At 37.6% G+C, this 117,453-nt stretch overlaps 3 protein-coding genes and 1 pseudogene across 8 annotated transcripts; 2 read left to right on the top strand and 2 right to left on the bottom strand.

Annotated features, from left to right (window-relative positions):
* Positions 1–6,690: 6,690 nt before the first annotated feature.
* Positions 6,691–32,280, bottom strand: LOC112979736 (uncharacterized). Its single transcript, XM_026094144.2, has 13 exons — positions 31,928–32,280; positions 31,241–31,439; positions 30,958–31,034; positions 19,450–19,525; positions 16,284–16,415; positions 15,478–15,601; positions 12,978–13,038; positions 12,829–12,875; positions 12,305–12,380; positions 11,246–11,347; positions 9,664–10,587; positions 8,656–8,766; positions 6,691–7,373 (listed from the first exon to the last, which is right to left on the bottom strand). The coding sequence occupies exons 1-13, from the start codon at positions 32,278–32,280 to the stop codon at positions 7,061–7,063; spliced, it is 2,595 nt and encodes an 864-aa protein (XP_025949929.1). The 3' UTR covers positions 6,691–7,060.
* An 18,514-nt stretch (positions 32,281–50,794) lies between these two features.
* LOC112979734 (protein CC2D2B-like) lies at positions 50,795–58,360 on the top strand (annotated as a pseudogene).
* An 829-nt stretch (positions 58,361–59,189) lies between these two features.
* On the bottom strand, positions 59,190–69,497 carry CCNJ (cyclin J). Its single transcript, XM_026094135.2, has 5 exons — positions 68,766–69,497; positions 66,842–67,052; positions 64,163–64,462; positions 63,910–64,069; positions 59,190–62,316 (listed from the first exon to the last, which is right to left on the bottom strand). Exons 1-5 carry the CDS (start codon positions 68,832–68,834, stop codon positions 61,905–61,907), a joined length of 1,152 nt encoding a protein of 383 aa, XP_025949920.2. The 5' UTR covers positions 68,835–69,497; the 3' UTR covers positions 59,190–61,904.
* Positions 69,498–80,300: 10,803 nt separating this feature from the next.
* On the top strand, positions 80,301–117,209 carry ZNF518A (zinc finger protein 518A). 6 transcript variants are annotated; one of them, XM_064514064.1, is made up of 4 exons: positions 80,301–80,351; positions 85,665–85,772; positions 109,039–109,162; positions 111,521–117,209. In XM_064514064.1, the coding sequence occupies exon 4, from the start codon at positions 111,637–111,639 to the stop codon at positions 116,284–116,286; it is 4,650 nt and encodes a 1,549-aa protein (XP_064370134.1). In that variant the 5' UTR covers positions 80,301–80,351; positions 85,665–85,772; positions 109,039–109,162; positions 111,521–111,636; the 3' UTR covers positions 116,287–117,209. The 6 variants fall into 6 exon arrangements, with proteins under 6 accessions (XP_064370134.1, XP_064370132.1, XP_025949950.2 ...); XM_064514062.1 differs by lacking the exon at positions 80,301–80,351 and adding an exon at positions 85,450–85,583; XM_026094165.2 differs by lacking the exons at positions 80,301–80,351; positions 109,039–109,162 and adding an exon at positions 85,450–85,583.
* Positions 117,210–117,453: the final 244 nt, after the last annotated feature.

A 117,453-nucleotide genomic window follows, 5' to 3' on the forward strand; every position in this document is an offset into this window, starting at 1 on the left:
CTTCTAATTTTATTTTTACAGTTAGTTTTTCTTGCCCTGAAAGTTTGTAGGTTGGTATTGCTCAGGATCATGCCAACCTCTCTTTAACAGTAGGTGTAACATTTTATATTGCCAGTCTGGTATAACAGATGGTTTTTGTAACAGCTTGCATATATTTTAGTGGCTCTTTTATTTCATTTTTAAACCCTTTGGAAATCTCATCTGAATAGAAGCTAGTCTTAGAAGCATGTCCCTGCTTAGCAGATTGTTCAAACATCTCCTCTGCTGGCATCTTAATCACTGGCATTATTTTATCTTTATTATCTGGAAAAAATTGTTCTAAGATAAATTTCTTCATTATAGGCTGATGCAGGTAAATTGTTCAGTTTCTCTGCAACATGCTGTTTCTTAATTATGCCTTCTGTTCCGAGGTCTGCAAAATAACCAATTATCTCGTAAACTATTCTGACATACTTTAAAATTCTTGTTTATTTTCATAAATTTAACTGTTTGCTCTTCAAGTATTTCTTAATCTTCCCATTTTTTATTTTACATTTTACCTGTCGTTTAGACCTTTTTACTGGTGTCACAAAAATTGGATTTCTGATTGCTGAAGGATATTTGTTTTTCTTGAGTAATCTTGTCTCTTGCTACCTAATTAATACTTTTCTTGCTATTCTGCTTATTTTTTATTTAACAGATTACTTATCTTTGATCACCTAGGCTTCATGAGTTTCCATACCAACTGTCATGGTCTAAATTGTCTCATTTTTACCCCAAGGACATTTTTGATGAGCTTCCTAACTTTCTCAAAAACCTCCTTTAATAGTGGCAACTTTTATATGTTCTGCCTTTTAAGTTCTTCACCATAAGCAATGGTATAATGGGGACTGAATGCTGACTGATAACTCTGGTAGTCCAAAAAGCAACTCGAGATATCAGTGAAAAACAGTATTCTGAGACACAAATCAAATTGTGAAATAAGTTTCATGGGCTCCAATTTCTCAATATCCTGGAGCGTTCTACCAAGAATCAATGAGTTTAAAATCACCAACAACTAGAAGGTTTAGAAGGTTCCAAATGTCACCAGAGTTGTTATAATTGTTTATTTAAATCTCCTTACCTCTGATCTTACTTGACATTGTACATTCAGTATAATTGTTGTGAATAAGAGGCTCATGATGACAGAGAACAAGCAGAGACAGCAAACTTGTGCTTCTCTTCTGTGATCTTCTGTTCCCAGGGATTTTATCTCATTAGATTGCATGGACTCTTTCAGAAGTGGTGCTCGTCGCCCGTCTCCATTATCTAGACAGTCTCATCGCGTATTCCTGAAATATTCAGCTGAGTTTCAATAGCATAGTCTTAAAAAAAGATATTTCTTCTTACAATCTATTATATTGAGGTCCTTTCTCATTGTCAGATTTTCTTACCCATTCTACCTTTTAGGACTCCTGTTTTAGATATGTATACATATATATATAAAAATATACCCATTTGCATTTCTATATAAAAGCATATTATGTACTATTGATCATAACCATGTTTTTGTTCATCACAGTCTGTTATTTCTCCAGTGTTTAGTTCCATGATATCAAACTTTTTATTTTCCAGCTCACCTCTACTTTCCTTCCTATTTTATATTAGATACAGGCATGTCTTTTGCATCACTGATACGCTTAGCGCATAGGTCTTAGGTTTGGGTAGTTTACTGTTCCTGCAGTTCTTAGGAAATGGTGTAAATTATCCATTTCATATAGTTCCTCTCTTTTCCAAAAAAACCTTTTACTGTTTTACATTTTCATTTAAAAACTCCTTCTTTTTACTTCCTGCTGAATAATGTTATTAGTAACTACACACTGTGTGTGTGTTAAAAAGGTGACTAAAGTACATGTACATTCACTAAATGTGGCTTAAAACTCTGAAGTATGATGAGGATGATAATAGTAACTCATGTGGATAACTGTACTTTTATACCACATCTCTCACTGACATGTAGGAGAGAACTCAATTTACATATAGAAATTTATATATACACTTACATACATGTATACACATACACATATACATTTATATGTACTTACACATACACATATAAAAATGAATTTAGTATTTCATTTACAGAAAAGAAGAACTGAAGGGGAGAAAAGCTCTTCTCATCATAGTGTTTTTTTGGCAAAAGCGAAGAAGCAAAGTGAAGCAAAGAGAATGGAAATAATGAGGTCAAAGTCTTTCTATAGATCTACAGGTGTGGATTTACAGGCCCTACATAGGCCTGTGGAAAAATATAATATGAAAATAACTTGAGTAGGAACAAATGATACTAGAAAGATATTTTTGTTCTATTTATTTCTATTTACAGCAGAAAGACTTTTGATTAACTTCTTATATTATTTAAGCTTGTGTGGCTATAAAGTTTTTTCTTTATTGAATTCCAATAGTCAAATTGTTCTTTTTTCATGAGCTAAGGCAAGAGAGGGACATTACCCTGTGCAGTAAAAAGACTAGTGTATGTAATTCCAGTGTGCACAAACTGAATACAAACAGCATAAATAGAAAAGCACCTCTGTCATCAGGGACATAAGGATGTGGAAACACACTATAATGCTGAATAAACAGGGCCAGAAGTTTCACATCTAGTCCAGCTCTTTCCAAAAGCTGTTGCTTTATAAAGACAGAAAAGAAGGCTTATCTGTGGCTTTCATCACAAGTTCTACTATAATTACTGAGCTTAAATTAGATTTAAAAACAAGTTATGAGAACATATCCTTTGCACTCTCTGTATTTTATTAAAGCTATTATAGTAAATGATGGAAATCAATTTATGTTTTTAATTTGTAAGCACTACACATTATAAGCACTACTGTTTCTCAGAATATGGTTTAGGCCTTTTAAAAACTTCTGGCATGTAACTTTTGAAAATCAGAATTTACCTTTGTTGTTAAATAACTCCTCCGCGATGCAGCTACTAGAATATGGTGCTGTTCCTATTTTGCCTCTGGGATCTACAGACAAGGATGAATCAGCTGTAGCATTCACTTTGCTACACCAGTTTGTATTTTTTCTTCTATTTCCTGTGTGCATCTGCAAACCCTCCAAAAATGCAGAGATTTGGTTCACAGATATCAATAACAGCTTATACTCTCATCTCTTTAAGAGAAGGGTTAATTTTGCTTTATAGACTTTTGTTTGGTAGTATTACTTTCAAAATAAAAGCTCCTCTGTGTTTATGTTAAAAGGGGTAATCTGAAGAACTGCATGAGAATCATCTTCATCTGTGTCAACTTTTAAGTATATTTATCTTGGGGGATCTTTCATCTTCCTTTGTGGAACATTTAATTGTGAACATTCCTTGTAAAAGAAGAAAAAGATTCCTGCTTACAGTATGAGTCTGTATTGGCTTGCTTGCTGTGCTTATTGTGAAAGTACTTACTTCAAATTTGTATATTATACTCTGTTATACTAAGTCATAACTGCAATTTTATGTTATGGGTCTAATAATACCAATATTATAGTGTATTTTGATTACTCCCCTGAAAGTGTGCAATATCACGTATGTAATAAACAAGTTGGATTTAATCCACAAATTCCTCAAATGATGGGATTCCTGAAAGCCAGTCATAAAATAGATTGATATCAATGTGTGAAACAGATTTGGTGGAGCGGTTTCTTATTTGTTTGAAATACTGGTCAGATTCTGGAGGGAGTATCTTCAAGACATTATGCTACACATAGACTAGATTTAAAGCTCAAGGGGAAGCCTTAATTAGTTTTAAGTTCCCACATGACTTTATTGCAGGATAGAGGTCAGAGTGCTCCTGTAGTCTTTTGATAACTGTTATTTACATCAGCATGGTACTTGCACAGAGCCACAGACACAGGTTATGAGACCCAGATAAGACTTTACTAGAACTCTTCCTCCAGCATGTGCTCTCTTTTCTCCCTTCACACCCAGCAGTCTTTCAGTAGCTTTTTTCGCATACACCATTTGAACATTTCTACCCTCACACTGAGAACTCTTTCTCCTGACATGTTAATTTTCCTTCTCATTTTTTCTCTTTTCACGTATTTTTTGGTTTTTTATATATATTTTTTCTTTCACCTTAGGAGAAAGAGGGATACCGTGGCCTGCAGCAAGGTTGCTTCCTCACATGGTTCAATTTCTGTCACCTGTTTTTTCTCATTGATCCCATAAGAAAGGGATCTGCAGGTTTGTTTTTTGCTGCCCACTGGAAACAGTAAAATGTTGTCCACTGACAACTGAACTGAATAAAAGCCTGTCTGGAGAGGAAGGACATATTAGTGGTTGATAACAACATGGAATTATTCCTCAACAAATGTGCCAGGGAACATCCTCAAATGGCAGCTGCTTTCCTCTGGCTATGACCTAACTAGTGCAGAGGTAGGTCAACTGGCTTAAGTGCCTGGGAGCAGTTCCAGATGCATTTAATTTAGTAACATAAATGGAGCTTGATAAAGCTTATTTGGCTCTGGGCTTGAGATGGCTCTTTGCAATTATTCCTCACTGCAATACTGCAAAAAAAAAACCCCTAGAGCAGTATGGAAACCCTCAAACTGCCCTGCAATAACAGAGCCAGAACTGTGGTAATGATACCACTGATCTAGAAATAATGAGTCTAGCTAGACCCATCCTAATTCCACGTGGAGATGCTACGTTCTGATTGCACTGAGCTTTCCAGTGCATCAGTTTTTCAGTTACCCAGAGCATCCTAGCACCCCTGATTGAGATAACAGAGGCTTGATCGTAGGGTCATTTCAATTCTAAAAACATAATTCAGACCTAAAATCAAAAATATAAAAGCCCAGAACCATTATTCAGATCTAAAATTTCACAAATTTTTGCTCTTTGTTTTATGAGTACTGTTTACGTAGTATAAAAACAAAACAAAGATATTTGTAATGTCGGTCCTTAATTCTTAGCTCTCTGTGGGAGAATACCAGCAAGTTTTTATTTTTTTTAAGAACATAACAATATAGTAGCCTGAGTTGCAGATCTTCCTTGCCCCCAAATAAAGAAGCGTACATAAATGATTCTTAGTGTGCCCCTCATTATTTAAAAAAGAGCAAGCAAGGGAAGAAATGCTACTCTTTCTTAATACTTAGTGCTCAGTTCCAAAACTGGTTTATAATTAGAGAGTTTTATTCCTGAGACCACGTGAATGAGGCTGCAGCATTCTCACAATCACAGATTTAATGGGAAATAAAATTGACGAGCTACTATGAAGGAGGGAACTATTTACTTTGTACAATGAACAAAGCCAAAGTTGTTCTCTGAGTTACAAAGGCAACGAGACATTTGCACTTTCAATCTATATTCACAGAATCCTTTGATTCCTGGAACTTTTTCCATGTGATACAAATTAACAGGAGTTGCTAGATGTTCCACGCTTTCGAAACTCAGGTGCTTATTTATTAGCCACAGAACCAGGAATTCAGAAATCTAGCTTTCATGCTGCTAATTAAAAGCCAAAAAAGGTCTGTGTGTTCTGGCTATGAACTCTTATTATTGCAATTGCTAGTGCATACTTATACTCTCTTGCTTTTTGCTTTCCAGCTATGCTGCTTTTCAAGCAGCTTCTTAACTGTGTCATGCCTTGTGTATCTAGTCTTGAAACATTCATTTTAATTGTTAATTTTAACGCTAAAGTCTAGTTTTATCCTTATTCACTATGATGCCCCTTTTAAAACATATTAATTTATTTTAAAAGTAAAAATTAATTATTAAAATTGTAGAATTTAATTTTTCATTTACCTGGGTATTGTATTAATACTGTTTTCTGTCCTATGAACTAAGACTTCTTTCCACAAAGTGGGAGGCAGCTGCTGGCAAGAGTTTTGTCATTGTTTCTTGCACTTCTTTCTGGAATTCCAGTGAAGTGGCAGTCCAGAGGAGACTGTTCCAAAGCATGAATCTAAAAGGAACTTACCTGAAGATGTTATTTTTCTACTGTGATTAAATTACTCTGCTGTGAGGTAACCAGAAGCTAGCAGAAAACATAACAGGAGACAGATCTGACTGACGAATAGGGAGGTGTATGCACTTACCCTGCAGGCAATCTTGGCTAGCTGAGATGGATAAGCTGATAATATGAGCTACCTCATTCCGATGGGTTGCTGAGAAAATTGTGAAATTCATCTGTACAGGGCTATTCTGAAACATATATAATCTATGAGATCAGGAAGAAACAGAATCAGGATGGGATCTTCAAGTTACAGAAAAGCAGGTTTGACATTTAAAGTATTTGAAAACCAGTTATTTCCAAGTTTTTAGCAATCCAGGGGAAAAAAATCTGCTATGAAAAACAGTGAACCTAGGCCTCTTCAGTAGGTGGTACAGAAAAACTGGAATTAAACTGCAGTGTTGCAGAGGTCCCACAGACTTTGAGAAAAATTAAAAGAGAAAACAAGATATATACAAGCCATTTAACTATGGTGGAACAAGTTCATCTTACCCATCAGTTGTGCGTCCAATCCACTGAACAACCGAAACTTCACCTCACGTTAAGTTCTATTATTAAAAGTAAGCGTCTGTTTTAAGGATATCTCTCAAGTAGTAAAGGTTTCACAACAAAGACACTCATTTCTGCTGGCATTAATTCAAACTGCTATTATCAAGTTAAAGGATGAAGCTGACATAACTGTTTCATTCATTTCACAGTAGTTTTTCTATAATCTCAATGCTAGTCCACCTGATGGTACAGTATTTTATTATGAGTTTTGCATCTTGAAATTACATACATTTTAAAGAAATTTAAAACAAAAGACACAATTACTATCTGTCAGAAGGTTGTTTGCTTTAAGGTATAGGTTTCCAATTTCACTAAAAGGAAGGACTATTTTCATTCCATGGTACTGAGACCTTGTCTCCAACTACACTTAACAAATATATCCTAATAAATTTAAGAACCAAACATCAGGAGAAACTAATCTTATAATAGAGACAAGTTCTCTGCTATTGAAATTTGCACTTTTCTAGTTTGTTTAAAAAAAAAAATTGGTCCACATACAAAGTAAAATGGGTAAATGTAAGTCTAAGCTGAGCAAACACTGTCCTTTTTATTCAGTTCCAGTTGTAGCGGTCTCTTGGAGGTAAATCATAATGTGTCCCCTCTTCCTCTTCAGGTCCATAATCTAATGGCAAACCATAATTGTAATCAACTGTTACAACTGGTAACCTTTTGCCCTGTTCCATCTCTCTTGTACTTTCACCTTGAAAAGGTTTTCTTTCATAGTCTATTGAACTATCTTCCTGGTGTACAGATGAAGATGGATGCATTGTACGTGAAGAATATGGTGCAAATCTGTTTTTTCCTCTATTAAATTCATCTGAAGGATGCATTCTCCTATTGTCTTCAGGACAACTTGGTCGATTACTGTAATGAGAACAAATAGTAGTAGTAAAATCCTTAGGAAAAAAATAGTTGATTTATTATTGGTGGCCACCACTAGAAATTAAAATTGTATAACTTTAAAAGAGCAAAAATTCAGTTCCTCATTCTTGCTTTTACACTCTATAAATACTCTCTTCTAGATGTTGCAAACTTATTTATATTTACTCTTAATTTCTAGTGATTAAAGCTACAACTCTTTATGTTAGGTAATTCTACTAGAAAGTGTTTTCTTTCAACTGTTGTTTCTAATCAAAATTCCCTATTTACTGAGAGTTTCTTTACCTAGGGACCATTTCTGCTCCTGAGCCCGTTTTCATTCCTCTGAAGAACACTTAATAGTAGCTCTCTGCTACACAGTCTCAGTAGGCAACAATATACTTTGGAAGTGTATCTCAAAATATTTTAATTGATTCTTCTGCAGTATGCCTACAAAATATACACAGCAGGATCTTAAAATGCCAGGTGCATATATACTTTTTGTTTTGGATTCTCTTTACTCACAAGTACCTTACTTAGTTTTATACACAACTTATTTTACAAAATAATTCAGAACAATCTTTATAATTTGAAAATCTTTTCCTTCACAGAACCATAGATTAATTTAGGTTGGAAAGCATCTCTAGAAGTATCTATCTAACCACCTGCTCAAAGTAGGTCCAATTAGATAAGGTTGCTCAGGGTCATGCTCAGGTGAGTTCTGAATACCTGAAAAGACAGAGAATCCACAAACACTCTGGGCAACCTGTTCCAGTGTCTGACCATCGTCACATTAAAATTTTTTTCCATGTATCTAACCACGATTTCTCATGTTCTGACTTGTGCGTGTTGCCCCTTATCCTATCACTGTGCATGTTTAAGAGGTGTCTGGCACTCTCTTCTCTTTACCCTCCAATTAGATAGTTGTAGGCATTGGTAAGAGTTAAATACAGCACCTGCACTTTGCTTTTTTCTTTGCTGACAAGAATTTTTCACATTTTGTAGTAACTTTGCTTGAACCGTGTTTGCCATGCCAATGACCTAAGTTAAGGACTCTCAAGCCAAAATGACATAAACATCATAAAGACACTCAAACCTAATATAGATGGACTACAGTTAATAATAACTATTTGGTCAGTTTTCAGATACAAAGGTTTAAGCTGTGTTTAAGCAAAAATATAACACCAATTTTTACACTGTACAGTTCATTTATATATTTTATAGCTGCAATACTGGGGGAACAACAGTGTAAAGGTGAGTAAACCAACATATGAAACCTCATATTTACCTGTAACTTCTGTTAAAGTCATCATTATCAGACGCATAATCTCTGTGAAGTGAAGGAGAGGAGGAGAAATGAGATTCTGGTACATTTTCATGGGATGAAAAAGATTGACTTCTGAAAATAATGAAAGAAATCACATGTTAAGAAGACTATAAATAGTTGTAAGCTTTTGACAAATATAAATATATTTATTATGAGATGAAAATATTTTTATTTTAATTAAAAATTACTTAAAATAAAATTTTAATACTAAAATCTTAATCGTATTAGTGTAACACCTCAAAATAGTAAGCCTTAGTATAATGATATAATAATCTCTTTCAGCTGTATGATTAAAAATAAATCAGACTTTACTAGCCCAGTAAGTATCTGAGATACATTGTTGTTTTCTTAATTACAGAAAATATTTTGAAAATCTATGTCAGAAACTGTACTACTAAGTCCAATAGGTTTACTAGTAAGTGATATATGTATTTTGGAGAATATGAAAAGGCAGTTCAAACACGAAAGGATTTTTAACAAATGATTAATTTATGAAATAAATAAGGGAATATCAAACTTCCTCATAGCATTACTGTTTATCTCAGTTTGGCTGAGGGCATAAATAAAATTTTATATCGCCTTCTGTCTTGAGGATTGCTTTTTAAATACAGGTTTCTCTATAAACAAAGTGGGACAAACAGTTTTGTTTCAAGGTGACTCTAAAGAGGTAAAGGAAATGCATATGCTTAAATTAAAGAAACTCAACCTTCTAATTTCTAAATAGGAAATGCTGGCTTTCAGAGCTGCAGCACTCCAACACAGGTCAAACCCTTTCATAAATCAAAATAAAAAAGTTAACTAATTGATCAAACATGATTTGAAAAGGATAATTATTTCAGATTAATATATTCAAAAAGTGTAATCCTCAGCACCTCTAAATCAAATTTTCAATTTGAAATTCAACTTAGAGGTGCTGAGGATTACACTTTTATTCTCTAACTCTGGTCTTACAGCAAAAGGATACTTTACCTGTCTGAACACCATTCATGTGGCAAGTCATCATGAGCTGGATGATTTTGAAAAGATCTCAGCCTTTGTCCATGCCCTTTATTAGCATAATCGAAATCTTTTAACTGAGTCTGTTCCTGTAAGTCATCATAAGACTGTTGGTCATGAAAAGGTCTGCGTCTTGGTCCAGGACCTTTATCATCATAATCCTTTAGTTGCATCTCTGTTTGTAAGTCATTGCGAGGCTGGTGATCATGGAAAGGTCTCAACCTCTGCCCACAGCCCCTGTTAACAAATTCAAAATCGCCCAACTGCATCTGTGGCTGTAAGTCATCATGTGACTGATAGTCATGGAAGGGCCTCAGTCGTTGGCCAGGACCTTTGTTGACAAAATCTAACTCTTTTAACTGCATCTGGTTCTGAAATCCATCATGAGACTGGTGGTCATGGAAGGGTCTTCGCCTTTGGCCACGGCCCCTGCTAACAAAATCAAAATCCTTTGATTGCACATCTTCCTGCAAATCACTGTGAGATGGATGGTCAGGAAAAGATCTCTGCCTTTGTCCCCGGCCCCTATTAAATTCAAAGTCCCTTGACTGTCTCTCTGCCTGTAAATCATCATGAAACTGATGCCCATGAAAAGGTCTCAATCGTTGTCCAGGTCCCTTGTTACTGAAATCTAGGTCCTTCAGCTGCATGTCTTCTTGGTAATCATCATAAAACTGGTGATCAGGAAAGGGTCTTCGCCTCTGTCCCGGTCCCCTATTGTAGTCCCAATTTCTCATCTGCATTGGTGCTCGTAAATCATCCTGAGACTGGTGGTCATGAAATGGTCTTCGTCTTTGTCCAGGTCCTTTATTAATGAAATCAAAATCTCTCAACTGTATTTGTCCTTGCAAATCACTCTGTGAGTGGCCATCATAAATTCTTAATCTTTTCCCAGGCCTGTAAAGAAGTTTTTATCTTAAATAGAACATCTATACTTGTAAGTGCCACAAGTTAGTTAAAAAAGCTTGTTTTCATTAATAAGAATTGAAAGACATAGTAAGTAAAATATATTGGTATCAAAACTATCAAAGAATCTAAACTGTCCAGTAAGATTACAAAACTTTCAAAAAGTGTCACAGTAGAAGCTGTGACAAACATTTAATTGTAATTCCACAGTACCTGTTAAAAAACAGGCAAAATCAAAGTGATTCTGAAGTAATTTGAAAAAATTGCAAACTGCTCTAGAATAATATAGGATGGGTGAAGTATAGCAAATTAAAGCCAAAGAACCTTTGGACTGTAAAATTTTCCATAGCAAATCTAATCACTTATGGACTTCTAATAGCAGGCATTCCTTTATCTTTTCATTGCTGTGTCAAATTTTGTAAAGATATTTTGCATGGGCAATGTATAGTCATAAAAACTCTTTTAAGCTAGAATATTTATAGTACTTTCAGTGTTTCAAAACATCATCCCCAATGCAGTCAAAATCATCTGAGCCTTCTGTAACAGTATAGTGAATTGCTAGTATAAAAAAATAGCACACAGTAAGAAACTTTTATCTTTCCCACTATGTGTTTTTGTTGGCTTCTAATTACATGTTTCAGCCTATTACCCTTGAAAGTCTTCATTTGGGAACCGTTCTACAGGTCCTTCCATTGCATGTGGTGGGGGAATAATTTCTTCTTCTGAATCCCACACATCCATTCCAAGGTTACTAGGGAGAATAAAAACATTTCACGTAAGCTTCCATTTTAAACATATTAATGAGGGAAAAGAACATTCCTCAGCTGAGAATGACAGAATTTTTTGCATGTAAGTTGAATTTACAGATGCTCCTAATTATCCTAGCAAATTTTAATTTTGTAAATTTATTTGGGATGGGGTCGGGGGAAGAAAAGAGTATACCTAAACTTCATAAACTTAGAACAACACCCTAAAGTATGTGAGACAAGCACCATACCTATTCAGAAATCTGAAACTGGAGTAACTTAACCATGTCGAGACTATAAAAATGATAGCAGTAAAACAAGACCAAAGGGCATTCAATTAAATTAAAAATACCCAAATCAGTCAGGTATTATTTTTAAATCAATTTACTGCTATGAGTTATCACTGGTGCAAATAACTTAGGAGGAGGTAAAGGCTAGCTATTCCTTGGTACACTAGGGTATGAATATGAGAAACAAAATCCTTATGCATCAGGGATACAACTGGTACCAACAGAGGAGTTGAGAAGAATCTTCAACTCTAGGTAGTTTATCTCATACTTTTTTATTTCTATAACTCTTGTACTTTCTTTTAAAATATATGGTTCTACCATGCTAACAACAGCAAGTGGACTACAGAGCTTATTATGAGATTCTTTGCAGTGGTTGCTTTCAACTTATAGTAAGGGAATACTGACTGACTGAATGCACTTGGGAGAGTATGATATAGTAGCGTCAATGCTCAGTAGTAAAATCAGTTAGATCAACCATATCAATGCAAAAGATGAACAGAAGGAAGTATATTAACTTGGTGTTACTCATATCAGAAATCTTACAAAATATACACATTTGCATATTAAAAGTTTAAGAGAGGGGTTCAGTTTGGCTTACAACTGGAAGTGAACTTTTCAAAATACCAGCGGGCATTCTGGAAAATTTTAGGCATACAGCTAAAAGCCTTTTACCTTCTCATTGGTTGTGTTCTGAGATCTGTGAGATACACAAGACCATCCATGCGATGACCTCTAGCATCACCAAAAGCTAAAGAAAAAAAGATACGAGTCTAATGAAATGTGCTTAAACTGAGCCACAAAAAGTGCGAAGACAGATTTCTGTTCATCATGAGATCCTGAATTTGAAACAATTCTATTTCAATATTAAATACTGCAGCAATCTGATATCATTGCAGCAAGTCTCTTTTCTTTCCTTAAAAAAAAAAAAGAAAAGAAAAAAAAGAAAGGAGTAGGGGAAGCTACTTATGACTGAAAACCATTCAAAGTAAAAGCAAAAAAATGGATTTTAAGAAGCTGAAACATCCTTCTACTATGGTGCCAGCTTGCTAATGCTCAAACTTTGCCTGGAATAGAATCAACAGTCAGAGGAAATCTTCTATGGTAGCCAGCACCTGAGAGCTCTAAGGATACTGTAACAGAATTCTTTTGTTAATTACAACACAGACATTTGCCTTAGTTCAAACTGTGTAAGATACCTTGGATTGCTGCCTCTGGATCCCAGCCTTCAACATCAATAAGATACCTGAAGAAAAATATGATCAAATTACTGCCTCAAGTGGTTTACAAATTAATATAAGCACACTATCTTTGTGAACAATGATTTCAGTTTTCATATAACTCTTACCTACATATAAGGTAGCCAGTTCTATTAATTCCATTAGTACAGTGAACGCCAATGAGTTTCTCTATCAAAAAGGAGAACACAGACTTCAATAGTTCAGAAAGTGAAATTACTATAGAATTAGTGCAAAACAGAAAAAGTGTTTTACTTTCCTAGTAAAGCAGTGATAAATAATGCTTGCTATTTACAAAACTATACTGTCACTCCTGTAAAAGAACAGACACATCCAGACTTTGTCCACTTCATGCTGGACCTCTAGCAGCAGTTAACTCATTACTTCCAAACCCGTGAAGACTGAGATTAACTCTGCAGAATTCAGGAAAAAGAAAGAGTGATGACACAAGAAGTTACCTGCCTTCAGCCACAACTGCAGTAATAGGAAAAAAAATACAATAAAGTATGTATTTGAAAGTAAATTTTAATAACTAGCAAACGTAAAACTGAAGAGATTACCTTGCAGATTCCTGCAAACCTCACAAAAAAAAGAGAAAATACACATAATGTCCTTAATGTCTAGGAGTTTGAAATATATTACTAGAGGAATTCATTAGCTAGACTAAAAATCTGGTTAATTACTAGGGTGAACTACAGAGATGAGGAATTCAGGTTCATGCATACAGTATTCTGAATATAGTATCATGGATGGAGAAGAAAAACACTTAAGGGCAAAGTTGGCATAAGAATAAATATTATTAACTGATAGAGAGTTTTAGGCTAGATGTCAGAAGGTGAATTTTAACCAACAGTGAAACAAAGTTCTGGTAGACACAAAGTACTGACAGAAGGTCTTTGAAATGGGACTTTGGTAAATTTTTGAATGAGATGCAATATAACTATCTGCCACAGAATGGGATTATAATGGGACCATATTAGTTTATTCCAGGTCAGTGTCCTAAGAATTCAACCACAAAATAAATTATTCAAAATTTCTCAAGAGAATCTTGAGAGAATCTTGAGAAATTTTAGGGGTAGTCTAAAACAGAGGACAACTTACAATGAGAAAATTAAAAAATGAAAACTCTCCCACCTCTGAAGTTATATAAACCCTGCCAGAACAGTGTTACTCCCTAGAACTCCTAGTCTTCATTCAACAGCAAATTAGGAATTTATTCTCTTGATTCTGAGAATCAGAAATAATTAGATTCAAATAAAGACAATTCTTTGTCACACTAAAAATTACTAGATCAAAACAAGCAGTAATTTGTAATTCCTCCTAAACAAAACAAAACAACAACAAAAGAAAGAGCAAAGGAAGAACTTGCAAACTAACTTCCTGAATAAGGAAAAAAGCTTTTTCTTGTACCTTGTCATTTTCTCAGCACTTCCCACTTAGGCTCTCACACCTGAGATTTAGTCAGAGCTCTTCCATTCAGAGCTGACCATCCACAACAAAAACACTGTTCTGTTCTGGAACAAAAACTGTATGCATTCAGGCAGTTAAAATCTCTACTTTCTGACAGATTATGCTAGAGGGGCCAGAGCAAGTAGCATAAGAAAGCCTGAAAGAACAGTCCTCCAACATCAGAAAGACAAATGGTTAACATCTACCCACACAGAATCACTACCAAAAAAGTGAGAAAGCAAAAGCAGCAAACAGGCCATACCAAAATTCATGCAAAATTATTTCACAGAAAAATGCCTTATAACAGCTCAGGGAGAACTGCCCTAATGCATAAACACTAAAACAGCAACAGATCCACTCTGCTGAAACACTGATGCCGTATTTGTAAAATTATTTTTAAGAATTGCTATGATATGAGCACAGTAATTGACCCATAATTCAAAAAACTGCTATGTCTGACTAAACAGGCTTCATTAGGTTGCCCACACATCTGTGCCCAGTACCATGTGAGAAATCCTATGCTATCTAAAACATCCATAAAGGGAAGACAGCTATGACATGGAAGTGATGGGACACCTGAGCTGCTCGGTTCAGACAGGTGAAAGCTTTATTTCTTATCAAGTATTCCAAGTCCGACAGATGTGGACAACTGATTTAAACTTTGTGTAATAGGTACTTAGAGGGTGGAGTTCAGATGGGGGCATTCAACAAGTATTCAACAGGGGAGCCTTCTCCAGCACAATTAAGCAATTATCATTTAAAAAAAGCCTAACTACAACAACGTAAAGTAGTACGAAAAGCCTTGAAATTACATATCAAGCAATATATGTCTGTGGCTCAGGAGTGCATTTAAAAATTACTAGCTAATCAAAGGATAGTTTTCTCATTTGCAGGTGCTCTGACACATAGCACAGATATAGGTATAATACTGTTAGGAAGGGCATTCAAGTAACTCATCATATTTGAAAAAGACATGCTTAAAATGCAAAGAGAACTGGTAGTTCACATAATATATCTTCTTATGATAATAAATTGGATCCTGTTACGGAAAGTTTGAGATCTCTGATGTCTTAAAGTTAGTATCGGTTACAATTAATAAATCATACAGTTACCGCTGAAATAAAATGTTGGTCTCTTACAGCATAAGATGCTGATAATTACCATTTCCTGCATTTTCCCATAGGAATTTTCTGACCCATTTTTTGAACTGTAGGATAGTAGCATTATCAGGGACTTCAAGTCCAACAGTATAAAGTTTCTTATACTGCACACTTTTAGGTAAATCCTAGCAACAAGAAGAAAAAAAATTTTTAAATTATTGAAGTCTTGCATCAATGAAAAACCTTAAACAGTATTTAAAATAATACTGAAATAAAACAGTAGTTCAAATCCTGAGCAGAAACTGAAAATTTCAGTTATTAGCAATATTCACCCCTCCCACCCACAATCCTACACTCACACGTCCCCCCCTTAGTTCTTATAGTCCAAGTACATCCAAAGATTAACATTCAGCTACAACATTCCTATATATTCTCCTTCTCAATGCATTAAAAAGGAAATCAGAATTGTTTGGACCATATTGGTAACCAATTTTAAATGAAGAAAGTAATTAAAAAATGTACACTCTTGTGAATGGATTCCATTGGAGAGTAATAAAGAAACCATTTTAAAAAAGACCTTAGCATAAACAAGAATATCTTCAGGGCACAGGCTGCAGTCTTCTGCCTCTTTTCTGCAGTGCCTGGCACCCTAATCTTAATACATTATTCTGAGCTACTGTAATGCAAATAAGCCATAGATTCAACTAACTGTTCTTTCCTCTGTGATACAAATTTTGTTTCTGCTAGAGACACAAAATAATCCTAGATGGCTCACTTGTTTATTCCAGTTCAAGGTGAGCAAATGTGTAAATACTTTAAAACAAAAACGGCAGTAAGAGTTTTATTTTGCTATTATTCTTGTATTACCTTAACTTCATAGTATCGTGTGGTGTATGTTAAATCAATAACTAATCCAAGCTCCACATTTAGGGCTTTCATTGCAGCAATCAGGTCTTTTGGTGTGAATTTCTGAGTTGGAGTAAGCCTCTGGTTAATTGCCTACAATAAAAATGGAAAAGACTTTCTTTTAACGTTCTAATAACAACACATTTTAAGATTCGTCTGCTTTCATCATGATAAGGAAAAATGAGTATTCAAAAGGGAATGTTTACAGTATCAGAACCATATCCATGTATCATATGGATAAAAAATTAAATGGAACCAAATAAGAAACCATGAATTTGTTGTGTATTCCTATTCAGATGAAAAGGCAAGTTCCACTTGCACACTTTAATAAAATTTATTAAAATACACACTAATTTGATAGACAAAAGACCCTGCAAAATGAGGCACAGATACATTGATTTTTAAGTAACTAAGTAACAGCAAAAAGCAAAACAGCACAGTCCCCTTTCCCCCAAACTTACTTTGTCTTGCACAATAATGTAAAATCACCACTTCATATAAACATTTGAAGTTGTGATGCAAGAATTTGTTCCTTCTAAAAGGTTTAACTTTCTCCCCACAAAAGTGGAGACATTTTTATGCCTGCTTCATCTCTTGGCAGAATGTGTTTGTATATCATTTAGTACTCAGAACTATTAAATAAGACTAAAACACAGTTGCTAAGAAAGCTGTGTGTTGGTATGTAATAATTAATTAATTTTGTTTGAAAGAAATAGTGGGAGAAATGTTTACTTATCCTATTGTAGCTGTGGTTTTTCTGAAATGTGTTCTCCATACAGATTTCACTCCAGGTATGAAAATGCCTCATATATGCAAGACTGGATTTTCTCTGAACAGTGCACTGTCCCCTGTGAGAGCCTTTTGACACAGGCTCAGCCACAACCAACTGAGACAGATGCCAAAACAGATGCAGCAGCATCTCTCAGCTCCTTTCACCTCTCAGGTCTCTTGTCAATAAGAAATTCAAGTAGATTGGACTCATAACTAATGAAAAGGAAGGCAGTCACAGACCATATATCTTTTAGAACTACAGATGCTATAGGGTAACTAATGATTTCTTCTTCTGAATGTCTGTATGGATTCTAATCTAAGATGCTAACAAGCACTTATCTCGTGCCTGTAAACAGACAGGAATCCAAATTAAAGAATAAATAGCAGGACAGTCCTACCAAAGCTAGTATGTGATTGGGAAGCTTGAGATAAAAAGAATAATGGGGTAGAAAGCCTACGTAAGTATTTAGTCCTATCTATTTCAGATATTGGTGCACTGCTGAAAAACCAGTGGAAGTTGTCTAAGTCCAAACAAAATGAACACGAGTCAGGTATCTCTCAACTATCCAGGAGTAATTTTTAATGAAATTTGAAACTGAACTTAGCAACTTTGAGGTGACAACTGTGAGTCTACAAAGTCTGGGATAAAACTTAAAATAATTTTTTCTTTGACGATAAAAGCTATGTACTATGTAAAGTCACAATTAACACTGAGGTATAATATTGTGTATAAAAGTAAGACATCTCTAAACATATTGTCTAACTCAGTAAACAGAGTTTAATGTATTGTGAAATATTATGTTTTGAAAGACTGCTTGAGATCTTTCTGAGAAATTCCTGCTGAGATGTCTCACTAGAGTATTCAGTACGTTACATGTTTAATTTGGCTTTGGAAATATGGTAAGTCTGTCTCAATTCTAAACTCCTTTTAAGAGCATGGAAAAGAACTTGCTCAGTCTTGGCCGTACCACAATGTTATTGTCAACATTACAATGAGAATTTGAATGGAATGACAGAAATCCTTGCAAGTAAACCCATGATTTTAAAATATTTACTTGCAGCACAACTCCTGTACAGATGATAATCCTTGAGTCTTGAAATACTGAAGGAATTACAAGAGCTGATGATGTGAAGAATCATCTCTCAAAAACTCCAACAGCAAAGAATCTAATTCTAAATCTACTGAATCTTATATTCACAGGTAGATCTATCCACTGGTACATACTCTTTAGCAGAAAGACACATGCTATTGCACTATCCATCAGTACAAGGGAGAACGTGACCACTATCGAGTATGAGATACTTGGTGTCAAAGAAAGTCAACCATACTAGAGCTGTAAAAGGAGCTGAAGGAAGTGAACCCTGCAAGCATTCCAGTTCAACCACTGCTGCTAAGAGTGAACTGAATGGTGACTGAAAACGTAGTACACATAATAGGGGCATTAATATATCAGAAGAATCAAGATTTTGTATATGCATACTAGAGTGCAATCTGTAGACAACAGTTTAGAGAGAATATTTACTCTTAACTGTTAAGGCTATATATAGCTATTGCACTTTAAAAGAGTTTAGAGACTTTTCTTTCCTATGCATCTGAAGCAAGGAGCTGTAAGAATTAATTTATTGAGAAGGGCAAATTTGCAATGCTATACCTCAATCTACCAAGAAACTGAAGAGCCTAAAAAAGACAGCCTCAACTTTTTGAACTGCCACAATGAATTCAGAGATCTGGCTCACTGTATTTAATAGATTAACATGTTGGTAAGAAATTAATTAAGGTATCAACATATTATTAAAAGAAATCTATGAGGAGTTGTTTTAAATATACCGCATTTGTTCAGATCATCAAAGCTTTTTGCTTATGAAGTTGGTAATCTGAATTTATAATTTTAAAAGTATGTGGTGGCTGGTATCCTTTAATGAGTGTTTGATTTCTGTAAAATTATGTTTTGGTTTATACTGCATAGATTGCTATTCATATCATAATCCCGTCCATAGTAATAATTAGGCTTTTCTTATATCAGGTATTAAAAGATGTTAAATAAGATGTTGAATCTAGGTCATTTAAAAGTGATTAAATGCATGGTACTGGTAGAGATGGAAATTTTATGATTTGTAAATGATAAATAAAAATACTAATACCACTTATAAACTTTACAAGAAAGGGAGACAGATTTATAGAACAGTATACATAGAAGTCATTGTAGGTGACTAGAAGGGCTAATCTGATTTTTTAAAGAAAATACATTATTTTTTCATAAAACTTTCCTGAAGCTTGCATGAGTATTAGTGTTACTCTTCATTATTTTTGCACTGTATTTAGTAGAGCCTATCCACAGGTATTTTTTATACATACCCCTTTTAAAGGTACTTTGAATGCAATAAATCTAGTTCCTGGTATAGGCTGTCCAACTGGTGTCAAGCTTCGCCATCTGTAATGAAACAAATATTTATTTTCAAATGTTTTCAAACTGTGTAATTCAAAAGAAGACACCCATAGCTCCATGTAAAACTTCTAAAATAAAGATCCTTCCTATTAGGAATAAAACCTTGCTAAAAAACAAAGCACACAGATACACTGTTCCTTTAAAATTATAATAATTATTACTTCAAACTATGTAAAATATCTTACAAACATCAGGCAAAAGCCTGCTGTCGTATTTCACATAGCTTGAATACATGGTTATTTGAAGTATTTCCAAGCACAAAAATAAAAGTTTTTTTTTTCTACGATGGACCATGCAGTTAATGGTATAACATATTACAATTCAGATTTCCAAACAGCAGGATCCAGTAGTTCCTAAACCCCTTCGGCACCTAAAGCAAGCAATCATAACTGATCTACACCACAGTCTGAAAAACTGACCAATTAGATAGGTGTACATGAATAAAATCTTTTGAAAAATCTAACCCCATTAGTAGCCTGCCTGCTTGTTTCACCAAGCAACTATGTAAGATCTTTTAAAAACCACTATAAAAAAATTTGTTATGATATATATTTGAATAAAAGTAATAGAATAGCACTCTTTTGGGATAAAAGAAACAGGGAGAGAGTTCTCTGAAAGATTCTGGAAGAACATCAGTGGAGTACTGCTACAGGGAAATAAAAAACTGATCAGGGAAGAAGCTTACTTAGCACATTCCATAACTTACATAAAGACATTCTTGTTTGTAAGTCTAAAAGAAGGAGCCATAATAAAATGAATCTTTATTCTCCATAGCACACTATCATAAAGAAAGTATTTCCTTCAGATAATCTGTATGATTACTGTTATCATACTCTAGAATTATATCCCCCAAATCTGCAAGTCTTTCATGAACTGGTTTTCAAGGTATCTTTAGGACATTTGAAAACAGTTTTTTCCTTCCTTCTGCATCAACTTCCAAAAAATTCCTCCACTCAAAACTGTAAAGCAGCATTTACAAAAATGCAGCACCAATATAAAGCAAACAGAAAGATAAGGCTCAATGGGTAAAAAAATTTTTTTTACAGTTGATTGAAAATTTTCAATTTGGCTGAGTTAAAAACCCTTAAAAAGCTTGTCATAGCCTCACATTAATCATTTCAACTGACAATAAAATGCTAAGTTTACTTTCATTAAAAAATACGCAGCTTCTAGATTTTGCAAGTGTGTTTATTTTGCAATATGCCTCTCATTGTTGACTGCACTTACTCTTGGCACTTTGAAAAAAAAAGACTATTCCACTGAACCAAAATTAAGGAAAAATCACCTCAGTAAAACAGAGATTTGTGTTGCAACACTCAAAATACTAGTAATTCCAAAAAGACAAAGAACTGATATTCACTAATTCTACACTGTACTAAAGAAAATCTTGATATATCATATTTCAAAGATCCCAGAGAGTTTTAAACTAAAAAACATTGAAAGCCTTATCTGAAGAGGAAACCAAGTCAATGAATAGTTTATCAACTTTACCTTCTAATGCATCAAACAGGAAACTTATTAAATTTAGGACTTCTACTACTTCTCCTCATGTGAGGACAAATTATTTCTACGACCTCAGAAGATGCAACTGCGTGATCTAAAAGCTATATGGCCCTTCTGTGTTTTCAGGAGTACCTCAACTATTAGAATACAAAACATTTTCATAAGATTCTTTAATTCTGGTGCCTGTTCACTTACAATTGTCTGAACTAATGTTTAAATGAATACCCCCTTTGACAGGAATATCCAATAACTTCTATGGATTCCTTTCTGATTTCCATAGAACAGCCTCATTTATGAAATAAACTGAATTCTCTATTTTAATATAGAATATTAAATATTTTAATATAGAATACTAAAACAAAGAATTCACTGAATATTTTGCTTTGTTCACAATTCCCATCTGCGACCAGAATAAAAACTAGATGTTGGCTGGCAAAACTCTCAATGAAATATCGATAATTATACTTGTGATAATATAGAAATTTTAACATTAACATTCACAGATTCTTGGAAGTAACAAAGCAAATGCTTATAGCATGGTGAAAGGAAGCATAAGCGATACTAACAAACCACACCATTTGCTGCATCAACATCTTTAGCACCAACGTATGTTTTTCATTTTCATCATAAGCTAAAGAACAGATTCAGGCTAACAATGTAGATAAACAGATGCTCAGTTTAGTGAATAACAAATGAAAAAAATGAAGAAATAATAATGTCTCATAATTAGGAAGGCTGCTGCAAACTCAGCTGTCATGCAAAAGACAGAGGTAAGGTGAGAAGGTAAAAGGGCAACCTAGAGATGGCATCACAGAGAGGTGCTTGCAGGAAAAGCTTTTACTACATTATAAATACTGCATGAACTTTATGCCTTATAATTGCAGAGAGGGAACAAGAGAAGTCAGATAAAACCAGATAAAATTGAGCACATTCTCAATCACCACAGTTTGAAAAACGTTGCTCAAAAAATTGCGTATTATAGAAGAAAAGTGTTCTAATTTGAAAAGTTTTTCAAAGCGAATTTTCAAGCACGTAAACTTTGGAGGCTGGCAGTCGTCCACTAGTTTTAAGACAAGAAAGCAGGTACCATATGAGACTGTTCGATTTACCCGAGCTTAAGATAAAAAAATTCTATGTGAATCAGTTAATATCACAAACAGTGTAAATGTACAGAAAAGTATTACTGAAGCTAACAAAGCCTGCAACTTAATGAAATATCCCGGTCACAAGAACTGCTCAATGAAAAAAAAGAAACAAAAGCTATGAAAGTCTGAAACCAGCCCTGCGCATAGTTTAATTATTTCATTCACTTAATCTTAAAATGGTATTAAATGCTATGAAGCATATTTAACGTACACTCAATCCAAACTGTTAAAAGTAAAGACAAATTAAGGTTTAACACTGACTCCAGCCTCTTGCCAATTTTAGTAACTGTGAAAATTATATTCCCTTATTTAAAACAAGGAAATTTTCTTCCTGCCTTTGCTCTTAAAAATTCCAAATAAAATTGGAAAATGGGATCTGTGCAGGATATAGAAACTAGTGCAGCAAATGCTGCCATGTAAATAAAACAATCAAGAACACAGTATTCCTTCTTCAAGCTAGTTCAATTAGTTTTTGGTGTTAGCTGTACCAGTAACAGGTATAAAATGCTTTACACAAGTATAATTTGACAACGAGCCAGAGTCTATTGTTCACATGCACAGTTTTAGGTAGAAGTCAAAAGTCCCAACTACAAAAGACCAACTTAAGAACTTCCTTATATAGGAAGTCAATTTAAAAGATGCCATAAGTTAGAAATTCAGGTCTTCTTTAACCTTTCTCTCGGAAAATTATATGACTGTAAGTTTATTATGATTATCATAAACACCAAGCAATTAGGAGCAAATAATAAAAACTGCTTAAAAGCTTACTTGGAAAATTAGCAATGTAACAGACTGCAAAAATTCTGACCTTTCTTTCAGATTAAGGGATTTAACAAATCCTCGAAGGAAATTTGCATCTTGCAACAAGAAAACAGCAAAAACTTTAAATGCACCTGACAGTTCCATGGTAGAAAATGAGCAGAAGGCACTTTATCAGGAAATATAAAAGGTATGCCTTGCACGTTATCTTTAAAATCCTATCTTTAAAATGAAATTTCTGCATACTGATGCAGAACTAAAAAATAATTTCAAAGAAAAACAGCAGGTTCAAATTAAGCAAAGACTGGCTAAGGAAATAAATTCAAATTTGTTCTGAGGTCAACAAAGGAATATGGTTGAGGAAGTAAAGGTGACGGACTAAATCAAGCAAAATCCTTACAGAAATCTGGATAAAGGCAGAGAAGAGCAAAGAAAGATGAGCTGCAGGAGGCCAGAGAAACAGCAGTTACAGGTGCAAAGACATAAATAAGCATTTTAACAAGTATTAAGAAGGAACTGTGACACAGGATTTGTGTTCTGTCTGAACTTAAGTGGAAAGAAGAATGACAGAAGTCCAAGATGCTGTCACATGCATGAAGACTTGTCACCATCATCATGAATGATTAAAAAGATGACAGAGGGGGGTTGAAATGAAAAGGACTGGCTGAACATGAAGTAGCTGAAAAGAGCAGAAGTTTCCTGAAAGAGACAGTGATACTTTATTGAGAAATACACAGACACAAGATTTATTTCTCTGTCTAGCAATAAGTCTAGACATTTGCACCACAGAGGTGGTAGCTCTGGCCACAGACCTGGTAGTATTCACCCTAGAAGGATGTTGTGATAAGAGTCTAAGATGGAATCACACAGATTCAGAGAATCACTACAGCTTCCCAATCTAAACAGTGGTCAGAAAAAGACAGACAGATCTGTAGAAACTGAAATTTGAGAACTACTGTATAAAACGCAACACAGCAATCGCTGTTGAACTGCAGACGGTCTAGGGCAGAATACATTAAAGCCAACTATAGCCTAAAATCTGTAATACTGTTTGGTCTTGACACAGAACAGGCAAACAAGCCAAGTTTCTGTCAGATTCTCAAAGAGTGTGTAAAAAAATTTCAAGGCAAACTCTTCTTTTAGTTTGCATCAAAATAGCTATAACAGACTTTTATGGGGTACCAAGTTGGTAATTAGAATTTTTCTGGACTCTAGACTATTCAAAACCACAAACCCAGAATTATTATTCTAACAGAAAAGTACTAGAAAAGAAAGAATAGCGCTTAAATGACAGGTGACATACTGCGCGCACACATGATATATTTTCAATTATAGCTTTATTTCTCTAAGTTTTCAAATGGGTAAACAATTCATGGGACTACATTTAGACCAAGACCTGAAAGTTAACAAGTCATACAAATTAACCAACTATTTCTTTCTTTGATGTTCCCAATTCCCACTTTCCTATCATGTTTTGTCTTCATCACTCCCCAACTACCATGAAAACACAGGCAGAATTTTACCTGCTGTTCTAAACAAAAGGACCACTTCTGGAATGAGAAGTATTAAAATTACACCCCCCCCCCGCCGCCCAATTTCTGTGATTCTTAAATGGTTTTTTTTTTTTTAAGATAACATTATTGTTATTACAGACTCTAGTCAGCTACTCGGTAAGTGGTTTTAAGTCTGGTTTACAGGAAAATGTTACTCTTGTTTACCCATTGTAATTGAAATGAAAAGAAATCATATTTTATTCTTTGCCTTTTTTTCATCTAAAAATTTCAGAGATATGCAGTAACAGAACTGCTTTCTTAAAGAAATTGAACTAGTTTCATGTATCCTATTAAAAGTTTACAAGACATAGGTGATCTATGCTAACCCAAGAATCTAACAGCAATATGCTTTTTAACAGCAGTGACCAGTAAAACAACTTCTGTTTGAGGACAAAGGATAAAAAACAAACAACAACAAACTCAGAAAAACACTTTTAAAGTCAGGTGGGATAACAAAAGAAATTTCTTATAGAAAAGCCCATGATAAATACAAGCTTATGGCAAATTCCAATAGCATTAGTGAATAAAATTTATTATTAATCCTGCAGCTTCTGTAGTTAAGCTCAAAGGTATGTCAAACATCAAGACAGTTATTCAAACAAAAAAAAATTAGAATTACATATTTTGGATAAATCTGGCTTATTGTTAATAAAAAAATGTGATAATGACATGTAATGAACTAGAAAACACATCGTAGGTTGTAAATACTACTAATATCTGTAATTATTCAATGCAATTTATGAAATTCATTAAAGATAATTTTATTCAGTTGATATGAACTCAATTTGCAGTTGTTAAAGTAGATCTTACTATGAATCAGTTCTAAAATTTAGAAAATTATACTGGAAATTACAGCTATTGTATTCCCTTAACAGGAACGTTAAACTAAAATATGACAGAATTCAGGCCAAAACTGTATGTTCCTCACTTGGCTCCAGTAAAAGGTTTAACCGAAGCAGACAAAGCATTCAACTGTATATAATGTATACTCAATCATTTAAATAGATGCATACTTTATTTTCTTCTGTGATTTTTTTGCCAAAAATAGTATCTGTTTCAAGCAAAGACACTACCAACTCTTTTACACAGTAAACTGGCCAAGAAGGCTAACAAACAACCTATAGGTAAAATATGATGGAACCACTGAGTTTGAAACAACTTTAAAGCTTCATGTCTTTTGCTTGTTACGTAGGTCTCAGTGACAGAATTAGGTTAAAATACACAGCATAGCAAATGATTAACAGATACATTACAAGTTCTTTATGGCAAAACTGTCAAAATTCATTGTTGGTCTTTCTGAAACATAAACCTACTTTAGATACCCTAGGAAATTGATGTCTACATTAGTGTATTAGACAGAAGCACTTAAGACTGAATGATCACATAGACACCAGCTAGTTTCACATCCAACCAAAACAAAATTCAAGTACATTGGCCAAAATGGAAGACAGCAGCGCTGCCTCTACCCTAAATGCTAAAACACTTTCTGGGGGAAAAAAAAAGAATAAAAACTCTATATTGCAATACCTCTATAATGTAATTATGGTATTTTTAAGAGGCAAAAAATTACCTCAAGTATAAAAGCTCTCTCATCTTACATTTCCTAGTACATAACAATCAGTCTAGCAACCATATATTCCAGCATTACAGAAAAAGAGGAACTAGTACTGAACTAAAGGCATTAATTCAGAATGATTTTCACCTAATAGCTAAAAATCAATGTTAGTATTAAAGGTATACATTCCTGAAAAGCTACAATGGGTGGAAAAGTAAGTTCAGAGAGCAGTATTTGAAGCTATGATTAAGAATTCAGAGGTTTCTGAAATTTTGCAGTCTCTTATAAACATCTATGATTATGGAGTAGTATGGTATGGATTATCAGTTTAGAACTTACCTTGGGAAGTGAATTCCAAATCACTCAAAATGATAATATAACTATAGAGAAACTTAAGCCTGAAATGGATTCAGCTGTGGCAAGATCATTTATCAAATACAACTTTCAACCTCTTCTCCTTTTTTTGGCTACTTGTACTTGCACGATATACATACAGCCTTATTTTCCAAGTGGCTTCTGTACCTCTATAGACTCTAGAACCAATACTACTCTGCTGAAGAAAAAATACCCCTACACAGACCATGACGCACATCCAAGACAGAACACATACTGAACAGGCCATAACCAGAAGGGAGACAATATAGCTGTTAGTCATCTGTTACTACAGAGATTTCTCACTTTGTTTTTCTTCAACCCCTGTAAGGGGGATGCAGATAAGTCATAGCCTGTAAAAAAGACAGTCAGTGCAGATGTAAAGTGTGGGAGAAAAGCTTCCTTATTTTATCACCACAGAATATGTAATTGCAGAGCTTTGTATTTGCTGTGTGTATTGTAACACAGGATCTGGGCCTTAGAGTTGTATAGCAATGATGTCGTCATTACTCAGGTATACAAATTTCTCCCCTACCCCACATTTTTGAAGTGTAAGTATTCTATGCCTGATGGTATGAAGCACTTCTACTTTACAAATAAATTCTCACCTGTCACCCTCCCCTCTCATTCATCCTTGAACCTGCATTTTGTAGGCCAAATTACGCAGTCAGTTATGCCATAGTCTTTAATGTTACAATCTAAGTGGAACTGCTTGTGCTTTTAAGTCTGTACAGGAGCAATGCAGTTAAACATGCCTGTTTACAACGCAAAAGTAGAAATAATTCAATTTTCTCCTTATAATAAAGATGTCACACTTTTTTTTTTTTTTAACCATTTAAATAAAACATCCAAGGTGTTGTTTTGGCAGTCGCTTTTCAGAACAGAATCGGATTTTATGAAATTATATCCACAGTAGAATTTTGGATGCTGATGCACAAACATGTATAATTCTGTGAAAACACGACAGTATTTTGTGAAACTGTTAGTTTGTTAGATAACTTCATCTCCCTCTACTGGCTGGTCTACCTGTAAAACACCACAATATACATTGAGGGACAATACCATTTCAGACATTGTGGAGAACTAAAACTTCAGTCCACAGTGTGAACCTCAGTGGAAGATGTCACATCAATGACTCTCTTCTACCTATGTTTCCCCTTATGACTTACTTCTCCAGCACTACCTTCTAGGATTGAGACTCTAATGGACACTGTACAGTTTAGCTCTTCTCCAGGACTTTACTGGGAAAAGGAAGAAATGCTTTCTGCTATGATGGGATATGGAAAAGCCTTACTCCAACTCCACCTCCTGCTCCCATTGCTCGAGCAAAGACTGCAAATAGCTCCATACCCAGAATGGGATGAGGGCACAGCGATAGGGGCACAGAATCAAGACCGTGCCAGAAAGAACAAGGTGTGAGACTTGCACTGCAGATACAGGGGCAATACTGGCAATTAACATTACTTTAGATACTGAGTACAGTCAGAGCTCTAATACTGGCAAGGTTGCTCAGTACTGTAGCACAACCCTTTCCTAAAGTCAACTTTTAATTATGCTGCAGACACAGTATTGTAAAAGGAGACAGTAATTAGCTGTCCAACCTTTAAAAAAAAAATCAAATCCATATTTGATATACTTAAAAATACTATTTCAAACAGCAACCAGAAAAAAAAAATTATTCTATAGTAAGAGGTAGATCCTTAAGTACTGCATTGTAATGCATACTCTGTAATGCATTGGTTTATCACAAAGACTTCTCAATTGTTTTTTTCCACTTATGAAACCTCTAATTAACCAATATAGTTTTATTTGTTCAACTCAAATAATAATTAGCCATTTTTATATAATCTTTATATTACAACCAAGTATAATAGCAAATTATTTGGCCATTCAGCTTAAAAAAGACCTCAAAAATAAAAGATGTTTACGCTCTTCAACAGGATACTTTATTTGTTCACTTTGTATCAAAATAACACACATTTAAGGTGTAACAACGATGTTTTTGAATTTGATATTGATATTTTGAATTTGATATTGAAGAGAGAATGTCAATTCAGTAATATACTATGCTTTTGTTTGAAAACTGCTAATTATATTAGTAAAACAAAGACTATCATGAAGGAAGAGAGGAAAAAATATAAGAAGTTTGTGTACCTGACCACATTCTGTACAGCAGACACAGACTGAAGTACAGTTTGGTTTGTTTACAAAAAGTTTAGTAAAGGCTTTTGCTTGTTTTAAGAAACAATGCCTAGGACAAATATGGCCATACCAATGTAAGGCATGTGGATTTATAAATTATTCCCACATGGGAAGAGGAATAAGTAACATTAACGGTGTCTATTCTAATGCTTGGTTTTTAGTTTTTAGTTAGAATCTTATAATTAAAATAGTGCAGTCTCTACAGATGAACAAAACCTAAATTTCACCATTTCTTGTTTAGCTGCACTATCCTAAGCTACTTATAACATAACTGAAACATCAAATTTATTGTATTGCTTTAAATAACAGACTTTTCAAATCTCTTAGCTATTAAATTCTGATATGAAAACAGAATCCTTAAAGTTGTTTGTTTTTTATTTTATTTTGCTTGTTTTTTTTTTCTTTAAACACAAGCAATTGCATACCAGAATAATCACATGAATTTAAATTAAAATTGTTCAGGACTGCAAAGAGATTTCAGGCAATATCAGGAAGATATTCTTAAAAACGTCTTATGTAGACTTTCTTTCACTTATCTTCCAGAGTATTTCTCTTACACTATCATTAAAAACAAAGCAGTTAGTGCTATGTTTACTGTTACTGCAATACTAAGATATGATTGAGGCTAAATGTCTATAGTACAACATGCTTCAGACTTGCCCCTATGCCACAGTGTAACACAATCTCACTTCTGCCAACAACTATTTCTGGGGCCACTAAACTGAATGTGCAGCATCAACTAGGTTAAAATCAAACTACTTTCATTTTTCTTCCAAGGTTTACCGCTATTTTTTCCTGGTCTACTAGACTTACAGTAAAGTACTGCGCTGGCTCACGGATGACATCAATATACTGCTACCTGAAAATGACACTTAGGATTCCTTGAATTCCTTTAAGGCCAAAACTCTCATACTGTGGATGTCCACCCTGATTTGCTAATTGTGTCAAAAAGAGTATCTGGAAAAGCTGAAAACATTTCAGTATCATGGGCTTTGCCAGATGATTGCATTAGCTTTATAACCAACTACTCCCTAGTAGGTGTTTCTCTCCTTGAAAGATACTAAAGTATTAGTTTCTAATTACAGAGACCAATACTACAGTCCACTGCTTCTTTCATACTTAGGGAAAAATGCCAGTAGCCTAAATGTTGTCAGAGTTGCTTCAGGTAAATGCAAAAAGAAGAGAAAAATGAGTATCCGATGCATTCCCAATATATCAGTGACAATTTCAGAGTGTGGAGAAAGCAAGCAGGACAGTTATTCTTTCAGCCTTCCTGCTTTACTTTTTGCAAGTCAAAGCTATTTTAGTTCAAACTTTTTTCTTGTCCGATTTCAATGTCCAATTGTATATGAAGTTTCATATACACTATAAAAAGAGAAAGAAACTCTTAGCTTTTTTTCTTAAATAGTACTTTAATTTTAATCTCTGCGTTTGTCAGTTATGATATAAAATATAAAGTTTCTTGAAGTGATTTTTAGAAGTTTGTCCATCTTTTGTTTCTACTGACTGCTTTCAGACCAGCATATTTTACAGGGAATCATGTTTTTGTATTTTATTGCTCCTTTGAAGAATGTTCTTAATAAAGTAACACTTCACCTGAAACAAGGCTAATGCCCACCTAAAAAGCTACAGCCCCATAACAACGTGCCTTTACATCTCAGAACACCCTCCTAACCAAAAAGGATGTATTGATGTCAGCAGTACCACATGGGTTAAATTTTTAGTCTTTGAGTTTTTTTTTTTTAACAGAGGTGGAGAATAAAAACGCATCTATTCTATATGAGACCGTTCTCAGGTCCTCATATGCACACTCCTGCTCAAGTCATTAGAAGGCCAGTAGAATACTGCATTTGAGGTTTATGTGTTTTTACTGATAAAACATTTTTGTTGTTCTCTCGTTAAAAAAAAAAAAGGATGTTTCTGAACCTGATTCCATGAAAATGTTCTTTGACCACATGCATGCAACCACATGCTCCCATCTTATCTGCTCTTCCCCCACTCTTGGTAGCAAACATCTGAGTAGTCAGTAGGATGGACTACACTCCCATTTCCCCAGGTAAGTATGCACTTGGGGGTAAGAAGGTTAGGAAGAAGGGACTGCATTTGGCTGATGAAGGACAAGTGTTCACAGATAGGCTGGAGTATTATACTCACCTGGGGGGTGATGGGCAGGGTTGTTCCTGTCTTGGAGAAGATACCTACCTTACCTGGCTGTAGGTGGTGGAGAAGATGCTTGTGGCAAGAAAGCGCCTGGGGCGGTCTGCGCCCCTTCTCTGTAGGCAGGACTGTGCCCACTCCTGCCTCTCGCTTAGTGTGGGGGATACTTACCCATCGGGGATAGTATTCTTCTTTACCATGCTGAAAGCAGGAGCAGGCAGAGCAGGAGGCAGCGGTGAAAGTGGGCACTGCAGCAAAGGAGAGAGAACCGCGCAGTTAAGGTGCTAATCTCTTTCTCCATCAAATGGGCCTTCTCACAGGGCTGATTCTCAAGGTAAAACTAACCAAGCAGCCAGCGGGGGCCTGAAGCCATCCTGAACAAGTTCTGCAGCTTGCAAGCTAGCCTATTTTCTGCACTGCTACAGTAAGACAAGAGGGAAAGACAACAACTCACCTCTCCTCTCCAGGAGACCAAAAGAAACGGAGAGGAGAGGCAGCAGGTTTCTCTAACTCTAGCAGCAGTGCTGCACTGCGGGGATGGAGCTCCTCCTGGCAGACCCTTCCGTCCCTCTCCCGCGGCTCGGAGCAGTCTGTTGTGCCCTTGCGCTCCCACGGCTAGGGCTCGCGTCTCAACGTGAAGAAGCTCCGGGCAGCTGCAAGAGGCGAGGCCGGCACCTCAGCCAGAGAAGGCCGATTACCTGCCCCGCTCTAACCTAGCCGGCTCCGACCCCGCAAGATCCTGGGCACCGTGAGCACCTGCCACTCGCGGTGGGCCCAGGGCAGGGAGGGGAAGGGCGAGGGGGCCTCCCCCTCCCCGCGGGGGGGCCATGTCCGCCGCTCCAGAGAAGACGCTCGAGGTTGGCGCGAGACTCCCTCCTCAAAGCCGCATGTCCGCGCTAACGCGGGCGCCCCGCAGGGCCGCCTCCGAGGCCGGCTCGGGGCACTCTCGGAGCGGGCTGAGCTCGGGGGAGGGGGAGAAAGAGAAAGAGACGGGGGCGGGGGGGAGGCGGCGGCCCGACCGCAGGAGGCCGGGCAGTCGACTGTCGGAGGGGGCCCGGGCTGCGGCAGCGGTCGGCGGCAGGGAAGGGCCCGGGCGCCGGCGAGGCGGGGCAGGGAGGAGCGGGGCTGCGGCGGCCCGTACCCTGACAGGATTTCCCCTGCGGAGGAAGGTTGGTGCGAGACAGACGACACAGAACGTTCCCGAAAGGGTGCGCACTGCGCATGCCCGGCAACCGGCCCAGCCGCCGGGAGGGGGCAAGTGCGCCTGCTCCCCTGGAGCCGGGCCCGGGAGCTCGGAGAGCGCCTGCGCCGCTGCCGCCGTTCGGCACGGAGGGGGAGCCGCTCGTGAGCGTGCGGCGACCTGCTGGCCAATAAAACGCGGCGGTGCCTCTGCGCGTGCGCGGCGGGCCGCGGAGCGCGGGGAGGGGCAAGTCTCGGGGCGCATGCGTGCTGAGCAGATTGCGGGGGGGGGTGGGAGGAGTGGTTGGAGCGCATGCGCAGTGGTTATTGGCGCGAAGGGCAGCGGTGCGGCGCGGTGGTTGTACAGCTCGCTTTCGCCTCCGCACTGGGAGGGTGGAAAGTGGAGGCTTCGCTTTTTCGCGGTGGGAGGTTTTGTATCGGGTAGCCCCGGACTCTCAGGCTCCGCTGCGCAGTCGGGCCCCGGGGGCGCTGAGTGACGCCGTTGCCGGGGCCGGGCGAAGCTGTGGAGGCTGGAGGGAGGCCGTGAGGGAGCAGTGTGCGGGGCGGCGAAAGTGAATTGGCCCCTCTTACATCGAGAGATACGTGGCGTCCCTGTCCGCACCCCTCCTCGCAGAAGATACGCCCGGGGGCCCTCTTCGACCTGTTCTTCCCATGTTTTCTTTTTCTCCTCAGTCCATCTAGCAGGTTGCTCTCCTGTGCCGTGTCTGTCTCACAGCTGTGTCTCGTTTGCATATTTTCTATCAGGTGATGGATAGATGGCTCCCCCTACTTGTTAGAGTGGAAAACAGGTGTGTGGTGAAAGAGGTAATCAGTGCTGGATCACTTAAGTTAATAGTACAGTGTTAGTTCTAGTGTTGATTTTCAGGCTGGTGTTTTAACTCGTTTTTACTTCAAATGTTTGTCATCTAAACTTCTGCAGTTGGTAACTTTTGGTGTATTGGTGAATAAATGGTGTGAATTCATTACAGTTTTTTTGTAGTTACTGCTTACTTCTTTAAATGAAATGGAAGCTGCAAATGTTAGATTTCAGAGTAGAAGTTATTTACCACATTTTTGATAAGTCTGCTTGTAACTTACATAGCTGCAACTTAAATAGCTGCAAGTTAGCCTGAAATTCTTGCGGTGGTAGTAAAGAAACAACAACTTATATTCCTGTGTGTCAAGACAGTAAACTCTAAGATTTCTATTTCTTCATCTTTAAAAATGTTATAGACTGGAAAAAAATCATAACTTCTTTCTCTGAATACACATTTTAGTCTCTTTGTGCTTGTTTCCCTTTTGCTCCTTTATTCTTACGTACTTTAAAGGAATACTTAGATAACTTCTTGTTTACTCTGCTGAATTGAATGTGTTCTGAGACTGTGTTCCTTTTTTCGGTGTATGTGTTTTAAATCTTTGCTTTTAATGCAGACACTTTATGGATCCTGATTAGAGACAAGATGAGAAGCCGTCAGGTGAAATAATTAAGGGAAGTAATTTAAAAATAACTTAAACTGCTAAATTTCATTTTCTTTATTTGTACTAATGTTTGGTAAAAACAGGTGGTAATTGCAAACAGTAGGAAAGTACACCGGAAATCTGATAGGTCCCCAAGTGTTCTGTTTTGCTAGAAGTCTTGCCCCTTTCCACTGCTCCTCCTTTTTTTCCAAATCGATGTTGGAAATGTTTCACTAAACACCTCACTAAATCAGTGGTAGTGAGAATGAGAAGTCACTAGTTAATGCTTTAGAGCTGAAAGCTCAGGTTATAAACAGGGTATGGTATTATGGTATTTTGGCCCTTGGCTGATAAGAACACTAAAGCATTACACAGTGCAGTGGGCCATAGCACACATTACTGTTTTTAGAGAAAAGTAAGATGTAGGAAAATGGATGGAACTGCTTCTGTGAAGACGTTTGTATTGTAACTGCACTGTAAGAAAAGTGTACTGAAGAGGTTGTTGGATTTGTATCTGTTAAGTAAAATAGTGTTTTTAGAATATTAAATTAGCATTGTATCTTTCAATTAGTGGGATGGCTGTGGAATCATAGTTATGATTGTTTGCATGTTTTTCATAACTTTTCTGCAAAAGTTTACTGTTGTGGAATCTAATGAATGGGAGTAGAAAAGGGCTCTCTTTTTTTATTTTGACTATAAAAATTATGATCTGAGAATACTAGAATACAGCTCATACCTTGGGTTTTTCTCAAATTTTGTAAGTGATCATTGTAAAAGCTGACTACTCATATCTTAGCTGTCTTCTGTAATGCAGCTGTTGAGGTTTCACAGCAGTGTTTTCATGGATTTACCCATTATGCTTATTTATTCACAGTTACCCTGAGAAATGTTTTACTTCTAGTTTGTATTTCAGTACTTTGGCCCCTGTTTATCTTTCTCTACAAGAGCAGTCATTTTGGACCTGGTAGATTCTTATTTCAGTGTATTTAGGTAGCAATCAAATCCTATTTCAATCTTGTAACTATATTGCAGTTTTCAGATCCCTCTATAAAAAAAAAAAGACAAGACTTTCCAACCTTCTAATAATTTTTTTTGGTAGCTTTTTACTGTAGCTTTTCTTGTTTGTCTTATTTTTAAAATACGGACCCCCAAAATGTGTTTGTGTTTGCCAGGTCAGTACTGTGTAGATGTACAATGCCTCTGTGCTTACATTGTTACTGTTTAAACAATGAAAGATTATATTTCTTCTTTCTGTTTTACACTTACACGGAATCTTATTTGCAGTTTGATTGCACTAACTTCTAGATAAATTTCTCAGTGATTCTTTTTCAGGATATCTTGCATAGAATGTATAGAATACATTCCTTGCGTTGTGCAGCTTTGTGTTATTAAAACATATATTTTCTTAGAGTATACCTGGTTTGTAGAACCTGTATAACTTGCTTTCAATATGATTTACCATTCCTTGTTCTGTTACCTGTACAGTTTCTTTGTGGGATTTTGTTTTCTTTATTTGATTTAAAAAAAAGTAAAAGTTGTTGGTCTGCATAATAAACCTTTTCATCTCTAGATCACAAAGAACTTTTTAGGTTGAGGTTGGGTTCTCATTAGCACTTGATACTATTTAGACACAGTTTTGTGGTAGTAGCACTAAGTGTGCTTTCAAATTATGTTACGTTCCCAAAGCCTGTGCTCAAGTATGGTGCCACTTGAGTATAGTGTTGGATACTGTTTATTTAATCCATGCTGCTATCGTATCTCCCTCACAGTTAGAGCCAGTCCCAAATTCTTTTCTAGCTATATGCTTCAAAATACTCCACCTCCTTAATCAAGGATGTGTGAGGAACACAAATTCAAAACAGCTAATCATCTTCCTTGCTTAAACAGTAATAACCTGATTTATTTTTCTTTTTAGTGTCTTTGAAATTTCATTGGGTGGTAGCGTTTGGTTTGTTTGATTATTCCTCCTGCACTCCCCTACACTACTATGAATTTGCATCAGTGGATGACAGCCAGAATGGCTGGCAGTACTGAAAGCATGCTCTGAAAATTTAAACCATCTGACTTACAGTGAAACAGCTGTTGTCAACTTGGTCATCATAATTTGTGTATTAATAACATGTTTTGAAATTTCTTTGATACTGTATCAGATAACATGGATCATGGAGCATATATAGTAAATATTTTAAGCAAATATGAGTTCTGTTTCTTCTTTGCTCTGTTGTACTCATTTCCTCAAAGATTTACTTCACTCCTGTCCTGGAATAAGTGCTTTCCTGAGTTTTGAGTCTTATCATAGTTTTGAGATGCCTCACTTATTAGAAGTAGTTTATGAAAAGTATATTTGCAAGTTTCATGCTTTTTATGTTGGATTAATCCTCTTTCAGTGCAATGTGCTGTTAATTTTATTTTGCATATTGATTTTTAATCTAACTGTCTTATGTTTTTGATCTTGTGTATAGTTAAATGTCAGGTGTGCCCTTAAATTTTTAATTGAATTATTCTTTATATTTGTGGAATCTTCAAATTATTTCTAATCAAAGAAGAGCCTCTGAGATGTTAAGGAGGATGGGAAAGTGTAAAATGCAAAATTCTGTTAATAGCTATGCTGCTATAGATGTGTAGTAGTTCTTGCTTTGTTTTTGAATGTAAGGAGTTGTGGATTTTCATCAGTGCAGCTGAGAGCAGAATCTAGTTCTTGTGAAAAGAGAACTTGCATCTATTTGACTTGTTTTGCAAAGAAGAGATTTCAGTCTGAATGGTTTGAGATGTTTTTGTGTGGCTAGATACATTGTTAGCAGAAAGGAAGATCAACTAGTCACAGCAGAGGCACGCTATAAACCCGTTAACTTCCACAGGTAACTCTGCAATGTTTGAACAAGAACAATTTGAAAGCAGCCTTCTGAGCAACAGCTGTGTTCTCTTATTTTAATGGTACAGTGTGATACTGGCTAATATTCCTGCTTAATTTAATGTTAAAAAAATACTGGTTTGAATGTGATGTTAACGACCAGTAAACTGCTGTAAAGAACATCTCTCTTCCTTTCCTGTACTGTAATTTCAATAAACCTAGAAGCTCACACCTTTAGTCTTATGTTATTTGTTATTCTGATAACTGGTTGTATATTGTTATTGTAAATCTGAAACAGTGCAAATTGGCAAAAACATCATTTAATTATTTTCATTTTATAAAATGCTAATGTCAATTCAGGAAAAATTTAACTGAAAAGTAGGCTTTACATTATGCTCTGAAACAGAAATTTGAGCTGTAGCCACCAGAGGGAGCAAACTGCATGGTCAGGACTCTTCCTTAAGAATGTCTTCTGTTGTCAAGTCATGGACTACTAACAGATTAATTCATGCTCTTGATCTTGTTTTAGAAGAGAATCAGTCTGTGAAGTAGTGATATTAACCAGGAATATTGAGTATTTACTTCCTTACAAGTAATCTGATAATATTTATATTCCATAATACAAAAATTTGAGCAGTTGGTCAGCTAGTTAACATAGAAAAAAATGTATGTGGGATTTATTCTATATTAAAAGCTTGAAACCTTTCCCTGACTTGTTTTTCATAGTTCACTGAAAACAGTGAGTGTATTGGTAGACCACAAATAGAAAAACTTGTAAAACAGAATTTACAGGAAGGTAGATAAAAATAAAAATACTGATTTACACACTTCCTGTTATTGTGCAGCAAAACTTAACCAGTCAGCTAGAAGTATATTAATTTTTATTGTTCCATGCTTGCATTGTATAGTCCCATTGAACTCAGTGGCACTTCCCATGGTTTAAGGTAGAGGTTCCTGAATTTAACTTCCTCATACTCACTTATCAGTAGTGATACCAGCTCCAGGTGGTGTGTAGGGAGGCATGCCTTCAAACCTCTATTAATGCTTTCACTCTCTTAAATGAGAAACCTATGCTTCTCTCTTTCCCATCCCTACCACCACTGCTCTTACTTCTAAGTGAGATTCTCAACCTCAAGTTTGCTCCAACTTAAACCACATCAGCAGTGACCAGAAAATGCAGGGTGGTGCAAGGTCTCTTACTGTATACAGGAGAGCTACCCTGAAGCAAGATGAACAGAAAAAACCTGTGTGGAGTTACTTATTCTATGGGTTAGGTTAAGTTTTTAATCTTCATACAAGCAGGATTATGAGCTGCACATTTGAGTTGCACAGGTGTGTCACTTTGAAGTGGCAGCTGCAACTGCTGCTGACAGACTAAAAATTGATTTATTCCTGTTTCCAACAGCCCTGAATATGCACATACAGAGGCCAGTAGCATTTGCTTAGAGAGTATAAAACCAAGTACTACTTTTAGGATCTTGTGATTTAATATACATTAATCACTGTGGGGAAAAATGGATAATAATTTGGCATTTGCAAGTATACTCTTGCATTTTTAGAATTATTGAGGTATAATGTTGACCAGATGGTATTGGGGGAAAATTTTTTTTAAATACACTGTAGTTAACTTCAGTATCAGAGTGCAAAACAAAATACTATCTTAAGTTTATATGAAAGTTGAGCTACATCTGTGTTCTCCCCCCTCAATTAACCTAGCATCAGTTCAGTGAATGTAGTAGGCTTCAGGGTGTGTATTGTTTGGTCTCATTAACCTTGATTTTTTGCTATGAAATTATTTGAGAAGTATAATCTCAATATCTGCAATTGTTTGAGATTAGCTTGTATAAAAAGTATAAGTCATGGAAAACCTAAATTTCAAAACTATGCTTGAGATACTCAAGTTTTATATTGACCTTGCTAATTAAAAGAGAATATTTTGGTATAGTAAAGCTTTACCTATTTGGAAGTTGTTTGTTAATTTGTATTTCAAATCTGAGATTTGCACTATAGAAACTGCAGAAATATTTCAGTGATATGCGTGCTGCTTTATACCGTAAGTAAATAGTTATTTCAGATGCACGTAACTCATGTTCGATTTAGCCACTTCAAATAGATTATGCTTGTTTAAATAGGGAACTAGCAAATTATAATAAAAGTAGGGCATGGTTTATAGATTTCATGCCTTTTCAGTTAGTGCCTGATCAGCCTTTCAGTTGTCTTATTCTCCCCCACACAAAGTATTTTATAAGCAGTATTAAAACAATAGAGAATAGTTGATGTCATGTTGAGCAGAGTGGTTTTTAGGTTATGAAACAGAGGAAGGCCCCCTGTTTTGTAGAAGTAAAGGAAGTTTAAATAGTTTGAACTCATAAGTCAAACTTGGCTGAGGTAATTTTTCTAGAACTTGCTGATTTTGCATTTAATTTTGTGTTAATGTGAATGTAATATCAGAGATCACCCTTTTAAATAGGGCATGCTTCTGTCCATAAACTTCAGTTTTTTAAAACCCCTTTTATTCATTGTGAAGTTTGCATTTATGTTTGCATGCAGTTGATACCTAGAAACTACTAAGGCTCCTGTTTTGATTTAAAAAAGCATGTTCCTTTTAAGTATGTTTTGAATATGCATGAAGAAATAAATTCTCCAATATGCTAAGCTTAAGAGGCTGTAACCTATCTTCATGTTGTGTATTAGAACATCTCTAAAAGATCATTATCCTTCCTATGCATAGTAACGCTTTGACTGTGCCAGAAAATAGAAGAAGCAGCGCTATATCTGGCACAACGGAGGAGAATTTTGAAAATTGTATGTTTACTGTTTGCATACTAGGTGCAGCTGATTTATCTTTTTTTCTGTATTAGCTGTATTGCAAAATAAGTAAGAGTAATAATAAGTAATAAATAATAAGTAAGAGTAAGAGAGAAAATGAAAAATTTCCGGTTAATTTTTTGGATTAATTTGTTGTTTAAATGACATTTGCAACAATGAGATGTTTTTGAGTGTGTGAAAAAATGTAAACTCAGTAAGTTTGGAAGATTTCTGTGATTTGCTGTGTAACATTCTAGGCCTCTCAAAAAGTAGTGTAAACCAGATCTTTAAAAGACATTAGTAAATTTTGTTCTTGACTTTTTCTGTTTTTTTTTTAACGGATTTTTAGCCATTTCTATTGAAAATAGTGCAATTAATTGTTTTTCTTTAGATAGAAAAGAACTTCCATGAACAGAAACACTTCTGGAACTACAGTATACAAAAAGATCCACAAGGCAAGAACTGGGGTCATGCATACTAAAAAAATTATTGCTAATAAATAAGTAATCATATATATTAATACCTTTCTTCATGATGAATAGAAAAATACTGTTATGTGTGTAACAGAATTCTATCTGTAATACCCTGGATATGGATTTTTTTTTTTTTTTTTTTTTTTTTTTTTTTGCCTGTTACGAGTCTGTTTGCAGCTTAATGTATGTGTAGATATTTCATGTATCCATTGCAGGCAAATCAACATTTTTTCACCAAGTGATTGTCTGTATACCCATATAAATTTTGCTTTGCCCATGCCAGCCACTCAAGATGGAATGCTTCATGCTGTTTTATACTTTTGCCACATGGTTTATGTGCAGTCATAAATGGATGAACTCTGTGTACCTTAATTTTACTTAACAAAACTAATGTTTTTTAATTTTTAGAGGATAACATAGTTTTATTTGTATTTGAGAGAAAAATTTAAGGGATTGGAAAATGTATTTCTACATCTTTTAAATGTTCTTTAATGTTATACAATAGCTTTGTGGTTTAATTTCTTTACTTTACAGTGCAGTGATTTTTCTTTCCATTCCCTTTCTCCAAAATCACATTTTCTCTTTCTGGTCTTAAATCCAGTGCTTTCTGTAGATCTGGGTGTGGAGAGCCAACTCTGTGGATTTTGAGTTTCATTCTCAGGGCAGTAGTCTCATTGGTTCTGGTATTAGTTGGGCTTGGTTTGTATTGTGAACATTTTCAATGGAGTAAATGCAAGAATAGCTCTAATGAGGTGGCTTAGCACATGCATACCAAGAAGCTGAATGTACTTATGAATGATGTATCTCAATGAACTTTCAGCTATTGCGAACTAACATTCCAGTTTCATGTATTGCTGTGTTAATAGAATATTCTAACAAAAGTATTAAAAACATAGTATTGCATAATTGCCAGGTTGCTCCCGAGTAGTATCTGAACCCTCAATGAATGTGGTGCTTGTGCCACTAAGTACAGACTACTTGGATAAAGAAAATTGCCCATTTTAAATTTTTTAAATTTATTTACACTTTTTAAATATTACTTGCTTGGTACAAAAATCACATGAATAGTCTTTCTTAGAAAATTAGTCTCTAAAGCACCTCATTACTTAATAGGGATTGTTTTATAAATAATTCTCTAAGTCCACTTTCCACACACAATATGTTAATCTGCTTTTTTTCTTCATTCGTAAAGCTTGTATATTTGAAAGTATAGAAGAAAGTACATAAATAGGAACTTGGGTCTTTGCAATATGAGGAACCAAGTATTGCCCTTTATATTGTGCTGACGCAAAATTCTCACAGTGAACTAAAATTCATTGTATATGTGTGTGAAAAATACTTCTGTTGTACACTTACGTACACTTATAAGTGTATGTGATATGTACACTTATGATAATTTAGTCAGCTTTACTCAGAGTTGTTCCTTTTTTATCAGGTTATATTAGAAAAGCTCTATAAAACTGAAGTGAGAACACAGTATAAAGTACCTGCATATGCAAGACCAGATGGCATTCACCCAATAATTTCAAGAACTCAACAGTTAAATAGAAGAGCTACTAAGTCAGCTAAACGACCTCACTCAAACCAGTTCTTTAGATCCATATGAAATTATAAATTATAAATAGGACTGTAAATAAATAGAACACAGTGACCTCATTATAAACCTAATATAGGAAAAAATAAAAATAAACCAAACCTAGCTGTCCAGTATTTGGGGGATGCTGATTTATTACCCCTATTTTTATTTTACTGTTTTAGATAGACTAAGACTTCATTCCTAGTTGTGGTTAACTTTAAACACGAGTAGTCTAAATAGTTATTTTTTTCCCTTTTCAGAAAGAAAGATTAAAAATTGAATCTGCTTCTTATCTGTCATGGTGAAATATATATGCCATCATATATATTACAGGTGTCTATTTCATATTGGGGTCTTTAAGTGACGGAGATGGCCCATTTCCTCTTAATCAGACACCTGGATTTCTCTTATTAGAAAATGCTCCCATCTCTCAGACAATAAACCCTCCCAAACTATGAAATTTAGTGTCCCCCTTCCCTTCCTTTCCTCTGGAAGTTGCAACAAATCTTCTGTTTAGCTTTGGATAATGTTATGTATGCTGTATTTTATGTGTGGATGGATGAAGATAAACCAGAATTTTTGCTTTTTCTAAGGATATCTTTCCTGAAATTAGATGTATTTATCCAGTAGGTATTTTATCCTATTGATACTTAGCATATCATTTTATTAATCTGATGTCTGGAATTTTTCTTGGTGAATAGCAGAAATCTATAAAGGACAGTCATCAATGTTTTGCTGATTCTGATGATCAAAGCTGCTCACTTTTTGAACAGGAGGGGGACACTTTATTGCCAGAAATTAAATCTGCTATATATGAATGCAATAAAATATAGATTTAAAGGCAAAGAGAACACCTTTTTTTGCCCAGTGATTCCCCAGGTATTGTACCTTTCAGGTAAAAATAGGAAATGACTTAATGTAGGACTGATAGCCTGAGTCTTGCTAATTCTGTGAAATGTACATTTATTAAGTGAAGTTAGGAGGAAAGCTGGTAGTGTATTTTGTCAGCAGACATAAACCTTTTTCCTCACACAAAGTTGAAATTCAGGAAAACTAGGAAGTTAGGTAGCAATCATTGCTATTACAACTGGAGAGAGAGAACTTGGGAATATCGCAGTGACTTTTAAGAAGGTGAATAGTGAGGTGGCAAAGTCTGCTCACAGTCCTTGTCTGTGCAGATTTAAAAAAAAATCCAAACACCAAAAATGAAGAATTGCGGAAGGACAGCATGGCTAGGCAAGAAAGTGACAGATGGCATAGATAAATCCACGTGGAGAAACAATTCCAACCTTTCTCTTGTGTTCCAAGAGGACTGATGGAGACTAAAGAAGACAAGGGTAAAATAGGATTAGCACAAGAATCTGAAAAAGAGATTGTTTGAGGAAGATGACAATGGTAACTGTATTTTTGACAGTATTTCAGAGATATGTGGGGAGAAAAAGGGTACTTAAATGATGAGAAATGTCATAAAAAAAATCATGAAAATTCTAGTTCCGTCCCTTGTGGGATTTGTTAGGAATTTTATTGCATGCATTTATCACATGCATTGTACTATTTTCTTAGAGATTTCAGTCAATTTGAAATTGCAAAAATGTTTCAAGTATAGTGGGATTTTTCAGAAGGGCTTAATGGAATTTCCCGTAGGTTCCTTAGTTTACTCTTTCAGATTCAAAATATGTAATGACTATTCTGCAAGGATTTGTTATATAAACATGAAATGACCAAGTCCAATTTCTAAGACCTTTTGGACTCATCTCCAGCATTTGCTGGTTTAGCAGAACGCAAAGAGTTAAAGCAATTTGTTTTCACATCTCATCTAACTTTGTAGAAGTAACACCAGTGAGCACATGTCCTGTTCAGGTTCTGTTAATTTTCAAAGCTAATGCATCAGTATGTTTACAGCATATTTCTTTGTTAAGGCTAGATAATAGAATAATAATAATTGCTCAGTTGTGAAAATAAAATACATGATAACTTATATAGTTGTGAAAATAAAATACATGATAACTTATATAGTTGTGAAAATAAAATATATGATAACTTATATACTATATAATATACCCCATTATGTGTTCTCAGAATTGAATTATAACTATTGAAATTTCTCATCAGTGTCTAACACTGAGAAAGATTATAGTTTACTAACTATGCAGTGTATCTGCTAATTTTGAGGTGAACAGAGGAGAAGAAAGTTCAGAAGCAACAAGTATTTTATAAAAATATTTTACAGTGAAAAACAAGTCTCAATACTCTCTCTCAAGTGGCTATAGGATTTTTCTCTTCTGTTGACAGCTTGACTTACAGATGTACCTTGCTTTATTGATGAAAACAAAAAGCTATATCCTTTGATGTATTGGGCAGCTGATGAACATTTTCTAGTAGGACCTGTTTCTTAGTCCATAAATCTTCCTTTTTTGCAGATAGTAATGAATCATATTTTTAAGATTTATCAGGATTCTCATCAATTAGGATTTCATGTTCAAAACTGGGAAATATTTGTAAGAGGACTTTTCATTTGCTATTGGTAAAGTATTCCATATAATCTAGTGGCTAGTTTCTATGGTTTTTTAGTGCTTCTCAGTTAATTTTGTTTATAGCTATAGCAGATTAAATTAGACAGAACCTGATTAATCTGTCAGAATTGGAAATTTGTTCTAAGAAAGTTTGTACATTGTTTGCAAGAAATTTTGAATACAATAAAAAAATCTGTTCCTGTTAATGTTCTGCAATTAAGCTAGATGGTTTTATTCTAGTGTGCTGAGAAATGTAAATGCAGAAATAGCTACTGGAATTCTGTGGTTCACTGACATATAGAAACTTAATGAATGGGCCAAAGAAGTCAAGCTTATGTCATTACAAGCCTTAGAACTTGTATGTGATAGAATTTATTTTGGTTATACTTAGCAGATTTCGACAGAGCATTTTGATGTATTTTCTAGAAGAAACTGCATATAGTCTGTTACAGGTTAGGGGATGGGATACTTGTAGATAATTTTTCATACAAGATCTTTGGCTTCAAAGTTACAAATAAGAGGGACTGAGTTAAGATTAACTATGTTTAAAAATTTTAGTAGGACAAAACAAAGTGTGGGAACAAAAGCTAAGTAGCTATCATAGTTATTTAAAACCTCAGTGCAGAATTGCTGCCCAAAGTGATTATTTTGTTTTATTTGGTGCAAGACAGAAACCAAAATGAGAAAGCTGTACATCTTTTGTTGCAGTTAGATAAAAGTTGCTTCTGTGACTGGAATTAAAGGTCCCAACCTTTCCAGGATGCCCAGATGGCACATGTGTGCTCAGTTACTCTGAGATCTTTTGGACATATTAGATTTATTGCATATGTGCCAATTAGAGAATGTGTGCTATACTTCTAAGGTGCAGGCAGCGCATCAAGCCTGCTCTACATATCCTTTATGGTTCATCTAATTTTGCTCCATAAATCTGGTGCGTCTAGTAACTCTAACTGGGACAGTGGATGTCTGATAATCTGGTAAAGAAGAGAGCAAAATTTAATAATGTTTCTTGAAAAATAGTTTCACTTATTTACACTACTGTTCATTAGAAAGGGGCAGTTGCTCATTTGATTGGTTTTAGTGATGCAGAAGAACATATACATACATTTTTTAAAAGGGAAAAAAAGGCAACAAAAAGGGAAGCAATCATATGTCCTTTTGTTCCTAAAAATTCATTGCATTTTAAAATGTGGATTTGTTTACATCCAAAAGCCATTACAGTCTGTCCTGACTAGTAATTTCTGCTCTGCTGAGCCACAAACTAGCATATGCTTATGCTATTGGTGCTAGTCAAAAAGACGCATTGTCATATATCTTGAGGAATTTGTATACAGTTAATTAAAAAAAAAAAATCTATATTACTTTAAAATCAAGACAGTTTGTAAAATACTCCAGTCTTGCTCTGGCATTCTCTCACAGTATACAGGATCCAAGCAGCACAAACCATTCCAAAATACTTTTGTCTTGAACAGCTGCAAGAATTTAACTTCGTTACTGAAGAAGAGATTAAAAAATGTAAATGCTTCCAGCTGTTGCAACTTAGGGACTTGGGGCAGTTAAATTTCTGCTGTTTATGAGATACAATATTTCAAGTGTTTAATATTTCATATTCAGTCTTTGTTTTATGACAAATTGTATTAATTTTAATAGGAAAGCTGGATTCAGATTTTCTTAAAATATTTGAGCCCAGCTTTCCTGTTCCTTTGATAATGTTCATGTAGCAAGAAAACTGCTTAGTTTATTATCATGTGATAATACCAAAAGCCAGACCATGATGTCGTTATTGTTTTGGAAGAGTACCTTATTGCTTATGTAGTTCTATCAAAGTAAATGGATATTCATTAGGTAAAGCAGAAGTTTGAACACATAAAAATTTTAATACAATATCTTGGACGGTATTGCTACTTACATCTTGGAAAGTGTTGCTTGTACCCCGCGGAAAAATTCTTCCACTGCTACTAAGAAAAAACGAAGTTTGATTGTGTTACCTCTGAATGCTTTTTGACATATTTTCTTTGGAGTGGATGTGTGAATGGTAATTAAAATCTTGAACTAAGTTTTTTCATCCTTTGCTCTCCTTAACTCTTTTTCTTACTAGATGATTGCAAGACAGTATTTGTATTTTTCCCTTGATAGCACTGCATGTGTTTTATTCTCTGATTCTGGTTTTGATTATCAGTTCTCTCTCTGTGATCTTTAGAATGCATTTGAAATTATGTATAGCACAGAGGGGAAAATATATTAAAGACATAGGCCACAAGATAGGAAGTTGTGGGGTCTCTGACAGGACTATTAAAAGGATAAAGTTAGTAAGAGGATATAGTAAGGAGTATTATGAAAAGAAGTTCTTAGAAAACTGTAAAGAATTTCAGTTAGCACTGTTTTCTGATAATACTTTGTACATATCTTTTATGACAGTCTTTTTTGTCTGTCTGTTTTTTGATAGTCTGTTTTTTCCATGTTCAGTTCTTATGTTCTTTTACAGTAAACTTATGGCTTCATTTGCATTTATCCCAGGCTGAAATACTTCAGAGTCTGAGAAAAATCCTCAGACCTCTGCATACATTCTGTTTTCCTTCTTGATGCAGATATTCTGTTTATCTCATTTTTCCAATATTAATTGTCCATTTGATTTTGCATGCTTCCCTTCCTCCTATAGAGGAGATTCAGTCTAGGAGACAGTCAGCAATCAAGCTGAGTTAAGATACAACTTAGCATAAAATTCATTTCTGTTCATACACTACTGCATGCTTTTAACTTTTCTATTCGTTATGGCCTCAGGTCCCAGCTCCCCAGATTTTCCTTTCTTATTTGTATAGAGAAATACATTTTTCCTCTCAAATTTCTCTGTTGGCTAACGAAGTCACTTTAGTATTCATTTAAAAATACTTAATTTGTATTTTTCTGTAAAAAACTATTGTAAATATATGCATGGCTTAAATTACTGATTTTCTTTTTTCAGCAATATGAAAGCCAATTAGAGAAGGAGCTATCAGTGACAGAGGTGTATTCTGTTACTGCATAAAGAATAAATTCTGCCAGCTTTATGAGAAAGGTATAATATATCGACGTGACAATGTTTTCCTTAATCTCTCATTTTTTATTTTTAGTTCAAAAAGAATGTCTGTGAGAAAGCAGAGTACCAGTTCATTTCACAGACATTGCTTAGTATTTATCAGATGGGTGCAAACTTTAATGCTTATAAGCACTGAAATTCAGCTAGTGACCTAGTCTTAAGAAGCATCCATTATCAATCATGTTAAGCTATGGGAAGGATGGAGGTGGATATTATTTATAATGTCTAATTTTAGGTATCACACTGTAATTTCATGGTCACATTAAGCTGGCATAAATGGCACTGCTGCCAAAAGAAATGGCCTCTCAGCTGCTTATTTCTGTCCCCATCACTCACCCTCCTTTGCTCTGTCACTAGTTACTGTATGGCCATATTAAGGATCAGATCGGGGATTACAACCAACCCAGCAGAAAAATGTAGACATTCTTCATACACAGTGAAGTGTTGCAGAACTGTTGCAAGCAGCAGAGACAAAAAGGTTCAAGTTCACTTTCTATATGTATGTCTTTCTCCAAAAGATTGTTGATTCTTTATGGCAGCACTATGGAGCAGTAAGCACAACATCTTCCTGGTAGAGTTCATGGGATTCCCTGATACATGCTCCTTCTTTGGTAAGAAAGAGACACTGGTGCATGTTTTCAGTGAATGAACCAGGTAGTTCTCCCATTTATGGCCCTTTCAGAATCTTTTGCTAAGTCTCTGGCTTTATTTCTCCATAGGCCTCTTCATTTAGTCCTTCCCCATCTGAGGCCCCACCAAGTTGTAAGTTCTTCCTTGTTAACCTCCTCCTGACCTTCACCATCCACACCATCAGGAAGAGGAAGCTCAGTGAGAGGCAAGAGGGATCCTGACAACAGTGGGTCCTGCTTCTGATACCTTGGCTGCTCATATTTATGAGCAGAGTACCCCACTAGGTGTATTCCACTGGATCCCTAGATGCCTTTTTGCCTTTTGGAATTGGTGGATGTTGTCAGGGGTGTACTGCTCGGTGTCCCCTTCTACTGCCCTTGTGATAGATTTTTTTTTTTTTTTGTGCCCTTAACTCTTGCACTGCTCTCTTGTTTCGTTTCGTTTTGTTTTTTGTTTGTTTGTTTTTAGATCCCCCTGGAATCAGTTGTCTCTTCTTTTTACCTTTGTTTCTGCTCCAGTCCCTTCCTCTTTGGAAACACTTGATAGTTTGGTTAGGGCTGGGCTGAAGTTTGACCTTAATGACAATGACAAAAGGTCCCAGTCCTAACCTCAGCCATCATCCTAGCTTGCAGAGTTGAGCAGGACTCTGGTGGATTTCTACTTTGAATGGTCTTCAGATACCTGTGCCTAAACAAGGAAGAACAAATGAAAACAGTAAAATGATGTAAAATACAATTCTCTTAAGTTGTTTCAAAATCATGTATGAGTCAAATTTTCCAAGCTGCTCCAATGGTAATACTCCATTAGGACTTGAAGAGTCACAGTGCATAGGCTTTGGATGTACAATCCACATTTGATCCTCATTCTGGGCCCCAGTAGTGTCAGATTGCTGTTAATGGGTAGGGGGATTTTCATATCAACTAACTAAAGATACAAAAGGGTGTAGTTTCAAGAGCTATCTGAACCAGCACTGCTGGCTCACTATTGTACCCTTAGGTCCTGATTTACATCTATGTATACCTCCTCCTGTATTTCCTGCTTTCAGCACATTCAGATTAGCAATAATTAGAAGCATATTAGAAATACTGGCAAACATATACATGTAATGTGATCCAAATCCAATAAGAAACTTGTAATAGCTTCCAAAATTGTACTCATAGATATTAGGGTCAGATATTATGATAGTTTAAGCAAAATTAAGCTACTCTCTCCGTAACTTCTGTCTGCAAAATGAAGCTTTTGGCAAAACTGTACAGCATGGTTGAATATTAGCATTTTGATTAGAACCTGCATCTAGCATGCTGAATTTGTAGACTGGAAGACTTCTCACATACATTCTTTGTTTCAGACAAAATATTTCAATGAACGTTGTGAGCCCTACTGCTGAGTTATCACAGTTTATCCTGAGAAAAGTAGTTCTGACGCAAAAGAGAGCAAAGGTCAGCAAAGGCAATAGCACTCACTAATGAGGTACTGACATTGCACCATTTAAGAGGTTCTGGCTTTGGAAAAATGTGAGGGTCCTTAAAGTGTTCAACTATTCAACTACAATTAGCAATTTCCAAAAAAATCTGATGTTCTGTGAAATATTTTTGTTGATCAAAAAGTTAGTGCTCTTTGACAAGCCAACTGGGTATAAGCTTCTGTCTTCTTCCTTCATTTAAAAGAAAATACTCTTCTTTCAGTTAGTCATTATAAGAATTGGATACCATGATGGAATGTTTATCACATCCCTAGAAGAATTGTTCTAATAGTTAGTTATTCACAATGTTTTATTTTTCCATGTTCATCCAGTTTCAAATTATCAAGATTTAACTTCCCGGAATTGTTTCTTATGTCCATACTGCTAGTTTAGGACCCCACCAATATTAGATGCGTTCTATCTGTCCAGACATTTATAGGCTATGATATTGGTAACTTTCTCTATAAATAAGTAAAATAAATTGAGTTTCTTTAGTCTGTCTCTAGAATGCAAGTTTTCTTGTAAATGATTCTTGCAGCTCCTTTTTCCATTCCCTATATTTAGAATGTACGAATCTTTTGTAATACACTCAGCATTTTTATAATACTGTGTTTTTATTCCAAGATCAGTGATGAAATTCTTGGTTCTTAACTCTTCTTCATACAGAGGATATGTGTATTCTGTGAGTTATTAGTTTTGTAGTCCATTTAAGTGGAGTTTTTCTGTAGAGTTTCCTGCTTGTGTATACATTTTTGTTCATTGTTGCCCTTAGGGTCAGTAAAAACTTGTGTGGATTCCTGAGCCATACAATGGAACTCAGGAAATAAAGCCTGTGATATCAACCATTGGTATAAACAACTGACACAAAAAAAATATTGATAATATGAAGTATCTGCTGTTTGTGCAGATTCCCAAACCCTTCTGTAGTATGGTGACCTTAAATCATTTCCTGAGTAGCCATCTCCAGTTGTTACAGGCATTATAACATTATTTTAGACTTTCCCTGTAAGCATATGTGTTAACATATATGCACCATCAATGAGAATGGTGCACAGGGGTCTTCACAGGATGTTTACTTGAAGAGCTGTAGATTTGTAAAATTCTTACAGTCTAAAGGAAATATATAACCACATGTGCAGATACCAGTAGAAACAGCTAGTTAAGTCACCTACTCATCTGTTGAGTATCCTATCCCAGGTAAACAAGTGGAGTTGAATGGTTTAAGTGGCAGAGACACTAGAATCGGAACAAAGGTTTCTTTACCTGTATAACCAGAACCTGCCCCTTCTTTCTTTATAATATTTTTGAGTTCTCATCTCTTTTTTTTTTTTCCTTTTCCTAGAGCTAGAGCCCTTGCAAGACCTAGTTGCTTTCTGTCTTGAGGACTGCAGCCTTTTTCTTTATTTCCATATTACTATTCTCCAATTAGTTCAAAATCAACCATCAGAGGGAACTTTTCAGATGCAATGATGCAAAGTAGGCAGCTTTCCCTTCTCTCTCCATAGTGGTCAAGAAAGATTGGGGGATGGTGAGAAGAGTGTTCACAACACTGAGAACTGCACTTCTGATACAGCAGTTCCTATTGGATACTGCAGCTATAATTTGCAATAGCTATTTGGCCACTGTTTTTGCTAGAGGACATTTCGGTTTGAAAAAGTAGCTCTCTGAGCTTTAGGACTCCTCAGTCTTTGATCTGCACGGCATCAGCTTGCATCCAGCAGGGCTTATCAGTTCAAAGCACAATGCTGTATGAAAATGATGTATCTGACTGCAGACCTGTATTGGCTTTGGAAATTACATGACTGCCTCAACATTATGCTGCATCTTAAGCAACGAAAACGGGCTAGATCCAAGCTAATATGTGTGGACTGAGTTTTGGTGTCTGTACCTGCAGCATCATTATTTGTAACTACTTTAATCTGTCCACAGGTAGTTTTAGCTCTGCATTCTCAATTTTTCAAAATTTCTCATTTTGATGGGACATATACTGTAAGTGTTGCAATGGTTTCTTGCATATAAGAAAGAAATGTCTTGGACCACTGACTGTTCCATTCTCAGCTCTTCTGGAGCAATCAAAGGTAAGAAAATAAAATATTCCTATGATATTCACAGAACTCTGTAGTAGCTTTAGTTCTTAGCAAAGAACAAAATAGCAAAAACGATTAGCAAAATTATTGAAAAAATAACTGCTTTACCTATAAAATGGTCTAGCAGAGTCCTCTGTTTTTTTGCATCTGGTCAGGCCCACCTCCTAAGTGGAAGGTACAAGAAATCCTGTCATAGGCACCTATTAAATGATTTACATAAAGATATATTTCTTCCTTACTCCCCATTAGTGTCTGGCTTAAATCCTGAATGATTTCATTATCTACGTAAAGGCCTAATCTCTTGAAAGTCCTGCTAAGCTCTTGCTCTCATTGAAAGCTGTGATAATTAGTTCAAGTTAATTTTGTATTTAAGTATATTGCCTTTCAGTTCCACTAAATGTTTCTTGTTTTTATTTTTAGTAATGAAAAGAGATGAATCAGAACACCAATTTTACCTCTTCTCCTGTGTTTTTACACTCATCTGTTTGCTTTTATTCATTTCTTCAGGTAATGCAAACTCGTTTTTTCAGTTTTGTGCAGTCACTGCATTTTTATGTGAAGTAAAATTAAATATATATGGAAGCTGATGTCTTTAATCCTGTCTTTTCAACATACAGGAATATTCATGAGACAGCTATAATTTATGCTGTAACTGTTCTTTTGACAGAGGAAAGACTTTGAGTTGTCTGCACCTTTTTCAAAGAAACAAAACAATTTGTAAAAGGTTGCAGAAGAAAGTGCTTTAAATCTATACACTCTGTAGTCTTACTGCAAATATCTTTCACTGGAAGTGTATATCACTTTTCACATCTGTTTTGTGTTGATACATGGAAAGGTAGCATTTGTACTCGCTCTGGAAAATGCTGAATGTTTCTGTTGGAATCTGTTAATGGGGCTACGTTCGATGCATTTTGTCCCCTACGGAACGCTGACTGCTTAATCAGTGGGGGGAATGCAAGTATGTGTAACAATCACCAGGGATATAGAATGGTTTCCTGTTAAATATAAACAAGAGTATGTACTAACATAAATATAAACAGGAATATGTCAGTAGGGAATTGCTTATGGAAACAAAATGGGCAGAATTTTCAAAGGATTAATTTACCATGGTTTGCAAGGAATATGTTTTATAATGTATTTCACATCTTTCAATTTTAAGGCTACTCTGTTAGACTGATTACCAAATTTGACATGAATATTTTGATAGGTCTGGTTCAATACCCAGTAATACAATTCACTGATGTATGTGGCCTTTGACACTTCAGAGGAAGGTTTGGGGAAACAATCGGCTGCCGTAAACTTTCGAGACACAAAGCACAGACTATAAAGGTAACCCCCCCCCCCCCCCCAAGCTTTTTGCACAGAAATTCACTGGAATTTTCTTACATCTAATGAAACACGGTTGTTCATCATTGTGTCAGACCTTAATCACAGGATCGAAAAGACTTTAAGAATAAAAATGATGGATTGGCGAACCTAGCAGCCAACTCAATGGCATTGACAATGTCCCGCTTAAGATTGCCTGCCCTCTTAAGACAAATTGTTCCTAAACTAGAACAGGGAAACAGGAGCTCTCTTAAAAAGAAAGAAGAAAATGAGTTGGAAATCTTACTGGAGCATTACTGGGTTAGTATTTATGTTAGTGTTGCAATTACCAACAATATCAAGAGAGGGTAATTTTAGGCTGTGAAGAATGTTATACAGTTATTTATATCAACAGATGCTTATGGATACTCAGCTTTTAGTGTAATGTTGTTTTTCGCCTAGTTCTGTACAAAGATTACATATCTATTGCTAGCTGTGTAAGAAAAGAAAAGATTAACTAAAAATTTTCAAAATAAGCATGGACTTGCATCTCTCTAAAATTTATATTTATAATGTAATACACGTTAAAACATTATTTTCCAAAAACAACAGCTTCTAGCAGAATTTGCATTTTGAGAGAATTTCCTGGTATTCATAATTTTGCCCTTTTCCTAATTATATGTTAGAGAAATTAAGGCAATTGATTATTCTTGCTTTTGACTTCCAAAGTGATGCTTTGTATTTCTCAGTCCTGAGCTGCTTCATGAGCTAGTGGCTCCCCATGTAATCTAGAGAGTTTGGAAGGGCTAAATTACAGCAGCTTTTGCCACATGCTATAGCTTTGCTCTTAGTCCGTGAAGTTTGTTCAACATGATGCAGCCTTTCCTTTGACTTGTACCTCCTGCTTGCTCCGCTGTTACTACAGTCTTCGTGGTAGGCTGTCCACCACAGTGCTGCTGTGAGGAGAGGGGACGTACTCTTGTAGTTGGTGTGGCGTTATGTTACTTTGCAGAGAACAAGTAAAAGTGGAGGTGGGGACTTCCATGCTTAGTCTGCAGATTGAATAATTATAGGTACATTTTCTTTCCCACTCAGTATTTCTCTCCTCCTCTGATTTCTTTCAGAGCTGTTTCATTAGCACTTTTACCAACAGAGAAGCTGATTTGTGTGTGAATCTTGGAAAGTTCATTTACCTTTCCTTAGACTGTCAAAATGTGTGGGCTTTTACTTTGTGGTTGGTGTGCTTCAGCATGTGCCTATGTTGTTAGTCACAGAGTTAGTCATAGAGAGTTGGGTATCTGTAAAAACAAATCGAATAGATCAACTCATACACAATTGAAAGAAGTTCACCAGTGTCTTGAGGTCAAGAACAAAGCTGAAGTATCCCGTAACTCCTCACAATATAGTTAAAATACAATGTAATGGCACCGAATATTGTGTTGGCCTCTGCCGCTATATTCTTCAAGGCTATAAGCACAGGGAATCAATGCACTGTGGCTATATTATGCTAGGGAATAGCCACACGTTTTTTCAAAAAACAGCTTGTGTGTGTGTGTTTTGGTTTTTTAACTTTTTAATCATTATTTTTACAGCTACGAGGACATTTTTCATCAGTCAATGGCATACCACAACCTAAGTCAGCCTGCATAGTAGGTAGAAATGGCTGAGGTTTCATTCCCAATAACCCAGGTTAGATACTGATTTCAAAAACAGCAATATTTGGAGTAGCTCCAGCCTCAGTGGAGCTGTTATTGATTAGCGTAAGGAGCTTGGAATCTCTAGCTTAATGGTGTTAAGTTTAGCATGAATTAAGAAAAGGGATTTTTTGGGATCAGAAAGACACTGAAGCCAGTGCAGGCCAATGGTCAAAATGACTTAGCTCCTTATTATTGAGCTCCTTATATGAGGTCCTTAAATTTTGATTTGATGTTTCTAAGATACTTCAGTTTGAAAAGATGCTAGATGTTTAGTGAAGCACTAAAATAGACAGATGTAAGGTATATGTGGTAAATATTCCTATTTAAATATAGATTTGGAATATTTCTTCTGGGAACTCATAAAAGAACTCTAAGTGTTAATACCAAATGAAGCTATTGTTCCTTCTATATAAAAATCTTAAAAACAAATAAATAGAAATTAACTTCCATACCTGCTTTTAAATACTAAGATGATTGTTGCACTTTGGGGATTAATATACATTTCTAATCATATCTTGCCTCTCTTTAAAAGATGACTTTTGTGTTTTGTAGTGTGTGTATATATATTATGCATTAAGCAAATAATTGCTGCGGATAAAGTGTAAATGTTATGGGATTTATTAGAAGGCAGTTGCAGAGAACAGAAGTAGTTTACATCTGCAAAATTGGTTGGTTGTATTTATTACAACTCTCAACATTTGGATTTTTTTTTTCTCTTCTATGCAAATTTAACCACATCAGAAGCAAGCACGAATCATGCACAGATACTTATCTCTAATATGTTGAAAATTTTCATATTCTTTCAAGAGTCAAAAAATAGTTGTCAGGAAGGAAAAAAACCCAAACCTTGATTTTTGTATTACTTCTCTACAAAATTTTGGTTCCCTATGAATTATGTTTGAAATATTTCAGTTTCCTTAAAGAAATTATTTTTCTCATGCTTTTATATTTAGTATTCACATTTCATAGGTTCTTCAAAGGTTCATTAATTAAGATGAAAAAAGAGAACTAATTGGGAAGTGAAAAAGTGATGGTATGTATTATAATAGCATTATAAAACAAAAGTAAAACAGTTGTGCACCAGGCAAAGGTTTCCCTTTATGTTCTGCTCAGGTTCTTACCACATGCATAAGTATTATATGCTTTAAAATTGTTTTTAGAAATTATTTAAAAATAAAGCTTGCTACTGAGGGATAAATCCTGTCTTATAAGTCACTGGCTTCTGCAAATGCCACTATATTATGTGTATAATACATTTGGCCTTTTTCTTACACCTTCTTCTTAAAATTGCTTTACAAAGCCCTTCATAATTATTTGTTGTAAAGCATAGTCTTGGGCATGCTGGGGGCGGGGGGAGTTCTTGGTTTTTTTTAAACACACTAAGGAGAACATCACAGAACTAAGCCTACAGAGAAGTGGAGAGCTACTTCTGTGCTCTCACAACCTTTTGTTCATCCAGGAAGTGGAAAAAGTTCTTGATACGTCTTAGCCTCTGTGGTCTGTCCTACATGTAGTGCTGTATGCTTGTTACCTTTTCACCGACTTGCTCTCCTTAGTTTTAAGAGACTTTACAAGAGCTCTTAAAAACAGAGCTACAACAGTCTCCATGTTGAGAGAGGTTCTCTTTAATGCACATAATCTGAACCCAGGTTTGGAGCCTGATCAGGACTTTTCTCCTATTACAGAACCTGTTCCCCTGTAGGATCTTATCCTAGTTTTCACATATCTCAGTTTTTTGGATGCATGGCATGTTCCCACTTCTTCATTGGTCAGTGAAGAGAGTTGTCTTGGTATTCATAATCCCTTCTAGAAGGGTGTAGTCCTTATGGCTGATTGTCCTTATCAGTTCACTTTCACAGTGAACAAGCACTAAGATATGATACGAGATCACAAGTATGGAGCCAGTGTCCATGATGTGGGCACGTTCCCTGGGAACTCAAGTCTTTGTGGCATTTCTGAAGAATTTCTCCATGTCTCGAGTGGCCATCTGGAGTGCTGTTGACCCTTCTACAAGATCTATGCATCTAAATGTACTGAGACACTTGGCAGAACACTGCTGTAGTCAATGTTGAAAAAACTACAAAACTCACCTCCAAGTAATACAGTTGATGGATGGGTGCTTGGGTTGCAAAAGTGCTTATGGACAACTCTTTGTATAAAAGAGTAAGGTTGCATGCCAGTCAACAAAAGCTTTCATGATGTGTGCTGGCAACAGACAAATTCACAATCTGCCCTTCTGTTCTGCTGGGGAGTCCAATTAGTAAATCTGAGGATTTGGAGGTCAAACTGAACAAAGGAAAATGCCACCCAGTTACATTCCTGTATATATAGCGAGATCGACACAACGTAATGGTAAGTCTAAAAAGTACCCAGGTTCAGGGGCTTGAGTATTGGAGCATCCATAGTGTGACTGTGCATATTGTTGATACACATGCAATAATTTTAAGTTAGCTGTATGTACCTTTTAAAAGTTTTCTTCTGGAAGTTTCTAAGTAATACTTTACTTTTTTTCTTTTTTAAGATGAGATAAAGGTACCTAGTATAAGTTTACATAGAAAAAACTGTTTAAAGAGAAAATGGTGTTCTTGACAAGAGCTTGTTTACTGGATAAGTTGATAGAATCTATAAAAGGTAATTGTAAAATGCTTTATTTAAACTGCACACAATGTACATCTAATAGAGCATCTTCTATATGTAAAAAGCTTTTAAAAAGAAAGCTGCTGTAAATACTTTAATAATCCTTCCAAGTTGCAGTTACAGTTATAATATTGGTTTTTTTGCAGGTTATTGGATACCTTCTCCAGATGCCCTATGTAGATTTGTAGTCAGTAACTGGAATTGTATATCAAGTGGGCATTCATTCTTTGAAAATTCCCAGTATAGAATTTTTCTCTTGCTGAGTATATTCATCCATATCCAAATAATATTTTGTCTGTGTGGGTCTACTTAGTTTCAGTTCTTAACTAGTTCATGATGGATCACTGCTTATGTCTCATGGAATAAGATGATTATTTAGGCATACAAACTAGGAAATAAAATGTATTGGTTGTAAAACATAGCCAGCTGATAACACATCTTTTTAATATCATAAGAAATAAACCAGTAGATTGCATGTTGTTAGAAATTTATTGTAGAAAGATTGTAACTGTATGTTATCCACTAAATATACTGTAAATTGACATTGTAATAGGCTGTAAATCTCCTAGGAATTAAACTGATGCACATTAAAAAAAAATGCTATAGAATATACAGTTAGTGCTTAGAGTGTTTAATTCATTAAATATGGAAAATATTTACTTTTAAGACAGTTTTAATGGGTTGTTTAATGAAAGTGTTCTGATTATCTTGCAGCTTCAGAATAGTAAATTCAGATGTTCTGAGAACAGCAAGTAGTATTTCCAAATACTACAGAATGCATATAACAGCTAATGTGTATGATAATTATGTAACTGACTTACATTGATGAATACAAACCTGAGATTCAGTATATAATGCTCATAGTTTTACCATCTGTATGTCATCCCTAAGTCTCCCTTCTCTTTGTGGAAGTACTGGCAGTGGAAGCCAGATCCGTGGTTGTACTGAGAATTTTTGAAGTGTTAAACTACTGTTTAGTTGCTTTTACTTATTCAGTTGTAAAGTGTTTTTGAATGTTTAGTGGCAAATGCTTTCCTTTATCAGAATGTATATCTTATTTACTGAAGACACACAAATTTCATTTTATTATATAACAATTACAGGGAAATACCAAAATGCATAATGTAAGTTTGCCAAACATGTTAGTGCTATAACTTCTAAAATAGTATTGTAATAGAGATTAAAATTATAGTACATACTTTGTTATTGCCACTTTACATAATGTTAAAAAAAAATGAACAAATATATATTAAAAAGTGCTGTTGTTGACTATATTGAAATAAAATAACAGGTTGCTAACTGGGCCTTTCTGTTCAGTTAGATAAGGCCTTATCTACTCAAGAGACTTCTGTTCCTGCATAGATTTAGAATGTAGAGCCAATAAATTATTGAAGGAGGGAGCCACATTACTTTCTGGCTTATACATATTCAACAGAAGTATTACAATTGCAAAATTTTTATTCCTGCTGATAGGCCAGCTGCTAAAAACTAATTATAAATTTTAGCTTCTAAGCTAATTTGCAGTGCAGGCAGAAATTAAGACTATCTTCATATCTAGAAGTCATGAGATGCATTTTTTGTTATTTACACATACAAAAAACTTCAGACTTGCAATTTAAATTTTCAAGTTGAACTCTTACTGAAATATTTCAAACTAAAATGTAGCTGGTAGTCTCTGTAGTTTTAAAAGATTCATAAAGGCCATATGGTAGTTCCTATTTGTAATTACAGTAAAAATTAAAAAATCAGTGATTTCAAACTGAAAAGTCTAGTCATTTCTGCAGTCTGGACAGCCTTGATTTTGTTGCCATAAGGCTGAGGACAAAATAATGTTCTGGCTCAGTGTATCAGTGTAGTATGCATGCTGCTACATGAACAGAACATTGCTTTTTCCTCATTTGGAGTACCCTCTTTAATAGCCCTAGCTTTTCAGTGATCAGAGTTTATTCTTAAGGGAGGGGTGTAAATTAACAAAGACTTCAGTTTCATCCTCTGACTTTAGAGGAATGAGATTCTGCACAGCCTATTTAATTTCTAGAGCTCTAGGCATAATCAGATGGCCTTGCTTCCAATGTGGAATATGTGCATGTTATTGGGGGAACTAGAATTTCTTTTAAGAGCAAGCAGTTATCAGAAATTTCAAATGTCCCAAACTATTTCAGCTAGGATGTATTGCATGATTTTTATGCTGCCTTCTGCACCGTTAAGCCCTCACTGCTATTGTAAATAACCTAAGAATTCAACTTGCTTGTGGCTCTTCACAAAAAGGCTGTTCCTACTTCACTTGAAGTATTAGAGTATGGGATTGCCAGTACCACTGTTCATTTTTTTTAAATGAGAACAAAATGAATTCACCCTACTACTACAGTTCTTTTGTTCTCTTGCTTGCTTTGTTGCAGCTGTGTACTAGATACACTTGAAGTATACAGTGTTTAGCATAGGCTGTGGGTGCAATTAGTTTGCAAACCTCTTCCTGCATAATTTCCTTCCTGTTTTGTTAACATTAATAAACTCAGAAATGATCTGACTTTACATAGTGTCACAGAAGGGGTGGAGAGAGAAGAAAAAGCCCTTATGTTTTCAGCCCTTCTACAGTGATGATGGGAGACAAATCAGGATCAACAAAACAAAGCATAGTACACACTAGAGACTTCTTACTCAAAACTAGTTTTATTTTTAAAAATAAGCTGAATGCATAGCACTCAAAGATTCCATTGTTGTGGACATTTTGCATTTAGAAGCACCATTCTTATTTATGCCATAAAATACACATTTTGGTTCTAATAGTAAGAACACAGTGTATTTTTAATGTACACTGGTAAAGCTCTTTTAAATAATACATTGAAACGGTTCAGTGTACACTTTCTCCATAGCCATTATGAGGCTGTAGTGTCAGAAAACTCAGACTAAATAATAAATTAAAACAAAAAAAGCATGTAGTGGATCTTTTTACAGTTAGCCTAAAGTCTTAAAATAGTAAAATAAAAATACGCTATTAAATTCAAATTTGCAGTATTAACTAACTGAATAATCCCCCTGCCCCTTATAATTCCAGTGTTAAGTATTAGTTAATTTTTTTTTTAATATATCAAATGCCTATGGGATAAATTTACTAATACTCCAAAAAAGAAAGGCCTATACTGCTGCTTCACAAATAAAGATGACAAGTTAGCTGATATAAAGATTTTACAGAAAAGTTTGCTACAGGCATCTGCTGTTATTTCAAGTCACGGTCTATTACAAGATGTACATTCATAGCATCAGAGGTAGTTAGAGCACTGAAGACTTGGATATAGTATTGCAACAAAATTAAACCTGCAGATGGGAGTTTACCTCTTAAATGGGTAAGAATTCTGAATAAAAAGCATGGCATCCTATGAGGTGGAAAGTCTCTACTTAACACTACTCTCAGACATGGGGAAATATTCATGAAAACATGGGGTGTGGGGGGGAAGCTTGCACTGTGAAGAAGTAAGAATTGACCACACTATGCCTCTATCAAAGTTTATTCTCTAGCATAAAGCAGAGAGGGTCATCTCTTTCATTCACCCTCCTATCTGTTGATCCCTTGACTTGCACACATGCTACAAAAACCCACAACAGAAATTGGGATTTATGCTAAGACAAAACAAGAGAAACAGGATTTCTTCTCCTCTAAAATAAATAGATTTTTGTAGCATATTCAGCTCTAGAAAGAGCAAACATCTGTCCTCCCTCAATTCTAAATATTATGGGAAGTCTTCCACTTCTGTGATAAAGCCTTCATCTTAATATCGATAACAAATACCTTAATTGCCTCTACTTTCAAAACAGTCTTTGTTACATTGACAAAACTTCACTTTCATTAGATGGTACACGATTTTAAGTGCTGCCACTAAGACAGGAGGAGGTGGTAAAAGAACAAACAAAACCAAAAACAGTCCTAAGTCCACATCCTATAATGATATTTTAAGGTCACAGGAATCCTGTCATTGATACTGCCTCCAACATCCTACCAAAGGAGTGAGGCAACTATCTTATATATTAAAAAAAAAAAAAAAAAAAAAGGCAGATTTCTTCATTACTATCTTTACCACAATTTTCATCCAAGAGTTGGATGAGTGAAATTTTCTACCCTCAAAGACTATCCACTCCACAGGAGATATTGTAGTTTCATAAATTTATGTAATTAGCACCTTAATTGTGATAAAGCAATTCACTCTGCAATACATTTTTGATCCACCCATTTAGAAGGGTAAATCTGCATTTTTTCTGGAACTCTCAAACAGCAGAAGAAGCTGCCCTACTATTACCTGAGAATTTTCCTCCACTATAACCTTGACACAGAATTGGATTTCTATAAGCGTTGAACTGTACTTTTTTTTGGTACAGCCTGTACTGCTAGTAAAATCAGAGGATGTTTTCTGGTGGGTGTGTATACACAGAGGAATCACAGCCACTGCAGTAGTTCTGGTACAGTAAAAGTTCAGCTGAAACTCTTTTCCGCAATTATTCAACACCACACTGCTGGCAGTAGTTCACATTTACATTCTGTGAACACTATCATATCCCTTTGGTACTCTGCATATAGATGCCCTGAAGAAAAGCCAGTCCACTTGTCCTATATTCTCTTCCCTCTCTACCCTCCTCACTCATATTATACCCAATTAAGCATACGAACCAGCAGCACAGAGTAATGAGTAGAAAATTCCCTGAGTTAGTATGAAAAAGTTAACTTTAAACATAAAAAGGACAGGAAAAAAGGGAGAACACAGCATCTATCCTGTGAGGTACAAAACTCAGAAGTAGCCAAAACACCAGTTAACTCAAATGCCTTAGTCTAAAGCACATATCCAACACAAGCTGAAAAAAAAAAAGGGGCAAGAGTATGGAGTTAGCCAATTGAGGTTTCTGTCTTCCCATGATCCCCGTGTATCTGGGGAAGTCTGGCATTCGATGGATTCTTAAGTTTCAGTAAATTTAAAGTATTAATACTGTATGGTGGTATTACATAAATGTCTTCAAAATAATACTGTATATCTCCTTCATTAAAAGGTAAGCTTGTAGTTAGTCCACAGCTGTTTTTCTATTGACTAGTATTTCAAAGGTGTGTTAGAAGCACAGGGTATTCTGAGTGCCAGAGTAAGAACCTACTACTCCCAGATACAGGCATTCTTTCTAGAGGGTGTTCTGTGTGCTTATTCCTTGCAGTCTGTATTTAAGCTAAGGTACTGGTTGCCATTCCAGTTGCTTTTTCCTGTAAAGACACTATTTTTATTCAACTTGTTGCCCTCAAACTTACTTGAGGTTTAACAAAAAACAAAACCATTCCCCTCAACACAACTTCCCACCCCAAACAAACAAGCACAAAACCGATTTTGTATTTATCACCTCTCAAAGCAGGGAGTAATACAGGAGTATCGTGCATTCACTTGGTAACTCCGGTTGTAGGAGACACTTATACATGGCTTCACTTCTAGTGGAACAGCTAGTGACATAGCAGAACCAGTCTGTACATGGCCTCGAGCCTGAACACTAGACTGTAAGGCAGCAGGGCAAGTCTGAAGTGGGTAAGATGATGTATGATTAGCTGATATTATCTGTTGACAGTTTTGCTGCTGTGATGTCTGATGGTGATACTGTAATGAAGGCTGATGAGCCTGGAGATATTGTGGTATATGCTGCTGAACATTAGCCTGCTGGGGACTTGGAGCTGGGGTCTGAAATACAGTATGTTGGGCAGTCTGAGCATGTTGTCCTTTTTGCTTGTTTGCTTCCTTCACATCATTATCATGCGCACTAAAGCAAAATAAGAAGACAGAACAGATTAAAATGGATATTAAAATCATTTAAACTCTTTTGGATTAAATTTTAAGAGCATTCTAGCCAATGGTGCCATTATCTGGAAGCTTCCAACATCTTTAAAAAGCCAATTAAAAAAAAAAATCCTACCCTTTAAACTCACTTAAGGTTTTAAAATTTGTTTCTTTAGGGTACAGGGTTTTTTTTTTTTGTTTGTTTTAGCATTTCAGTTAACTTTGTAGCAGTACTTAAATGCAAATACAAGTCAAGTATTTAACAGCAGTATCTAAAAATATCAGTTCAGTAAGGTCTGCTAGGATACTTCACTAGTGCCAGCTTACCAGAACCTGAACCTTGCTTCCACCTCATTTAAATTGGGTAGCAGAATACAGTGTTTTTAAGAGACGTAATATCAAAGGACTTTTAATGATCTCTACTACCATACTTAAAGATCATACTACCATACTTAAAGATCATATATGATCATGCTCTGAGGAGTGGAAATGCATGTAGTTTCTTTTTCTAGCCCACTCAGTACTTAATTTTAGACATTTTTAGCTGACCTGAATTCCCCTAGTTTTACACCTGTCTCAAATGTATTTAGACATGCTCTTTCTCTTGTTCTTATGCTGAGGTTAAGCAAATGCCACTTACTCACTTTGTCAGGCCTAAAATCAGCTAAGTAGTTTAGTACTGCACATGCAAAGCTGATCTTCTGAAGACAGGTGGGGCTCAACCCCTCACCAGTTTTTCCTAAGAGGTTGCTAACTTATTATGGTGCATTGACAGATGACTGCAGGATTATTTTCTCCCCTCTGCACAGTCTTTCAGGGCAATATTGAAAACACTTCTGTAACAGCACTTTGCTTTCACAACATATGTTAGAGAAACCAAAAGAGGCTATGAAGGGTAGTAATGTCATCCTCATAAAGAAGATGTGATTACCAGGTACAGCTGTTCCTGCTCTTCCTCAGTGCCAAATGATACTGAGATCTGGGCAAGAGCAAACTTCTGTAGGAGGAAAGCAATTATGAAGGACATAAGTTTTGATCTTAAGGTTTTGAATAAGGGAACTGGCTGTGTAACATCCTTTTCAGGACTGAGGTTCAGCTGGCATTCATTGGCACTTGTGTCTGCTGTCAGCTCTATCTTTCCATTGTAGTGCAAAAATGGATACAACCTCCTCCCAAAGCTGGCCTCTCAAACAGTTTGTATTTTTGACCCACAAACTGTTCAGAGCATCCCTTGAACTTCCAGGACATAGAGCTTTCGGAGCAAATAGGAGCTCCCAAGCCTTCCATCTTCTTCACTATTACCTTCTATATATGAATAGCCTACAGAGATTGGGAATGAGTCATTTAATAAATTGTCTGAGCATGCCAAAACATGTCAGATCAGATAAGCTTTTTTGGAAGGAGCTAAACAACAATTTCAGTTAGTTTGAATATTACCTAATATCTAAATGTTTTTAGAATAGACAAATTGAACTTCAAGAAATACTGCTTTCAGTGTAAACATTAATTAAGGATAGTATCAGGTTGGGAAGCAGGCTTAAAAAAAAGCGCTATTATTTAGTTATTATTAACTTACATTAATAGTCGTTCAATACATGGCACTAAGAAATCCCAGGAGTATGCAGTAAGATGATGTAGTCGAGTAGGCCATGTTGGTGAGAGACGCAAGATAATCCTTGAAGAAGCTACACATGCAGTAGCAACTAAAGAAGGGGCATAATTTAAAAATGCATGATCTAGAAAGAAGGGAAAGGAAAAAAGATTCATATAAGTTGAATAATATTTGTCTCAGAGAACAAAGGTGTCACTAACTGAAATATGTAACTCACCTTGCAGTGATACTTCCAGAAAGTAATCAGCATATTTTGCCATATATAACTTAGTCTTCTCTAAGCAAACCATTGGCCAGCCATCATGAAGATCAGTCTCATGGACAGCAATAGAAAGATAATAGTCGATGAAATGAGCAGCAGTTGGGAGGCACAAATTCCACTGAAATGTTTCTAGCAACAACAACTCCATATGAAGTAAGTTCTGTTTGGTTAGTACCAGATTCATGTTAGTCATACAACCCAAGCTGTTCAACTGTTCAAGTTTGGGAACACTGTCTTCCTTTTCTTCAAATTTGCCTTCGGGTAAACAGAAAGAGGAGGGAAGAAAAGGTTCAGCATGAGTAAACTATAAAACAGACTGCATCTAATGTCTGTGTTGGCCATACTTCTACTACGTCAAACAAGCTTGAGACTTTCTTGGGGAAGCAAAGCTCAAATAGAAGACTTCCTCTGGGACAAAAAGGGGTCTGTGCTATATAAAGCGTTAGATTTCAGCAGCTAATGTCAAACATCGCATAGGATACGGAGCAGTGTGGTATTTCCTATTGGTTCTCTCACTCACACCAGAAACTAGTTGACAAAAGCAGAAACAAGCCATGCTACATATGACATCACTGGTGCTGCAGACAGAAGTTCTTGGTACCAAACTATTGTAGAACATGTCGTCATCATCAGTAAAACACCACAGTGATGTGACTTGGAGTACACAGCAATGTGGCCTTAATCCTGCTCCTCCTTATTATTTGTTTTTTAAAGTTATTAGAGTATAACCAGATCTCTGGCCAATGCAATTATTTTTAATGCTTGTTATGGTAGGTACACTTTTAGATTTGATAGCTGATAAGCTGCTCCAGCATTTCAAACAAGTACGCGTGTGCATCTGAAAACCCACACTGCCATAAATATAGTTTCAACTTTAACACTGCTAGTAGCTTCAGCCTTCCCTGGACTTCAACTTGTCAGTCCTGTGTGTGTTTAGCCTGAAGCAAAATTGTATGTGCAGAAAACCCATGAAGAAGGGAAACAAGTATTGCATTTCCATAAAGTTGCCATATGGTTGTGCTATTTCAGTTTCATTGCAAATTCTTTCCATCTTACACTCACTATTCAGTATTATACAATATGTTGTGAATAAACATTTTTAGAGTCCTTTGCAGGACTGAATCTACTGAACGTTTGATTTTTTTCCAACAGTTGGAGGTACCTGTACAGGACTTAAGCAACACAGCCCCTATCTGTTAGTTTGATTCCCATACTAGTAATTACAGAAATATAAACTTAAGGGGTCACATAATCACTTCTCTTACTACTTTTATAACCTTATCATATAGATTACAGCTTGCATTGTCCAGCCTACTGTACTGCTGATTAAACTACTTGTTTGAGCCACACAGGACAAAAGCTTAGAACAGCATTGTGGTTTGTGCTTTCTGAACTACTTCATATACTGCTTCTCACCAGAGTGAATACTCCAGGCTTTTCTAAGTTCTCCTTGGAGCTTGTTATGAGAGATGGGAGAGGCGATTTAAAGAAAAGTTCTCTTCAGAACATGAATTTCATTTGAAAACCTGGCATTAGTTCAAAGCCAATAAAGACATTTGCCCAAATGGATTAAACTGGTTTCCAAGACACAGTTTTCATATTCAGGGCCTCTTCCTTTGCCAAGAAAAGATTGCTGGCTGGTAGCATCCAGTTGAAGTCTACCCTCAGAAGAATCTGAAATAACCCTTTTCTTCTTTAGCTGTTCTGCTGAATAGCTGTTGGTGGAGAGAGTGGCGATGAACTGAAAGGAAACAGTATACCAAAATAGTCAACATCTCTGCACTCTAGTTTTCTAGCTGAGAGGGCCTAGAGCTACAGTATCTTCTTTGAGAAAATGAAAACAGATTCAGACAAATGGATCAGCAGAATCTGAACCACGAGTTAGTTCTGCTGCTAGGGCAAAGCTAGGGCACTCGGTTCAAGAACACGGTCGGCAGTATCCCAACATACCACAGCCAGATCTCTTTGGGAACTTCTAAAAGGGATCCTAAGTATAAAGATATGGATACATACCACAAGAATCTAGCTGAGGTCAGTATAAGCAGGGCAGTTCATAATGAGTGTTTGTAATTAGTTCAGTCTTTGATTACACAGTACACCATTGTGTACTCCAATGTACTTCATCTGTTACCTTTTGTATGTGACACAACACAGGCTTTATGTTAGCCTTAGCTTGCTTAAAGAACACCGCAACATATGCAATTTCGAGTATTCCAGAAGAGTGCAACATCATCAACAGGGTGCAGTATACTCTACATATAGCTTATTTTGTTACTGCCTCTCTCACACGTATGCCAATTTCCCCTCCTTCCCAACACTTGGTGGAAAGGAAGGGAAATCTATTTTGAGATGTCCTCAAAAGCACAGCCTTTCTATTCCTATAATGTCCCTTTGAAAGCTCATCTTAACAATTATTTATGTTTAGAAACACAGATTTTGATTTTTCTAAATCACAGTTTGTTTTTTCTCCTCTCAGATGCCAACAAAAGTCGAAACGAGTCTAAACAAAGAGTCTATCAATTGGGCCAGATTTAGGTAATTATCTTTTACAAGTACCCCATCAAGATATTCCTTGCATTTGGCAGTAGAGCCTGCATTGCTCTAGTTAATTAAAATTTGGTGCTACATACTTACTTGCTAAAAGGAGACAGGAAAGAGCAACCACATGCAGCTGCTGAATAGATATGTCATAACGATCCATAAAGAGGTCCAACAGATACACAGCTAGATGTCGCGCAGCAGGACAGAGTCTGAAACGATTGCTCACAATGGCAATCAGATCTGCAAAGTATCTTCTTAGATGTAACTGGGGAGAGTGGCCTTTGTAGGAGGGCAGCTTCAGCTCCTAGATGGACAGCAGCATGTAATTTGATTACAACCATCGTTTAGTTTGAATTTCTATCAAACTAATACAGCTGTATTATTCTTAAGTTAATCACTGAGTTTTCAAAGGAGTTCTCTCCTCTCCCATCCGCTCCCATGGTTTCAGCATCCCTTTTCACAGTGCAGAACCTATTTGTTGTCTTACAGAAAAGCCAAGAGTATAATAATAATAGTATAATAATTTAACATATTTTCACTGGGCATTCAGATAGAGTGATTCAATATTTTACTCTGTTACATTGCCTCTATTGCAAAGGCTTTACCTCCCAGCAGGGAAGCAGCAACAGTATGCAAGTACTCTTCAGCCGCTTCAATGCAAAGTCCAATAGCTTAACTCAAACGCCTCCTGCTACAGCTTAATCTAAGCAATCAGACTTTGCACTGAAGTGTTTGCATGTTCCGATGCTGCCAATTCTCCTGCGGGTGCCTCCAGCAGAAGGACACTAACTGCTAGCTGGAGGTAGCACCACTAGAAGAGGACAGGCACGTGCGTGCGTGTGTATAATCATTTGCTGCACGAGTATGTCTAAACCCTGACTTAATCTGTCTGATCAATGTAGCGCTGGCACTGACTGCAGCATACTCTCAGGCATTTAATTATATCTTCAAAAACTCCGACTAGAGGCAGAAAAGTATACCAAACCAAGACCTAAAAATCTCCCAATCTCCTGCTGTTTATAAACCTCACATGGTCTCAGATTTGGGGGAAAACAAAACAAAAACAAAACACCAAAAGCCCTACCAACAGCCCAGACAAGAAAAATCTGTGGCATTATCTGACCTGAATATTAAATCTGGACCATCAGAGTGTTCTCTGGGCTCCTGCTTGGTAGCTAGTATCCCCACAAGCATGCAAAAAAACTCAGAACAACAGAATCGCATTGCTGTCTTCTGTTATCATGAATAAACTTAAGAATTACAATTGTGTAGTCCAGATTAAGTAGAATTTTGAGTATAATACAATTTCCATCAGAGCAGCCTGTTCTGAGACACCGAGTTGGGGCGGCGTAACTTAGAGTTTTCAGAGTTTCAGATTCAAAGTTCTGAAGTATGTTACTGAAGTGAAATAGAGACGACAGATCTACAGAATTTACCTTTTCACAACACCGACATAGTTTTAGCAATGGTAACTTTGATAGCACATACATTATCTTGTTTTTCTCTTGTGTTCCAAAAAAGTCGCTTTAGCAGCCCTGCCTTCAAAAAATGCAGTCCAGCCACCAAGCACCATAGTGCAGCAGAAGCACATTTTTTACTAAGTTCGGTCACAATGAATGAACTTACATCTCCGGGCATAAGATGAGCTTTATTATCAAAACATCCCCAAACAGCAACTTCAGGTCAAGGTAGAAACAGCTTCAAAGTTATCTGAAGCTCAAAGTCAGGCAGTGCTGCCTAAACAAACCCTTCGCTTATTTTTACTGCAACTAAGCACAGCGCACTTTTTTTTTTCCTAGTTGCAATAGCTCAGCGCTTTCCACAGAGCTCAAACTCGGATCTATTTACACGTCCCAGCACAGGGACGAGGCGCCCCGTGAGCGCTTGGGGTTTTGAAGAGGGCAGAGCGGGGCAGAGCGGCCCCGGCCAACTGTCAGTCCGCGCGGACAAACGGTCCTGGGCGCTGCCCCGTTCCCCAGCGCCCGGGAAGCCCCAGCCCCAGCCTCCCCCCGGCTACCTTGTAGCGCAGCGCTTGGTGGATGTCGGCCGCCAGCTGTCCTGTCCACCACTGCGCCTCCAGCTCCATGGGCGGCGGCGGCCGGGGCCTGGCGAGACGGGAGGAAGCGGCGCTCGCGGGTGCGGGGCGGGTCACGTCGAGGCGGCCGGGCAGCACCGCCCGCGCCCCCTCCCCGCCGGCGCCCAATTATCAGCAATCAGCGGCGCCGCGGCCCCGGGCCGGGGCACAACTGGGACTCGTTACACTCCTCTCCCCCCCCCCCCCCCCGCGGGGGGCACGGCCGGGCCCGGGGCGGGGGGGAGGGAGGGAGGGAGCAGCGGCAGCCGCGCCGGCCCCAGCGGGCGATGGCGCCGTAACAAAGGCTGGAGGCGCCGGCGCCGCTTCCCCACTCACCCTACGCGGCGGCGCGGCTCGCGGCCGCCGCCGCGGCGCGGCCTGGCGCGGGGCACCTCAGCGCGGCGCGGCGTCCCGAGGGCTCCCCCGCCATCACGCGGCGCCGCCCGCCTCGCCCATTGTTAAAGGGCCGAGCGGGCCGGCGTGTGTACAAAGCCCGGCAGCGCTCGCATGCGGCGCGGCGCCCGCCAATCGCTCACCGCCTTACAGCACGGCCCGGCGCGCGCCCGCCAATCAGGGCGCGGCGCTCACGGGGCGCGCCGAGCCCCGCGCTCCGCCGCCACGCGCGGCGCGGCTTTGGGCCCGCGGAGCTGCCGTAGCCGCCGCCGCCGATAAAGAGCCGCGGGCGGAGGGGGCGGGGTGGGCCCGCCCCGGGGCGGCTCCTCCCCCCCCCCCCCGCCCCGAAAACAGCTCCTCGCACCCTCTGCCCGGTGGGGAGGGCTTTGCCTGGTTCCTGAGCTGGGGCGGCTCCTCCCCCCCCCACCGCCCCGAAAACAGCTCCTCGCACCCTCTGCCCGGTGGGGAGGGCTTTGCCTGGTTCCTGAGCTGGTGCCGAGGGGTCTGAGTTCCCGAGTTCCCTGCTCGGCGGGCAGGGCTCGGTGGGCTGGGGCGGGGTGTGGCGTTTTTAATGCGTAGGCTGATATGTTGGTGGCTGTATCTCACTGAGCTCTTCAGATGTAGTCTCCTTTTAGCCTAGCGGTGAAAGAAATGTACTTCTGGGGCTACACAAGGCCACGAGACTGAAGTGTTAGGTTTGTTTTGCTGGTGAGTTCTTCTTCACTGCTAATTAAGCTCCAGGAGGAAGGCTTACAATAGGATGTGCCCTCATTTTAAGTAACTGGCACACCTGTGCCTGCCTGAGTGGGCCTCTGCACCCTAAAATACTGTTCTTAAAAGGAGCTGCTGCTTGTGCTTCTGATCTAGCAGTAAGCATTATGCTCCTATTTTATATTCAGAAAGTCTTTTTCTAAATGTTTTTTTTACCCCTTCTTGGTAACTTCCTCCTATAGAAAGCTCCCAAAATAATACTTGGCTCTTCATAGTGGTTTATATCTTTAAATTCACAAATATCCAAACAACTAGCTAATGAGAATGTAAAATTTTGTACAACAGTACAATGTGATGGAGAAGAAGTACTTTGGACACAACTTATGTTGAAGGTGTTTAACTTTTCATTTCTACCTATGCACAGACATGATTTTCTTTTTTAATTATGAAAATGAACCAACTTTTTGACATAACCAGTTTAATGACTCTGTAACTGGGGCTGTAAAAGCCTGTTCTTGTGAACGCACATGTCTTAACTTTGGGTAGTCCTATGGACTTCTGTGACCCTCCTCAACTGAGGAAGTGTACTGACATGTAGAAGTCCTTGTTTTCAAGGTGTAGTTCTTGGGCAGTTTCCACTTATGACAGATTTCCTTATGTAATGCTACATAACTGTTTGAAGGAGAAATGTTCATAATTTATGTGCATGCATATGTAACTGAGAAAACATGTAAGCTATTTAGATTAGCTATCTGAGATCTATAGGGTATTGACAAACCAGCATTTTGTGTTTCTAGTGGCTTTTAGTCTCCTTTCTCTACATTGCTTGATAGGTAAGAGCATGCTTAAGCTTATTTTGGTATTTGCGGATACACTGCTTTAAAATGAAATGATTTATTCTTCAAAATCTGGTAATACTAGATTTTGTGTTCCAAGAGTAAGTTAAATCCTGCAGACAGATCCCTAATTGGCACATAGTCAGTGACATCTTTATGGCCTTAAATGTGTTGCCTGCTTGAAGAAGAGGGAGCCAATAAACACCTACATGCTAAAAACCTGCTACCCCAAACAAGGATGTGACATTTCCATTCTTACATATTGAGAGAAATTACTATCATTAGTGCTGCTGTCTCCCCTTAGAGCTTTCTAAACACCAGGTGGATTAGTTTGTTGCTGAACTGTTAAGCAGGGGAAAAAAAGAGTAGATACTCTTTGGCTTTTTTCACAGAGGCACTTGTCTAACTTGTGTAGGAAATATCCTCCTAATAAAGCTATGTACTCTGAGAGAGATATTTATATGTTATAACTGGGAAAACAGTGATTCCATGATTGCTTGCCATGCTATGGAGATGATTCAGCTGTGGAATTACTATTTAAGATTCTTGAAAATCCCCTTTTTCTTCACCTTTTTTCAAATTGCTACACACACATTGCAACTTATTTTAAATGAGTTGTTTATCTTGTGAACAATTAACATGTGTGTCTGCTTTTCATGCAATCGAAAGGGTTGGAAAGATCCTCTAAGTCATCATCCTCCCAAAGTCAGGATTGTTCCTCGCATGCGTTTTTCTAATCTGTTCTTAAAGATACCCAGGAAAGGGAGATCATAATCTCTCCTTGAAGAGTCTGTGCCAGTGCTTCACTAGCATTATGTTGGACAGTTGTTAAAGTTTAGCCTTCAGGACAATTTAAGCTCACTTACTGTTCCATAAACCATGGACACTGAGAACTGGTAATTGAAGACTGTGTTGTCATGTCTCCCTTCAGTCATTACTTCTTTAGGCCCAGCCACGACAGATCATTTTACCTTTTCTTAAAGCTCATGTTTTTTAAACTTCTTGTTGTACTCTTCTAGACACTTGCTGGTTAGTTCATGTGTTTTCTAAATGTAGGACTTAAGCTGGTATGCAGTACTGCAGCAGAAGCCTACCAGTGCTGAATGGAGCAAAATAATTTTTTGGCATATTACTCATTTATGATTTGCTTATTATTTGTTCTAACCCACAGATCCATTTCTGAACTGCTGCCTAGTGACTTGTATCTATCAGGTACTTGCCCAACTAATTGTTTTGCCTAACAACTGCCTTTGCAATTGTCCATATGGAATTTCATCTTTTTTCTCAGTCTTTTTTACATTTAACATCATTTTTCCTTCTAATTGTATTTTGTACTGTACTTAGAGTCCTTCTCAGCTTTGTCATCTGTAAATTAATGAGGAATACTCTTTATTCCACCATCTAGGTAGTTAATTAGTGTTGAATAGAATCAAACCTAGACTCTGCAAAACTCTACTCTATGTAGACTTCCGTGACAAAGAACCATTCATAACCACCCTTGGGGGATGGTTATCCAGATAGTTTTGCACCTGCATGACTGTAATTTTATCTAGACTGCATTTCATTAACTTGCTTTTGGGAAGGTCACATAAGACAATTTCAAAAGACACACCTTGCCAGGTTTTATGATGATGGATCCATGAAGTCTGTTACCTTTCCATACAGGGGTTTAGACTAGTTTGATATTATATAGCCTCTATATAACCTCTACTGAGGTTGCTGTTCATGTAGTTGTTTTCCATGTGTTTACAAATAGTTTGGATTGTTATTTCTTCCAGAACTCTCCCAGAGACTACAGTCAGGTTAACAAATTTGTAACTGTTTCCCTTTTCCAGCTCATATGTGGGGCTTTTTTTTCCTTCCCTTTGCAAAAACAGTATTTAATCCTTTCTATTCTTCTCCTATCTTGCCTGTTTCCTAGAAATTTTGGAAGACAATCGCTTATATTGTTTGAGAGTTCTTCAGCCGTTGCTGGGAGAATCTAGGATGAAGTTTGTCAGGCCAAGCAGATTGAAAATACCTTTCTGTTCTTTCCCTGTTATAGGTTGAAATCTCATTCCTATGCTACTTAGGAATTTTTAGTGAAAGGTCATGCAAAACAGTCATAAAACTTTTTGACCCTCTCATTACTATCCATCAGTTGCTCTCTTTCTCTGAGTGGTGGTCTAATGCTGTCTTCCTCTTGCTGCTAATGTGTTTATAGAATTTACCCTCAGAAGCTCTGCTACATTGCAGATACCCGAGTCTGATCTTGTATGCATATAGTGAGGCTTTCCTTTATACTCCCCAGTGATTCAACTCTCTTTTCATCCCTCTTGTTGTCTGATGTTTGAAATCAGTGAAGAATTTGTGATTTAGCAAACTTTGCTAAAAAGCTAAAAGTTTGTTTTTACTACATTTCCTAGCTTTCCTCTGTATTGGGATACTTTCCATTTGTGGCTGTATTATCCCTTTATGGAAGGAATCTTTATAATGTTTTTCCCCTTACAAATAAGATCTTATCAATTCTTCAGATTTTTAGAGTCTAACCTCTTGAATTTAATTGACAGCATTTTGCTGTTTTCTGTCCTTTCTTTCCTGTGGACTGGCAATGTCAGCATTTCAGGGTCAGTCTTGCATAATAAGCTGTCGTCGTCTTCGCATTCTCAACTAGTTTTTCCTTATTGACTAGGATCAGTCTGGAAGAGCTCTCATTCTAATTGTTTTCCTTGTACTTAAAAAACAAAAAACAAAAACAAAAAAACCCTACTGCATTTTTGTTAGCATCTCTCTTCCGAAAGATACTTAGCTACTTAAGATCTCCTATGACTACTAGCTCATAAACTTCATGGGTTTTGGATAATGGCTTTAAAAAGCCTGAATGACTGCCTGTGTCAATCTCTAGTAGACCCCACCATGGTAACACCTCTCACCTGTAGACTTCAGCAAGTGTAACTCCTTCTGTTGTGGAATTCCAAGCAATCTTTCAAATCCTTGATAGAAAACAAACAAGCAAAACAACAACAACAAAAAAGTCTTTGTTTTTTTATCCCTGAATGAACTAAACTCTTAAAAATCCCCCTCGTGAGTCTCTGTTATGCTAATTAAATCATAATTCAGACTTCCAGTTGCTCTTGTTTATTTCCCATTCTTCATGTGTTAGTGTACAGATGGCCAGGGTATGCAGTCAGCTGAGCCATGAGCATATCGTTACATCTTTACTATTAACTCTCTCCTTCACTGCTAGATTTTAGACCCTTGTTCAGGTTGCTGCTTTTGTCATCTTTTCCTCTTTGATCCTGGTTCAAAGCCCTCCTTAGTAAGGTGGTATGTAATTAACTCAGAGGTGGTTTTTATGAGGTGGCTTCTGTTCTTTTCCAAGTATTCCTGGAGAATAATCCTATTGAAAAAGGCAGAGCCATTCTGTAAAACCATGCTGTTATCTCCAGGAAGCATGCAGCTCTGCTTGTGCCCTTAACCCTTGACTGGAAGAGTTGATGAGAACATTATTGGAGCCTCCAAAATTTGCTAGGGTAAGTAGACTCACTCATTTCTTTCAGAGTCCAGAGTTTGCAAGACTGCAGTTTAGGGGTTTAAATGAACGTGAATAATTTCACTGGAATGAAAATAGGTTAATACAACTTTGCGTGTCTTCTGCACTGTTCTAAAACTAATACTCAATGGAAAGTAATAATCAGTGGTGGTGGGGTTTTCTAACTGATGCAAAATTTATCTACTTCTGGTGGTCATGGCTGTGTACAGTGCTGTAAGTATTCCCACCTTGGCCCTGTGTGTAAGTCAGGACAGACCTGAAACAAGTTCAGTAAGTCCTTACAATAAAGAGAGGATATTAATAATTACTTTTAGTGGTAGTAGCTAGGCTTTCTTTAGCAAGAAACTGAAAGTGTGAAGTTTTCCATTTGTGCATAGTGTATGGAATCTGAGAGAATAGAAAACAAAACGAAAAGTTATGAAAAAGTGATGCGGTAAAGAGAGACCATTTGAAATACATATCCTCATTCTGTGAATGGCTGTGAATCATCTAAGCAAATACATCTGTCTCAAGGGGAAATGAGACTGGCCATGAGAGCTGTTGTCTCTGCTTTGAAAAGGCACCAGATAACAAGAAGCAGCATTATTCTTGGAATTTCCCAAGAAAATTTAAGATCTATATAACTATGAACTACATCCAAAACAGGGTAGAATGAAACCTGTGAAATTTGGACTAAAATGCTTGTAACATTTTTGTGGAATCTTCTAAAGAGGGTTCTGCTGAAGCCTAACAGAATTTATGGACCTGTAATTCACAGATTATAGTTTTAATACAATTCTAGACATGGTGGTTGAGCTGGCTTCTCTTTGTAGTTACTGGGAGGTTAGATCTGTATCTTAGGAATTGATGCATGTATTTGAGTTTGAGCTGCTTTTTTTCCCCCTTAATTTTTAGGCAGTTCTTGGCCCGTGGAAAACAAAATGTGGCTTTTAAAATATAAATGAAGAACTTGCATGTAATTGCCAAGCACAGCAAATACTCTGATTTTGAGAACCACGATCTTTCTGCATTAGTAACCTTTTCTTCCTCCTCTTATAGAAGGAGCCATTTCTGGTATTGTGTTTTTTGTATTAACGCTACATTAACCACAGAGTATAACTGGCTTTAAAGACTGACAGTTTTTACTTCTGTGCCTATTGTCATAAGATGCATCTTTGAAGTGTGGATTTTTCTTGACTGGCAGAATTACATGAATTTGTCATTAAGCTACATGAGCGGAGGTCAGAAGGTTTAAGAATTGAATTCGGGGATGAAATAGCACTGAAAGAAGTATTTAAATAGACTCGATCACTATATTTATTTGACTGGCTCTTACTTTTATTTTGAGGTTCCTTGGCGCTTCTCATCTGACAACAGAGATCGTAATTTATTTGCCTCAATTTATTTTGCCACTGGTAGGCACTGGGCTTCCAAGGACTGGAACTTTGGCATTCTTATGTAGAGTCTCAGTTTTGTAGAACTGAGCATCATATCAAAAAAAGCAAACAAACAACTGCCCCCCCCCCCAAACTTAGCCCTTGTGTTTCTTAGAGCTGAGAAAGTTAGCTCTGCTTTAGTTAGTGCATTTGTTGATCTTATTTTCAAGCAAAGGATCCACTTGTTGACATTCCTAGCAGTAATATTTCAAGGGCATTTAATTAAAAAGGGAATGAATCACTCTGAAGACAAGACTGCAATTGCTCACAGAGCTCTCTTGCAATATGGTAGTAGATGAACTGTAGTATGTCAGTTAAAAGAATCATAACATTTCAGAAGCATGAGTGAGAGCTGACTCCTACTGAAAGTACTCCAGGGTTGTATTTGTAAATGCCTGTATTGAATGTTAAAGGTACTCTGTGGGTAAGATTTTCAGAGTTGTGTAGGGATTTAGATTTCTGGAATAGCTACTAAAATGTGATTATTATGTTTGAACTAGCTGGTAAATCTCCTTTGGAGCTGTTGACTTCAGTAAATAATATGGCTATTAAGCGAGAAAGCATCTGAGAATTCTCTGGCCTGGATGATGCATGCTTTTCATGAAGCATTTTGATAAACAGTTTGGCTTTAAGTGTTTTCCAGTCCTCTGGGAAGCTATTATAAAAATGTGTGTCCGTGAATCTTTTATTTGGCGTTAGGATAAATGTGTATGTTTTTGATAATGTGTTGGAGGAAGGGAATGTTCATATAAATGGAAGAGTGATGATGGATATATTTTGTACTGAGGGGTTCTTCTTTTTTTAAGTCACACTCTCAGTTTAGGAAATAATTTTCTCAGTAACTAAAGTGACCTGAGGCGTTTTGCATCTAACGCACACGTGCTTCCTGCTTGGAACGCTTCAGCTGGCTCATTTGGCTGGAGCTGAGGAAGGGTTACTCGTCGTGCAGTTAGCTCTGGGATGGAGGGGCAGAGCAGTTAGTCATGTTATTCCTCGCAAACTTGTTTTGATTTTGGATATACCCAGAGAATTTAAAGGTGGATGAAGTGGCCTGTTCCTTTTCCTTTCAAAGCGAAGCACCAGGAAAATAGGTTTGATTTCCTCCACCCCCTGTAATATCCAGGGCTGCAAAGATAGGAGCCAGCCCAGGCAAGGAACGCCATAGTTTATGCTGAAAGAATCTGAGATTTTCATGTTTGGGACACATTTTACTGCCAGGTACATGGCCATGCATTGAAGGAACTGATTAACTACACTACATTTGATTAGTGTGTTGATGTACTTTTCCTCAAGCTTTATGGACAAGCAGACCTTCACTGCTTTGTAATACCCTCTTACACTATTCAGTGCGTAATTACCTAGTCACAGCACATCCAGTTTAGACAGGTTTTTAATAGACATGAGTCAGTACTCTGTATTTTCACTCACTGCACTGTGATTCATTACACTCACTGCATTACTAAAATGCAGGAATATACATCCATTTGGATATTGGTAAAAGCACTGTGATGTTTGGTGTAAAAAGCATGTTAAATGAACAGTCAGGTTGAAAGGAGGTCCGAATGGAAGGGTAAAATGAACCCAAACTGTTTGGTTTTACAGCACATGTTCAGGGTATACTGCTGTCTGAAACTGTGACCTCATTTTGTATTAAGGTTTCCCTTTACTGTTTGATGAGCATGTATCTAGCCTTATTCAAAACAAGAGAATTTCAAAGAAAAAGGTGCTGCCCAGAACAGGTGATTAACACCTCATGGGAGGAAGGGATTAGTGTAAGTGGGGGGGTTTTTTTGTGTCTAAACGAATTAACACTGACCATTTCTCTAACACAGTAAGGACATAGACAATATTTAAGACAAGTGCTTCTCTAAGAGGCAAAGGACAGTCTCCATCACTCTATGTAAAAGACGAGGAATTAGTGAGATGTTGTTCAGTCTGCACCCTGACAAACCTCAGACTCAGAGGAAAAGTGCTGTCAGAAGAGTCAGTGTGCATTTGTGACTGGGCTGTATTTAGTGGGTTTAAGCATTGCATTGCTGTGACTATGTGCACAATTTTTAATAAACTCATATATTTGTTTTCCTGTCCTGTTCATGGTTACTTTGAGGACAGTCTGTAAGAACCTCTCTTCTGTGCTGTTGGCAAAATGGACTCTCAGTCCTTTAGCGTTATGAGTGAGAAACACTGCATGTGAAAAAATTGTATAAATCTCAGTCTGAAATTAGAGATATTAATATAGTAAATAAACAGTATCTGTGAAACACTCAAACATTACAATAATAATTTAAACTTGCTCAAGATTATCTTTGGCAAGAAAACAAACTAGCACTTCATGTTTCTCCTCTCACTAATAGCCTTAGTCTCAAGAATGCCAGCTTGTGTTTTTTCTTGAAGTGGTCCAACAATTTCAAAACAGATGGCAAAAGTCAGTCTTTGTACTTGAGTCATTGCTTTCCGTAGTATGTGACTGTGATTAGAGTAGGCATTGCTTGTAAGAAATAATTTGATATTGCTGTTTTTGTTTTGCAAAAATTTGTTGCATTTTCTAAATTATTCTTTGCTTGAAACTGTTTGTAAAAGTCTGTCCTATTTGTCATTCCTGATCTGCAGTTTGTTTGCGATTTGCTGTGTCACTTAGCTATAAAATTCAAGTGGTGTTCTTTTTGATTCCTAGTTGAACTTTTGTAAATAACCAGCAGAATTGAATAGAGTTCAGATCCCCTTTAAAAAGTTTTAGGAACATAAATAGTCCCATTTGAAATTATCCTGTTGCATGGATCTTAAGCATGTTTACGTGCTTGTGACTGGCTTTTTGTGAGTACACGTGGTGCTGTGGTAGAGCAAGGATTCTGGACTGCAGAAAGTGAATGGAAATGTTGCTCAGTGATCCTAGGGTGGATACGAGGCTGCCGATGATTGACCAGGGAGGGAGGCACATGGTGGAATGGAGCTTGCAAAGAGCAGAAGCAGATGATGAATAAGAGTGATGAAGAATCAGTAAGTCCTCACAGACTCACGTTCAGAGCAATGCTTAAAGTCATGTTGGTGTCTGTAAATGCTGATAGGCTTGGATCGGGCTGCCATGGAAGAGTTCTGACAAAAGTTGGATATTCAGGCAATTTCAGATGTTCTGGGCTAGGTCAGCATGTTATATGGTAGATCACAGGGGCTGGATATGGTGAAAAATCACATCAGATTAGACTGGCTTTTTCAACAGCTAGATTTTACTGCATGACCACTGTGTTTATTAAATATTTTAGATAAGAATTTCCATGGTGATGATCTAGAAGTGAAATGAAGAAAAGACCTTATTTACTTAGATTTAAATTATTAATTTCACTGTGAAAATCAGAGGTATAAAACTATAGATACAGAGCCACTGATGCTGGAACCAATTTAGGTTGTGGTTTAATGGTATATTAAATTCAACTCTGGGACTCCTACAAGTGATTTAAAAATGTGTTGCTGCATGACCCAAGGCTTTGATCTGGCATAAAATTTCTCAGCTTTGTTTAAAACATTTTATTGGGTTATACTTGTAGTGGTTATATCAAGAATTGTCTGTTAGTGCTACAATTACTTTATACAAGAACAGGAATCACCTGTCCTCTGACAGCCAACATAAACTAGCTTTGAAATGTTATGCCAGCTTTAAGTTCTGTAGTATATACTCTTACTATTTTAATTACATCAAAATGTGTTCTGTATATTACCTGATATAGATCAAATTTATATTCCTGCTTGATGCAGCAGCATATAGATCTGGTATTGGTGACTGCAGAAGCCTGATGTTACATAGGAATACTGTTTACATATTGGTAAGAGCATTTGCATCCCCTGTGTTTGAGTTTCATTTCCTTGTTCTATAAAGAAGTTATCTGTGTTCCAAGTAACTGAGTGACAGTTATGCCATGCAATCCCTGGATGCAAATAATCCTGCAGATCTAACTCATCCAAATGCTTCCATTGAAATGAATAATGTAAGATGAGGTGGCAGGCTGTCTTAAAGAGTACACAAGCTGGAACAACTATTAACGTAGTTATTGGAAACAAAAAGACAACGGAGGCTTTGATTTTTACCATCGTTGGAAAAGAGAGCAAGCAGAAATTATTTAGGAGAAGATATAATGACATCCTTACTTGACTATGTTGAACTGTAATACAGATTAGCTGAATTCAGAGAAAAAACACAGGAAAAGTAATAAAAGAATCCACTGTTTTTTGCTTCTAAGTTCAGACTAGGTCATACAGAATATTATTTGAGGGCCTTTCTCTAGTGGTTCATAAGTACCTCCCAAAGCCAAAATATTCATTTTTGGCTGATTAACAGTCTGCACTTAGATGAGGGCAAGCAGTGGAATATTCTGAGGTTGCAGAACACAAAGTGAATTGACAGCACGCTGGAGTAGCTAGAACATCCCCCTCATGATAGGAGAAAAGTTGTTTCACTGTCCTGATCCCCTTTGACTGGGATCTTGTGTTTCTCCTCAGGCAACTTCAGCTGTGAAGTAAAATTTAATCATAGTAATGTATATTTCACTTCTTAAAGCATGCGTTAGCCAGAGAAGAGGAGAGAGCAAGCCAGCAACATATGAAAGCCAGAAAAATCTCCAGAATATGAAGTAGTCCATGGATCATAGAGGTAGGGAAAACTATGTGCAGTGCATGTATCTGTTTTCAGCTACTTTCAAATTTGGATTACTTGTAACTACATATAAGTGCATTGAGATTAATTTTATAGTGTTATGGAATAATCACTGTTTTATTTAACTGTATCATCAGGAGCAGCTAAATGAGCTGAAGGGCATTGCAAAAGAACACAGTGTTTGTCCTGCTTTTCTATTTTTAGCCTCTTTCCGAACTAGAGGAATAAATGTCAGAATTCCGAATCAGGATTTGTAGTGAACACCTAAATTACTTAACGAAGAGCCTGATAGAGAGAGAAAATGTCAAACTGGAAAATGCTGTGTAACATGTGGGTTATTTTCTGAGTCATTTAGAAAGAGTTCTCAGGAGTAAGATTCCATGGTAATTACTCATTTCTGTCAGGGCCCGCCCTGAAAGCACTGCCTAACTTAGACCTGCTGGGAAGCAGCCAGGTTGCTCAGTGGAATTAATAAAAAATTCAAAGGCTGTGTTAGCATAGCTTAAACCTGTCATAAGCATATCATCAAGGTTTAATTGAGGGCTCCCAATAATTCAGATTTTTAAATTTGATGCTAGGTACTGTAACAGGTCAGTTCTGTTCCCACTGAAGTCAGTTGGAGTTTCAATACTGAAAAATTGTCATTCCTAAATTGTCAGAATTTGTTGTTGAATAATTTATTACTTCCAGTGTCTCATGCACCAGAAACAGTTCTGGCGCTGTTGCTGTTCACAGCTGTGAGAACAGCTATAGTCCAAGTGCATAGCTCTGTCTCACAGAACCTATTTATCTGGGATATTAGTGATATAACTGAGGAAGAATCCCGTCAGAAGCTAAAGACTCAATGTTTACATATACATGGTATATAGAGGGTGTAGAGACTACATTCATTGCCTGAATGTTCACTGAACCTGCAAGCCCAACCTGAAGTAGTCATCGGAGCTATCTCTGGAAGCCTGAAAGATGCCTCTTGCCCCAGCGTGGTTTATGGCTTAGCACAGCTTTGGTACATTTTATATTCTTAATATGCTTCCAACCACACCCACACTGGCTGTTTTCAGGCTGTTTGAAATATGAAGCAAATGGATTTGGGAGAATGTCATGCTCCTGGCTGCTTTGAGGACCACTGTTTAGGAGGAGCATAGATTTGGCCTGCTGTGAGAGTTGTGATTTCTACTCATAGAACTCTTCCCAAGGATAACAGAGGCAGTGAGCTGAAACTTGCCATACTTGCCATTGGCATTTTCCTGAGAGAAGTAGTGTTTCTGTTTATATAGAGCTGTCGATTCTAGCACTGTCACTTGTCTCCTGATTCTACAGTTGTATCTAGTGATGTTGCTCTTTCAGTAGTATTCATAGAACACCCTGGTTTAAACAGAAGAGGGAAACAACTGTTTAAAAACAGACAAATCCCAAACAAACAGCCTCCCCAACCCAAACAATATTCCTGGCCCTCTTGATTTATCCCTAAAGGCTAATTTCTACTAATAGAGCCCATTCCAGCCATATATCCAGGATTCTGTTCTATCTCAAATTTAACCATTTTCACATATTTTAAATGAAGATATTGAATATCGTTAGCCCCAATATGAAACACAAGCCAGGTACCTTCTTCTGTTCACTGTGGGCAAAACTAGAAGGGGAGGTGGTTGCAGTGGAGAAGCCTGTCAGCTTTGCTGTAAATGCAAAGTATTTTGAAGTACTTGAAACAGAGTTACAATATCTTTAAAATTTTTTTTAAAAAAGAAAGTAATGAAACCTCTATTAAAAAAAATGAAAATAACAATTTTATTAAAAAAAATGAAAATAAGCGCATTTCCACATTGAACATGATTTCAACTCAGACTGTGTGGGAAAGCCTTAGATTTGGGGTCATTGTCATAAATGAATAATTGGTAAATTCCAGAATTTTATGGCCATTCTAGCTACAGAACCTCACTGACATTTGTGGAAGCTTTGAGCGTGCCGTTGTGATTAATCCTTTGAGCTAAAGAGCACTGGAGAACTTCCTATTTTTTATGAATTTATCTAGCAGATGCATTAGTTATCTGTCATCCTGATAGTCTTGCCTGTTTTGAAATTGTATTTTGTGGTTATCTTTTAAACTCTGGAAGCCAGGAATATCATACTTTACCAAAGATACTTTTTATGAGTTGTTAAGATTATTTTTGCAGTTTTGTTTGTCTGGGATTTTCTTCACAGCAAATTGAGGGAAGATGAGGCTACACGTTCATTGCTATTATTCTACTATCCAATACCAGCCAGCATACCTAGAGCAATTTTCATCTCCAGGCATTTTCAAAATATCTGTTTTGCTTGTTGACACATGATTATCTTCAATTTCTGGATAAATTAAACCAAGACAGAAAGTTGAGGCAACTGCCTAAGACCAGGGACAACTGGCATCAGGCTTCACATTTAGAAATTTCAACTTGGTGAGAATAGAGGGAATTTCCTTATTTTTTTTAAAGTGATATGTGACTCAGATACCCACTTCATTTAATGTTGCTGGCTCTTGGTCTCAGTATTTTGGCCTCTTCGCAGCTAATTGAATGGACTGGGTGAGGATCACTGCATCATGTCTAGACTAGCAGGAATCACTGAGCAAAAACCGCCAGCATATAAGCGGAGGTGCTGTGGGATGCTCTAGAGACTAATGTCCTGGTCTCATTAAAGGTTTCAATGGTCGCTGGTCAGGGAGACTCCTTTGGAGCTGGCTGAGCACTTTGCCAGACCTGAGGGTATGTGCTGCCAATGAAAGGGAAATAGCACAACTGAGACCTGAAGCAAACTCTGGATATAGATACTACTGCTTCTGGTGGATGGGGCTATTCTAACCAGGCAGAGCAAAGGGAGCCACCATACTAAACCAGGGAAAGATGGCAGGCTAGATACAGAGGCTTTTCTTAACACTTCAGCTGTGTATGCAAATATCTGATTTTGCTAACTAATGAATCATGTCTTGGCTTGGGAAGGCTGGTATCCCTGTAAACCTCTGTTGGCTCCAGAACACTTATCCTGGAAAGCCTGCTATGGTGCCCAGATTGATTAGGATCTAATGAAGGGCTGTGGAGAGAAACTAGTGCTGATGCCAAAGACTCAGGGTTGGAAAGATGCAGCCTATCACTAAGTATATGCATTCCCAGCTAGACTGCCACAAGATCGGGAAGCTTAGTGCGAAGCTCTGCTGCCAGGCTTGTGTCAGTTCTGGCTTCCAGGTTTGCGCATGTATGTTTTTCTCAGTACTCTTCATTGAGGATCAGAGTTCCCCAGAAATGCAATGGTAAAATACTTTGCAACTCCGGTGGGTACCTGCTCCATGTAAAGTTCACCGTTCATCCTGTAGCAGTAACTGACAAGCTGATGACTTAGAGCTCCACTGGCTGTGGGAGTCTGCCGAGCAGAAGGCATGCATGTTCGTGTGTGTGTGAGAAATTGGGTATGCATACTGTGAAATGCTGCCAATCAGCAGCAGAGCAATCAAACAAAGAGCTTTTGTTGCCATCGCATCTCTGAGGATCTTGTTGTGATCAATATGTAATCACCGTGAGAAAGAAGCAGAAGGTTCAGTGCTCCTAAAAATACATGTATTTTTTATTACTAACAGAGATGGATATCTTTGAGTGCGGTTAAATTTAAGCTGGATGATATAAAAAAACCCACAAACATTGACATTGTCAAGTTTTGCTTATTCAGATAACAGTACTTTTTAAAGTGTTTTCAGTTTTCTCTTCAGTGCCTGAAAATGAAAACATGAATGGTGGGGGAGGGAGGGAGAAATGTATGGAAAATGAAAAAGACTTATCAAATGCAAGCATTCTTAGTGTATTGAAAATTCTTCAGACTAGGGGTTTAAGGAGATGGGAATAAGAGTCAGCACTAAGTTCAGCACTAGAGTCTATCCTCAGTTAATAGGCACGTTAAGTTGGTACAAATCGATGCATATTATACCCTGATAATTTGCAGTAGATAAATCTCAACCTAAGACCTGCTTGGATGCATGCCCACGCCTCAGAACTCATCCTCCTATTTTAGTTTGCCAGTTCGTCAGGGGTGTCTAGGAACAAGTAGGTTTGGAAGCTGAATTGGTCTTTTACCTCTAGAGGGACCACCAGGATCAGAGATGAAGCCTGCCAGTAGTCTGGGAATGGGAGCTCAGCCCATTCCTTTCTCTTTAAATGCTCTGCCAGAAGAAGGAGGACTCCAGGGTTTACCAGATCAAGAATAATGACATAGTGAAGGGAGAGGAATTGCAGGGAGTGAAATTTTGACTAGAAGTACACTGACAGTATGCTGCCTGCAAATTCTGTGGAGCTGCAGTCAAGGGGCTGCACTCAGGACAGTCAGAAATCCCTCCCGACTGTGCTTTTCCACATCTCCTGTACTTGGGCCCTGTTTCTCTCCCCTGCTCTGAGAGGAAAGCGTAGGCAGGCCATTGAACTCCTCCTGCCTTAGGGTTATTACTGTTTATCATTTTGCTGCTGCAGTTCAAACTGCTCTGAACCACCGTCCTTCTCCAGTCTGACCTCTTCTACCCCAGCCAGAGCAGAGTGAGCCCTCATAAAATTGTGGATTATGTGGTGTTTGGACATTCCTGTATAATTTTTGTCTCTGTGCTAAACAGTTGATCTGTGAAATTTCCTCTGTGGTCAGTTAGAGCAGAAAACAGCATTTTCACTAAAAATGAGAAATCACTGACTGGCTTCTTGTTCAGCATAAATCAAGGTCAGTACAATCTCCTTGATTCCATATCTCCAAGCTCGTCTGAACTTGCTCTTCAGCACGACTGCACTCCTTCAAGCAAAGTTCTGCATAGTTTCCTTCTACTTGTAGCCAAATGTGTCTTCATTAGATTCATGATTTATTTACTTTTAATAAATACTCAGAGTGAAATGCTTTGGCTACATTTTCAGCTTTTTTGATCCTAAACATCCATAATGGGGAAGAAAAGCTTTAGGTATGCAAAGTGGGGATACATATAAAACATCCATATTAAAACACTGTGTAGCCAGTTAAAAGATTAAGTCGACTGAAATGAGCAATAAACAGAGTCCTTCCTTGTCAGCTCAGAGCTCCTGGTCATGGCTGGATGACCACGCAATGCAGATTTTTTTTTTAATTATGTTCTGTTCTGATTGTTGACATAACTGCATGCTACCTGAGATGACTTAGTGTTATAGTTACTGATATTTGGAGAGTTGAAATTTCTGTTTTCTCTACATATGGAAGGTGTGGGTTAGATATATTTATTCTTTAAGTTTATACTGAAATATATATCTGTGAGCTCTTATGTTAGTCTTTTCACCACAGCCTCTCTGCGGAAGACTGGAGAAGAGAGAGGGGATACTCTGGAAGAGTGAAGATGCCTTTTACAGTTCACACAGATGAACATGGCCATGTTACTTATGTGTTGGACTGGTAAGTTGATGATTTGTTAGCTTTGCAAAGTATCGCTTATCTGACTATGGGCAGGTCATTTAATCTCTCTGAACCTCTGTTTACCACTACTGCAATGAAAGTAGTAATGCTTAATTTCTGCCTTGTGTACTTAGACAGGCTTTCGGGGTACTAGTTGTCTGAGGATGGTTAAAACTTGAGCTAGTATTGTCCCGTGGGCACTGCTGGGCGCTCTGGCCAGCCCTGTTCTATGTGCTTTGGCTGTGCCTGAGGAGGAGAATGGAAAGACATGAGAGAGAGTGACTTTCTGGCATGTTTTTATTCCCATTTCCTCATTGGATGACTAAACTTGTGGAGCAACAGCCTAATGCAGCAAGAGGGCAGCTGCCTGCAGGGGACAGATTACGCCTTGGTGGTGACAAAATGGATGAGCAGAAACAAACCAACCACAAAACATGCAAGACCCACATTAAACTTAGGAGGCTCTCCGGGTGTTGTTGTGTGAATAACGAAGCCCAGCAAGTGCTCCAGGGTCTGCGGGTCTCTCCTGACAGTGAAGCTAATGTGCTTTCGCCAGCTCGGCTCTCATCACTATGAAAACTCTGTCTTGGGGATCTTTCAGGGGGAATGCCAGGAATTTCAGGGGAATAGGCTGTCTCCCTCACTCGGACACTCCTCAGCCCTTCTCCAGTGGCAGGAGGCAAAAAGCTGGAGAGGGGACAGTTACAGAGAGTAGGGGGATGGCTGAGATTACAGGAGAAGGTTGAGATCCTCACCACTTTGCCTGCTTTGAGTTTTCTGCTTGACCAATAAACTGAGGCCTGAGAGAGAGAATCATATCCAGACTGGCAGTACATATTCACAGTGGCAGTCCTTTTTGAGCAGAGAAATGAGCAAGCAGTTTACACGTTCCTATGGCCTTATTTTTTAGACTGCTACCAGTAGTTATTCAGTGTTCCTGAAAACTAAACTAGTGGTTCAGTCGTTCACTCTACAACCACCCAGGCTGAACAGCCATTTTGTCTCCCTATAGGTCTTAGATAAAAACAATGCAGTTTTGTCTCCTTTGCATTTTCTGCCTGTTGGAGCTCTTTTTGCAATAGTTGCCATGGTCATGAAACGCTTACTTTTCTTCAAGGCAGAGGCTGGAGGTTGAAAATCCAGCTCAGTGATTATTTGATGATGACAGTAGGAATTCCCACAATCCTTCAAGAACAAAAGGAATCTTTAACGTGGAAGTAGCAACCCACCAAAAATGAAAATATTACATTTAGATCTCTGTGTATTTATTGTAACTGACTGCAAGATTAGAAGTGTTTCACTGAAATGAAGACACAGAGAATGAAAGAAGTAGTTCTGCTTTAGAACTGTACAACAGCAGTTTTCTTGTAACAGTAAGCCAGTCTCAGTAGGGATTATTTAGTGCAATTCCCCATGTATCAGTAAACGGGAATAAAAAGGCCATGATGCTTAAGGAAAACATGTAGAAGGTGCATAGGTGATTAAAGAGCAGTTGAAGCTTTTTTTTTTTTTTTTTTTTTCTGGTAGTGAAAGCGGTATATATGAGGAAATACTAAGACCCTGGGAGGACAAGTGCAAAGCTTTTTTGTACTTCTGAAAATCTTTTGCAAGTATGTATTAAAGCACATTGAAAGTTCCATTTGTAGCTTGTTTTGTAGCTCACTTTTACTACTCTTCACAGTAGATTATTAATGTTTCCATATCTGTTTTCATCTGATTGGCTTTTATTTTCAGTAATGGCTGCTTCCAGGGCATAGTTACAATGAAAGATACACTTCCATGACAAAATCTTCTTTAAGTGTTGTAGTGGTTTCTGTTCATCTGCAAATCTGAGCCCCATGTCCATCTATAATTGGTCTGCTGCCAGTTTATCTCTCGCATCTCTGCTGGTATCAGAATCCATAAAGAGTAAAAGCTTCTCTGTGTCCCCTGCCAGTAAGGGGAGAGCCTTCTCTTTTCCACTCCTGCCTTGGCTCATTCAGACTGACAGCTGCCTTTGACAGGATCTGGGGAACACTCCTCTCTTCTGGCAACATGTTTTGCAGCACTAACAAAGAACAGGAGGTTTCACAAAAGAATCTCTCCTTTTTTGTCTGTCTCCAAAGCTGTTCATCTGGACTGTAGTATTGAATTGCATGAAATAAACCTTGCAAGGGGACGTAAAGAAAAAAGATTTTTCACTTGAAGGCTTTTGCATCATGGGACAGTCTGCCTTTGGCCCTCTGGGTATCTGTGCTGTACACATGGCGTAGAGAAATACCAAACTCCTGAAACTTTCTGGTTAGTGTAACTTAGCACCTTAGAACTTAGTTAGTAGCAAGTTTCAAAATGAACAGAACTTTTTTAGTTTTCCTTATTTTGTAGAAATTCTTTCATGCAATGTAGGCTCTTTACTGACCACCTTGCTGGTCTGTCTGGCTGTTTCAAACAGGGAGTGATGCAACTCAGCCTTTCTGTATGGCTGAGTGGTTTGCAGTTACTCTCCAGCGAAACATGCCATGAGGGTATGAGATTTATTTTCCAGGAAACCTCCAAAAATTGGTTAATTCCTTCTACGAATTATTTGGCTCTCATTTTTATTTTGGTCATAATTCCCAAGGGACTTTTTATTTTTGCAAGCATCTATGTTTCCCCTCCCACACCCCCACACTCATTTATAGTAACAGCTCAAGATTTTCTTGCTCGAAAACTGCATCATCCCTTCCCCACACTACCTCTTCATGTTCTAACAGTTAACTTGTAGTCAGGGTGTTGCAGGTTCTCTCTTTTAGGAGAAGACAGTGGTAATGAAGGCTGTTGGGTTTTTTGTTTTTGTTTTTTTGGTGCATTCCTTTTCTTGCATCCTGTAGATATAAAGTAACCAAACAGCAGGAAGCAGTTTCATGGCAACAATTACATGCCTGTTTTGAGCTGATGCTTTGCCCGAATGCTCTTTCTCTGTCCTTTTTGAAGATGATGTGAAAAGAAAGCAGCAGGGAAATTGCAGAGACAGCCTCTTGTAATAGCTTTGCTGTTCTGTTGGTGTACTCCTTGGATGTATCTCCTGTTTTTTTTTCTCATCCAATGATGTCCTGCTATATAAACCAGTCTTTCACCTCTCCCACATTTGTCAGACCCTGGAAAACCCCACAGACAGCATAACTGTCCAGGTTTGCCCTGTGACCCCCTCTGGGTTTTCCATTGTTTCAACTATCTTTAAACAAAGGAACAAGTACTCTCATTTAGCTGAGTGCAATGCAGGTCTGTCAACCAGAAGCTTCACAGAAGTGGTGTGATGGCATCACTGCACATGTTTCAAAATAGAATGGACATCAGGGTTGTCTAAATAACCTGCTTGCTACTCTAGAGGGCTGAGATGTTCACTATCATGCACTGAATTTGCTATGTGCATTGCTGAACACACAATTCATATGAGCTCTGAGTCAAGAACACCCCTATAAGCTTCTGCAGGAATGTGTTCTAAATCAGCTATACATTCACAAAGACACGATTTCTCATTGCTGCTGCAGAAGAACAACACGTAGTCACTTTTGATTGCTTCGAATTTTATTTGCTCTCATATTTAGTGTTATGATTTTGTAATCTTTCAGGCAAGATGTCCAGACTTTTTTTTTTTTAATTTTCTTGCTACAAAACACTGCATGGAGGTTAATTTTTCTGCTGGGGTTTCTCAGCTCTAAACTGCCAAAATCATTGCTCACAAGAACTGCCTATTTTATATTGATCTTCCATCTTTAGTACTTCTGCTGCTCTGCTCTGGATACACAGACATCTGGAGAGGGATTACAGAATTTGTAATGTATGTTTTCTGCCCTATGTCCTTCTTTTTGCACTTCACTTAATTTTCCTGTACAAATTTATATATATATTTTTAATTCAGAGTAGAAGTACAGAAGTACCAGAAAACTTGATTTCCCAATCTCCCCATCTGAGATGATAAAATCTGTTACTACTGTGAAGAAGTCCCTTCATGTTACATTATTGCACAGGATGAAGTCTTCCATAATTTATTCTTGCTCTAATAAGGCTGGCCTTACTTCTTGGACAAGGAATGTGATGAAATTTCTGCCAGCAGGTTGTGTTGTAGCTACTCTTTTAACCCTCCAAAGGGCCTCTGCCTCTGAAACTGGGAGCAGTGTTTATTAGGTGGCCTTGTATTGCACATCACCATCCTCAGACCCTTTTTTCTTCTTCCTTTGCAGAAATGTTACAAGATGGTACCAAATCAGCATACTTAGCTCAACTGTTCCTTGGCTTCTGCTCTGAGCAGTTAGTTATATGTTTAGAACTTATCTGAAAATGTTGCCAGTCTCAAACACTTGATATCTCAATTGCTGATAAACTGTATTTTCTTAGCACCTTCCCTTTCTTCTGCTCTTCCTGTCCATCAAACTCAGTGAAGGAAGCAAGACTGATTTCTAGAGGATTTAGCTGGCAGGCTGAAAAACACAATCCAAACTGCTCCAGAGTAAAGGAAAAATAGTACGCTCAATTCTGAAGAGAAATGGTAAATATCAATTATCAGTCAACCTGCAGAAATGCAGTGGATTGTCTCAGGGATCTCAACAGCCTCTGGTGCTCTATAATATGGGAAGTCTGTAACATTTCTGGTTGCTGTACAAGATCACTGGTGAAACTGCCATTATATTTAAATATGTGGCATTCCTAGGGCTGAGGGCCATCTGTTTGGGACTCTGAACTACACTCATTACTCATGAAAATTCACTGGTATGAGCAGTGCTGCGTCAGTGGTAAGTGTATTTCTGTGATCTTGAGTTTTCACTGCTTTTCACCTTCTACAGACATTAACACTGGTAATCAAAATTCACCAAGTTACATCAACACCTTTAAATTACTTTATACAATTTGTACTTGCTCAGGGATAAATGTAATCCAGTATGTTTAGTATCCTGTAACACAAATGTTTGCCTGATGTTAGATTGCGTTGTGGTTGCCGGTTTTCCTTTCACAAAGAGGAGAGTATTTAGGGTGAACTATGGTAATTTCCTGTTGACTGTTTATCTAATATGCAAAAGTAGATTGGGACTTAAAACCAGTGACTGTGGTGCTTAGGATCACAACTATAAAGGTATGTATATGCTTTATTGCAAGTAAAAATAATGGGTTACAGTGTGAAGCACTGTAATAATACTTGACATTCAGACTTAAGGCATGGACACACCTTTACTTTGGAAACTGCTGCCATGCCTTACTGCTGTCAGCTTTTCATTACTGCTTCTTTCTGAGAGGGTATCACCTCCAAAACCGAAGTGCCGGAATGTACTGATGCAGATGAGTGTCAATCATCAGGTCTAGTTCTTCAGCCATTGGGACAATAACTCCAGCAGGAGGGATGGGGACTTAAACTCTTCCAATTAACTTCGGAAGAAGAAATCTAACTATACCCTAAATTTTTGAGCCACTTGCATGCACTGTAAAATTTGACCCTATATTTTTAATTTAGGTTTTGGGCAGGCTCACTAGCCACTTTTGTATTTTGTTGTTATTTATTATTTGTAACAGAGCATTGCCATGACAGGCTATGTAAGGTACAGAGCAGGATACCATTATGCTAGGTACTGTATAGATACAGGCTGAGAAGATAGTTTGAAGTGTTATGATGCATTTAATTTTCCATTCTTGTCATTAATTCAAATTATATATTTACAAATATAGAATGCCTGAAATCTGTAAAAGCAAACTTTTCAAGGAAAAGAGGAGGAGCTCTACAGCCTAGAATTTGTCCTTTTTCTTACATAAAGCTAATGAAGTCAATGCAAATATATTTTCCGTAGAGGAAACTAGGTTTACTTGATGTTTCCTGCCAGCCCTGTTTTCACATTGTTCTTGGTGCTCCTGTGCTTGTTTTCCATCTGCTGCCTGCAGACTCTCCACTTACGTTCTCAGATCAGCTTTCTTTTAACAATTACATTGAAAGCAGTGGTCAAAACTTCAAGGTGAAAAGCATATATGAGGGGGTGAAAAATGGAAGTGAACTGTATCTGGCTGAGGAAGTCTAGGGCAGAGGTATCTGGATAACAAAGTAACTAGGAAAGGAGTGAATGTTAGTTGTAATTAAAATGCCTGCTTTCCAGGTTTGAAGGCAGGTTTGAAGCAGGGGATTTCCAGGTTTGAATATCAGGGGGCAGGATCAATTTCCATAATAGGCCCTAAAGGCAGCTGGGAACAGATCTCAGAGGAATAACACATATGTCCCTGTTCTCCAATTATATCACAGTGAGCAGGAGTGGTACCAAGCCAGTATTTCAGCTTTGTCCTGTCCAAGAGTTACGCTTATGAAACATGAATTCTCACTTTACTGGCTCAGTCAGTTTTCTTGTTCTTTTGTGCTGCATCCATATCATGGCTCGTGAAAATGAATGAGAATTTTTACTGTCTGGAATTGCTGGGTGATGTTTCTAGTGCTGGAGAAGCAGAGTAGGTAGGAGAAATGCCAGAAACGTGGATCTGGAGAAGGAAACTTGCAATTTGTTGTGACCCATCAACCATCAGTCTCAATTTCTCCTATGTTTTTTTCTTCAATTAACTAATTTTCTATAAGTGCTTTTTCCCTTGGTGCCCTCTATACACTGGTGGAGCATCTGACAACTTCTTAAAACTCCCACACTGTCCTTCAGACAATGTCTCTGTACCATCACTAGTCAACAGAGCTAAGCAATTGGCATCTTATGACTACAGCTTACTCCCCTCGTTACTCTTTCATTGTTGCATTGTCCTTTCCCATACACTATTTTTTCCCTGCTTCGTTTTGTCATAGGCTTAGACTAAGTGTTCAGGGAAAGGGACCATCTTTTTGTTAGGTCTACAGGGGCTTAGAACAATGCCTATTGATTCAGTACTGCAATAGAAATAGTATACATTGAATGACAGAATGGTTGTAATCATAACGATGGGAAAGTACAGAACTGGAGAGGATCCTGAAAAATAAATAAACAAAATGTGAAGAACCAGAATAAATAGAAAAAGGACACTGAAAAGAAGGAAAAAAAATCCAGGAGCACAATACTAACAAGAACAGATTGGAATTAATAAAAAGGAAGGGAAAATTTGCAGAAAGATGTGATGGAAGGAGAAAGAGCAAGAGAAATGCTTGAAGATTGGAACAACAACAAAAAAAGTGAGTTCTGACACTTATTCAGGCAAAATTTACTGCTGTATTTGCTGTGAAAGATTAGGGGCCTGGCTTTGAACTCTTTGTACAAACCAAAGGAAAAAACTTCAGCTGAGGAGGGTAAATGCATGCCACAAACACTGTTAATCTTTGGGGAATTTTTAGCATTATTATTAGAAATAAAAATATATGTGTTTCTATGTGTGTATTTATACAGTCCTCAAAAGTTACAAAATACCAGCTTTATAGCTGGATTTTCAAAAGGCCTTCAAAAAGGTCTCTTACTAAAACCTCTTAAAGGGTATTGAGGTGTCCATGCACAAAGATCTCATGCTGTTGGGTGACTACATGATAAAATGATTGCTGAAATTCATGTAGACAAAGGTAATGCATATGGAGAAAAACAATCTTAGCTTTAAATACACAGTGGTGGATAGTGAACTAGCTATTACTGTTCAGGAAGTCTAAGAGGCAAGCTCATAAAAATGTAGACTTGATGCTGAGTAGCCACTAAAAAGGAGTTAGAGTTATTAAGGAAATACTGAAGAAGAAAATTGGAGGACATAGTTTTTTGGTAGAAATTCTTGGTGTGCCCACATCTTGACTACTGGATGCAGTTCAGTTTTCCCCTCTAGAAGAAGAACAGAGAGCAGTGATAAGGATGGTCAAACATATGGAATAGTTTGTATATGAGGAACAGTTAAATGGACTGTGATTTTTCTGGTTAGATAAAAGATAGGCTAAGGATATGATAACGACATCAGCGGCACAGAGAAGAACAGAAAATGATTGTTCACTCTGCCCTTTCCTCCAGCAGGTAGGCGATATCGAATAAAACTAGCAAATGATACATTCAAAACAAACCAAAGGAGGCACTTTTCTTTCTGATAATAGGTAGTTAGGCTGTAAAACGTGATGCTGTGTTAGATGCTAAAACTGTATCCAGTTTCAAACAGTGATCAGAGAAAATGGAATGAAGATTTGTTATGGTGCAAGGATACCACCATTAGTTGGGAAGTTCCTAAGCTGCCAATCCTTAGATGCTGTGAATTTTCTGGGGAAATATCTTTCTCTAGTCTGTGCTGCTTTGTATGAACTTGCTTGGCTGCTGTTGGAGATACTGAGTTGGGTGGCCCTTTAATCTGTCTCATTATTACTTTTCTAATATTCTCATGGTTTTAGTGTAGCTTTTATGATACCGCCTCTACTTAATTGCATGATCTCTGTCAGGTTATGCAGGCAGAGGGACAGAGGTTTACGCTAAATGATTGGGTGTATTGGGAAAGTAAAGTGAATCTTGTCTGGAAAAAGAAACACTGATGGCTCAAGGAGTGTGTAACAGAGGGATTAACAGAGCTTAATGGTCAGTGTGGACCTGCCCATGGAATGGACCATCAAAGTGGTGGAGAGGAACAGGTTCTGGGGGCACCAGCCAGCAAGAGGAGGATGTATTTCACCTCGCTGCAAACATCCCTCGACCTTGTGGCTGGGGAGATGTGGTGTGTGCCACCAGTACCAAAGCCACCTTTCTATGGGGATGGTTACTGTTACAGGGCTGCTACTGATGCAGAGTGCCCTGTTGTGTTCATGCTGTATTGCCTCTCGAGGAGCACAGTGGTGCTGCCAAAATTGGGACGTCACACTGCAGCTACTCTAACTCCTCACTGGTCCTACCCAGCAGATCTGAGCCCTTGGCCCCAATATGTGGTCCACCTGGGGGTACCACCATGGGAGGCCATTCAGGCTCAAGGGGAGAGAGCTGGAGTGGGGCAGCTTCCTATGAAATTGCCCTTACATGGGGAAGTAGTCAGGTATGCAACATTGGCCTGAGGTAAAAATAACAGGGTAACAGTATAAAAAACTGTTGGTATTGCAGACAGGGAAAGGGGAAAAGTAATGGGCTAAACCAGGGCTAAACTAATGTGATAATGGGAGGAACTGCCAGACAAAAGATGTGAAAGGGGAGTGTGGAGAACTCGCCTTGGGTGAAAATTGTTAAAGATAGTGGCAGGGATGTGCTGACTGACACTGAAATTACCAAGTAACAGTGTAAAGTCAGCAAAATGGGGAAAGAGTAAAACATGGCGGGTTGTTTATTTAGGGTGTGGAGAGAAATGAACATAAAGCAACCTGATTGCCATGACCTTTCAAGGATAATTGAGAGTGGCCTCACAATGACATCCGCCAGCTCCCTCAGCACTTGTGGATGCATCCCATCAGGTCCCATGGACATGTGTGTTATGTCCGGTCTGTTTAGATGTTCCCTAACCTGATCCTCATTTCCCAAAACATTCAGCCAAAGGCTGAAGCCTTTGGATCGAATGTGGGTTGGCAAGTTACAACCAACTGAAATCTTTCCAATGATGGAAAGTAGCTTGTAACAAGTGGTGCTATCAGTTTGTGGCAGGAGAGAGAGTGTGTGTGTGTGTATTACAGTATTTTTAATCTATTAAAGGTGGGATTCAGCCCATATACCTTTAGCTATCTAATGGTTAAATGTGTAATAAAAAGTAGTTTACATTCCTTCTCTAGTTAATGAATACAGATAGGGGTCTCCAGTTGATGACTCATTCCACTTATTTTGGATTAATTCTACCCTTGGTATCCTGTAACATGACAATTTAGTATTTTTAAATCCTCTAAATTGTATTACATGTCCTGAAGAGTCAATTCTCCCCGCTAAAACCTCAAGGACAAAATTTTCTTTGGTTTTAATGAGACCAAGATCTCAGCGTGCAAGTTTTATTTTTCCAGCTATGTTGTCAAAGGTTCAAATTTTTCTTTCTTTTAATCAGGGACATTGATTATGAATAAGGCACAAGTTCTTTCTGAGATTTTCTCATTCAGATGTGGAATGAAGTGGAAAACCATGAATTCGAAAGGTGGAATAAATGCATTCACAACTTAATAGATAGTAATTGCACCTTTTCTGACACAAACAGTGTAGTGCATGCTGAACTTTGGAATTTGCTGTGAACTGCATCATGACAATTGGATGGAGAAGAGTGGGGCCATTTAAAAGATGGACTGTAGTTTGGTTTATTTCCTTGATAAGTTTTGCTGGGACTTTGACAACATTTCAAAAGTGAGGTGCCAAACCTATAGCTGATGTGTGTTTTCCTGCAGAGCTGACCCTTGTAAAATTTTCCAGCAGACCCATCTAACCTGAATAGTACTGGAACAATAAGAAATTATGTAGGTGTTTAGCCTGTATAGCTTTGTGTTTAGCCCAGATAAATAAGCACTACCAAGAGGATTATACTCGGGGGCATGTGAGTGTGTCTACATGGCTCTGCTGGAAAATAAATTGGTTGTAAAATAGTAGAATAATAAATAATGGGCAGAGAACTTCAGAGTAAATCAGTAATTATCTGTTAAAAATCCCTACTCTACCTCCCCCTGCAATGCCAAATGGAGCATAGATTGCCACACAAACATATGTCAAGGAAGTTTTTGTATGAAAGATACTGCATATTTCCTTTGGAAAATACAGCTCCATAATCTAGCGAATAAACAAACAAACAAAAATCGTGACTCCTCATCAGGATCACAACAGAAACAAAGTAATGGACGTTCTACTTAATCCTGCACTTCATAGCTTCTTCACAATTTGGTCATTATGAAATGTTCTCTACTATATTAGCTACAGTTCTAATTACCTAGAGAACTGTTTTCTCTTTTGTAGGAAATGAGACAGATTTCATATGATAATATGGAGCTGCTTCAGTCTTTGGATTTTCAAATTGCTTCCGTGGTGATGTTTTAGGCAGCTAATGTTTTTTCACTCACACTTGCATGAAACCGTGTCAGCCCTATAATGGCAATAATGTATGAACACACCCTTCTTCTTGCTGTCCTCCCTTCAGTGAATTGTGAGGCCTAAGGATTACATGGGATTCTATCATTTTATTGCCGAAGTGACTAAATGCTGAGCATTTCTCCACCATGCCCCTTACAGTTTTTTTTTTTTGGATAAATAATACAACAAATGTTGATAGAAGAAAATTATCTAGATCCAGTTCAGCAAAATCCTCTATCTGTACAAAAGGACTTTGGGATAAACTTGACATGAGGAATCCCTCTGATGATATAAAGCTACTGACATAGGATCATGGCCAGATGTGTTTGGGGTGAATGTGGCTAGAATGGTACTTCATCCTAGGGATTGCCAACTGGGGGACTTGCCCTTTCCAGTTAGTGTAGAACTGACCCTGTATTAACAAACTGCAGCCAGTTCATCATGGATGCAGCTGCGAGTCTGGCCCTATAAATCTAATCTTTCTAAGGAGATAATCTGATAAATGTCCTTGCTGGAAGTGCAAGAGAATGCTGGGTGGAAAAGAACAGCTGGAATCCTTTTTATGTCTAATTGCCTCATGTGTGCCATCATTTTCTTTTATGATGTAGCCAAGAATTGGACATGAAGTGTAGTGCATAGTCCGTCTTTCAACATCACTTTAGCTCTGCCAGGAAAGGGGAGGAGGTTCATTAATCCTTGACCATAATCATGTGTCTAGCTCCCCACAATCATAATGCAAGCCTGCTCACCATTATTCTAGCATTTCTTAATTGAGAGGAGTTCAACAGACGTGTCTGGTATTCTCTGAGGTCCAGCTGGCATCCGATTTCCAGCAGAGTTTACTGAGAAACATGAAGGTCAAGTAACTTCCCCAAGGTTACACCATAAGTGGCTCAGCTGGGATTAGGACCCAGATTCTTCTTGCTCCTAATCTTTTGCGTTACTAATCACTGCAGTCTCTTTCTACAAATACCTAGTAAGTTCATATTTGTAGGCATACAAACACAATGCTATGGTCAAACGTAACTTAAATTTTGGGATGAGATTTTGTGAAAAGGCAGATAACGAGACAGCGTTAGCAAAGCTAAACCTGTAACTGAAATATAAAATAATTAAGATTGGTTTTTGTTTATGGGAGCTATCTTTTAGTGGCAATGTTGTGCTTCTCCTCTGGATCTCTCATTTCTTAGAGCTGTGCACATTTGGCCACCCTCCCTCATCACTTTTCCCTTTCAATATATATGCCATTGAGGAGCATGACATTTCCTGAACTCTCCAAAGTTTTTATTTACCTTTATTTTATCTCAAAGAAATTGGCTTATTGGCTCTGCAGAAAGAAGCAGTAACAAGGTAGCTGTCACCTGCTAACTATTTGCCCTTAAGTAAAACTCTCCTTGATATATATACTAAAGTATTTTTGATTGTAAGATTGTTATAATGTAGTTGTTCTACCTATCTCTTATGTGGGATTGGGTTCTCCATCTTTAAGAGGAAAGCCAGCAACAGAGTTTTTAGTTAGGAAGTGGAAATCCCCTCATTTTCCCTATCTTCAGTTGAAAACCATGGTCAGTTTTATGGAGCTTGAAAGAGTTTACAGTACCAGCTGGTTTTAATTAAAGGCTTATTTTCCCCAATACAAAGTCACTTCATTACAAACCAACAAACATGTTAACACCATAGCAGTCAGTTCTGTTTCTGTAAACAGGAATTGGTACAATCCGCATGTCTGGAAAACTGCTTGGAAAGCCTTGAGGCACAAAACTAAAATAATAGCTAACACATCTCACATGGATTAAGGAGCTAGAAAAACAAAAATGTCTTTATTTAGCCTGTTATTAAACTAAGTCAACATAGTGTAATTGATATGCCATTAGGCAGTGAAATCTAAAGCCGTGGGGCACAATTAAAAGGCAACTTGGCACCTGCTGTCTCTAATATATCTTCTGAAATAGCCAGAAAGGGACTATGCAGTTTATCAAGGAATTGAAACTTTTATATGGAGGGTTTTCCATTGTAGGTTTCTACTTCAAATTTATCCCAGTATTACAGAGCCTGGAAATTATTGTGTGTGCCTTGTTCTAGTCCTATATGAAAAGAGTTTGATCTCCATCCCCACTGTTCAAAAGTTACTGCTTGATATTAATAATCTCATCAAAAGTGCCAGAGATGAATGAACATGGAAGTGGGACTCATTTGCAGTGTGAATGCAGATGATTAAATGCAATTACATAGTTGTGAGGCTATGTAGGGAAACTTCTATTCTGCTGCTGCCTTTGCAAGACTTGAATTGCAGATAGAGGATTAGCTAGCTAAAGATTCAAAATGCAAAATGGCTCAAAGTCTGAGTTGTTGACTATATAAAAAAAACAGATTATTAGATTTTAGTCTAAGAATAATACTTTAAAATCCATTTGAAACCTTTTAGAGAGCCGATGGAACATATAAAAACTGGATAAAATAGGAAAGCAGAGACTTCTGTCAATGTCCAACTTTGCTGTGGTATCTTGACAAGATACTGGAACAGCTGGAGGCTTTTTCAGAAGAAGTTCTAGAAGACCCAGCTAAAATTCAGCATGTGGAGATATAACAAATGTACAAAAAAGTACAAAGGTATCTGAGTAAAAGAAAGGAATCTAGGCAGACTCTATTTTCCCATTAGATTAAGGGTTGGTAGGGATTTCATTAGATGAGTTTTATCAGCAGTGACTGTAATAGAAGTGATCATTGTTCAAGTAGCAGAAAGAAAAAAGCAGTGTCCAGTGATACTTGCACTATTGCCACAGAATTCAGCAGGGAGCAAGCACTCATATCTGAATATTTTTTAGCACTCTTATAAGATTTTACCCTGCGTTTTGAAGCATATGTATGTAGCTAAGGTTAAAATATGGGGAGTTATGTTGATATTTATATGAAAACTTTTTTATATTAGGAATGTCACCCAGTTCTTGAAAGAAGCATTCTAGAAGTTCCTGATAAATATCAAGGAAGGTACAAAACTGTTGGTTTGCAGAGTAAGAGAAAGAAATACTTTCAGCTAATGCAATAGCATTCATTGTAGGATGAATTAGTTCTTTTAGCACCCTCATGAGTGTTCACCATGACACCAACAAATGGATAAATTGATGCAGACAGGTTAAACAACCTGACCTGAGGTATGCAGGTATGGACACATGTGCCTAGTATTAGTGCACTAGTATCTGCCTAGATGGTGATAACATATGAGAAGGTGCTACTGACAGATAGTCATAACTGATAGCAATGCAAAAATACATTGCAAAAATATACCAAATTTATGGTATTACAGAATATATAATGACATGGCTTATGTCATGATATAGAACAATTTGGTGATTTTAAACATTCTAGTTTGTATATCTGTAACTTCCAGAAGGAGAAACTAGCCCTCTTTGCTAAAGAAAACAAGACCAGTACGCAGGATGTATTTTGTAATGTTGCATCAGAAAGACAGTATGCGCAATGGTGTGTGGTTTCTGGTTTGTTTGCCCACCAAGAGTAAAATCTTCCCCATTTTGAGAATGGGTTGAGGATCGCCTTGTTCCCTCAGTGTCTCTATGCATTAACAAATTAATGCAATTAATTTTGCTTCAAACTTTTCTGGTTTTGCCAGTTCTTCTTATGTCTCATCAGGGAAATTGAGTTCCAACTTGACGCTCACATAGGCCTTCATTACTGGTAAAAAGTCCCTTGGGCTCCTCCATTAGTATCTGCTGCTAGAGAAGGTGCTCCTGTGTCACACGACAAACCATGCTAGCTCAGCTCAGTGCCGCTGAAAGCTGCAAAGTCAAGATGTCTCCCGCAGTCAGTTCTGCATCTCTTTCTTAGTCATCTGGCCATAACTAGTTTTTCAAAGGGTAATGGACTCACCTCTGAGCCAGCTGGGTAGTGTAACCCATCTCGATGTATGGGAGACAGGAAGAGAGGCTCTGGGTGGCTTAGTACCTTTTAGTTGTAGTTGTGCTCTAAACTCCTGCTCTTGAATGTTGGATCCTGTCCCAACCTAAAGTCCCGATCTTTCTTCCTGCTTTCTAAACTTGTTCCTAGTTCCTCTTTCTACTTAGTGCTGGTTCCTAATACTGCCTGGATTCCTTGCTCTTGCCTCTTTCTTTTCCAGCCCTTATTTCTAATTCAGGTTGGCTCTCCTGACCTCATTTCAGCTCTACCTTCTCCTGCTCCTGAAGACATTTGCATACATGGAGACTAAAATTACAATGAGCCAAACCTCATCTTCCCTTAACCTTGCAATCTCTTTGGTTTTCCTGAGATTGAAACTTAAGTTAGGACAGAATACGGTTCAGTGGGTTTGGTGTATCCTGATCAAGAAATAGATTGTGTGGAAATTCTAGTTGTGATACCAAGGCAAGCTATCCAAGCAAGTGAATGTCATCTTTGAGTAGATTATTACTGATGGAGTTACATGTGGTAAAGCTATAAATACAGCGAGAAACTTAAAAAAAAAAAAAAAAAGTTGTACACATGCATAAGAATGTACATCAGAACATAAGAATGTCTCTTCCATCTGTTGTCCAGAAAAAAAGGTGTATATATAAAATAATAATATATATATATAAAATATAATAAAAAAATCTTTTACTCATTTGAGAGAATGGGAAGGCAGAGATGTTCCCCCCCAAATTTTAGAAGACTCAGTAACTTCCTAAGAAATTTTCCCTCACTGCAGAATCTTCATGTGCAAGTGATCAGAAATTGTATTTGAAAAAGCTGTATGAGAGTAAGTGCATGTGGGATATTCAGTTGTAATAGGGCCTCTTAACCAGATGTGTCTGTCTGGTGGGTGAATTAAAATAATTAACAAGGGGGACTGAAGCTATTCAGCAGAGTATCATCTGGCCAAAAGCAGATTCCAACAGAACTGGAGAAGACTAGGGCAAATGCTTTGTGATATTTTCCCAGTTTGCTCTTCCAGCGCACAGCAATCTGAGGCGAAGGGACATCTTGATTCAGAGGTGGTATCTTTCTTTTTACTGGTTAGATTCGTCTGTGAATTTGTCTCATAGCTTTTCAAACTTGTAAATTTTTAGTATCTGTAACTTTTTATGAGAGTTCCTTGGTTTAACTATGAACTGCACATAGCACCCCTTTTATTTGTTTTGAACATGCCTCTTGATAACTTCATTTTATTTCCTCTAATTCTTTTACTATGAGAAATTATGAGCACTCATCCTTTGCTCACCGCCTTCATATCACTTCTATCATGTTCCCTCTTAAGTTATCCTTTCTCAAGGCTGAAAAGTCTGAGTTGCTTCATTCTGGTGCTGAAGAGATTCCACACATTTGCTCTCCTTCTTTGTAACCCTCGGGTTCTGTTATACCCTGCCTGAGAGAGGGAAAGCAGAACTGCATATAGTGTGGAGGATACATGCATCACAAGGATTTATGTAGTGGCTACATGCTGTTTACAGTTATCCTTTTCTACAGCTATTCCTTTTCTAACGATTCCTAACATTCTATTCATGTTTATTACTTCTATGTTTATTACTGAGCTCCTAAGACTGTTTTCACATCTGTGTCTATTACACTCAGAGATATTTTTCCTGGGTGGTATTAGGCATTTCAGAGCCCATGATTTTCTGTAGAAAATGACTATTGCTTTTCCCTATATATATATTACTTTACACTGGTATTGAATTTCATCTTCTGGTTTCTTGCTTGGTCCCTCAGCACTGTGAACCGTTTTTGCAGCTCTTTGCAGAAAACTATGAATTGAAAAACTTATTGTCATTGTCTGACTTTTTCACTGTGGTATTTCATCCTTCCTGCCCATTTATGAAAATATTGAAGATCAGAGGCCTTAACAGAGATTTTTGTGGGACTCTCTGGAAACTTCCAAGAAAATTGAATTTAAATTCCCATAATTTGTTTCCCATCTATTAACTAGTTTATTGTTTTTTTTTCCCTCCCAAGGCAGCTAACTCCTTCAGAAGCCTTTGTGGAAAGACCTTGTCAGAAGTTCATTAAAAATCTAATTAACATTAGTCAACAAACTCTTCCCTGTCCTCAGACATAGAGGCCACCTCAAAGAAAGCCCATATACTTGTGGAACAAGTCGTAAAACCTGTGTTTAATGATCTCCAAAATCCTGTATTTATAAATATTTATAAATCTATGGATTCTACGCTTTTTTAACAATTTCTGTCAGTTTGTTCAGTATGCACATCAGACTTACTAGTTAATAGCTCTTTGGCTCTCCCCACAAATCTTGTCCGTATGCCATCTTCAATTCTTCTGGCTCTAAATCAGTTTTCACTGAAGAGGTTCATATCACACACAACCACGTAGTTATTTAACTCTGTATTCCTTTAGAGTTCTTGGTTCTGCTCTTAGTGATTTTGTTAGTTTGTTTTGTTGATTTGTTCTTTAACCTTTTCTAATGACACTTAATTTGAGACAGATTCTCTTACACATATTCCACAAAGAAGAGTTCTAATGCATAAACCTCCACAAGCTCTGTATTTACATCTGTAAAAACAGATGCAAATAATTCATTTTGTTTTTCTTCTGTGGTTTGATCTTCTGAGTGCTCATTTCATACATCATTCATCTATTGGCTGTACAGATTTTCTGGAAAACTTCCTGTTTCTGATACTTTTCTTATGACATGGGCTAAATCATTCCTTATATATAATGGATAAAATTCTGAATCACTTTGTTGTTTTTAGTAACAGGAAGTACAACTTAATGTCATACATTTGCCTATTTCATCATTTAATATATTTATTAAGTATATATTTTACAAAATTTAATTCATTAATATTTCTTTCCTGGCTTGTCTCTAATGAGGTTATAAACCATATTCTTCTGTACTGCTTGGCAGTACCAGCTACTATTTTGTATCACCAGGGCAGCTTAAGGACTATTTGTTTTTCCAAAAGACAGCAAGTTCTGACTGTAAGAATATGTCTCTTTCCATGGCTACAACTGGGTAGACAATATCACAGGTAGCAGAGGCTGAAATCCCTGGTGGAAGGAACCATGGACTAACCATACTGAGATGAAAGAAAATTATGATTAGGAATTGACAGATCTTGCTTAGCATTGGTAGGCCAACTGTCTAGGAAGATGATCTTTGAACTTGGAGCAAAAAAGAACCAAGATGCGTCTGCTATTTCTTTTAAGAACGTCTGGTTCATAGGAGTTACAGAAGAATTGTTGTGACACCAACAAAAAGTCTGAGCCAAGCAATCTTACTGCTGCATGCTTGTTTCTAATTCTTGTAATGACCTGTAAATAAAAAGTGTAATCTTACATGTAAACAATGTAGTATAAATGGAGAGTTCAAATAAAATACATTTATTCTGTTGTAGACTAGTTCCATTACAAGTATCTTAAAAAGTGCCAATATGCTACAGTGGTTGTATACATTCTGGAGAAAATAGCCAATATGTGAAAACAAATATTGACTACAGATGTCAGAGAAAATTTTTGGTGAAAAATAAGAACTGCTATGGGATAATTCATGTTTAAACAGGACATTTTCGTCTTGCAGTTGAAAATCTATTTCTCAGGGTCTCACATTGTAAAGTGGAACAAATTCAATTTAACTTTGGAAAAAATAATGAAGGAGTGAAGTAGTCTTACATGGATTAAACTCTTTTTAAGAATTTGGGAATTTAACAGTGATGCTTATATATCATGCCTATCCAGATATACTATGAGTGATCTCTGTCTTAGGGCAAAAGAATACAAAAATGTTCTTGTTTTTATGCAGCATTTGTTGATCCTTAAGATATGACAGTGCTTGATGCTACCTTAAAGAAATTAGATTCTAAGGATAACGTAAAACTACTTAGAAAATATCCAAATCTGCATTTATGCGCTCAGTCACAAGGCGTGCCTGATGTCACATGAGGTTCTGCTGTCAGCATCAGTATGTTTAGCAATACGTCTGCTCTCCTGTTCTGACATTCAGTTCTGAAGCACTTAAGGAGATTGCACTAAGACTTTGGTTTCATTCGAATTTCCTTGATGGCTTCCAGTTTCGTTTCTGCTCTGAGTGGTGTGATGGCACTTGTTGCATTCCTTGATTATCACTTCCATGAGCGAGTACATTCAAAAAGATTTCTGAGGCAGCCTTGGATGTCGTTGTTTATCAGGTGTTCTCAGTACTCCTGCAAAACAGGAAGGCGAAGGGCTACTACTTAGGGAATTTGGGAGAGATTTTGGGGATACTGACTCGCATGATAAAAAGCTCTAAAGGTTATTTTGGGAGGAGCTATCACATAATGTCAATCTTTTGGTGGGTTTGGTCATTTTTGTCATTTTTCTTGGTCATTTGTCAGCTTTCTTTTTTCCTATATGAATCTTAATACCAATATAAATTTATTGTTGTAAATGTGTGTCTTGATGACATCTTTTCTGATTATTCCCACACTGCAACAAATCTCAATGTATATGGTAAATTAGACAGTAATCTATCTTCTTTTTTCCCCTCTTGTTGGAGTAATCTCTTTACATTGCAGGTTTTCTTTTTTCTCCTGTGCTTGACATCCATATGTATTCTAAATTTGAATTATAAAGTGATACACTACAAATAAAATATTTTCTTCTGTTTACATGCTACTCTGTTGGCATAGATAGTTGACAATGCAATGTAATTTTTCCTCCCTGCGTTAGGAAAACAAGTATTCTAACACAAATTTTATACTGTAGCTGCAAGCTAGACTCTGATGATGTCTGTGGATAATTCTTTTCTCTCATATTTTCTACTGTGAGGTTGCAGCCAGAACTATATATAGGCGTATTGTTTTTCATTTTTGTTCTTCAGTTGTAGCAAGTTTGCAGATCCAAAACACGATGGGTACAATTTGTACTCATCACTTTTGACCATTTATGAAAATGTAATGAATTAGAGGCCAGAAGAATGATGTCAAGATTTGCCTGTAAAATGCCAATATAGTTCTCTCCTGGCTTTTGGCACAGATTATTTCATTTGGGCGTAGCAGAACCATCCATGATATAATTTTATTCCTGAAGATACTCTTCTGGGCCAAAAACCAGAAATTCAGAATGGCTTCTATTCATTCTCTCTTACAGTCAAGGACACAAGGGAAATCAATGGTGTCAGTGTGAATGAAGAATGAAAAATATGTTCATTTAAAATGGATCCTTATTATATGCACATACACGCTCAAAGACAGAACAGTTCTCTTGTTCTTAAATTCAATCCTTAGTAAAGGTTCTTCTTAAACTTCTTAAAGTGTTCTTCTTAAACTTTGTTGGAATTAGTAAGATGTGACAAGATTTCTGGAGAAAAATTTAGCTGATTGCCCACTCAAATCGCTCCTGAGTTGGTTTGAGCTTCATCCTTTGGGAACACAAACTTTTCTGCTCCTTGCTTTTGATTTTGGATGCTATTTCATAAGCCTAGAAAGATTTTCCTTTTCCATGCCCTCTTCATTCAAAAGTCATCTTTATTGCCTATTTCTGCCATGGTTGTTTGCTCCTTTTGGCCATGTTACGCCTGAATTTCCTATTTCACATGTCTTCATACTCTGTATGATCTTATCTTTCCATGTGCTTTAAACCAGCATGCATCTTTATAGCACTCTATTACTATCAAGTGTGGTTTATCCTTCTTCTAAGTAACAATAATATTGTTACTAACAAAGCAAACATGTCTTTTGTAGTGATTTCAGTTTTGATTTCTGCATTATTTTGAGCATATGATATGAATATATACTAACTTATCTAATTCATGTATAATGTCCCAAATGCTTTCACTGCTACGGTCTTCTATGGATAGCCACTGTACTTTGTGCAGCTCATCCATCTTTTGTCTGTGCTGGACCATAAATGTGTTACGTAGGGACCTTTCATTCTCGGTGTTTTACGATGGCGTGTCAGCTCTACTTGCCCAGTGAAAACAGATTTCATGCATGCTTGTGCAGAAGGAAGTGTAAAGCCATTAAGAAGTAACGAGTAAAGAAAACAGGGACAAGTCTCTCTGTTCTATCAAAACGCTTACAACTTTGGCTGCTTTGGGGCAGAGCGCGGAGGGGACGTGGACCTGGGGAAGCGAGCTGTGGGGGGCTGGTGCATGGCGGTTGCGTGGCCATGCAGCACATTGGGGTTGCGTGCGTGGGGGATCGTATGTACGGCGGGTCGGTGTTCTGTGCCTGGCAGGGTTTTGTGCCTGGCGGTGTTGTCCGCTTGGCTGCGCGGGGCGTTGGAGCTGCGCGTCGGGGTTGTGCCCTGGCAGCGTTGCGTGTGGCGTTTTGGGGCGCTGCTGGGCGTCGCGCAGGGCGCGTCGGTGTTTTGTGCGTGGCGGCGCCGCCTGCACGGCCCCCGGAGGCGGCGGGAAGGCGTGTGGAGGCCGCGGCCCTCCCGCCGGGCGGCCCCGCGCTGCGTTTCCCCGCCGCCCCCACGGCCTCGCCCGCGGAGGGGGGGCGGAGGCGGCCGCCTCGCACGTAGCCCGGCCTCAGCCGCCGCGGTCGCCCTCCCCCCGCCGCAAACGCTCCCCGCCGTGGGCCTCGTCGGCCTCCGTCCGCCGCCGCCAGGTGAAGCGCGTATCCCTCCGCCGCGGCCGCCCCCACTCCCGCCGTCGGGCTCGGCTGCCCCGCAGTCCCCGGATGGAAAGTGTTATGGCCGCCAACAGCGACTCGCCGGGCTACGGAGACGGGCGAGGTAACGCGGCGGCGGGCGCCGGCCGCAGCGGGCGGGGAAGGGGCCCCGGCGCGGCAGGATGAGGGCCCGGCCGCGGCCCTGCCCCCAGCCGCGGTGCGGGAGCCCGGGCGGGCGGTGCGAGCCGCGGCGGGGCAGGAAGCCGCCGGGCGGCGGGGCTGCGCCGTTAAGTAGTCCCGCGCCCTGCGCCGCGGCGGGCGAGTCCCGGCGGCGCCCTGCCGTAGCAGGCACCCCGCGAGCAGCCGCGCCGCCCCGCATGGCCGCGGCGGACGCCGTATCCCTCCGCCGGGCGGCGCGGGGCAGCGCCGCCGCCCCCGGGGCCCGCGGGCAGGGGCGCCGCTGCCCCGCGGGACTGAGCGGCGCCTCCCGCCGGGCCGGGGGCAGCTCGGGGAGGGGGGTGGTCCCTCAAGGCGTCCCTAGCTCCCCCCCCCATTTTGGGGAGCGTCCCCAAAAACCCGTCCCCGCGGCGCTTCGCGGCCTCGAGCAGCGCTGCCCGGCGCGGCGGGGCCGGATCCGGGGGGCTTCGGCGCCCGCAGGTGCGGCCGGGCGGCGCTCGCGTTTGCGCCAGCGGCAAGTGCGGAGCGTCCCGGTGTCGGCCCTCGGCGGCCGCGTTGGGGGAACAAGCGCGGTGCCGTGTCGGGAGATCGTATCTGAACCTGAGAAAAACGCAGCGCTGTGAGTTTCTGAAGAGCCAGTCCTGTAACTTCCTGCATGTGCCCGTGTTTTCGTGTTGACGGAGGCACTGCTTAAACTCTGCAGGCACATACAGGGTTGGAGCAGGGATGAAAAACAGTGTTTATGCCGTGAAGTTTAAGTGAGCGCAAGAAGGTTTTGCAGAAATCTGTAAAGTACTACCTGCCTGGAAGCGTATTTTGAACTTTCATGTTTTGTTCTAAACGCAGAAACTAAAAAAAGGTACCAAACTTAGGAGTGTCTTATTCATCAGTTCTCACTAGTTTAAACTATACAACTGAAAATTTTTTCCTCTGTGTGTCCTTTTTTTCTTTGACAAAACACATATTGGAGCACCCCTGGGATGAAAAAAATAAGGCTTAGAAATGACTGACACTTGCACTTTTTTTTTGTGTCTGAGTTAAGTTTACCGCATGCTTATATATTTTCAGGGTTTGTACTCATGATATTTGTTTTACAGTCTACTTACTTGTTTTAAGCACTATGAATGTACCATTTTTTCCACTTTGGTTTTGCAAAGCTGTCTGGAAAATTAGTTATCTTTGATATATTTATTACAATATTTTACAATTGTTGTTTAAGAAGTATTTTTGTGGCTCCTTTTTTGTTTTGTTCCAAAGAGAAGTTTCTGTTTGGTTCAAGTTAAAATTTGAGGGACTGAGGTACCAATTACTGCTTTCTGTCTTCTGCTTAACAGTTATTATGCCTTTATACTTACCACAGTTAAGAATGCCTGTGAAGTAGTGGCAAAGTGGAGATAAAAAAAAAATGGTTAGGAGGAGTTTGATTGCTATATATTAATTCCACTTATAAATTTAGAATTTGTGTTGTATTCAGTGGTGTTCTCTGATCGGAGAGAAGGTAGTATACATTTACAATTTTTTCTTCAGTATTTTAAAAATGGATACAATGTAAGATTGAAGCATTTCAGTCATGCTTTTTTTCAGTTATACCCTTTAAAATATCTGTCCTTTTGTTTCCAGACCTTTTTTCAGTATTCCTCCTGACTGTGGCCTTTTCTGAGTTTTACGTATTTACCTCTTCCATGTGAGTGGAAAAATGTTAAAAAGGCTCTTGAAGAATTGAAGTCTAGTCTATTCTTAATGAGTAAGTTTGACTTTTCTTTGATAAAATAAACTTAAAGATCCCAGAGATTTTTTTAAATAATACTAGTTAATAGTTTGATTTATTATGCTGAAGGTGTTTGTAGATAGTTGCATGCTACCCAATAACAACAAAGTTTAATTTATGTGATTGGTTAGTTAAAGGTCTCAAAACAGTTTGGATATATCCAGCTGAGACACTTTGCAAAACATTTTTATGTTTTATCTAATTAATGAAAGGATACCCAACTGAGGACCACATCAGCCCCATGTTAGAAGCTTGAGGTTTGTTCTCTGCACCATGCTGCATTCACTTTTAGTTCTTATAGTGTTATCCCTTTTCATTTGAACAAGAGGCTGCTGTTACTGGGATGATGGGATTATATGATGCAACCTTTAAGCTTCATGTGTGGCATCTCTGCATTTAAATAAGTTCTTCAGTCAACACTCCTGCTTCATATTTTGGTCACTTATTCTTTATGTTGGAGTTTGGCTTGCTCCTGTTCAACCTCAAGGGATTTGCCACTGACAGGAGAAAGCATTGTAATACAGTATTATTTGGTGCAAGTGGAATATAATATATATGAATTATTCTTTTAAGGCTCAAAGTAGAGTAATGTCACATGTATTAATCTCCAGTGTGGAAGACAGGAAATGTATTGTTCTTCAATTAAAAAAAAGAAAAGAAAAGAAAGCATAAAGTGTTTAGTTGTAATTTTGAGAGACTCCTGATGTGGTTTCTTATATTTGTTTGTTTTGAATATCAAACGTGTAGTTGAAATGTTTGAGGTCTCATAATCGAAGAACACAATTAATTGAATTATAATTGATAATGAAGTCTGTATAAACGGTAGAGATATTTTGCTTATTATTTTCAAGAATGTAGAATTTGCTAATATTTTTTTCTAAGGAATACAATAAAACATATAATAAAAAATGTGTTTTGCTTTTCTTGCTACTGGGATACATAAACATGGCGTTGAAAATATTTCAGTCCTATTTTTTTTTTCTGTTGGGTATTTACATGTTTAATACTAGATGCTCCCATCTCACAGGATTATGGGAAAATGTTTGGAAGACCTTAGTGGTGATGCTTATAATGGCTCGCAGCTCTTCTGCTTCAATGCTATGAGGAGAGGATGTGATCATTCTTTCAGTTTAAATGTGAATAAATAGGATGATCTGATGACTTTCAAGTCTTCATTGCTTCAGGGTGGGCAAGGGAATAGGGGAGAGAGAATTGCTGATCAGATTTCAGCCAATGCTTTGCTAACTTCTGCGTACTAAAGTGATGCCATGGCTTTTCCACTATGGAAAAAATATTTAGCAAAAAAATACTATATACTAGGAAAGAATGAGTGGAGTACAACTTCTTGTTCCTTTTCAGTTTCACTTTTTGAAATGGAAATGATCTTCTGTGCTATTCCATTTCTGCTGATTTATGCTGACATGGGAGTGTTGTTTGAGTGGAGACTTGAGCATAAATTGTCTGTGCAGCCTGTTACAGAATCGCGGACATTAAGTCTATAGAAAGAGAATGATACTGACCATACCTGTTTGAGCCTCTTAATTCATAGAGAAGTACTGTTGATAGTCATATTCATGTTCTGAAAACAATTAATGGATATGCAGGAACGTATGGTGAGAAACAAAATTAAACTTGTGTCTACTGACGACTTTCCACTACTTTCTACTAGTACAATTTCATTATGTGATACTAAAGGTGGCCTCATGAAACATTCATTGTGAATGAGTTGATTTGGCATGCGCGTGTATGTGTGGATAAAGGTCATTTATCCATTAGTGAAGAAATATTTTTGTTCAGGATTTTTTTTTCTTTTTAAGAACAATAGTTAGCTACTATGAGAGTAACAGCCTTTATTAATAATAATAAAAAAATTAACTTCTGTTGAATTTGACTTGTTTTTAGTACTTCAGCTAGGCACAATTAATGATCCATGTCACAGAGGAGGCGTTTCATGCATTTATGTTTGCATGAAAACCTGGGTTTATCAGATCCTGAGTAAGTGCTAACTTCATTTAAAAGAGAAAATCTTAAAAGTTCTGATGCTTACAGTGTCAGAGTGGGACAAAAGTTGATGGCACGAAGTATCAAAATATTTTCCTCTTTTTCAGTAGATGTCCCTTAAAGCTTTTTTTTCCTCCACTTTATAAATATTTTGTTTTTAAAAAAATAAAGTTATAATACAGTGCCTCTTTTTTGACTCATGCTTTTTTCTCTCAAATGCTATTATACCAATGACTTCGAAGATTGTCATGTGTTCATTAATGAATTGTAGTGAGTGTTTTAATTGCGTTAGCTTTAAAAATAATATTTGCTGTGTTTGTTTTCTGATTTCAGGAGAATAAAATGGGGAAGTTCTAGAACCTTGAGGATAATTCAGCACAATAGTTTGCTGCAGGAACTAAGACTCATCTCAAGAATTCAGTAAAAAAAGAGAAGGAATACTTAAAATCATGCCATCTGAAAAGGAACAGATTTTTTGTGATAAAAAGCAAATTAATTTGTTAAACCACAATGCTGCAAAGAAACTTTCTATGGATACTACTTTGGAAAAAGCACTGGTGAATGATACTTTTAGTATGATGCCTCAACCAGCAATTGTAGATGTCAGTCTCTCTTATGAACTGAAAAATGTGAAAATTGATTTACCCAAAGTGAACATTCCAAATGAAGTATTAATGAAACATGAAGTTGACAGATTTAGAAAACTATTTCAGTGTAAACAGCAAACTGCAAGGAAGTCTTTACATCTAGAGAAAATAAATGGAAGCAATCCCAGTTGTTCAGAGGGAAGCCACTTGCAAAATAAACCAGAAGTGCAATTTGAGGAAGGGTTAAAAACTACAGCAAAGATACTTAATTTCACTTGTACAAAGTGCAAGGATAATATTCGATACAGCCCAAATGATCTACAGAAACATTTTCAGCTGTTACACTATGGCGAGTTGCCTTTGTATCCTTGTGAAATGTGTAACTTCTCAGCTAATGATTTTCAGTCGTTTAAGCAGCATAGACGCACCCATCGCAGCACTTTAGTGAAATGTGAGCTCTGTAATGATGAGCATATGTACACTTTGTTGGATTTGACAAAACACTTCACAGCAAAGCATTGTGTAAATGGTCACTTTCAATGTGAAAAATGTGGGTTTTCTACCCAGGATGTGGGCACATTTGTTCAGCACATTCACAGGCATAATGAGATTCCATATAAATGTGGAAAATGCCATCACATAAGCTTTACAAAAGAGGAGTTCCAGAAGCATCTTCTTGTCCATACTGGTACGTTTCCTTTTGGTTGTCAGTACTGCAGTTACAGCACACCACGGAAAGATTACCTTTTAAAACACATAATAGCTTTGCATAGAGACCACCTGTATGCAAAAGAAAAACTGGAAAAGGATAAATGCGAGAAAAGGATAGTAAAGACTTCAGCAGGATTAAAGCTCGTGTTAAGAAGGTATAAAACAGGAGCATCAAAGAAAGCACTCTGGAGACGGAAAAAAATAAGCAATGGAAGTGACAATACTGAAGAAAAAAGTTCACAAATATTAAGAAGTATGCATAAAATCCACCTGAAACCTGAGGAGCTGAACGAATTTGTAAGAGATGTGGAAGCAAATGAAGAAAAAGATGAAATTATATATACTGAAAAGCATAATTTCACAGGTGGAATGCTCTCTGCTACTACTGCACAATACAATAAAGCAGATGATGGAACAAATTATGGCCTGGGATTATTAAAGAATGCTGTTCATGGGCCCACAGTACTGATGGTCAAAAACAATAAAATATCTGTTCCAGCAAATTACAGTGCTAAATTTATGGGATTTAAAATGGTAGATGGAAAGCAACATATTGTTATAAAATTATTACCCACGAGTAAGCAGAACTCACATTTGTTGGGTCAGAAAGCTGATCCAATTAAAGATGGCTCTACATCTTTGCTACAGACTGCTGATCCCTGTAGCTTGTCTTCGGGTGCTATATCACGTGTGACTGATCAGACAACCTTGAAGAACAATTCTGTTCATCCATTAACCTCTACTCCATTTCCTTTTTGTGCTCCTCATTCTGGAAAAACAAAAGTGGAAAAACAAAGTAACTCCTTATTGTATGGTAGAAGTGTTTCTCAAACTGTAGCACCTTCTAATGTAGCTGTGGGAAAAAGTTCAAATCATTTGCAAATGAAGTTGGGCTCAACTGTGCCTCCGTGTGATGAGGTGACAAAAGTTGGAACTCGAAGTAATATCTCATGGGGAAACTATAGTCCTCCAAGTCATCCTCAGGTATTACCACCTGCTATTACAAATGCGCTTCATTATGACCCTATGAAAATGCCCTTCTTCCCCGAATTGAAAATACAAAATGGTGGCCTAAACAATAGTAATGGAACTAATAATCTGTATTATTCGCCTTCAGTTGATTCCTCTAATGAAGGGTTGCTTTCTTTTCATAATTATTCTAAAATGGACACTTCAGATAGCCAGTGTAGCATTTGGATGTCAACAGATGACAAAACTAAAGAATTTATATCCAGCAAAACACTTCCTTTTCAAAACAGTAGGAGAGGTGAATCTGCATCTTCATTTTCAGAGTCAGTGAAAGGCTTAAAACCAGAGAAATTTGTATCACCTCAGTCAAATGTTAATAAAACTTATGGACACATAAACACTAAGAATAATTGTATATCTTCTAAAAGCCAATCAAAATGTGTTATTGACAGAGAGTGTTTTATGGAAGACCAGCATAGTAACGGCCAGCAGTATTTGGACACTAACGTAAATCACGGCTTTGAGAATGTAGCAGAGAAATTTCAGGAAAATGCCTCTGATTGTGTTAACTCAGCCTTAATGCCTAAAATCACATCAGTTTTCTCATTACAGAGTGAACAGGCAGCTAATTATTTATCGCCTGAAATAAACCAGTTATTGCAAGATGTGTTGAAAGTGAAAGCAAATACTCAGCAAGAATCCCATAGCAAGTCAAATAACTGTGTAAAACTTCATTCTGACAAGTTGCTTTCCAGTAATGAGACAGGAAATAAAGCCTTTATGCATTTAAAGAGCTCAGCAACTGCGTGCGGGTTTCAGAGGCCTCCTGCTAATGTAGGCTTTCATTTATATAAGAGAGAGTTGAACTCCAGATGTAGCACAAATGAAGGTATACATTGTGGGAAAGAAAGAAAGATACCCAGAGCATCATTCGATTCACAGGGAGTAGGTAAATTAGCCAGAGCTGCAGGTGTCGGTACGTTGCTTAAAACCCATACAGATGCAATTGTAACGCAGCAATTAGTAAAAGATAAAATGCGATCTACAACCCAAAATCCTAGTAGCTTTTCACCAGTTCATCAAGAACAGAAGAAAACCCTTCTAGTACAGTCACCGCCATCAGGATTTTTTGTACCTTTGCACCTTGCTAACCAGCCCGGACTACAGGTTGTTTCAGGAACATCTCTTCCATCCACCAGTTCATCAGATGGTCATTTGACTAAGGGTGTACCTGCATCTTTTGTTTTAAATAAAGGACCTGGAATGATTTTGACTTTTAGTGGGGCAATTGGAACAGTTGCAAATGTCCCTAGTGATAGTTCTCAGGTTTTAGGGAGAGTTGCATCCAGAGAATATGGTAAAATAACCGTACCAGCTTCAAAAATAGATGTGAAAAATGACAAAAGTAGAAGAAGTTCCAGTAGTAGGAGAGCATGTAGTACAGCAAACGACTCATCAAATAGCATGCCATTCAAAGGACCTCTTGTAATTACAAACTCATCTGAGTCATCTATGAAAGGAATTTCTTCTGTGAAAGTGTTAACAGAGCATCAAGATGCTGTTTTTGGTTCCTTGGAGTCAGTAAAAGAACAGGAAGTTCAACAGAAACAACATGTTTATGCGCTTTTGCCTGATGGACAGCAGGCAGTTTTCCTGAAATGTATGACACCAAACAAGCCTGCAGTACATAAACATAGTGTTTTTCAGGATAATGCTTACTATCAAAGTTGTCAACCAAAGAAAACTGGAGCCATGCAACAAAAGCTTTTGGTGAAAATTAAGACTTCTACTTCGGAGTCACTGGCTGATGCAAATCGGTCAGTAAGCAGCTCAGTGCCCTCACTACAGTTGGACAACATGCAGTCCCTTACTCCTGCACTAGCACAGAAACAAGCTAATCTTACTTGTAGCGATGCCTTAATCTTACCAGGTAGATTAATGCCAGCAAATGCCTCTGTGGCAAGCTCTAATCCAGCATGTTGTATTCCTCCTATAGAACCTGTACGTTCTGCCAAACCTGCAGGGACACGGTTGCAAAAAGGTTCTGCCGAGAGTACGCAAGTAATAACAGCTAACAACAGGAATAGCTTTGGTAGTCAGAAGTCCACATGGAGCACCAGAAACAGAATTTCAAAAGTAAAACCTCGTTTAAAACAAACTGCGCCTAAAAGTTCAGAAACCGTGGTTTTGCAAAGAAACAAGAATTTCAAACGAAAAAGAAAGGATAATTACTCAGAACCTCCAAGAAAGAAAGTAACGTTGCACAGAAAGTGTAAGGAAAAGAATCAAACTGGAGTTGTTAGTGAATCAGGTGGCCCTTACAAACCAAGGGCATCAAAAGAAACTGTAAGGACTTTGAAACTACTTCCTTTTAATTCTAAACAGCTTGTGAAATGCCCTCGGAGAAATCAACCAGTTGTTGTACTTAATCACCCTGATGCTGATGTTCCAGAAGTTGTAAACGTAATGAAAACCATTGCTAAATTTAAAGGACATGTTCTTAAGGTTTCATTGTCGAAAAGAACTATTGAAGCTCTTCTGGAGCCAGCTTTCTGCAATTCTTTGGACCTAACTACTGATGATCTTTCTCAAAAGAGGCACAGGACAATAAAACCTATTAGCCCTGTAAAAGAAAGATTTGTGTTAAAATTGACACTGAAAAAGACTAGCAAAAACAATTATCAGATTGTGAAAACTACCTCTGATAACACCTTGAAAGCTAAGTTTAGCTGCTGGTTTTGCGGTAGAATATTTGACAATCAGGATAATTGGGTAGGACATGGACAGAGGCATCTGATGGAGGCTACTCGAGATTGGAATTCGCTAATGTAATGATGACCAGTGAAGAAGAAAAATCTTAAGTACCATGCAGTATGCCTTTTAAAAAGAGAATCTAGTTGAATTATGATACACAAGTCATTTTGTTTTGTATTTCAGTATTGTAACTGAAATTTAAATATAATGCAAAATGGTTGTATTTTAAAAGGAGGAAAAGATTCTCTGGTGGCATCAAGCTTTGAGATACATCAAGGAGCTTTGTGGTTTAGATAACTTGTGACTAATTGAAAATACAATTCCATAAAAATATATATTATTTTTTGTTACTACTATCATGTCCTATATTTTTATTCTATAGAATCAGTCTTCAGGGCTTTTGTTCTGTACATATTTAAGAAACCTAAACATGTAAATATTTTTATACTTTTCAGTTATTTGGTATAATTTTTGCACAGAAGTTATTGCCCCCCCCTTATTTTTCAGTTCTGTGCATGCACTACTAAAAACCAATTTTTAAATTTTTTTTCAACTACACACAGCTGTTATCCTGGGATTTTTTTTCACTTGTTAGCTCTTGATTTTGTTTTTCAGGGATTGAACACTATTGTTAGCAAGTGCCTAAAAGATGTGAAGCAGTTTACATTATGTCAACTGTGTAACCATAGGTCCAAATAGGGCCATTTCCCCAACAGTTTCATTTAAAAAAAGCCATATGTGAATGCTTTAAGCTATATTGCTATGCACATGACACTTGTACTATTTCTGTGCAGTTTGTCTACTTTCTTAGTGAAGTATTTTTCATATAAATTAATAAAACATGTTACGATTGTGTTTAATACAGTGAGCCTGAGAATGGAATCAGTTGAAAATATACAGTATATATATTCATAATGTATATGGTGTTTAAGAATGGTGAACATTCCTAATCTGTATTGACTCTGTTACTATTAAATTTGATATAACTTGTGTTTACAGAATATGACTAAGAGCATTTATAGAAAATACTTCTATTTTGTTTTATACTATGTCTGACACAAACCCTATAGGAGGGGCAGCATATAATGAGGTGTAAAGCAACATTTCAGGCCTGTAGCTGGATAATAATCTTTTTCCAGTTGGAAATAATGTGTCCCCATAATGACTACATAGTATTTTCTACTGTTGCATACTCAGATGAACTGTTTTTTAGGGTATCTGGCATTTGGCAAAACCCAGGCTTCA

The sequence above is a fragment of the Dromaius novaehollandiae genome, chromosome 6, assembly GCF_036370855.1.
Source record: "Dromaius novaehollandiae isolate bDroNov1 chromosome 6, bDroNov1.hap1, whole genome shotgun sequence".
Lineage (NCBI taxonomy): Eukaryota > Metazoa > Chordata > Aves > Casuariiformes > Dromaiidae > Dromaius > Dromaius novaehollandiae.

Bases quoted from the DNA above. Each gene is read 5' to 3' on its own strand.
- LOC112979736 (XM_026094144.2), bottom strand. From the start codon at position 32,280: ATGCGCTCCAACCACTCCTCCCACCCCCCCCCGCAATCTGCTCAGCAC. The intron at 19,526-30,957 runs GTAAGTATCCCC...GTTTCATTACAG, and splicing joins AAGAATACTATCCCCGATGG to ATGGCGAAGCTTGACACCAG. The intron at 11,348-12,304 runs GTAAAAGGCTTT...TATTCTCCCTAG, and splicing joins AGAACACAACCAATGAGAAG to TAACCTTGGAATGGATGTGT.
- CCNJ (XM_026094135.2), bottom strand. From the start codon at position 68,834: ATGGAGCTGGAGGCGCAGTGGTGGACAGGACAGCTGGCGGCCGACATC. The intron at 64,463-66,841 runs GTAAGTATGTAG...GTTTACCCGAAG, and splicing joins TTCCTGTCTCCTTTTAGCAA to GCAAATTTGAAGAAAAGGAA. The intron at 64,070-64,162 runs GTGAGTTACATA...CCTTCTTTCTAG, and splicing joins TCTGGAAGTATCACTGCAAG to ATCATGCATTTTTAAATTAT.
- ZNF518A (XM_064514064.1), top strand. From the start codon at position 111,637: ATGCCATCTGAAAAGGAACAGATTTTTTGTGATAAAAAGCAAATTAAT.